At 43.8% G+C, this 143,691-nt stretch overlaps 4 protein-coding genes and 1 long non-coding RNA gene across 9 annotated transcripts in view; 3 read left to right on the top strand and 2 right to left on the bottom strand.

The window, feature by feature from the left end:
• The window catches only part of Nlrc4 (NLR family CARD domain containing 4), a 28,254-nt gene extending 2,311 nt beyond the window's left edge, over positions 1 to 25,943 (top strand). Inside the window, exons 2-9 of the mRNA XM_006990705.4 lie at positions 2,775 to 2,887; positions 5,735 to 5,995; positions 7,248 to 9,248; positions 10,074 to 10,166; positions 14,257 to 14,427; positions 17,255 to 17,347; positions 19,425 to 19,592; positions 24,015 to 25,943. Of these exons, the coding sequence (XP_006990767.1) occupies position 2,887; positions 5,735 to 5,995; positions 7,248 to 9,248; positions 10,074 to 10,166; positions 14,257 to 14,427; positions 17,255 to 17,347; positions 19,425 to 19,592; positions 24,015 to 24,307 (3,081 nt within the window). The 5' untranslated portion in view covers positions 2,775 to 2,886 and the 3' untranslated portion in view covers positions 24,308 to 25,943. The remainder of the gene's footprint in view (positions 1 to 2,774; positions 2,888 to 5,734; positions 5,996 to 7,247; positions 9,249 to 10,073; positions 10,167 to 14,256; positions 14,428 to 17,254; positions 17,348 to 19,424; positions 19,593 to 24,014) is intronic.
• Positions 25,944 to 27,444: 1,501 nt separating this feature from the next.
• Positions 27,445 to 57,817, bottom strand: Slc30a6 (solute carrier family 30 member 6). 3 transcript variants are annotated; one of them, XM_006990682.4, is made up of 14 exons: positions 57,726 to 57,817; positions 51,504 to 51,590; positions 49,150 to 49,234; positions 47,278 to 47,320; positions 43,240 to 43,305; positions 40,799 to 40,879; positions 40,357 to 40,392; positions 39,503 to 39,597; positions 37,337 to 37,385; positions 36,937 to 37,056; positions 34,489 to 34,591; positions 32,608 to 32,655; positions 31,463 to 31,531; positions 27,445 to 28,094 (listed from the first exon to the last, which is right to left on the bottom strand). In XM_006990682.4, the coding sequence occupies exons 1-14, from the start codon at positions 57,726 to 57,728 to the stop codon at positions 27,600 to 27,602; spliced, it is 1,380 nt and encodes a 459-aa protein (XP_006990744.1). In that variant the 5' UTR covers positions 57,729 to 57,817; the 3' UTR covers positions 27,445 to 27,599. The 3 variants fall into 3 exon arrangements, with proteins under 3 accessions (XP_006990744.1, XP_076415571.1, XP_076415572.1); XM_076559456.1 differs by having other exon boundaries at positions 49,150 to 49,311; positions 57,726 to 57,768; XM_076559457.1 differs by lacking the exon at positions 49,150 to 49,234 and having other exon boundaries at positions 57,726 to 57,792.
• A 6,394-nt stretch (positions 57,818 to 64,211) lies between these two features.
• Spast (spastin) lies at positions 64,212 to 108,156 on the bottom strand. 2 transcript variants are annotated; one of them, XM_006990706.3, is made up of 17 exons: positions 107,606 to 108,154; positions 98,237 to 98,320; positions 95,383 to 95,466; positions 91,275 to 91,370; positions 84,587 to 84,774; positions 82,837 to 82,970; positions 82,322 to 82,415; positions 80,520 to 80,594; positions 79,705 to 79,776; positions 78,052 to 78,127; positions 77,774 to 77,865; positions 77,304 to 77,383; positions 74,535 to 74,577; positions 72,752 to 72,831; positions 68,863 to 68,933; positions 66,442 to 66,482; positions 64,212 to 64,906 (listed from the first exon to the last, which is right to left on the bottom strand). In XM_006990706.3, exons 1-17 carry the CDS (start codon positions 108,045 to 108,047, stop codon positions 64,784 to 64,786), a joined length of 1,875 nt encoding a protein of 624 aa, XP_006990768.3. In that variant the 5' UTR covers positions 108,048 to 108,154; the 3' UTR covers positions 64,212 to 64,783. The 2 variants fall into 2 exon arrangements, with proteins under 2 accessions (XP_006990768.3, XP_015864452.2); XM_016008966.2 differs by lacking the exon at positions 91,275 to 91,370 and having other exon boundaries at positions 107,606 to 108,156.
• LOC143270206 (uncharacterized) lies at positions 94,264 to 97,174 on the top strand. The gene is made up of 2 exons (XR_013047232.1): positions 94,264 to 94,375; positions 97,033 to 97,174. It is a non-coding gene; the product is annotated as an uncharacterized LOC143270206 (long non-coding RNA).
• A 13,623-nt stretch (positions 108,157 to 121,779) lies between the features above and the next one.
• Positions 121,780 to 140,369, top strand: Dpy30 (dpy-30 histone methyltransferase complex regulatory subunit). 2 transcript variants are annotated; one of them, XM_042266923.2, is made up of 5 exons: positions 121,780 to 121,954; positions 125,404 to 125,476; positions 125,576 to 125,623; positions 132,715 to 132,857; positions 140,036 to 140,369. In XM_042266923.2, the coding sequence occupies exons 2-5, from the start codon at positions 125,441 to 125,443 to the stop codon at positions 140,106 to 140,108; spliced, it is 300 nt and encodes a 99-aa protein (XP_042122857.1). In that variant the 5' UTR covers positions 121,780 to 121,954; positions 125,404 to 125,440; the 3' UTR covers positions 140,109 to 140,369. The 2 variants fall into 2 exon arrangements, with proteins under 2 accessions (XP_042122857.1, XP_006990745.1); XM_006990683.4 differs by lacking the exon at positions 121,780 to 121,954 and adding an exon at positions 125,026 to 125,181.
• Positions 140,370 to 143,691: the final 3,322 nt, after the last annotated feature.

The following is a 143,691-nucleotide window of genomic DNA, read 5'->3' as shown; positions in this document are numbered from 1 at the left end:
AGGCCTCATGAACTTTTCCCCTTGTGCAATATGGCATGTTCACTGATGTTCGCCTTGTTCAGCTCATGTTTGGGAGGTCATGTTTGTAAGACTTCATGGGTATAGATACTCTTCCTTCCTTCCTTTCTTTTCTTTTTTTTTTTTTTTTGTTTGCTTGTTTGTTTTTCAAGACAGGGTTTCTCTGTGTAACAACCCTGGCTGTACTGGAACTCACTTTGTAGACTAGGCTGGCCTCAAACTCAAGACTGGCCTCAGACTCACAGAGATCTGACTGCCTCTACCTCCTGAGGGCTGGGATTAAAGGCATGTACCACCACCACCTGGCTTTTTTTGTTTTTTGAGACGGGTTTCTTTGAGTAGCCCTGGCTGTCCTGGAACTCACTCTGTAAACCAGGCTGGCCTCAAACTTGGAGATCCACCTGCCTCTGCCTCCTGAGTGCTGGGATTAAAGGTGTGTGCCACCACCACTGCCTGGTTCATGGGTTTAGCTTTTGATGTTACTAGGAAATACAGTTGCACAGCAAAGTCCCTGATCCTCTGGCTCTTACACTTTTTTCCACCCTCTACTCCAAGATTTATTTATTTATTTTTAAATTTATTTTTCTTTTTATTTCATGTGTATTTGTGTTCTGCCTGAATGTATGTCTGTGTGAAGGTGTTGGATCCCCTGAAACTGGAGTTACAGGCAATTATGAGCTGCCATGTGGGTGCTGGGAACTTAACCTGGTCCTCTGGAAGAGCAGTCAGTGCTCTTAACTGCTACATCATCTCCAGTTCCGATTTATTTATTTTTATTTCAAGTGGTATTTTTTTTAATTTATTTATTAATTATGTATACAGTGGTCTGCCTGCATGCCAGAAGAGGGCACCATATATCACCATAGATGGTTGTGAGCCACCATGTGGTTGCTGGGAATTGAACTCAGGACTTCTGGAAGAGCAGTCAATGCTCTTAACTTCTGAGCCATCTCTCCAGTCCCCTATTTCAAGTGTTTTGCATGCTTGTCTTTATGTACACCCTGTACATGCCTGATGCGTTCTGAGGTCAGAAGAAGATCCCCTATAACTGGAGTTACAGCTGTGGGTGCTGGGAACTGAACCCAGGCCCTCTGCAGGCACAACAAATGCTCTTCAAGGCTGAGCCATCTCCAGCCCCCACAGCCCAGGTCTTTACATTGGTGGGTAACTCAGAGCACATGAAATCCAGGGCTATGTGTTGATTTTTATTCTCAAAGGCAATTCATAATTAGTTAATCCACCCTGATTTGGTTCTCTGTTTGTCATTCTGTTGGTAAGAACAACATTTCCAGTATCCAAACTGAACACTAATTCTTAGCCTCTTCAAAATATTCTGAGCTCTTCTCCTGATGATCTGGGCAGTGGTTTTAGTTGATTGCTTTAGCAGACAGGTGAGTAGGTGACCCACTCTGGGGAGAGTTGATTCTGCTGACATAAAAATAGAGGAAATTTTATGGTTTCTTCCTGTGCTTTCTTCTTTCTTTTTTTTTTCCTTCCTATTCTCACTTTCATTTTTGACCCAGTCAATGGAGGACTCATTCTTTCCTCTTCTGGGAAAGGTAGATATGGCCTTAGCTACTGTTCTACTGCTGTGAAGAGGCACCATGACCACAGCAACTCTTACAAAAGAAAGCATTTCACTGGGGCTGGCTTACAGTTCCAGGGGTTTGGTCCATTATCGTCATGGCATCATGCAGGCAGATGTGGTGCTGAAGAAACAACTGAGAGTTCAACATCTGGATCGGCAGGCAGCAGGAAGAGAGACAATGGGCCTGGCTTGAGCTTTTGAAACCTCAGAGCCCACCCCCCAGTGACACACTTCCTCCAACCAGGCCACACCTACTCCAACAAGGTCACCCCTCCTAAGCCTTTCAAAGAGTTCCACTTCCTGAGGACTAAGCATTCAAATATATGAGCCTATGGGGGCCATCCTTATTAAACCTCCACAGACATGGAGGGACGACTTCACTGTAGGGAATCTTGCTGTGTACCAGACAGTGCCTTGTTATCACAGACTCAGCTTGTCAGTGGTAGATCTGGAATCCGAGTTCAATCCTAACCTGAGACCAGACCTTTGCTTGTCCTCCTTTGCTACCCCTATCTTATTTTCGGGCTCTTTCTCTCAAGGCTCCTTCCTTATGCCACTTTCTCTGTCTACTTATGGCTTTGTAACTTCCTGGTTTCAAGCCAGTAGGTCCGGCTCCATCTTTTGATACTTCAATCTCAATTATCCTCTTGGCTCTGATTGGCATCAGTGGGAAGTAATTGAGGTGCTAGTGAAATTCCACTGGACCATGGTCTATCTCAAGGCAAGTTGGGTTCTCATTAGGAGTTGGCCATAAATAGCCCACTTAGAGCAAGTGTGTGTGTGTGTGTGTGTGTGTGTGTGTGTGTGTGTGTGTGTACATGTAGACTCCAGAGGCCAATGCCAGGTGTCTTTCTCAATGCCATGGTGTCGCTACCTTTTTGTTCCCAACAATATGGTTTGCTAAACTTGGTACCACTAGTTAACTAGTGACACTGGCTGGCCAGTGAGCCTGTCTCTAGCTGCCTTCTGTACTAGGACCAGATTTCTACATGGTTCCTGGGGATAGAAATCTGGTCCTCACATTTCTACAGCAAGGACTTGAGTCATCGCTGAGCACGTTTTACATGGCTTGGGCCATCATCATTTTCTCATCTAGAAAAGAAGCGTGGGCTTGAGAAGAAGCAACTCCAGTCCTTTCGTTTGAGCATTTTTGTTTTTGTTTCGTTAGTTTCCTGGGATGAACACGGGCTTCATGGGAAGGAGAAGTCTTTGGCGTTCCCATTTGGAAAAACACATCGTCTACTGAGATCAAGGAAAGTGGAGAGCTTTGACTCGGAACAAGTAAGTACCCTACAAACAATATCTGTCTAGCTATGGATATTGTTGGCATTATCAATATATCAATTCATGCTTGCATTTGACTATCTGTGGGCTTCTCAGTTAAATACTCTTATGTTGTCTTGAGAATTTATTTTAAAACATGGCAAGCCTATGGGGAAAAGGCAGATGATAGATGGGGCAAGACTTCAAGAGTGCCCAGGTTGTACTTTAAAGTGTGTGTTCTGGCCATCACCTGTTCAGGGATAATTTTCCCTCTAGACTCCAAAACACTACATCCAGTCACTTCAGAGAAATGGTACAGAGCCACGTGCTCCTCAAATTAACTGTTTCCATTTTGATACCAGTGTGTTATCCAGTGTAATAGCCACTAACCACTTGGGGCGATTTAACTGAATTTCAATATTAAAACTTAATTTACTAATGTAAAACCCAGTTGCACATGAGGGCATAGTATCGCACACCTTTAACCCCAGCACTCAGGAGGCAGAGGCAGGCGGATCTCTGTGAGTTCAAAGCCAGCCTGGTCTACATAGTGAGTTCCAGGACAGCCAGGGCTCTCCCCAGATGAGATCCCAGAGGGAGAGCAGCAGGATTCCCTCACAGGACTTGTAGACAGCTGTTCTCCTCATGGCAGCAGTGGGGATCTGCAGTGGTGAGGTGGAGGAGCTGGAGTGAGACCCCAGGAGTTGGGCTGCCTGATGGTGCATTTTGGACCAGAGTGGACTTGGAGGCTTTGGGAGGGACATCTTCACTTTCCACTTAGTCATGAGAGATGGAAAAGCCAGGGATAACCTACTATACAAAGAAAACTTGCAGACTGAGAGTATAAGACCAGGAGGATGTGCCTTTGAGCTATCACTGAGACGGTGAACTACAGTACCTGGGCATGGTTTTGTCTGTATTTAAGAGTTAGACCCAGGATTGGGGCTGTAGTTTGGTGGTAGAGAATTTGCCTCCCATGCTTGAGGTTGTAGGTTCAACCAATCCCCAGTACTGCCAACCAAACCAAACCAAACGCAAAAATAATTTAAGATACTACAGAAACACACACACACACACACACACACACACACACACACACACACACACACACAAATGATATAGCTTCCCTAGAAACCAGGAGAAATGAGAGAGCTTAGACTGAATACTGTCTAATACTTTGTAGTGGTCTTTTTCAGAAAAGACTAAAACTTGTGAAAGATAAAACACCTCTTCCGCTGGGTGGTGGTGGCGGCGGCGGTGGCGGCGCACGCCTTTAATCCCAGCACTCAGGAGGCAGAGGCAGGCAGATCTCTGTGAGTTGAAGGCCAGCCTGGTCTACAGAGTAAGATCCAGGACAGGCTCCAAAGCTACACAGAGAAACCCTGTCTCAAAACAACAACAACAACAACAACAACAACAACAACAACAAAACACCTCTTCCTTTGAGTTGGGACAGGAAGATAAGGACTGAACATGTTGACATATTGCTTTGTATGGGATGAAGTACAAGAGTTCTCCTAACAGCTCCCCAGGTTACACAGAGTATGTGCTACAGTTGGTTCTCCGTGGTGAAATGTTGAATTTTCAGATTTTTGCTAGCGAGTCAACATATATGGTTATCTTGAAATTGGCCACGGTAGAAATAGCGAATCCCTTACTGGGCTCGGTAAATGCTACAACGGGGATGTCCTGTCCCCAGAGAGCCTGGCTGTTACAGTTGGCGGGATTTCAGATTCAAAGGAGAGTTGTCAGAGGTTGCAGATGCTAAAAAGTGGCCGAGCCTATGCTGTTGCATTAACTTTCCCTGGGGGAAATGTGAACATCTGGTCACCCCAGGCAGAGCCCAGGAACACACTCGAGTAACCAACCATTCCACCAGTTTGTTGGTTTGCTTGTCGGAGCCCAGGTGAGGGGTAACAAGTATGGAGGATGACTCCCCGTGTAGGTATAGAGTCCCTCCTCCAGGCAACCTTCCACACTCTATTCTAGCACCTCCCAAGTCAGTGTGACATGGAGGCAGGAAGGCTGGGAAGGGGGACACAGGAGAGAGTAGCTGCCATCTCAGTCAGGGCCTAATGATCCCCCCAACTTCTCCTCCTGCGGGAGACTATCGACAGGTGCCATATCGTGAGGGTCTCCTGTTCCAATTAAGATGGTAATGGCTCTTGTGCTTGGAGGATGGGGCCATGCATTACTTCAAAACCCATGTTTTTGCTACCGTGACTTTACTAGAGATTTTCTTGTTTCTGGTCCCCACTCCCCCACCCCCACTTTGGAGACAGGGTCTCACTATGTAGCCCTGGCTGTCCTGGAACTTAATCTGTAGACTAGGCTGATCTCAAACTCACAGAGATCTACCTGCTTCTGCCTCCTTAGTCTGGGATTAAAGGTGAATACCACTATACCTGGTGCTCACTATCGACTCTGCATAAGTGGACAAAATCACCCATCTAACGTAACCACCCAAGGGAAACCATCTGGCTCACTGACCAAAGTTAGGGCTGTGGCGTTCTGCAGAACACATCTTTGTTTTGTTTTGTTTCCTGAGACAGGGTTTCTCTGCGTAACTGTCCCGGCTGTCCTGGAACTTGTTTAGTTAGACCAGGCTGATTTCAAACTCACAGAGATCCACCTGCCTCTGCCTCCTGAGTGTTGGGGTTAAAGGTGTGCACCACCACCTCTCCCTGCTTGCAAAGTACTTCTTGAGGGCCTGAATGTCAAGCATCTGGCATCTGAATGTCAAGTTCAAGATGAGCCTGAGGGGGAGGGAGATGGAAAATATGCAGCCTTGGTGCGCTGGTGACAGGCATGTATATTTCATGTAGATTAAAATAAACGAACAAATATTTACCTCCATCTCTTCAGTGAACTTCATAAAGGAAAACAGTCAAGCCCTCATTCAGAGGATGGGCATCACAGTTATCAAGCAAATCTCAGACGAACTGTTCGCACTGAACGTTCTCAACTATGAAGAAGTCGCCGTCATTTGCTGTGAGAAGGTGGAGCAAGACGCTGCCCGCGGGATCGTTCATATGATTTTGAAGAAAGGCTCAGAGGCCTGCAACCTCTTTCTTAACAGTCTTGAAAAATGGGACCGTACTATGTATCAGGACTTAACTGGACAAGGTGAGTGTTGTTTTGCTCGCCTTTGTCCCACCAAAAGGAACAAACCATTAGGAACACCCACAGTCCCTTTCATAGCATTCAGCTTGTCCTCCACCTTTGTGTTGCTGGCCAGGGACTTTGAGTCATTCACAGTAGACACTTGACGGTGAAGCCATATCAATAACCCCAGAGCTGGGCAAGAAATGAATTAAGTACAGTCTCACCTCAAAGTCGAACTGGAATGCTGGGTGTGGTGGCGTTGGCTGCCATGGGAGATTTGGGGAGGCTGAGGCAGGTGGATGGGGAGATTGAAGCCAGGCTGGGCTATATATAAATACTCTGTTTAACTAGAACACAAATAGACGAAGCCAGCAATCCTTCAGTCAGTCATCTGTGGGCGAGTGGCCCGCTGACTGTCTATCTCATGTTGCAGGGCCATGGAAAAGTAACCATTCTACTTCCCATGCACTTCATCATCATCAGGCTATACCTCCAACTCCTCATGTTAATTATTTGAAACGAATACATTGTGTCATTGGCCACAGTTTACCCCATCCCACATTCTCAGCCACATCTTCCACTTTCCTTAGCTAAGAAGACAAAGGCTCCTCTCATTTCCAATCTGCTGCTGTAAGATTTGATGGCAAGAAGGGGGAAAGGAAAGATAGAGAAGATGGAATGAAGGGAAGGGTGCTGGGGGAAATCGACGGGTATTTGCAGCCTGTTGTGGTATCTTAGAACCAGGGCAGAAAGTCCAAGTCACCCCCAGCTGGTTCTTGGCACCTCCTGCCATTCATCCCCCTAAGCCCGGGGCTGCAAGGATGTCTTAGTTAAGGTATCTCTTGCTACGAAGAAACACCACAACCAAAAAGCAAGCTGTGGGGAGAAAGGGCTTAGTTGGCTTACATTTTAACATTGCCGTTCATCGCTGAAGGAAGTCAGGACAGGAAGTCAAGCAGGACAGGAACCTGGAGGCCGGAGCTGATGCAGAGGCCATGGAGGGAGTGCTGCTTTCTGGCTTGCTTCCATGGCTTGCTCAGCCTGCTTTTTTCTTATAAAATGCAGGACCACCGGCCCAGGGGTGGTACCACCCACAGTGGGCTGGGTCCTCCCTCGTTTATCACTAATTGAGAAAATGCCTTACAGCTGGATCTCATGGAGGCATTTCCTCAAGGGAGGCTCCTTCCTCTCTGATGAGTCCAGCTTGTGTCAAGTGGACACACAGAGGAGATGCAGAATCAAGCCCTCTCTAACACTGCCTTTTCTCTAACAGGTATTTTTCATCAGAACATAGAAGAAGACTTGGATGTTTTGGCTCAGAATTTAAAATACTTATACAACAGCCCTTCCTTTCTGAACTTCTATCCCCTGGGTAAAGATATAGACATCATTTTTAATCTGAAGTTCACCTTCACGGAACCTGTCCTGTGGAGGAAGGACCACCGTCATCACCGCGTGGAGCAGCTAACCTTGGGCAGTCTGTTGGAGGCTTTTCAGAGTCCCTGCCTCATTGAAGGAGAGTCTGGCAAAGGGAAATCCACCCTGCTGCAGAGAATTGCCATGCTCTGGGCCTCTGGGGAGTGCAGGGCTCTGAACAGGTTCAAACTGGTCTTCTTTGTCCGCCTGAGCAGTGCAGGGCATGGACTGTTTGAAACACTGTGTGATCAGCTCCTGCACGTCTCCGACTCCATTAGCAAGCCAAGGTTCATGTCTATGCTACTGAAACTGCACCAGGAAGTCCTCTTTCTCCTCGATGGTTACAATGAATTCCAGCCTCAGAACTGCCCAGAAATCGAAGCCCTGATAAAGGAAAACCATCGTTTCAAGAACATGGTCATTGTCACCACCACCACCGAGTGCCTGAGACACGTCAGACATGTCGGCGCCCTGACGGCAGAGGTGGGGGATATGACAGAAGACAGTGCCCAGCTCCTCATCCAAAAAGTGCTGGTCAAGGAGCTAGCGGACGGCTTGTTGTTCCAGATCCAGGAGTCCAGGTACTTGGGGAACCTGATGAAGACCCCTCTCTTCGTGGTGATAACCTGCGCGATCCAGATGGGCAGGAAGGAATTCCGAGCTTACACTCAAACCATGCTGTTCCGAACCTTCTACGACCTCCTGATACAGAAAAACCGGTACAGACACAGAGGCGGGACGGAGCGTGACTTCCTCAGGAGCCTAGACTGCTGCGGAGACCTGGCCCTGGAGGGTGTGTTCTCCCACAGGTTTGCTTTTGAACCCCAGGATCTGGCCAGCACGAACGAGGATGTCCTGGTGACAACCGGCCTCCTCTGTAAGTACACCGCGCAGAGGCTGACGCCCAAGTATAAATTCTTCCATAAATCGTTCCAGGAATACACGGCAGGGCGAAGACTTAGCAGTTTGTTGGCGTCCAGGGATCCAGAGGAGGTGAGCAAGGGGAATGACTATTTGAAGAAAATGGTTTCCATCTCTGACATCACATCCCTGTATGGCAATCTGCTCCTGTACACGTGTGGGTCATCCACAGAGGCCACCAGGGCTGTCATGCGGCACCTTTCAGTGGTATACCAGCATGGCAGCCTGCAAGGGCTTTCTGTCACAAAGAGACCTCTCTGGAGGCAGGAATCTCTACAAAGCCTGAGAAACGCCGCCACGGAGCAAGATTACCTGAAAGCCCTCAACGTAAATTCTTTCGTAGAGTGTGGCATCAATCTTTTCTCCGAGAGCATCTCTAGATCAGTCCTGAGCCAAGAATTTGAAGCTTTCTTTAGTGGGAAAAGTTTATACATCGACTCAGAGAACATCCCTGATTACTTATTTGACTTCTTTGAATGCTTGCCGAATTGTGTGAGTGCACTGGACTTCGTTAAGTTGAACGTCTATGGAAGAGCTACCGCGCCACAGCACAAGGCTGGGGAGAGCAGCCCTGGGGTCCTCCGCGTGGAAGGCCCCTCAGAAACCTACATCCCCAGCAGGGCTGTGTCTTTGTTCTTCAACTGGAAGCAGGAATTCAAGACTCTAGAGGTCACGCTCCGGAATATCAGCAAGTTGAATAAACAAGATATCAAACATCTGGGGAAGATATTCAGCTCTGCCACCAACCTCCGGCTGTACATCAAGAAATGCACAGCCGTGGCCGGGAGCCTCAGCTCAGTCCTCAGGACCTGTAAGAACATCCAGTCCCTCATGGTGGAAGCCAGCCCCCTCACCATCGATGACGAACAGCACATCACGTCCGTGACAAACCTCCAGAATTTGAGCATTCACCACCTGCAGACCCAACGGCTGCCAGGTATGGGCGCATCCGAAGGACATCGTTAAGGCTGGCTGGCACTGGGCAGGTGCTAGAGAACACTGAGACTTCTGGTAATGTCTCTAACGCTTGTTACCTCCTGGGCACATCCCCAAGCCTGGCTTACCTTCTCTGTTTTTCCTCAGTCCTTTATTTCACCTGCCTTGAGGCTCTCTGCAGTTCCCGCCTCCAACTGATGATTCTCTGGAACTTTTCAGCTGCCAACGATTTACTTATTTTATGTTTTCCTTCTCTCCTCTGCTCTCCCCTCTCTCCCCTTCCCTCCCTCATCTCTCCTCTTCCCTCCCCCCTCTCTCCCCTCCTCTCCATTTCCCTTCCCCCCTCTCTTCCCTTCTCCTCCCCCTCTCCCCTCCCCTCCTCTCCCCTCCTCTCCCTCCTGTCCTTCTGTCTTCTCTCCTTTCTTTTCTTCTCTGGTCTTCTTCCCACCTAACTTCTGTCCACTTCTCTCTCCTCTCCTTTCCCAGCTCCTTCTTCAATACAGGGTCTCATATGTAGCCCAGGCTAGCCTCACACCTGCTGCAATCCTCCTGCTTCAGCCTCCCAAGTGCTGGGATTATAGGCACGAGCACCCCATCTGGCTATCCTTTATCTTTCTGTTTAATTCTGCTCTATTTGAACAGCAGGCTTACAGCTAAGTACACTCCCCTCCATTTCTGACAAAACAACCATGTTTATGTGACTATCGTGAGCACTGGCTGCCCTATGTGATAACTAAAATCTTCCGATCGGTAATAGGGATGACAGTCACAGTAAACAATGACGGCACCAGCGAGAGACAAATGCTGGTCTGTTTTCTTTTGGCAGGCGGTCTGACTGACAGCTTGGGTAATCTGAAGAACCTCGTGAAGCTCATACTGGACAACATTAGGATGAACGAGGAAGATGCTAAAAACCTAGGTCAGAATTTGGTTTCTTTAATATTCTTATTACTGTAGGTATGATGATATGCATGGTTAGTTTAAGATTATTTGATACTGTCTGCATCTGTAGAAGGCAAGATCTTGTGTGTGTGTGTGTGTGTGTGTGTGTGTGTGTGTGTGTCATGATCCATGTGGTGGTTTGAATAAGAACAGCCCTCACAGCTGGGTGGTGGTGGCACATGCCCTTAATCCCAACACTTGGAAAGGCAGAGCCAGGTGGATCTCTGTGAGTTCAAGACCAGCCTGGTCTACAGCTCGAGATCCAGGATAGGCTCCAAAACTGTACAGAGAAACCCCGTCTCGAAAAAGAACAAAACAAACAAACAAAAAAGAATGGTTAGCTTAAGATTATTTGGCACTGCATCTGTAGAAGGCAAGATCTTTATGTGTGTGTGGCGGGGGCATGTGCATGGCATGATCCACATGTGGAGGTCTGGTGGTTTGAATAAGAACGGCCCCCACAGGCTCATCTATTTGAATGCCTAGTCACCAGGGAGTGGAACTCCTTGAAAAGGTTAGATGAATCAGGAAGTGTGGCTTTGTTGAAGGAGTATGTCACTGGGGGTGGACTTCGAGGGTTCAAAAGCCCTTGGCAGGTCCGGTCTCTCTCCCCTTTGCTGCCTATAGATCAGAATGTAGCACTCTCAGCTCCCTCTCCAGCACCATGTCTGCCTGTGTGCTGACATGCTCCCCGCCGTGATAAATGGACTACTGGCCAGGCGGTGGTGGCACACTCCTTTAATCCCAGCACTCGGGAGGCAGAACCAGGCGGATCTCTGTGAGTTCAAGGCCAGCCTGGTCTACAAAGCGAGGTCCAGGAAAGGCGCAAAGCTATACAGAGAAACCCTGTCTCGAAAAACAAAACAAGAAAAAACAACAAAAAAAAAATTTTTTAAAAATGGACTACTAAAGCTTCTGAAACTGTAAACCAGCCCCAATTAAATGCTTTCCTTTGTAAGGGTTGCTGTGGTCAGGGTGTCTCTTCACAGCAATTCGGACAGTGACTCAGAAGGAGGTCGGAGGATTACTATGAAGTCTGTCCTTGCTTTCCACCACATTTGAGGGTCTCTTTGTTGTCTGTTGCTGCACATGTGGCTTGATGGCCCACAGGCTCCTGGGGACTCCCTTGTCTCCACCTCCCACTCACTGTAGGGACACCCGGATTAAAGATGCACACCACATGATTAACTTTGAGTGCTGAGGATTTGAACTGAGGTCTTTGTGCGAGTGCTGTGTGTGTACTCACTGATCCATTTCCCTGGCCCCAGCAATCTATTTTACAAACTCCTGACCACCTCGGTTTCTTGGGACACTCTCCATCTCCCAGGACAAGGCTTCAGCAACATTCTATTCCAACTGTACCCCATTTATGTGTGGCTTTTTTTTTTTTAGAGAGAAAGTCATCAAGTCTTTCATGTCCCCTTTCCCTGGATGATTTAAAAGTTTAGAGTTGTTTCATTAGTAAAACTTTAAAAGAGGAACGAGATGCCAGAAAGCATGAGCTCAGGAACAGAAGCACAACTCGAGGCTTGCCATAGAGCCCAGGGCCTCCAGAACAGAGAGGGCTGAGCGGAGCAGAAACCACCTTTGTGCAATGTCCGGGTTTTCCTTTCTCTTTTTTCTTCTTCTTCTCGCCTTCACTCTTTTGTTCTGTCTCTTCCCTGCCGAGCCCTCCATAAAACGTTCTTCTCTTTGTTCTTCATTTCACTGCCTGCCCAAGTATAACTCTCTGCAATAATGAAAATGTGGCTGACCCCTTTTTCCTTATATAATACTCAAGTTAATTTAGAATTCAGTAAACACACAGTGTATAACTAGGAGTTGTGTCGACTATCGGAGCTGGAAGGGGCCCCAGCACATCCTGCTCAGTGCATTCACTTTACAGAAAGTCAACCGCTTCTAGAACGGCTTCCTGATTCGCCCAAGATCTCAGGTGTGCCCCCCAAGACAGTGTACTTGCATTAGGAAAGAATCCAAATGTGAGGGGTTGGGGATTTAGCTCAGTGGTAGAGCGCTTGCTTAGCAAGTGCAAGGTCCTGGGTTCGGTCCTCAGCTCCAGGGGGAAAAAAAAAGAGTCCAAATGTGAGCCGGGCAGAGGTGGCTCACACCAATAGTCCTGGCACTCGGGAGGCAGAGCCAGGCGGATCTCTGTGAGTCCGAGGCTAGCCTGGGCTATAGAGTGAGTTCCAGGACAATCAGGGCTTCACATAGAAACCTTGTCCCAACAATACAAAACAAAACAAAAAACAAAAAGAATCCAGTATAGTGATATTAGTAATAATTACTATGTACTAAAAAGTTGCCCCACACTAGGTCAGCAAGTACACTATATAGTTTTCACACTTAATCCCATCAAACATTCACAACAGCCCTATTATGTAGGACTAATGACCCCCAAAGCCCCAGCTGAAATGTTGACACAATTTGTAGCTAAAGTTTTCCTGCCTTGCCCACAGTCAGGACAAATCTCTGTCACCCGCCAGTCCCACAGCTGCTCAGACCCAATCAAGTAAACACACAGAGACTTATATTGCTTACAAACTGTATGGCTGTGGCAGGCTTCTTGCTAACTGTTCTTATAGCTTAAATCAATCCATTTCCATAAATCTATACCTTGCCACATGGCTCATGGCTTGCCTGCATCTTCACATGCTGCTTGTCATGGTGGTGGCTGGCAGTGACTCCCTCCGCCTTCCTGTTTTCTCTGTTCTCCTCTCTGTTAGTCCCGCCTATACTTCCTGCCTGGCCACTGGCCAATCAGTGTTTTATTTATTGACCAATCAGAGCAACAGATTTGACATACAGACCATCCCACAGCAATTATGGAATTGTGAATCTTGAAGTCTGAATGACCACAAACCTCACGTATACACCTCCCATTGCATCAGTTAACATTTATTGAGAGTTTACTATGTTATACCTACTGAATGCATCACATACATTATCTGCAATCTCCCCTGAGCTCCAAAACATGGGGATCGATACAACCTTAATCTGAGGGATGCATCTCAAAGGCAGAGCACTTGCCTAGCATGCACAGGGCCCGTGTAAAAGCTCCAATACCGAAGAAGTGGAGGAGGAGACAGATAAGCTCCAAAAAGTCACTGTGTATTTCTTTCATGCATACCATTGACTCAGGATATATATTGATGATTTAAGTTCCACCTAATCAATCCTGAGTGCCACATCAGCACCAGGGCTAAGCATGAGGGGCGCTCCAGGACGCCTTCAGCTGTCCTGTGGTTAGAAGAGGACACTGACTCTGGCTGAACATACTGTTCCGGATGTCGGTCTGGCCCTGTGTCCCGAAGTCCAGAGCAGGGGATCGTTGAGCTGTGCCATTGCACTAGCCGTCCACAGGGCTGCAGCACCTGCCGCCCCTCTGAACTCAGCCTCTCGAGGGAAGGAAAGACCAGGAAGAAGGAACAGGTCTGGAATCCAGCAGTAGGGCAGCCTCAGCAGGACGGACACTCCTGAGCTTAGGGCCAGCCTGGGCTGAATCTCCTTATGTAGAAAACAAAGAAATGTATATATATATATATATATATATATATATATATATATATATATATTATAATTTGTTTGTTTGTTTTTACATTTATTTATTTATTTATTATGTATACAGTGTTCTGTCTGCATGTATGCCTGCAGGCCAGAAGAGGGCACCAGATGTTATTCTAGATGGTTGTGAACCACCATGTGGTTGTTGGGAATTGAACTCAGGACCTCTGGAAGAGCAGCCAGTGCCCTTAACTGCTGAGCCATCTCTCCAGGCCCCCTGTTTGTTGTTGTTTTGAGACAGGGTTTCCCTGTGTAGCTTTGTGCCTTTCCTGGATCTCACTCTGTAGACCAGGCTGGCCTCGAACTCACAGAGATCCACCTGCCTCTGCCTCCCGAGTGCTGGGATTAAGAGCATGCGCCACTGCCGTCCGGCTGCATAAATATTTTTTAAAAGAAAGAAGAGCATGAAACAGTTTCTTCATAATTGTCATCCTCCCATTCCACAAATCCGGATTTAACCAGATGAATGCGGTCTGCTCACGTATTCCTTTCCTGTGTCCTTGTAGCCGAAGGCCTGGGGAAGCTGAAGAAGATGCGCTTATTTCATCTGACTCATCTGTCTGGCCTTGGGGAGGGGATGGATTCCATAGTGGAGTCTCTGTCGGGAGAAGCCTGTGACCTGCAAGAGCTGAAGTTGGTGGCCTGCTGTCTGACCGCAAATTCCGTGAAAACACTAGGTAACCCTCCCCTCCCCTCGCTGGATGCGCGACAGAACACTTGACGATTTCACATCGATGAGCTTTGTCCAACCCAGGATTAAAATTATTAATGGCAACAAGAGAGGCTTACGGAATAATTGAAGATATATGTGGGAGGCCAGCTCCCACCTTTTCAAGGGTTCTTTTGAGGACGAGAGAGGGATAAGAAAATAGATTGAAAGATAGTGAAGAGGAGACAGACAGATACACAGGATAACTTTGGGAGGATCTGAGTCAATACCCCATGGCCTTTTTCGATTATACAAAAGGACATTTTATAACAATGCCAAGGGGCGGGGCACATGGCCTCCCCCTTACTAGATCAAAGTACACCACACAGCCAAGTGTAGACCCTTCCAAACACCTGGTAAACATGCCTGTGGTCCAATCATTCCCTTATGCAGCCCTGCTGGGTAGAGCAAGCTCAGATTCTCAGACCCTAAGTAATTTGGGCCTCTACAATTATAACCTTAAGAGAAAGTGAAAAGTAAGCAGAATAAAAAAAAAAATTCCGCCGGGCGGTGGTGGCGCACGCCTTTAATCCCAGCACTCGGGAGGCAGAGGCAGGTGGATCTCTGTGAGTTCGAGGCCAGCCTGGTCTCCAAAGCGAGTTCCAGGAAAGGCGCAAAGCTACACAGAGAAACCCTGTCTCGAAAAACCAAAAAAAAAAAAAAAAAAAAAAAAAAAAAAAAAAAAAAAAAAAAAAAAAAAAAAATTCCTCCTGTCTTGAAATAGCACCCCCCCCCAATTTCTACCATTTTTGTTACAGTGTTATCATCTAATAATTCCTTGGGTAGATGGACAAAGGATAAAGAAAGAGAAGGATTGCCTCAGCATCACTAGGTTTATTACTCTTCCCTTTGCCCTGTTAAGATGGAGTTGGAAGATGTGATACAACCTTCAGTGTTTTGAGTTCCCAAACGTTATGCATACCGATTATAGAGAAAACTTTGCATATTTCTGGATACACTGTTCACTTCAGAGTTTGGGGGCTGGAGAGGTGGATCAGCAGTTAAGACCACAGTCTGTTCTTCCCAAAAGACTTGGGTGCCATTCCCAGCACCCACATGGCAGCTCACAACCATCTGTAACTCCAGTCCCAGGGGAATCCAGTGCCCTCTTCTGGTCTCTGTGGGCACCAGGCACACATGTGGTGCACAGACATACATATAGGCAAGACACCCATACATGAAATAATTTTTAAAAACTTAGATTTTGGAAAAATCAATGGTCTAACCTTTTAATTATATTTATTTGTTTTGTGAGACAGGGTCTCACCATGTATCTCCGGCTGGTCTGGAACTTGCTATGTAGATCAGTCTAAACTGGAACTCACGGAGATCCCCTCTGCCTCATGAATGCTGGATTAAAGGTGTGCACCATCACACCTCTCCTAACTCTCTGAAAATCAGCGTATAGGGGCTGGAGGGATGACTCGGAGGTCAGGAGAGCTTGCTGCCCTTGCATTGGACCCCAGTGCTTCCCAGCACCCACATCTGGCAACTCCCAAACTTCTGAAACTGCAGCTTCAAGGGTTTTGATGCCTCCTTCTGGCCTCCATGGGCAATTGCACTCACTTGCACATACCCTCACATAGAAACACATACACACACACACACACACACACACACACACACACACACACACACATAAAAACAATTAAAAAAATAAGACTATAAAAGTGCTGGGAATAGGCCGGGCGGTGGTGGTGCATGCCTTTAATCCCAGCACTCGGGAGACAGAGACAGGCGGATCTCGGCGAGTTTGAGGTCAGCCTGGACTACCAAGTGAGTTCCAGGAAAAGGTGCAAAGCTACACAAAGAAACCCTGTCTCGAAAAACAAAAAAAAAAAAAAAAAAAAAAAAAGTGCTGGGAATCTATAACGATTATCATGTTTGCATTGATATAAACTTATAGTTAAAGAAGCCCACAGTTAGGAAAGGCTAGACCAATACTGAGAACATACTTTCACTTCTCCACTTTCGCTTATAAATTCCCCATAAGGGAGAAGAGAAACTATAAATATTGATGAAAAGCTTTACCTGCTTTTTAAATAGATTTTGACCTTTATCTGTTTTACTAAAATCAATTCTACGTTGCTACAAAGAACCATTTTAGCCATGGTACCTATCTTATTTTTCAGATCCCTAGTGCCTACCCACCACCTGTCACAGCCCCCCAGGGCCTATGACCTAGGAGACCCCTTCCCCTGACGCTGTGTGAACAAACTTGATCAAGAACCATGGAGTTGGTCTCAGTAGTTTGAGACAGAGAACATCGCTGCAGGCTGAAACTTGTTTCCTTTTAAACAGCTGTGTAAGACAGTTTATCCCTTTTAAAATATGTCAGAAATAGCCAGTGTGGGGATGAACATCTTCAATCCAGGCTCACAGAGGCAGGGATTAACGGCAGAGGCAGGGGGATTTCTGTGAGTTTGAGAGTTCGAGGTCAGTCAAGCCTACATAGTGAGACCCTGTCTTCAACCAACCAACCAACCATGGTCAGTAAAGAATAAACTACAACGTAGTGTCTAGAATTACAATCACTATATTGTGTGGAGCTTCAGGTACCATGTGATGTGGATTTAATAATCAGAATCTGGGACTAGGAAACACCTGTCCATTCAGTCAAAGCCATGAAAACCGAGGGTTCAGCCCTTTTCTACTTCCTTTGAGAAATAATTAATCAAGTCCAATAATGGTGTGTATTGTCATCAGCAAAGGCCAAAAGGATGCAGAATTCTAAAGATATTGGAAAATGCATATATGGTTACTTGGAAATCTTTTCTTTTCTTTTTTTCTTCCAGCACAGAATCTTCACAATTTGGTCAAACTGAGCATTCTTGATATATCAGAAAATTATCTGGAAAAGGATGGACACGAAGCTGTAGAGGAACTGAGTAAGAACGACAGCTCTGCCCAAGCAATGTGCTTCTTAATATGTGCGCTGGATGGTTAGAAAACTACAGCCTGAATCTGGGGCCTCAGGACCCGTGTGCACCCCACTAACTCATATTTCTTAGGGAAAATGCTTAGCACTTTCTTAAACTGCCATTAAGGAACATGGGCCTGTGTCTTTTTTTTTTTTTTTTTTTTTTTTTTTAGGTTTATTTAATTTGGGGGCTGGATAGGTGGCTCAGTGGTTAAGAACACTTGATACTATTGTAGAGAACCCAAGTTTGGTTCCCAGCATCCACATGATGGCTCACAAACATTTATAACTCTGATTCCAGTGAATCTGATGCTGTCTTCTGACTTCTGTGGGTACCAGGCACAGATGGGTACACATACATAAATGCAGACGAAACACTCATACACAAAAAAAAAAAAATTAAAAAATTATCGTGTGTGTGTGTGTGCAGGATATATGCACACATGAATGTAGGTACCTGCAGAGGCCAGAAGAGAGTACTGGATCTTTTAGAGCTGGACACTATGAGCCACTGGGCATGGGTACTGGGAATGGAATTCAGGTCCTCTACAAGAGTAATGTATGTTCTTAACTGTTGAACCATTTCTCCAAGCCCAAGCTTGTGTCTTTGGAGCGATCAGTTTGTATATCTTCACTGTACCTGAGGCTCCTCTGGTTTGCCAATGACAAGGAAGCTAGTATTTGATGCTGATGATAAACTTGTTTACGAAGTTGGTGATAGGGCTGCTCTAACCCCAGACTTGTAAGACTGGCTATACACATATGGTATCAACTTAGTCCTCCAAGGACTGCAATATTATGCTGTTCGGTTTCAGCGAAGGACTCTGCATGAGCTCTCCGATGAGCGAAACATCTGGAGATTTTTTTTTTTTTTTGAGAGAGGGTTTCACTATGCAGCCTGGAACTCTCTACACAGATAGGGTGTCCTTGACATCACAGAGATCCATCTGCCTCTGCCTCTCTTGAATGCTGGTTTCAAAAGGATTTTTATTCTGATAAAGTTGTTACAGGAAAATGAGGCAGGGAAGCAGCCATGCTCCGACAGGCACCAGAAATGCAGTGAAGGATCAGGAAAAGCTAATTATGTATGGCAGGCTTGGTAGAGTGCTCTTCATGACTCTGGGCAACTAACTGGACAGAGTTCACAGTATATATATAGTCTTCTCAGCCTTGTTTCTAACTATTACGTCATTGGTGAGCTCAAGTTTCTATCAAGGCCACATGGCAAAGACAAAAAACAAGAAATTCAAGCTGGGAGTGGCATTGTATGCTTTTGACTCTAGTACTTAAATAAGCAGGCAGACCTCTATAAGTTTGAGGCCCACGGGTCTACACGGTGAGTTCCAAGCCAGCCAGGGATCTATCTCAAAGAAAGGAGAGGAGTTGTAGGGGGGTCAGAACATGTTTTTTTTATAAAACAGGGTCACTGTAAGCAACTGCTTCACCAGATAACTAGATAGCCATCTCTCCCCAGGTGATCCTTGCAGTTCCAATTCCTCTCTCTCTCTCTCTCTCTTTTTTTTTTTTTTGGTTTTTCGAGACAGGGTTTCCTGGAACTCACTTGGTAGCCCAGGCTGGCCTCGAACTCACAGGGATCCACCTGGCTCTGCCTCCAGAGTGCTGGGATTAAAGGCATGAGCGACCACCGCCCGGTACCTCTCTTTGTTTTTGTTCTGAGGTCATTTCCTCTTTAAATTTCCCTGGAAGGGAGAAGCTTTTTAAGGTGCTCAGGGGCACGTGGTTATGATAAAATGACTGATAAATGTCTGGAATCCACTTCAGAAAAATACATGTGTCTGGTCAGGATTAAGCAATCCAGTCTATGATTTGTGGTTTATTGAAGGTAGGATTATTAGTAATAGTTTTATTATTACTATAGTGTTTATATATTTGAATGTTTCCTGTAAAAATAACCAAAAAAATAAGTAGATTCTCATTAAAGATTAAGTAGCCTACAGGGCCACCAAATTTAACGACTGTTCCTTTATCTGCATCCTGCATGGATCTGGAGCTGACGTCATTCCTGCATTCTTTTCTGTTTTAAGTTGGCAGGCTCAGCCTTCTGGAACAGCTAACCACACTGATGCTGCCTTGGTGCACGGATGTGCTCATCAGCCTGCCCAACCTATTGAAGCAACTGGAGGGGGTCCCAGGGCTTGTCAAGCTTGGATTGAAAAACTGGAACCTCACGGATACAGAGATTAGAAGTTTAGGTAGGTACCTCCAAGCAGAACCGAAAGAACAGAGGTTGACTTTAAACAAAGCTCTTACCCACCCCTACCCCCACCAGAGACAGGGTTTCTCTGTGCGGCCCTGGCTGTCCCCGAACTCACTCTGTAGCCCAGGCTGGCCTTGAGATCACAGAGATCCGCCTACCTCTGCCTCCCCAGTGTTGGGATCAAAGGCGTGCGCCACCACCTCCCACCTCTTTTCTTATTTACTAGGATCTTATTTCTGTTGAATGTTAATTTCTGGAAAAAAAATTATTATTGAAAGTCCCCCCCCCTTGTTTCCTATATTGCCTTCTCCTATAGTTTGACACAGGAGGAGGCCTGCCACATGTTAGTTCCTCAGCCTTGACCCCAAGTCGATACATTTCTGTTTGTCCTAAGTTTACCAGCCTGTGGTATTTTGTTACAGTAGCGCAAGAACGCCCTTTTTCCTTGGTGGTCCCAGAGCCTTGAACTTCTGTCTTCGTTGGAGTTCTTTTTTTGCTCTCAGCTGGCTCTTCTCATACTTTAGAGTGAGGTGCAAGCTGGTAAGATACTCTTTGTGTCTTAGGAAGAGGAGGACTTTAAAAAATTATTTTACGTGTATGAGTGTTTGCTTGCATATATGTATGTGAACTACACATGTGCCTGGTGTCCATGGAGCCAGAAGGTGTTGGATCCTCTGGTATGGACTTATAGGTGGGGTGGGATATCCTGTGGGTGCTGGGAACCAAAGCCAGGTCTTCTGCAAGAGCATTCAGTGCTCTTTACTCCAATCCATCACTCCAGCCCTGGAGATGACTCTTGATTGGCTGTGGGAACCAGGCATGCAAAGCGGCTTTGCTTCTTGGAGGCAACTGAGTTTCTCCTGAGAACCTTCCAGTCTCCCTCCTAGAGCATACAGGACCTAGTGTCCTGGGAAGAAGGCGGAGTTGGAATACCTACTGCTTTTGTGGGCTTGCTCTCTGGTCCCCTCTCCCAGTACCCCATCTGTCATCTGATTATCAGGTGTCTTCACACTGTGCTGTAAGCCCAAAATGACAAGGACTATGCACACAGTCTGTGGTACACGGTAGATTACTCAAATGCTTGCCGAATCAATGCATGGTGCCACAGTCTATTACGCAGGGCCTATTTTAAGGCTCCAGGTTCCAGCCTGTCATAGTGGGGAAATCATGGGCAGGAGCTGGAGGAAGCTGGCCACCTTGTACCCATCGTCAGGAACAGAGAACAATGAAAGAATGCATGCAGGCTGTTCCGTTCTCTTCCTCCAGTCAGGGGATGGTGGCGCCGACAGTGGGCAGGTCTCACGGCCTCAATGAATGCAATCGAAATACCCTCAACCCCCCAGGCATGCCAAGAGGCCCATCTCCCAGGTGATTCTAACACAAGACGATCTCACACCGATTCAGGTGAACTGAAGGGCAGGGTTAGAGGCGCCTACGGAAAGCACGTGATATTTGGCCATTTGCATTCTCCACAGCCCACAGACGGCCAAGCTCCAAATGGCCAGATTCTCTTCCTGTGGCATCCGGTTTGATCCATATTCCCTCAGCAGAAAGCACGTCCTTAGACCTTGGAGACTGGGGCTTGTTCTCCGTTCCCGCGCCTGCGCACACTGAGGACCATCCCGGAAACTCAGCGAAGATCCTCAAACTGAAACAGAGAGCCACAGAAAGAGCTCATGTTCTCATCACAGAGCGGGGGGTGGGGGTGGGGTGTTTGACTTTTCTAAATTCCTTCTCCTCGGTAGTGGAAAGAAGTTGCTCTTTGGGAAGAAAGCCCACAAACTGGGGGGGGGGGGGGGGAGAAAAGAAAAGAAAAAGAAAAACATTTTGGGTTCCTGCCGTGCTGGGAATCACATAAGGGTGGCAAAATAGGAACATGAGCTGTGAAGGCTGGGAGAGAGCAGCACTCTTAGAAAGGGAGGTGATGCTGGGCGGTGGTGGCACATGCCTTTAATCCCAGCACTCGGGAGGCAGAGGCAGGTGGATCTCTGTGAGTTCGAGGCCAGCCTGGTCTACAGAGCGAGATCCAGGACAGGCACCAAGGATCCACGGCTGGCTGGAGCTGGAAGCTGACTTCCTTCCTATCCTGTAGTCCACAAATGTGCAGCAAGCAGACGGGGCAGCTGCGCCCTGCGTGGCCTTTCCCAGACAGCTGTTATTTTGACTCCTTCGTTCCTTGGTTTTATTTTTACCTTCCTTGTCATCGTTATTGTCATGGGGGCCTGTCAGGCCTCGTGGGAGGAGACAAAACAAAAAAGAAAGTGGATGGCTGATTCTTTTCATCGTGCCGTGAAAAGAATCACTTCTCCTTCTCTTTCCTTCGTAGAAGCTTAGATACACTTAGCAGGAAGGGAGTGTGGAATATGAGCGGCCATGATTCCAGATGAGCAGTTTGTCTTCTAAGAATGTTAAAGCATAGAAAACGGCCCCGAGGGTGGTCTCAGCAGAGGCAAGCACAGATCTGAGAAATGAAGAAGCCCGGGAGGCACCCTCTTCACCTGGATTTGCCGACTTCTCCACTCTTCTCTTGATGACGGCGAGGTCAAGATACCTTTACCGCAGGCATTTGCAATGAAGAGCCTAAGGAACTTTCTAGACTAAAATTGGCCAAGGTGATCAAAGTCCTGGCTGACTTTGACTGAAGATACTCTGAAGCGAGCACCAGGTGCTGTGTCTTAGCAAACTACACAGGCCACACAAGATATCTGCCCGTTAATTCTCAGACCTCCTCACCAGGGAGCGGGCCAACAGGCTTCCTGAAAGTGGCTAAGAGCATAATCGCTCAGTGTACACCTGGGTAATCCTCAGCCCACACAGGCTGGTTCCACAAGACCTCATTCTTAATTTGCAGGCCAAATCAAGGATGGCAACGGCTTTCCTTATTTGTTTGCTAACCTTTGCCACGGCCCTGACTTGGGCTTTTTGGAGGCAGGGGTTAGCACTATGTAGCCCAGGCTGACCCAAATTTGCAGTCCCCTGCCTCAGGCTCCCAGAGTTCTGGAATCACTGACTTGTGCCATTGCAGAGATCTGGTGTTGTGTCTGTGAGGACAGGCTTCTTTCAAAGACTATGGAGAGGGACCTTCACAGTGTCTTTTCCAGGGAGCATCTCTTCCTACTTAGGAGTCCAAACCTGCCGGGTGGCGGTGGCACACATCTTTAATCCCAGCACTTGGGAGGCAGAAACAGGCGGATCTCTTAGTTTGAGGCCAGCTTGGTCTTACAGCAGAGTGAGTTCCAGAACAGCCAGGGATGACAGAGATATTTTGTCTTGAAAAAGGAAAAAAAAAAAAAAAGGTCCAAACCAAACCTCGAACCCTCGTTCTGCAAGGTTGTTGTAACAAGCATCTCCCAAGCAACCCCAAGTTTAATTTCTAACAAACCCCTCCATGCCCACTGCAGGGCAAGGCTGAATGTGTTGACTCAAGCCCATGAATGTAGCATTGTGGGAGGCCGAGGCAGGTGGATTGCAGGGAGTTTGAGGATAGCCTGGGCCATGTAGCCAAACCTTGTCTCAAAACACCACCACCACCACCACCACCACCACCACCACCACCACCACCACCACCACCACCACCAAACAAACAAACAAAAGGAGCATCTTCTTCCTTTTTCATTTATGACATGGATTTCTCTAGGTAGCTTGGGCCAGCCTTGAATTCATGATTTTTCTGTCCCTGCCTCTCAGGTACTGGGATCAGAGGTGTGTGTGTGTGGGGGGGGGGGGTGGCGGGGTAAGGCGAAAGGTTTTTTTGCTTTTGTTTTTTCCCATACAGCAGGATTTACCTGACTCCAGTACAGGGTATAGGGGAATAAGGAATAAACAGCGAAGGCCTGTGGTGTTCTGAGAATCAGCAGGAGAGGACATCCCCCTCCTCTGTGTAGGAGGCCCTTTAGAGTACTCTATTTTTAGGGAGCTGAGGATTTCCCAGAAGAGGCTGGAAGGCATAAAAATCAAAGCCCTCTCTAGATGATTCTCATTTACTTAAGTTTACAGGTAGGGATATTCTGCACCCAAAGATAAAACTGTTAAGTAGCTTTACTTCTACAAACACGGAAGGGCCTGATATTGCCTGTTTGATTCCAATCTTAAAAACAACGCCTTAATATCTAATGGCATCTCAATGTTTAATCAACTTTCCACTTCCGGGAGGAATCGGGACTAAGGTAAAACACACACACACCACTTACATTTGCCTTCTGTATGCCTCTACCATTGATGATCTTAGACATTAGGAAACAGAATTCATAAATCTAATGGACACAGACACAGGCTGCCTGTAGGGATTCTTTCTTCCCGGGGCACAGCACTGGTCTACACACGGTCATCTTAAAAATGGAAAAATGATTCACGGTGTGTACTCATTTCATTTTGAATGTGGCTTCCTTCCAATTAACATGCTTATTTCTTCACCCAGGTGCATTTTTGGAGACGAATCCTCTGAGAAACCTGCAGCAGCTGGATTTAGCAGGGAATTGTGTGAGCAGTGATGGATGGCTTTCCTTCATGACTGTATTTGAGAATCTTAAACAATTGGTATTCTTTGACTTTAGTACTAAAGAGTTTTTACCAGATGCATCACTGGTGAGAAAACTTGGTCATGCGTTATCGAAGCTAACTTTTCTGCAAGAAGCAAGGCTCATTGGGTGGGAGTTTGACGACTATGATATTAGTGTTATTAAAGGCACCTTTAAGCTAGTAATTACTTAAAGGTACCCAACGCCACCAAATTCTTTAGAGACTCCTTTACATTCAGTGGATCATTACACATTTTGGAGAAGCCGGCTGGAGAGATGGCTCCGTGGTTATTACCACTGGCTGCTCTTCCAGAGGACTTGGGTTTGACTCCCAACACCCGCAAGGTGACTCACAACCATCTGTAACTCCAGTTCCAGGGGATTCAACACCGTCTTCTACCTCCATGGGTACCAGGCAGGCAAGTGGTGCACATAAACATGCCGGCAAAAATACTAATAGACATAAAATACAATTTAAAAATACTTATATAAAAAAATCCTGCGGAAGGAAGTCGAACATGACCAAGAAGGGGGAGGGGACTGAGAAACACGTTTGGCCTCATCTCTCCACTTAGGACATCTGGATGGTCTTCAACTGGTGTTTGTGTTCCTTGGCCCTAAGAACATTGGGTCACAAAATCTTGACATTCCGTGTTCCTCTGTACTTAGTACAGCACCTGGCCTATAGACTCCACAAGTACTGATGAATATGTGACAACTAAATTACAAATAAATAAGCTAAAATTGTCTAGAGAATAAACTTCACCTGTGCTATTTAATTCAACTGCTTGAGGGAAAACATTTTTGGAGTGAATAGAGCACTTTCTCACATGGAAAGTGTTATCAAACTTGAAGGATAGGTGTTCTTTAAAACGAACAAAGACTGATTTGTATATATGTAAGTGGTGTGTATGCCATGGTGTACAGGTGGGGTCAAAGGGCAGCTTGTGGGAGTTGGCATTCTCCTTCCTTCCAGAGGATGGAAGATCTAAGTTAGGTCCTTGGGCTCTGTGGTGCTAAGTGTCTGTATCTGTTGAGTCGTCTACCAGCTCCAAATGGGCATCTGGGGTCAAGCAAAAATTGGCAGTTCAATAACAGCTCAACCTACCGGGTGGTGGTGACACATACCTCTAATCCAGCACTCGGGAGGCAGAGGCAGGTGGATCTCTGTGAGTTCGAGGCCAGCCTGAGCGAGTTCCACGACAGCCAGGGCTATACACAGAGAAACCCTGTCTCGAAAAACAAAAACAAAACCAAACACACACACACACACGCACGCACGCACGCACGCACGCACGCACGCACGCACACGCACACACACAATTTTCTTCATAAAATGAAAAATTTTAAAGCTAGTTTATTAAAATGAGCCCAGAATTCCATTATTGTCAGTGTTTATGTAATGTACATTATGTCAGTAAATTGCCATGTGTTTAAGCTCACTAAGATGCTGCTGTGGAAGCGGGGTGGCCCCCATTCCCATTTCAGACCCAAACATGTTTGTCTCAAAGCGTCCTTCAAGGCCCCCTGTCTGGGGGGTGGACTGTTGTGTGAAATTTTGTTTGTGTTCTGGCAAATAAAGCTTGCCTGGAGATCAGAGGGCGGAGCTAGCCACTAGTCAATCATAGAGGCCAGGTGGTGGTGACTCACACCTTTAATCCCAGCACTAGGGAGGCTCATGCCTTTAATCCCAGCACAATCAGGAGGTGGAGAGAGGCATATATGGTGGAGACAGGATCTCAGGCCCATTTGGTCTGAGGATTCGTAGACGTACGAGGTCTCTAGTGGCTGCTTCTCTGCTTCTCTGATCTTCCAGGTTATTACCCCAATATCTGACTCCTGGCTTTAATTGATAAGGCTAATTAGGATCACGATTCAATGGACTGGCCCTCTGACACTGTGATGGGGAATGAGGAGAACAGCAAAACAGCCCAAGGCTTTGTCTGGAGGTGGTGGTGGCGCACGCTTTTAGCCCCAGCACTCGGGAGGCAGAGGCAGGCGGATCTCTGAGTTCGAGGCCAGCCAGGTCAACAGATCGAGTTCCAGGACAGGCACCAAAGCTACACAGTGAAACCCTGTCTCAGAAAAAGAAAACCAATTGAAAGAAAGAAAGAGAGAGAGAGAGAGAGAGAGAGAGAGAGAGAGAGAGAGAAAGAAAGAAAAAGAAAGAACAAACAAATAAACAAAAACCAGCTCAAGGCTAAACCACGTGTCCTTGAGAACAGCTAGGTGAGCCATTTCCAGGAGAGGTTACAATTGTTTGCCCCATGATACGGAAGTGCCCAAAGAGGGCGAAGCTGCACACCCAGGCACGGGAAGTTCCATTGGGAACTGTGATTGGCCGCCTTACCAGTCTGTGGGGTGCGGTTGCCTCTCATTAGGTGATTTCACCTCTGTTGCTGTCTGTCTCCACTTGGAATCCTCACTAGAAGGGACACTGCTCTGCCCAGACTCTACAAGAACTCCAGCCAGCCGCCTTTCAGGGGCTGCCCCAGTGGGATTCTGCTGATGTTTTGAGCGCCAAGTCGATGACGTCTTGCTATCTATCTTCGTGTATCTCTTGCTCTTTAGTCTTTTACCTTGACTTAATAAACTTACTCATTCACAACCAAAGTATGGCTATTGTAAGTCAATGGACAATTGACTAAATGTAACATGGAAAACTGGAATTTTTTTATAACTCATTCCATTTTACCTACGGTTTGGTATTTGTAACCAAAATAAAACACTGAGAATAGTGGACTATTTACAAATGTACTACATTTGTAAATGAAAAAAAAACTTTACTTAAAACCTGTTACTTAAAAATTTAGACTATACCTGTATGGTGGCTCAAAACCTACAATCCCAGCACTTGGGAGACTGAGGAAGGGGGATGATGGGTTTGAAGCCAGCCTGGTCTATACAGCAGGATCCTGCTTCAAAAGACTAGTAATAAGAATTAAATTGTGCTAGGTAGTAGAATATGTCTCACAATTTCCAATAAAAACTTTTACTTTTTATTTAACAAGAAATGGTTCAGGAGGACCTCAAAAAAACGTAGCAATTAAGCTTAGAAAAGCTACAAAAGAGACTTTGTCTTTTCAAATGGACACTTGGTTTCCGTTTCCTGAAATTGGCAGCACACATGAAGCTCTGGAGGAATGAAGTACTGTGGATAAAGCCAAGTGCGGATGCACACCCCACTTGGCTTTCCCATTAGGGGTGGGGTCATACCACACTGTGGGCGGCTACAAAACAGCTGATATTCAAGCTGAGAGAAACGGGCTTTTCGAAGGAAGCCTACTCAACACCCATGGCATTTTCAAAGACCCCACTGCCACAAGAACATTTTACAAAAATAGAGTTTATAGGTTTCATGAAATATGAACAAACCTGCAATAATCGGACACTTAAATGGTTGAACAGTCGATGCAAGTTGGATTACTAAATACACCAGAAGCCAAGGAGTCGACATTCCCCATATAAAGACAAGGGAGAGTCCTTCAAGGTCTTGGCTGCCCCGTCCTGCTGTTTCCATACCTACTGGGTATATGTGGGAACGTGGGCCTCAAGCCCTGGCCTGCTCCAATTCCAGGAACTGCCAGTCCTTGGCTGAGCACACTGCTGTATGGCGTGTATCCACGATTAAGACCCAGACCATACGGCCTTGTCTGTGTGTTCAGAATAACTGGGCTCATGTTTTTCCCCGGGGTATTAAATGCAAACTCCGGAGGTGGGCTGGTAGGTTTGGATGGTGTGGACGTGACGGGGGTCATGTCATCAGTATGCTTCAGAAGAGGCATTGGGATTATGTGATGGTCTGAGAAGTGCAGGACGTTGGGGGCAACAGGCCCAGAGAGTAAGGCAGGTCTAATCCAATCATCCTTGAAAATCTGAACAGTCAGAGTGGACACAAGTGTGTACAGCCTGCTGGTCACGTGAGCAAGAACCATCTGTTCATTGGCATCTCGTCGAATTCTTACATGTACTGACCCAGCCTGAAAGAGAAAAACCACAGACTGCTTAGAATTATAAGACTGAGAATTCTGCTTTAGTCACAACTTGATTGGTACTCGGTATTTTCATTAAAATAAGAAAAAAACATACCATCTTGCTATTCACTACTGGCACTTATCAATGTAAAAGGTGAAGGAAATGATTTGTGACTTTTTAAAAGACAGACTAGATGCAGTTCAGTTGACAGAAGGCATTCAAGGGCCCAGGTTTGATCCAGGTTTGTGCATAAACCAGGCACAGCGGTGCACATCTGAGACCCTGGCACTCGGTAAAGTACAGCGTGGAAATACAGAAAAGCTAGGATTCCGTTACAATGGCTGAAGACTTGAAAAGACTTGAAAAGAGCAGATAACTGAATGGAATTTCAAAGAGCAGGAAAAGAGATGGGGTGCAGTGGCTCATGGCTTTAGTCCCAGCACCTAGAGGCAGAGGCAGGAGGATCTCTGTGAGTTTGAGACCAGCCTGGGTTCAAATGAGAGACCCCGCTTCAATACGTAAGTTAGGAAATGATAAGAAAAATACCTGACATCAACCTCGGGCTTCTATATACCTGTCCACACACATACACATACACACGAAAATGCACTGTAGGGGAGTGTTGGTTGGTACAGCCATTATGCAAGGCAGTTTGATATTTTGTTTGTATTAAAAGTTGTAAAAATTTGATTATTCTATGATTCACAAAACTCACTTCTAGAAATTGTTTTCCTTTGTTTTGAGACAAGGTCTTGAACTCACAGAGGTCTCACTGCCTATGCCCCCTGAGTGCAGGAACTAAAGACATGTTTAAAGAATAATCATGGGGGGGGGGTGTGACTGGAGAGATGGCTCAGTGGTTAAGAGCACTGATTGCTCTTTGGGAAGACCTGGGTTCAATTCCCAGCACCCACATGGCAGCTTATAACTGTCTGTAACTCCCGTTTCAGGGGACCTGATACCCATGGCAAAACACCAATGCAATACAATTAAAAAGAAAAAAGAAAAAGAAAAATCATGTAGGTATGTATAAAAATTATTTCAAAAACTGCTCACCATAGCCTATTTAAATAGGAAAAATAGAAAACAATCCAAACGAGCATTAGGGGACTGACAAAAGAATTCAAGGATATTTACACAAAACTCTGCAGCCATTAAAATAGATACTAGGCAGTCCAAGGGCGTGTCTTCGTGGCAGAGTACTTGTCTACCATATACAAGGCCCTGAGCGTGAGCCCCAGTACCATCATACATATATACGCCCAAATATTTTCACAAAAACAGACTATGACAACAAAACTGAAAGCCCATGACCGTGTGTTGAAAACCTAAGTGCTATGGTATCTATGAAATCGAAAGCATAAGCTCTGCGTCCTGAAAGGTGCCAGAATTGTGACGGGGAAGGACAAAGAGGCTCCAGAGACACCGACTGACCTAAAAACCCCAAAGCAGGTAAAGGATAGCCACTGCCTGGGAATCTTAGACATGCCACCCGAGAAAGGCCCTAGACACTGCGTCCGCAATGACATCTGAAGCTCTGCAGTAGCTGGAGCCCTGTGACCTTACAAAACTAACCAGGCACAGCTCCTTTCTAGGACAAAGGTCCACATTAAGAGGAACTGGGGGGCTGGGGAGATGGCTCAGCGGTTAAGAGCACTGGCTGCTCTTCAAGAGGTCCTGAGTTTAATTCCCAGCACCCACATAGTGGCTTACAGCTATCTGTAATGGGATCTGATTCCCTCTTCTGGTGTGCATGAAGACAGGCCACTTATATACATAAAATACATGAATAAATAAATATTATTTTTAAAAAGGAGAAGGAGAAGAATGAAATAGTAGAGACCTCGGGTCGGGGAGGTTAAGCCAGCAGGAGCAGAGCCAGCAGACAGACAACACTTCCTCATTAGAGCCCCATGCGTTTTTAAGTGCTGCTCTATGTAAGCTACTCCTCATTTTAAAGTCCAGGAAGGCATAAGGACAAGCAACAGGGCTGGGTGGTGGTGGCCCACACCTTTGATCCCAGCACTTGGAAGGCAGAGGCAGGAGGATCTCTGTGAGTTCGAGGCCAGCCTGGTCTACAAAGCGAGTTACAGAACAGCCAGAGCTACACATAGAAAGCCTGTCTTGAAAAACAAAAACATCAACAACAAAAAAGAGATTTTATGGAGTGGAGAGATGGCTCAGTGGTTAAGAGCACTGGCTGCTTTTCTAAGAGGTCCTGAGTTCAATTCCTAGCAACCACATGGTGGCTCACAACCATCTATAGTGGGATCTGATACCCTATTCTGGTGTGCAGACATACATCATATAAGTCGATAGAGCATTCATATATATAAAACAAATAAACCTTAAAAAAAGAACAAAAAACAATAAGTGCTTTAATCCAGCACTCAAAAAGCAGAGGCAGGTGGATCTCTGTGAGTTTGAGGCCAACCTGGTCTACACAGTAAGTTCCAGGGTAGCCAGGGATACAAAGAAATCCTGTCTCAAAACTAACAAAAGGATATGTAAGTCAAATGTGACGGCGCATGCTTAGAAGACTGGGAAAAATCTTAGGAGCTCAAGGCTATCCTGGGCTACAAGAGTGTGTTCCAGAATAGCCTAGTCTGCAGAATGAGATGTCGTCTCAAAAGAAAAACAAACAAAAATACATAGTAGGAGAGTATTTAATAACAGGGAAAACAGTGAGGCATGAGGTCCCATATTCAATTCTCCACACCTATAACAACAACAACAAAAACCTCCAGTACTTTCAAGGTTAAATTAAAAAGAATTAAGTGATTGAGCCTGTCAATATTTCAGATGCCATTAAACAGGATAGAGAATCAAAGCTTCCATGAGAATGTTTTTTTTTTAATTTTTTTTTTTAAATTTTGTGTGTATGAATGTTTTGCCTGCATGCCTACATGCCATGTGTGTGTCTGGTGCCTGAGGAGGCCAGAAGAAAGTCAGATCCCCTAGAACGGGAGTTCCCAATGGTGAGCCACCATGTGGGTGCCGGAACGGAGCCCATGTCCTCTGAAGGGCAGCCAGTGCTCTTGACCACTGAACCATCTCTCTAGCCCCAATATAAAAAAAAAAAAATTTTTTTGTTTTTAGATTTATGATTATGTGCATGAGTGTTTTGCCTGCATGTATGTTTGTACACTATGTGCATGTCTGGTGCCTGCTGAGGTCTCCCAAGATTGGAGTTAACAGATGGCTGTGACCCACCATGTGGGTGTTGGGAATTAAACTCAGGTCTTCTGCAAGAGCAAGTGTTCTTAAACACTGAGCCAACTCTCCAGCCCCCCACCATGAAAATTTTAAAGAAATTCTACTTTAAGTTTTAAAAATGTTTAAATTACACTAAACTAGCATGTAGAAAACATACCAATGAGCCAAATCCGAGGGTCCAAAAGTGTTCATTTCGGACTTCTAAGACTCCATCCAAGGTAGATACCTGATCGAAAGCACAGAACAGTTTATCATTTACCTGCATTTGACACAGCAAGGTCGACCAATGACAGTACAGACTTGCTGTAAGCCTAGAAAGGACACAGCCACACCCTGACCAAGGACACACATCAGCTCTCAAGAGGTCTCGGTTATCTCCTGTCTGTTCAGTCCTCACCCAGGCCGCTCCACTCCTTGAATCAGGTGCAGGCTGCTGGGGCTTTAAAGTGCCATGGTTTTGTTTCTGATCAAGGTAGACATGTTTATGACCAACATTTGTGGTTCCAGGTTTCTTCTGTAGGGTGTGTGTGTGTGTACACGTGTGTATTAGCTGTTTCTTTGCCTGGCTCCTCTTTAACAAGTTTGAGTGTAGGTTATAAGTAAATTCCAGGGCTGATATACAGGCACGGGGATCGTGACAACAAAGACGTACTCAGGGCCAGGATCCCGGATGAGATATGCAGCTGTGTTGGAAGAGGTGGCCTTTGGGACACTGACAACCAAGAACAGAGAAAGTGTCCACATCCAAACCAATAAGATTTCTTCCTCATTAGCAGGTGGAACTTTCTTACAAAAGAAAATAACCCACCAACTAAGAAGTTAGGTGGATTAGCATGTAGAAGTGGATTTTCAGCCAGGCGGTGGTGGCGCACGCCTGTAATCCCAGCACTGGAGAGGCAGAGGTAGGCCGATCTCTGTGAGTTTGAATCCAGCCAGGTTTACAGAATGAGTTCCAGGACAGCCTGGGCTACCCAGAGAAACCCTGTCTCGAAAAACCAAAACCAAATTTAAAAAAAAAAAAAAAAGTGGACTTTTGCCTTTAGTCAAATCCTGAAGACAGTGAGAAAAATCCTTGACTCAGCTACCATGGTATCTTGAGATCATTACCTTCCATATTTACTGAGAGTCAATCTGGCTTCCACACTGAGCAGTTTTTCTACTTTTGTCCCTATGTTATAGCTTCTACTGTTAGCATGACACACAAACGCCCCTGGAATAAAACGCTGGAGGTGAATATATTATACATACCCACCCTTCTGTTTCCCTAACATCAGTGTTAAAAAATGACTTCTTCCATCTTACCTCTCTGATCAGCTTGTCCAACTGACCAATAACATGAGGTGGTGTTGTCTGGAAAAAGAAAACAAAACATGAATAGCTTAGGGAGAAAATAGTTTTGCAGTAATGATTCTGAGGCCCCCTACACACCCACAAACATATTTCAAACCAGCCTTTCGATTTTTGACATGTGTCCTGTTATGACTTAGGGAAGAGAGGTCTCACTGGCCCAGCAGGGCGACATCACTAATTGGTCCACATTCATTTCTTTTTCTTTTTTTCTAAAGCAAAATTAGATTAAGGAAAGAACTGCTGGTGGTGGTAGGAGATCCCAGAGAGCAGGACACCATCCTCTTTTTCTCATGAAGCAGATGCTCTCTCCAGAATCCCACCAGACTTAAGGAACCAAGCAGCCAGGGGCTGAGTGACGGTTCAGCAGTTGAGAGTGCCCTTCCCACTGCAGGGTGTGGTGGACATACCTTTAGGGGATCTCTGTGTGGAGGCTAGCCTGCTCTACTCGGTGAGTTCCAGGACAGCCAGGACAATGAAGGAAATCTTGCTCATAAAACCAAACACAACAACAAAAGAGTGCTTGTCGCTCTTGAATAGGCCCATAGTTTGGTTCCCAGCACCCAACTGGAGGCTCACAGTTCCTGCAACTCCAGTTCCAGGGTACCTGTGCTCTCTTCTGACATCTCAGGACATACACACACTCAGGTACACACACTTAACATAAAATAATAGCTAGCCAGGCATGGTTGGCCTACACCTTTAATCCCAGTACTCGGGACAGAGAGGCAGAAGGATCTCTGTGAGTTCCAGGTCAGCCGGGGCTACAGAGAGAAACCTTGTCTCAAAAAGAAAAAAACTGTAAATAATGAATAAAGACAGTATGCAAGCAAATAAAATAAAAAATAAATAAAATGAGGTGAAAAAAGACCCAGCCAACACACTAACAAAAAGTATATAGAAAATGGTGCCAAGAGTAACATTTCATATAGGACATAATACTACATAAGGACTACACTGTGTTCATTACTAAGGTATAGAAAAGAAAGGCCAAGATATATATGCATCTGGCTCTGGGAAACGATGTCTACATTATTTCAATCCCCAGCTTGTCACTGTGCTGATCCAATGACAGGAAATAAAAAATCAGTGGTGGCTAGGTGCTGGTGGTGCACACCGACTTAACCCCAGCACTTGGAGGCAGAGGAAGGAGGATCTCTGAGTTCGAGGCCAGCCTGTTCTACAGAGTGAGTTCCAGGATGGCCAGGGATAGATAGAGAAAGCCTATCTAAAAAAACAAAACAAAACAAAACAAAACCAAGGGTAATCAGACTATGTATAAAACCCAGAGCAGGCTGGAGAGATGGCTCAGCAGTTAAGAGCACTGACTGCTCTTCCAGAGGACCTGAGTTCACTTCCCATCACTTATACAGCAGCTCACAACTATCTGCAACTGCATTTCCAGGGGACCAGACACCATGGCAAAAAAATAAATAAATAAAACAAAACAAACACCAATGTACATTTAAAACAAAACAAAACAAAACAAAAAAAACTCAGAGCAGAGCATATTTATCCAAAAAAATTAAGTATCTAAAAAAATACCTAAACAACATTGTTTTCCCTTAAAATTCAATAAAGAGGTAAATAATTACCAATTCATGGTTGCATGTCACAGGATCACAAAAAAATGTGAGCCCAAACTATTCCAGGGCAATGAAATTCCAACCAGTTTCTGCAAATGAGTTTCTGAGATCACTGTCTGACTTTGTTGCTAACACGGCTCTTCAGTCGTTACTACTTTACCTGTCTGCTAGAACACACACCAAGTTCCTCCCCGGGGAGAGAATGTGCCTCACACTAAACACACGCACCTAATGAGAACGAGAGCCTCACCTGGAGAAGAACTTTCCCGCTGTACACACTCATGGGATACATGGTGCCGAACGTCATCAGGGCAATGGCAATCGCAGATGCAGTATCTACAGCAAAGTAATTACTGCAAGAAAAGCAACTGTCAATCTTAAATGTATAGTTCATCTTACAATTTTACAAAATACCAAACATTAATAACCAAAAACAAAATAAAAAATCACAAATAACTACCATTGTCAAGAGAGCACCTCAGGGAAAAAAAACAACAAGAAATCTCCAAAAAAGTCAGCTTTAGAATTCTTGCTGTCAGTTGCACGCCTTTAATCCCAGCACTTGGGAGGCAGAGGCAGGCGGATCTTTGTGAGTTCGAGGCCAGCCTGATCTCCAAAGGGAGATCCAGGAAAGGCGCAAAGCTACACAGAGAAACCCTGTCTCAAAAAACCAAAAAAAAAAAAAAAAAAAAAAAGAATTCTTGCTGTCAAAGTTTAGTGGAAAGGAATAATTGCATCAATGAGTGTGAAGAGGGATGGTGAGATAATAGATAATAATTGCATCAGTGAGTGTGAAGAGGGATGGTGAGATAATAATTGCATCAATGAGTTTCGAAGAGGGAAGAGTAAGAAAGACTAGTAAGCCTTCCGTTACTCTCCATTTCAATGAACCCCGACACCAGAAGGCTGATCCAGGGATAAATGACTCTCATAGTGATTCCACCCATTTTTCTCTCAGAAATTCTTGTATTCAAGACTTCAAAAGGTGGTGGCACACACTTTTAATCCCAGCACTCTGGAGGCAGAGGCAGGCAGATCTCTGTGAGTTTGAGGCCAGTCTGGTCTAAAGAGTGAGTTCCAGGACTACCAGGGATGTTATAGAGAAATCCAGTCTCGGAAAAAACAAACAAACAAACAAACAAAAAAAACCCCAAAGAAACAAAAGCCTTCAAAACTGAGTTGGGTGTGGTGTGTAGTGACCCACACTTTGAATTCCAGCAATCAGCAGCAAAGGCAGGCAGATCTCTGAGTTTGAGGGCAGCCTGGTCTACACAGTGAATCCTTGAATTAGAAAAAGTAAAATAAACAATTTCAAAGTTCCCCAGGAATCTGCTATAGTGACATTATAGCCGAAGGACTATGTCACATCAATGTCTCAAATTCTGAAGCTCTACTAACATGACAGAGCAAAATAGTAATGGCTACAAGCTGATTCTGAACACGGTTACTTCCCCGCCACACTGGGGATAGAAACAGGAATAAGGCACGGTTTCTGCCGTACAAGGAGCAGGAGTACACACAGGAAAACTACAGTGAAGCACTCTGTGTGTTAGAGAAGTCTCCAAGGGGTCATGGCACACACCAGCAATCCCAGCCTTTGGGAGGTAAAAGCGGGAGGATCCACAGTTAACAGCCAGGCTTGGCTATGTACTAAGGTCCAGGTCACCCATGGGCTAGCCTGGAGCCTGCAGCAGATGTGAGAGATCCTGCTTCAGCAAGCTGGAAGGCGAGCATGGGCTCCCCAGAGCTGTCCTCCGCCCGCCGCATAGATGCCGGCACACAAACAAATACTAAAAAGGAAGGAAGGAATGCTGCAGGCACTCACAGAGAAAATGTCAGGGGATTGGGGATTTAGCTTAGTGGTAGAGCGATTGCCTAGCAAGCCCAAGGCCCTGGGTCCGGTCCTCAGCTGAGGGGTGGGGGAATGTCAGAAAGAGCTGTCAGTGATGGGGAAGGATGCTCAGGTGAGGAAACGCGACCAGGAGGCAGGGAGCTAACACCCTGGAATTCAATGTAAGTATAAAAACATAACTTTAGGAAATATGTAAAAAAGGATCCTAACAATTAAGAATCCATGACAGTACACCTCACTGTTTAAAGGGTAAGTTGGTGGACAATTCAGCTGTAGAAGGGTGATCTCAAAGCAGCTGTAATGTCTGTTTTTAAAAAGGCGTTAGTTTTACTCTGAAGTGGCTTCTGGCCCACCTGCGCCTCTCCCTCTCAGCAGCAACAGCAGCGGTGACTTAGACCTCGCTCTTACTGCGGCCTGCCTCTCTCGTCAGGCCAGCAGGGGGAATCACATCCTTTTCTGGTCCTCATTATAAACTGTAGTGAGAAATACTGAGGCCTGATTCCCTGAAATTGTTTACAATTTATTTATTTACTTTTGGTTTTTCGAGACAGGGTTTCTCTGTGTAGTTTTGGAGCCTGTCCTGGATCTCGCTCTGTAGACCAGGCTGGCCTCGAACTCACAGAGATCCGCCTGGTTCTGCCTCCTGAGTGCTGGGATTAAAGACGTGTGCCACCGCCACCCAGCCCTGAATTTTTTAGATAGAAACACTTGAGGATAAGACCTGACCAAGTTATACAGGTCATTAGCAAAGACACTAGAGGCCTGGCCTCAAATCCATCTTGTCGACACCCTTAAAGTCAGGCTCCAGAAATCAAAGCACATCTGATAGCAATACAATATACTCACTTGATTTCGATCAGCATGTATGTTATACAGAGAGCAAATGCCCCAGCAAGGTCAATCAGGACAAATGGATTCATGCGGGGCAAGAAGATACTGCTGAGTCCTGGGATAATCCCACACAAACTACGGAAGACCAAACAGTAGTCATTAGAAGAATTCATGAAATATCAATAAGAACACTGGTACAGATAAGGTGCATTTTACTTCTTACAGAACAAAGAGGACTCTGCCACCTTAGAGAATTCTTCTGCGGCATCAATTAGAAAGCCGAGAGAGAATGAGAACCGAACCAAGAGCAGCTCATGCAGTGATTTCAGCTGCAAATCTAAGCATCTGTCATAGACATACTTCTTGGGGAATTCTTGTTAAATTAGGCCAGTCATAAAGTTCCACGGCATCTTACCTTCGACTAAGGTCTGCCACGTGCTCTTGAAGCCAGCTCGTACTAGCAGCTTTAAGGAGAAAATACTTAAATTATCTATATGAAGAGTAAGTCACTACTAGAAAAACTAGCTCTTTCACTTGGAAAACAAGTTCGGCAGCGTCCATGTACCGTGACAACGGCCATGCTTCCCCTCCACTCTACATCTCTCCCCTTTTCATGACACGACACTCGGTCTAAAGCAGCTCTACCTTCCATGCACAGTTGAGGGAGTTAGAGGACTTGACACATCGCCGGTGCTTTTAATATGAAGTCTTAGGGATGGCAAGACGGCTCAGCCTGATGACCTACGTGTGAGCCTCGAGTCCCACATGATGGAAGGAAAGAACAGACTCCCTTGGTCGTCCTCTGACCTTCATGCCATGCTCATGCAGCCCTCCCCCAAATAAGTAAATATATCTTTGTTTGTTTTTGTTTTTCGAGACAGGGTTTCTCTGTGTAGTTTTGGTGCCTGTCCTGGATCTCATTCTGTAGACCTGGCTGTCTTTGAACTCATGGAGATCCTCCTGGCTCTGCCTCCCGAATGCTGGGATTAAAGGCATGTGTGGGTGAAGATTTTTATACAATTAAAAAAAAAATTATCTATATAAAGAATGGGTTCCAGATCATGCCAATTATTAATTCCTTTGGCTCTCAAAAGCCAGGAGTACATCTAAAGATACCGAAAGACACTGACCAGGGACTGTCCCTTGAAAAATAGCCCCCAAACTTAAGTGGCATTCATCCCAGTGTGCTGCTGACCCACTCATTTTATAATGGAATTATGCTGTAAAGAGATTGGCAAGCTTTCTACAGAAGACTGGCCCAGCACTAAAGAGAAGGCAGGGATACCAGAGTGCCAGCTTTCTGGCTTAGCCTGTCATCCCAAGTGTGTTTTTTCGGCAAATGATTTAATCTCTGACTGCTTCAGTGTAAAATGAGGATGATAAAGTATTTGTGTCAATGGCTATGGAGAGAATTACTGAAGACTCATCATCCTTAACCTCTGACTGGTACAGTTTGTATTCCTAACACCTGTGAGGCTGCTGGGACACGAATGAGCACTTCAGAAAATGTTCATCGCTGTCTGTCGTGGTGTTCAAGTTGAAAGGCCCCCCAAAAGTCATCTATCTGTGTTCTCTGTTTCAAAATAGGTACTCTGGGCTGGAGAGATGGCTCAGAGGTTAGGAGCACTGGCTGTTCTTCCAGAGGTCCTGAGTTCAGTTCCCAGCAACTACATGGTGGCTCACAACCATCTGTAATGAGATCTGGTGCCCTCTTCTGGCCTGCAGGGACACATGCACACAGAACAGTGTATATATCATTTTAAAAAATCTTTAAAAACAACAACAACAAAAAAAAAAAATTTCAAAATAGGTGCTCTGTGTGCCCACTCACTTCTTCATCAGTTAATGGATAAATCCTTTCCTGGTTTGTGAGATTTCAATACACTGAAAGTTTAAAAAATGATCAGTAATACATCTACGAAATAGAAAAACTGTCTACTATCTAAACTTGTGAAGACTTTGGGAATCCTTTTATTTGTTTTGTTGGAGGCAGGTTCCCACTATGCAGCCCTGGCTGGCTTGGTATTCATTATGTGGCACAAAATGGCCTCAAATTGATTGCAATCCTCCTGCCTCATCCTCCCATTCTGAGATTATAGGTATGTTCCACCATGCCTAGATAAACCTGTAGTTTTATCGTCATATTATCACTTAGTTCAAAGCTAGTTCACTGGCTTTTATATATTATTTTTAGTTTGTGCTAGTGGGATGATATTCTATATAATTTTCCATGTAAAAACTTGAGAAGCTTTGGGCTAGCTCTTACTTCTCTGCTGAATATATTTCTCATAGATCTACTAGTTAATGTAAAAAGAAAACTGTGGGGTGAAGGTAGTGCACGCCTTTGATCCCAGCACTCAGGAGGCAGAGGCAGGCAGACCTCTGAGTTTGAGACCAGCCAGGTTTATAGAGTGAATTCCAGGACAGCCAGGGCTACACAGAAAAACCCTGTCTCGAAACCCCTGCGCCACCCCCCCCCCCAAAAAAAAAAGAATGAAAAGAAAAAAAAGAAACCCACTAGTTTTTCTAAGAAATTAATTTTTTTAAATTAACAGTAAACTAAAACAAACAAAAGGCATACCTTCAGAGACATAAGCAAAAGGTTTATTCCGGATAGAAAGCATCGTGAACAGGTTGAAAGAAAGAGCCACGAAAGTACCAACTAATAGTCTTCCCCTAGAAAGAACAAAACAGTCACCTTCAATTTTTTCTTGGTAATTCCAATCTTTAACTTCTGTATGTGGAAAGCAGGGAAAGGAAGGGAGAGGGGTCTGTTTTAACTGTCTGTCTGCCAACCAGAATCCACTTGTTCTCTAGCCACATAACGCATGGCTTGCCTGCTGCTGCTCCATTTTACACAGGACATGATGGGTCTCTGACCATCACAATGTTTTCTCGCGGATTATTACTGCTACAGATTTATACAAGTCCTAAGGGAATTTGTGCCAACATGCTAGATGAGTCAGGTGTTCCCCGATTAACTAGTAAGAGGCTCACAGGGTTGGTGAGCATGTGGGTGATAAATACAAAGGCTACAGGGGAAGATTTTGGGGTTAAATGTGAAATGACAGAACACTAGAGGGAGCTGGTTTAGTGTGCTGACCTAGCCCTGAAGTTACAAAATCCTTCCTGAGCCAAAAGCCCAGGGTCTGGGAATTGTTATTGGCAAAAGGGAGTTTTGGGACTTGGAGATTTTCTTCCTGAGATGCCAGTGATAAGACACATGGCCATACTCTGAACTCTGATGCTGGACAAAGTCATAATGGAGCAAGTAGTAACCGGGATCAAAATTAGCAGTAAATTACCCCCAAAATAAAAGTCTTTGGCTGGAGATGTGTGTCGGGGTAGAATCATTTCCCTAGCGTGCACGAATTCCTGCGATTGAGACTAATCCCCATAGTTGTGATAGATAAATAAATGAGTAACCCAGCTTACGTGTGTATCTCAGGCTGCTCCAAAAAGCGCTCTGCACTAAAAGAAAGAAAAATATATCAAATAAGTTCTATAAATTATAAGCATAAAAACCTGTATTAAATATATAGTTAACCCACCCTAAAGTTCACAAACATCTCTTAGTACTTTAGTGGAGATGATGCCAGGAGACGGACAGGTAGGCTATCAATACGCATGGCCACTATCCCTCTACCAAGCCCACGTCAACGCCGAGTCTCTTCCACTCAGAGTCACCTATGACTGAACTTAGAATTAACAAAAAACTACAAGTGGCAAAGAAGAAGGGTCTGAAATCAGGAGGCATTGAACCATCAGAGCTCCAACACTGTCCACTTTATCTGCATACCGTTCAAACCATCACGGGATTTGCTCATATTTCCATGTGTCATGGGTGAGACTGACTGTAATACAGACAAAAATGTACCTTTCTTTGAGTATAAAGAGGGCTCCCAACTGTGCCAAGACGGTAGAAGCAAACACAGCCAGGACTTCTAATCTCTCAAACCTGAAACCAGATAATGGGTTTGAATACCAAAATTCTTCAATTAATAAACCAGTCTTACCAGAACACATATATATTCAAATATTTACTGGCTCAATATATGTATGGGCAGTCTACCGTCAGTCAGCTATTAGACTGTAGAAGCTGTAGAAGAGTGTATCAGCACAGTGGGTAAGGGGAGAATCCTGTTGTGACATCTTTCTGACTGTCAGGGTTGACGGTCAGGTGTCTCCTTCCCTCACTGCTCATTCGTGACCTTCCCAGAGCTATGCAGTTTGAAAAAGATGAGCTTCTGTAGGCTTTTTTTTTTTTAACTCTTTGGGGGCCCACCATCCAGCTCCCAAATAAATACACAGAGACTTATTATTTATGAATGCTTGGCCTTAGCTTGGCTTGTTTCTAGCCAGCTTTTCTAACTTAAATTATCCCATTTCTCTTTAACTATGTTTTGCCTCTGTGCTTTTTACCTTTATTCTATATATCTTTCTTCCCTTTTTACTCCATGGCTGGCTGAGTGGCTGGGTGACTGGCCCCTGGAGTCCTCCTCTCCTTCTTTTCTCACTGCTCCTTTCTCTCTTTTCTCAAGCCTAGACTTCTTCTATTTATTCCCTCTGCCTGCCAGCCCTGCCTATCCCTCTCTTGCCTAGCTCTTTATTAGACCATCAGGTGTTTTAGACAGATGAAGTAACATAGCTTCACAGAGTTAAACAAATGCAACATAAAAGAATGTGACACATCTTTGCATTATTAAACATATTCCACGGTATAAATGAATGAAACACATCTTAAACTAATATTCCACGATGAACTTTCCCTATAGAAGATAGTTGGTCTTCAATCAGGGGCACAGACTATCTGTACCCCCCTACAGAACCTTCAAACAAGCTCCCAAAGGCAACACAGTGAAAACTGAAACAAAAGTATTTATTTTATACCTGTTTCTATAACCTTTATGGCCATTTTTTTTTTGTAGAAACAGCTATTAGCATAAGAGCTAACACTTAACATTTTGTATTGGACACTACTCAGTGCTTAACATATTATTTCAATAAACCTTAAGTACTGTCATGGTTCACCTTGATTGAATTAAGAAACCTATAAGACTAGTGAATCATACCTCTGGGGAGTCTTTGATGGTGTTTCCAGAAATAATTAGAAAAGAGAGCTCTAAGGTAATTAATACATTAATACCTTGACAGTCACAGTATGGGAGTCATAACTGGGAGGTGGCACAAGGTAAGAGATGGGAACCAGCTGGAGGTGACAGTGAGAGGCATGCCCTGGGTCATTCTGATCTGGTCACTTCCTCTATGCCTCTTCTCTCCACTTTCTGTCCTCCACAGTACGAACAGCTGACTTCTCCTATCCTCTCCCACTACGATGATGCTGTGCTCAACCACGTGTGGCCCAGAGACCATGAACTGAACTCTCTGAAACAAGGAGCCGGGCTGGAGAGATGGCTCAGTGGTTAAGAGTACCGACTGCTCTTCCAGAGGTCCTGAGTTCAATTCCCAGCAACCACATTGTGGCTCACAACCACTTGAAATGAGATCTGGTGCCCTCTTCTGGCCTGCAGGGACACATGCAGGCAGAATACTGTATACACAATAAATAAATCTTTAAAAAAAAAAAAAAAGAAACAAGGAGCCATGATAAGGCCTTTCTTTCCGACACTGTTTCCCAGGCATTTTGTCATAGCAACAGAAGAGTGACCAGCATAAGTCATTACGAGGGATACATCATGTTTTCTAACACATCATTAGGGCCTCCTCTATTATAAAAAGTGCATCTTTCAACTCTCAGCGATTTCTATAAGTACAGAAACAGAAGCTTCCAAGTTTTGTTAGCTCATTGCTAAATCCAAAGTCTTACTACAGAATTCTATCCCATCAATGCAAAATATTAAAATATATATCATAACACTTATAAAATCCACTTGTTGGGGGTGGGAAGAGGGAGGGGGGTCTGTGGGTAGCATGTGAAGTGAGTAGAAAATTTCTTAATAAAGAAAAATGAAAAAAATCCACTTGTTAGCATTTTTCATACTTTTCTATGACTAAAATATCATTTAAAAATACCTTAGTATTTTTAAGCTTTAGATCTTACTGAGATCAATTTGTTAGTATTTCTTTCATAAAATATAGAACAACTAAATATGAATATTTTAATATAATTACTATTTTTATTATCTATCATTTCTAGACTCTCAGGAAATATTTCTTATGTACATTCACTACTTATCACCATGTCACTAAGCAGGTGGCACTTACTTATTTTTATTTTCCAAAAATACTATAGCCAGCTCTCCGTCATTATCATTTAATAGCAATAATTCGGCAGAAAATAAAATAACCTGAACTTACCCAAATGAATAGGCAGGGCTAGGCTTCCTCATCATTACCCAGTAGCTTATTAAACATGTTATTAAACTAAAGAAAAACAAACTTTGCATTAGAATATTAAAAAGTAGAGACAGGAAGACATGCAGAGACAAATGAAATGGTTTTTTTTTTTTTTTTTTTTGTTGTTGTTGTTCTTTTTTGAGACAGGGTTCCTTTGTATAACTCTGGCTGTCCTGGAACTCACTACATAGACCAGGCTGGCCTATGAAGTGGATTTTTAAAATAATCCACCATTTATTTTATTTTACTCTGTATGTGTGAGTGAGTGTGTGTGTGTGTGTGTGTGTGTGTGTGTGTGTACGTACATGTACATGCAGGTGCCCAGTGGAGGCCAGAAGATGGTGTTGGATCTTCTGGATCTGAAGACACAGGTGGCTGTGAGCCGCCTGACATGCTGGCAGCTTACCTGGGCCCCACTGCAAGAGTAGCAACCACAAAACTCTCTCTCTTGTTCCCCCAAGATCGAGTTTAGAATCCTTTGGTTGTTGATAATTGTTTATATTTGTATACACTGGGTTCATTGCTGTAGAATATTAAAGATGTGTTACATTTGTTTATGCCATGGAATGTTTGTTTAATGATGCAAAGATGTGTTGCATTCCTTTATGCTGCATTTGTTTAACTCTGTGAAGCTGTGTTACTGTGCCTGTCTAAAAAACCTGATTGGTTTAATAAAGAGCTGAACAGCCAATAGCAAGGCAGGAGAAAGGATAGACAGGGCTGGTGGGCAGAGAGAATAAATAGGAGGAGAAATCTGGGAGAAAAGACTGGGGAGCAAGAGAAGAAGGAGAAGGAAAGAAGACTCCAGGGGCCAGCCACCAGCTACACAGCAAGCCACAGAGTAAGAATGAAAGGAAGGTATATAGAATAGAGAAAGAGGAAGAATAGAGGAAGGTAGAATAGAGAAACGTAAAAGCCCAGAGGGAAAAGGTAGACAGGATAATTTAAGTTAATAAATGCTGGCTAGAAACAAGCCAAGCTAAGGCCGGGCATTCATAAGAAAGAATAAGCCTCCATATGATTTATTTGGGAGCCGAATGGTGGGCCCCTCAAAGAGCCAAAGAGTATAAAGAGTAAAAACAATCAACTACATCCAATAATAAATTATAGGGCTGGAGAGATGGCTCAGAGGTTAAGAGCACTGACTGCTCTTCCAAAGGTCATGAGTACAGTTCCCAGCAACCACATGGTGGCTCACAACCACCTGTAATGAGATCTAGCGCCCTCTTCTGGCCTGCAGGGACACATGCAGGCAGAACACTGTATACATAATAAATAAATCTTTTTTTTTTTTTAAAATATTTATTTATTAAATGTATGTCTGCATGAGTGTGTCAGATCCTCTGGAAGTAGAATTACAGACAGTTGTTAACTGCCATGTGGGTGCTGGGAATTGAACCTGGGTCCTCTGGAAGAGCAGTCAGTGCTCATAACCTCTGTGCCATCTCTACAGCCCCCAAAATCTGCTTTCTTTTTTTTGTTTTTGTTTTTTTTTTTTTTTTTTTTTTGTTTTTCGAGACAGGGTTTCTCTGTGTAGCTTTGTGCCTTTGCTGGAACTCACTTTGGAGACCAGGCTGGCCTCGAACTCACAGAGATCCACCTGCCTCTGCCTCCCGAGTGCTGGGATTAAAGGCGTGCGCCACCACCGCCCGTATAAATCTTAAAAAAATAAATAAATTATAATAATTCCTAATTAACCTCAACGATCCTAACACATGGTATCACTGGACAACAACAGTTTTAATGTGAAGAAACTGAGTGAAATTGTTATTCATTGTAAATTAGCTAAGCAGAACCTGAATCCACACTTCATCTACGTGACAGGCTTCTTACTGACTCTGGGCCATCTGCCCCTCTACTCAAAATGTACTATCCTCTTCCTCCTTTTTCTTATGGTGCATGCTGCTACGGGGTCCATGATGAGATGATGTGAGGTAAAGGGCAGAGGCACCATGCTTGGTTAGGGCTTCTTCTGCTGACATAGCACCATGATCATAAACATTCTGGGTCTCATTATCTCAGCTGATAGCTTATAGCTCTCAGGTCACAGCCCATCATTGAGGGAAGTCAGGACAGGAACTCAAGCAGGGCAGGAACCTGGAGGCAGGAACTGATGCAGAGGTCATGGAGGGGTGCTGCTTACTGGCTGCTGCTCATGGCTTGTTTAGCCTTGCTTTCTTATAGAACCCAGGACCACCAGCCCAGAGATGGCACCACCTACACCGAACCGTCCCCCATCAATCACTAGTTAAGAAATGACCTACAGACTTGCCTACAGGCAAATCCTATGGAGGCATTTTCTTTTCTTTCTTTCTTTCTTTTCTTTTTTTTTTTTTTTTGGTTTTTCGAGACAGGGTTTCTCTGTGTAGTTTTGGTGCCTGTCCTGGATCTCAATCTGTAGACCAGGCTGGTCTTGTACTCACAGAGATTCTCCTGGTTCTGCCTCCCGAATGCAGGGATAAAAGGTGTGTGCCACTGCCACCTGGCTTCTTTTTTGTTTTTTTGAGACAGGGTTTCTCTGTGTAGCCCTGGCTGTCCTGAAACTCAATCTGTAGACCAGGCTGGCTTCGAACTCACAGAGATCCAGCTGCTTCTGCCTCTCGAGTACTGGGATTAAATGCCACCACCACCCGGCTGAGGCATTTTCTTAATTGAGAGTCCCTCTTCCCAAACGACTCTAGCTTGTTTCAGCTGACATAAAACTAGCCAGGATGAACTGATGTAGCATTGTGACCTTGTGTCAGGCTACTTGAGCACAAGGCACTATGGAACTAGAACAGATGACTGTCCATCTGATAACAGAAGACAGGTCTGCAGTGTGTGTAAACTGGAAACAGGGATGCTTTATGCCCTGGGCTGGGTGAATCAGGGCGGTGCCAGAGTTCATTACCGTGCTTGGAATGGCATGCAATTTAAAACTTACAAAGAAATTGTTTATTTCTGGAATTCCCCACTTAGACTTTCAGACTGCAGTTGGTAAAACCATGGATAAGGGAGACTACTGTAAACATTAAAATAAGCTTGTCGAGGAGGAGGATTGGCTTTGTGTGATTTTAACTTTTTCTTATTAGTGTGTATATGTGTATGCACTTGAGCACAGGTGACAGAAGACGAGTCAGAGCCTGCTGAAGCTGGCGTGGCAGGAGACTGTAAATCACCTGATGCAGTGCTGGGAACCCAACCTGGGCCCCCTGGAAGAGGAGTACAGGCTCTTAACTACTAAGCCAGCCAGCCAGCTCTTTTTGTGTGATTTTAAGTATATGATTTATTATTTTTGTTTGTTTGTTTTGGGTTTTTTGTTGTTGTTTTCAGGACAGGTTTCTCTGTGTGTAGCCCTGGCTGTCCTGGTACTGGCTCTGTAGATCAGGCTGGTCTCGAACTCGCAGAGATCTGCCTGCTGTAAGTGAAATCCAGGAGAGCTCAAGCTGGGACAAACGAAAGGGCTGGTGGGATTCCCACAGGTCTGAGAGTAGCAACTTGGGCCAAACATGGGTGGTATTAGGGTACAGCCTTCTAACGACAGACTAGGAAGCTCCCAGAATCTGCCAGATCAAGGCTTCTGTCCACCCCCTGGATAGACTCGGGCACATGGGAGACAGATGCCCAGGAAGGTTAGCAGCTTGAAGGGGTCAGGGTGCAAGGAACCAGCAGTATCGAGGGAGCATGGACAGTGGGCACCAGACTTCCTTCTCCTCCAGCCTGCCTCTGCCTCCCGAGTGTGGGGATCAGAGACGTGCACCACCACCGCCCGGCTCCACTTTTCTTCAGCGAGTGTACACCCTAAGTTTATGCCTACTATTCACCTTTCTTTTGTTAAACAGGTGCGATGGGTTCTTATTACAGCGGTAGGTGCTGTCATCTGGACTGTCTATTTCTGTGATAAATTTACTTATTTAGCTAGTTACTTTCCTTTAAGCAAAGAAGCTTAGTAAATTCAGTGTAATAAATCCTTGCTTGTTGTCTTTAAAATGTAAAAGATATTAAAAAAAAAAAACTTACCTAAAAAGATCAAAAATGGTGAGGTAAGTATAAGCAGTTAAAGCTGTAAAACAACAGAAAGACTCATTAAAATATTGCTTAATCCATCTTTATCATTGTTATTTTAAATGTGTATGTGTGACCTGAGTGAGTTATAAGCAATATGTACATTCAGGAGCCTGAGAAGACCAGGGGGTGTTGGATCCCTGGATGCAGAGTTACAGATGACTGATATGGATGCTGACAACTGAACTCTGGTCCTCTGCAAGGCTGGTAAACATGCTTAACCACCGAGCCATCTTGTCAGTCCCTATTTTGGGGGGCGATATTGGAGACAATTTAAAAAACACATTTTTCATCTTTATTTTATGCCTCAAGTATGGGTGTGCACCATACCTGTGCAGTGCCCGAAGAGGTCAGACAAGGGCATCGAATCCCCTGGAACTAGAGTCTTGGGTGCTTGCTAGCCACCATGTGGGTGCTGGGAATCAAACACAGGTCCTCTGTAAGAGCAGCCAGTGCTCTCAAACAGTAAGCCATCTCTCCAGCCGCCTCTGAATCCTTTTTTTTTTTTTTTTGGAGACAGGGTTTCTCTGTGTAGCCCTGGCTGTCCTGGAACTCGCTTTGTAGATCAGGCTGGCCTTGAACTCACAGCGATCCACCTGCCTCTGCCTCCCGAGTGCTGGGACTAAAGCGTGCACCACCACTGCCTGGCTCTGAATCCATTTTTAATACAGCAAAAAAGCAAAAGAATTGGGAATTCCTGACCAACTTTATGCATGTGCAATTTTATACTAAATATGTTGAACCCAAGCAGCCAAAGCAGGTTCAACTCAAGTCAGACTTCTACAGTGCAGCTGCAAATGGCTGATACCCAAGAGCACACTCTTGCCTGCTTCTGTCATCGGAGTGAGTTTTTGCTTTTATCTTATTTCAAATTTGTGTATTAAACTCATAAATGTTCCATCCAGCAACCCTCTTCCCTCCCCTTCTCCTTTTCCTCTCCCTCCACATCCCCCCTTCTCCAACTCTACTCCCCACCTCTCTCCAGAGTTGCAGACTGAACCCAGGGCCTAGACACGGAGCATGCTAGGCAGGTACCCAGATCCTCTCAGTACTATTTAGGAAGAAAATCGTGATCCACGAATTATCAGATGTCAAGATCAAGAAGAAAACGACAGACTTTTCTGTCTTATGCAGTAACTAGTCAACTTCAAAAATCTTGCTTAAGAACTGTACAAGTTAAAGTTTCAACAGAACACACTAAAGAGCTGTGTTTCACAATGGGCTTGAAAGGCTCTTCTTTTGGTTCATATTTTTGTTTCTAAATAACAGATTTTTTTTTTTTTTTTTTTTTTTTTTCCAGACAGGGTTTCTCTGTGTAGCTTTGCGCCTTTCCGGGAACTCACTTTGTAGACCAGGCTGGCCTCGAACTCACAGAGATCCTCCTGCCTCTGCCTCCCGAGTGCTGGGATTAAAGGCGTGCGCCACCACTGCCCGGCCAGATCATTTTTTAAAACGTCATGTTAAAACAAGGCTAGAGATGTAGCTTAGTAGATCTTGTATCAAGTACTTCCCTAGCATGTACAAAGCCCTGGATTCAGCCCCAGCACTGCATAAAAGCAGGCCTGACAGCAAATGCCTATAACCCCAACACTGGAGAAGCAGAGGGAGGGCTAGCCGTTCAAGGCGCCATCCACAATGGGCTTGGTCACTAATTAAGATAACGTTCTACTGGCCTGCCTACAGCTCAATCTTATGGAGGCATTTTCTTAACTGAGGTCCCTTCCTTCCTCTCAGATGACTATAGCTCGTGTCAAAATCCATACATCTTTATTTAACATCAGAAGCAAAAGTGAACCTGAGCTGATGAAAACCAAAAGGACGACGTACCTATGCTGTTAGTAGAGCTGCACCACATGAGCAGGAAGCCAGTGCAGAGCACGTTGACTGCACCAAAGAGAAGTATCTTCCAGGACTGTGGGAAGGAAAATCACTCCCATTCATACCGTGTTGACAGAGTTCAGCAGATCTGTTCAAGCTGCCTAATTCACACTGATAAAAAGCATATAATAAACACAACTTCTTCTAAAAAGTGGGTCACATTTTCTACATCTACCAAAATCACCATTGATCAAGTTACCACAGTCAAACAGGAGGATCATTTAGAGTAGCCTAGGCAACAGAGCAAAACCCTGTCAGAACAACCCAACAAGAATGTAAATTTAGGGCTGGAGAGATGGCTCAGAGGTTAAGAGCACTGGCTGCTCTTCCAGAGGTCCTGAGTTCAATTCCCAGCAAGCACATGGCTGTTCACAACCACCTGTAATGAGATCTGGTGCCCTCTTCTGGCCTGCAGGGACACATGCAGGCAGAACACTGTATACATAATAAATAAATAAATAAATAAATAAATAAATAAATAAATAAATAAATAAATAAATAAATAAATAAATCTTTAAGGAAGAATGTAAATTTAAAGATAACTCTCTGAACCAAGCTACTTACTCAACAAGTTTCTGTGCCAGGCATTATTTTAGGCATGAGAGAACACAACACAGCCCTACAATGTAGGCAGAGTAACAATAAATGAGTATTTAGGTTAACGGTAATAAGCACTAGGCAGTAAATAAAAAGTAGGCTAAGGATGCTTGCACTTGGGAGGCAGAGGCAGTCGGATCGGTAAGTTCAAGCCTAGCTTGCTCTACCGAGTGAAGTTCTGGACATCCGAGACTACACAGACAAACCCTGTGTTTTGTTTTGTTTTGTTTTGTTTTTTAAAGTGGGCTAGGGAAATAGTAATGGGAGGAAGGCATGGAGAGGGTTCTTTTCCAGACAAGCTCATCAGAAAAGACTCCTAGTAAAGTGACAGAAAACAGAATCTGAGAGACCACAAGAGAGGGGGTCTGAGGGGACGCCACGTGATGTCTTGAACGCCAGGAAACACTGGCTGCGCTTGTCTCACATTCCCTACAGCGCATTCTCCTGGGCATGTTGGGGTACGCTTGTGATTCCAACACTCAGGGCGCAGAGGTAAGAGGAGGGCAGCTGCAGGCCAGCATGGGCTACATAGCAAGTCTGAGGCTAGCCTAAGCTACATGGTGAGATTTTCAACCCCTCCCTGCCTAAAGAAAGCAACAGATTATTCTGGTTACTCCATGGCTTGACAGTGGTAAGAGAGTCAGATTCTAAGTGTGCTAAGGGTCAGATTCTGCACACTACATTACAGACAGAGCTGGCACGTTTTCTGAAAACATCCATGTGAGGAATTTGAGGCAAAACAAGAATGAAAATGATTTAAACTTTTCTGGCTTTACCATCTAACCTGGAAGACTATCCAGTTAACATGCAAGTGACTGAAGATTAAGGTCCAGTTTTGACCACGCTATGACTGAAACGCCCATGAGCCATCCAGTGGGACACTGAAGAGTCCAAATTCCATAAAGGAAGCAGAGGTGGGAGAGAGGTTAGGGCCTGAGATTGAAATACGGAGTCATCCGTACACAGGCAACAACAAAAACCACAAAAGCAGACAGCATTTCTAGGAGCGCAAAATCATAGAGGTTGGAGCTCACACTCCAAAGTGCAGAAGTAAGAAAAGTGGTAAGAGGAACTGAAAGAGCATGCACAAGTCAGTAGGATGAAAGCCGCAGACTGTTTCAGAATCTATCTGACGCCACATTTTAAGGAGAGGTGACCAATGCTTGTCAATCACGGTAAAACGGTCAAGAAAGATGAGAAATGAGGATGAGTAGTGGTTTTGATAACGCAGATTAACAGACAATACTGGCTTAGAAACCGTCAGTTACTGGGGAAACTGAATGGAGTATAGATCCTCCAGCAGAGCTGCATCCATGGCTTGACTGACCATCAGTTCACAGTGAGACATGTCTGCGGGGTTTGAGTTTCTTGGTTGGACTCAGGAGCTTAGGGACAAGTGCAGAGTAGGGTGAATGAGAACTGACAGAAGGTTAAGCACTGTCCAGAGGGACGGGGTACAACAGACTTAGAGACAGAAGATGGTGATTTATTTTTGACTTTGCCTGCACCTGGTGTACCCGGTGCTCAGGGAGACCAGAAAAGGTATCAGATGCGCTAGTACTGAGTTATGGACAGTTGTGGGTGCTGGGAACTGAATGTGGTTTGTGGGTCCTCCAAGTCACATTTCCAACCCCTCAAAACCCATCCTCAATCCAGCGCTATAATGTGGCTTTGCAATAACTCAAACCAGTCGAAGAAGGACTTACCCTGCGGTCGGCTGCTACAAGTCTAAATTCCTGTAGTAACTTTCCAAAAAAGGATCTCTGCGGCTTTCGAAAGAGATGAATTGTCCCCTTCAAGACAAATATAAAAAAATACAAATCAGCCTTAAATATCAAGGATCCTGTGGTTTGATAGGGTACTAACACTTACTGAGTGTTTCACATGCCACATACTTACTTTGCACAACCTACATGCATTTATTGATTTAATACTCAAATAACCACATGTGAAGCAAATCATTTTTGATAAGTTCTCCAAAGTCTCAAAGCTAGCCAACAGCTAATTAAGAATGCAGATGTAGGCATTTTAGCTCTGGATAACCCCGCCCCCAATACTGCATCTACTTCTAATAAAGCTAAGCAACCCTTCTGCTCTCTTTTAGGCATTCAGTCACGGAACTGAAGGCGCCCTCCATGGCCCCTGTAAGTACAACAGCACAGGACTAGTGCGGTCACTAACTGTTCTGTTAGCACTCATGGAGACCCCACTCTCCTTGTGTGGGAAATTTGCTGTGCTCCTATGAAGGTTTTTTCTGGTACAGGTTTCCAAAATACAATACTATCGCTATGTTTCAAGAGAAAATTTTGTTATTCCAAAAGTAATTATTTGGGGGGAGGGAGAGAGCTCTTTCCTGATCATCAAAGAGCCAGGTGTCATAATTTGATTGCTGAGATGCACACTTAATTAAATATTTGGGTTTTTTTGTTTGTTTGGTTGGTTGGTTTGGTTTTTGGAGACAGGGTTTCTCTGTGTAGCTCTGGCTGTCCTGAAACTCACTCTGTAGACCAGGCTGGCCTCAGACTCAGAGATCCGCCTGCCTCTGCCTTCCCAGTGCTGGGATTGAAGGCGTGTGGCACTACATCAGGCTTGATTTCAATTTTAAAAGAACAATAGATGGGGCTAGAAGATGGCTCAGCAGTTATGGGCACTGGCTGGCTGCTCTTGTAGAGGACCAGGGTTCAATTCCCAGCTTGCATATGTTGGCTTACAACCAACTGCATCTCCAGTTCCATCAGGGCCTCTTCTGGCCACCATGGGCAATGCACACATTTGGAGCATAGACATTATGTAGGAAAAATACCCACACACATAAAATAAATAAATAAATCTTTAAAAAAGAAGACTATTCTCATCTGAAGTGAAGCACATGTTCTTAACGAACTGTGTGCCAGCTCGGGAGGTCAGCACACACCAGTAATCCCAGCACACTGAATATGAGGACAGCCTAGAGCAGTGGTTCTCAACCTTCCTAAGGCTACAACCCTTTAATATAGTTCCTCATGTGGTGACCCCCAACCATAAAATTAATTCTCTGCTACTTCACAACTGTAATTTTGCTGCTGTTATGAATCATAATGTAAATATCTGATATGCAGGATGGTCTTAGGCAACCCCAGTGAAGGGGTCATTTAACTCCCAAAGGGGTCACAACCCATAGGTTGAGAACTACTGGCCTCGAGTACGTGGCAAAAACACTACCACAATAAAGCAACAGAAAGTAAGAAAGAAGATGTGCCAGGTGGTGGTGCACACCTCTTGTTCCAACACTTAGGGGGCAGAGGCAGGAAGATCTCTGAGTTTAAGGCCAGCCTACTCTACAGAATGAGTTCCAGGATAACCAAAGCTGTACAGAGAAACCCTGTCTCAAAAAATAAAAACAACAAAAAAATGTGTGGAATATTTTCATCCCAAAACCAATGTTTCTTCATCAGACTGTCTAGGGGAGCAGAGGGAACTAGGAATGGGGGGAGGTGAAGGGAGAGAGGGGTCACGGAAAACTGCTCAAACTACAAATACGTTTTTTGTGAAAATGTCCTTTCGTAACACAGTCCAATGGATACACACAATGAAACTTTTAAAAAATGCTGTTCAACAGGGTGATCCTTAAGCCAGGTGTGGTGGTGCACACCTTTATTCCCAGAACTGAGGGAGCCATGGCAGGCGGATCTTCCTGTGTTTGAGGCCAGCCTGGTCTACATACTGAGTTCCAGAATAGCCAGCTATGTAGGGAGACCCTGTCTCAAAAACCAACAAAAACAGCGTGATTCTTGTATATCTATCTAGCCTCAGCTCATTAAGGAAAATTCTTTTAAAAATGTATGTGTACGTATGTGTGTCTGTTTAAGTTGTGTACCATCTGTGTGTGTGTGGATGCTTGTGGTGTGTGGATGCCTGTGGAGGCCAGGAAGCAGCAGGTTCTTGGAACTGGAGTTCCAGGTTGTAGACAGACAATGTTCTTAAGTGCTGGGCCACTCATCTCTCCAGCTCCCAGTTCATTTCATGAACTCTAATTACTTTGTTGGGTTAGGGTCAACCGTTTTTTAAAAGGCAGAGGGTCACTTCTGGTGCCACCCTGACTCATGTTGTAGAGATCTGACAGTGCTGGCCCAGTTGATAAAGTGCTTGCCAAAAAAGCACAGGGTGTGAGTGTGGCTCCTAACGTCCACATAAGCGCCACGTGTGACGACGTCACTACAACTCCAGTGTTGGGAAGGTAGGGCAGAGAGGGAGGATCCTTGGAGCTCTTATATTTTATTTATTTGTTTGTTTGGCAAGGTTTCTCATGTAGCTCTGGCTGCTTGGAACTCACTATGTATAGTTCATTTATTTATTTATTTATTTGTTTATTTATTTGCTTGTTTGTTTTGCAAGGTTTCTTATGTAGCTGTGGCTGTCTGGAACTCACTATGTAGACCGGACTGGTTCACACGGATTCTACCTGCCTCTGCCTCCCAAGTTCTGGAATCAAAGGCGGCACCACTATGCCCAGCTGGAGCCTTTTTTTTTTTTTTTTTTTTTTTTCCCAGCTGGAGCCTTTTAAAAAACTGAACATTTTATTGCTTTTCATGTGTATGGGTGTTTTGCCTACACACATATCTGTCTGCTACATATATGTCTGTTTCCCCGTGGAGGCCAGAAGAGGGAGTTGGCTTCCCTGGAACTAGAGTTACAGGTGGATGGGAGCCACCATGTTAGTGCTCAGAATTGAACCTGGGTCCTCTGGAAGAGCAACTGGCATTCTTAACCATGGAACCATCTCTCCAACCCTACTTGGTAAGTAAGCCTAGATGGATCAATGAACTCATGTCCCCCAAAATGTGAAGACATGAGACACAGTAGTACATGCCTTCAATCCCAGTCCTAGCAAGACAGAGGCAGGAGGATTTCTGAGTTTGAGACAAACATGGTCTGACTACACAGTGAGTCCATGTTTCAAAATAAATAAATAATAAATAAATAAGTGAAGGGTGTGGTGATATATTGTGTACCCTAATAAACTTGCCTGAGGATCAGAGGGCAGAACCAGCCACTAGATTAGACATAGAGGTCAGGCAGTGGTGGCACACACTTTTAATCCCAGCACTTGAGATCTCATGCCTTTGCTTGGGAAGCACACACACCTTTAATCCCAGGAAGTAATATGGCAGGGCAGAGAAAGGTACATAAGGCATGAGGAAACAAGAACTCACTATCTTTAGGCTAAAGATTTTGTAGAGGTCAGAATTAGTGGCTGGCTGCTCTGCTTCTCTAATCTTTCAGCTTTCACCCTGATATCTGGCTCTGAGTTATTTATTAAAAGACCATTTAAGATTCGAACAACAGAAGGATGATTGAGGAAGACACCAATGTCCAGCTCTGGCTCACACACATGTGAACAGGTATACATATCACGTACACATGATAAGGTGGAGAGTCAGTGAAGATGGCCAGCACTGACCTCTGTCCTCCACATGTATCCACACGCACACAACATATGCACACACAGAGTACATGAGATAGGGAGAAAATGTCTGAGGAAATTACAAAGGACTGTTTCGTGCTTCATCTTTGACACGTGGTCTTCTTAGATTATTCCAAGCTACAGTGCTTTTATGCTGTTCCTTTTGCAGTTAACTATAGGGACAATCCTCATCTTGTCACTTTGTATCGTTAAGTTAATCTTTGTAACTTTACTAATGCTAAGTTATAATTACTTCGCATTTTCTAAGAAAGCACTATATTCTTAGAACATGCAAGTCTTAAAATCATTTCCTGGTTGGGCGGTGGTGGCAAATGTCTTTAGTCCTGGCACTAATGAGGCAGAGGCAGGCGGAGCTCTGTGAGTTTGAGGCCAGCCTGGTCTACAGAGTGAGTTCCAGGATAGCCAGGGCTAGACAGAGAAACCCTATCTTGAAAAGCAAACAAACAAATACTAATACTAAACATAACATAAAAGATAAAATTGTCGATTACCTCTCCCCAATCCACAGGGAGGACAAAGAATTAAAAAACAACCTACATGCCAGGATGCCGAGACGTGTGATTATTTGGGCTCGTGGCTCAGCTGGCAAAGTGCGTGCCCCACAAGCATGAGGACCTGAGTTCAGAGCAGCACCACCCTGGTAAAGAGCCTGTAACCCCAGGACCAGGACGGCAGAAATACTAAGGTCCCTGGGGCTACAGCTGTAGCTTAGTGGTAGAGTACATGCCTTAAATGCTTGAGGTTGTAGGTTCAACCCCCAGGACAGCAAAAAAGTAAGACATTGACCTCTGACCTTCAGGCATACCTGCGCGCGCGCGCGCGCGCGCGCGCACACACACACACACACACACACACACACACACTCATACGCAAAGGGTGAAGAACAGGTAAGGGTTATACTGATAAGGATGAGAGCAGGAATTGGAGAATCCAGGCAGATGGAAAAGCACATGCAAATTAGGTACAAAGGTCCAGTGCATAGAACATAGTTTGCAAGTCGCTCTCTCACTGTTGCCAGAATATGCACTTTGTGTATGTTTAATAAAAGAAAAAAAGCCAGAAAGACCAAAGGCTGTCTGGTCACTGTCACTCCACACAGAGGGCAAAGTTTTACCCATTTTCTGTATGCAAAGGATTATTGAGATTTTATGAAAGCATTGTGTAAGATTTTTTTTTTTTTTAATTAACCAGGGACTAGAACTATGACTCAGAAGTTAAGAGCACTCACTCCTCTTACAAAGGACAGGGGTTCGGTTGTTCCCTATGCCAAGGCATTCACAATCATCTGCAATTTCAGTTCCAGGAGATCCAACACTCTCTTCTTAGCTCCCTGGGTACCAACATACCCATACACAAACTTTAAGAAAATAAAATCTTTGGAAAAATGGCTCAGTACTTAAGAACACTTACTGTTCTTCCAGAGGACCCAGGTTTGATCCCTAGCACCCACATCGGATCACAACTGCCTCTAACACCATCTCCAGGGGATCCAAAGTCTCTCGCTTCCTCTGACATCTGCACTAATGTGCACACATCTGCATTAATGTGCACATGCCCACACAATTTAAAATAATACAATAATTTCTTTAAAAGACTTTCATTAAAAATTTTAAACTATAATTTTGAAAGAAATACTTTAATATAAATTTAATATCCAAGGAAGAAAAAAAATTATGGTGGTAACAGTTGAGAGAAAAATGTGCCATTGTCCTATGTATGCTACCAATAGGGACTCAATGAGTTTCTGTGACTGTTTCAAAGGGCGGCTAGCACCCTGACATCTGAAAACACAACCGTCTGCTCACCTTTACATAAAACTGAGAGTGCCCTCTGGGTTCTTTTGTATGTTTTTAAATTTATTTTTTTTCAGGTAGGTAGGGTCTCTATGTCACCGAGGATGGCCTTCACATCGCAAACCCCCTGCCTCAGCTTCCTGAGTTGTAGGCCACAGGCGTGTGCCATTCCACTCAGTTTAATAGAAGAACTAACTAACTTGAGATCATTTTTAGGGAAAACACAGCATGGCAACAAAACCATAGCGTACACCAGAGCCGCTCACTCGCTGCTCCACCAACCCTCTACTTTCTCCAGCCGCCGGTGCTGATGGAGGATGTGGCAGTGTCAAGCTATTTAAACACTCAGGGGCAGTAAACGCGTGAACACTCGCCCTAAGACCCTGCTCTGGCATCGCTACTCTAGCCGTAGATGACGCTTGACTTGCTTCTGCAGACAGATGTTTATTTGAACATCAGGAAAAAAAGCTCCGATCCCCAGCTGTAGCGGCACCGGGCAGGAACCCTTAAGGACGGGAGCTCTGGGGACCCGCGCGGGAGCAGCCGCCCCTCCGTGCCCAGCGCAGCCCCGACGACGCGGTTCCGAGCCGCTGGGGCACAGCGGGGCGCTCCGGCGAGGAAGCAGGAGGAATCACCCCGCACCACACCCGCACACCCCACGGCCAACTCACCATGGTAAGGAGCCGTACAGCTCCCGCCGGAAGACGCTCTGGGAGTTCGCTTTTCCCGAGCGGAAGGGGCGGGCCGCCAGAGTCCCGATTGGTTACGGGGCACGGAGGGCGGAACTGCGCATGGGGCTAGGCCCCGCCTCTTCCGGCTGCCTCAGCCTGTTCAAGAAGTGGGCGGGTCGCAGTGGCTCTGAGCCGGACAGCGCGCCCGGGCAATGAATGCTTTTGTCACCTTGCGGGGGAACTTTGAGGACGGCTCATGCTTCTACCTGTGTGTGACTTTATCACGCTAGTATTCCTGTTTTACAAACGAAGAAGATTAAGAAACGTCACAGTAAAGCCGGGCAGATGTCAGTGAGTTCGAGGCTAGCCTAGACTCCACAGATTCAGCCTATATTAAAATGCACCGGTCAAATTCCCAACACGGAGCCCGGCGGTGGTGGTGCACGCCTTTAAACCCAGCACTGGGACGGCAGAGGTAGGAGGATCTCTGTAAATTCGAGGGCAGCCAGCTCCACAGAGCTAGTTAGGTCAGCCAGGGCTGCACAGAGAACCCCTTTCTCGAAAAAACAAAAGCAAAATTCACGACACGGTTTCATTAAAAATAATGTCACGGTAAATGCTTGTCTTAAAAACACAGGGAATCGAGTTAAATCCCCAGAAGCCACACAGTAGTGGCGGCCAAGGCTGTTGGAGTCCGGCACTCAGGAAAGCAGAGACAGGTATATCCTGTCCCAGGACTCAGTGACCCGATTTCAAACACCAAGGTGGACGTCAGCCTTAGGTACAAGGTTGTCCTCTGGCCTCCACGTGCACTTCACTGGTCAGGGTACAACATCGCCTTCATATAATTCTAATGCTGGAAGCTGAGACACAGCAACACCCTGTCTCAAAAACCAACCAACCAACCAACCAGCCAACAAGCCAACCAGCCAACCAGTCAACCAGCCAACAAGACAAACAGCCAACCAGCCAACCAGCCAACCAGCCAACCAACCAACCAGCCAACCAGCCAACCAGCCAACCAACCAACCAGCCAACCAACCAACCAACCAGCCAGCCAGCCAGCCAGCCAGCCAGCCAGCCAGCCAGCCAGCCAACCAACCAACCAACCAACCAACCAACCAACCAACCAGCCAGCCAGCCAGCCAGCCAGCCAACCAACCAACCAAACAAACAAACAAACAAAAGACTCCAAAAAGCCAACATCATCACAAAGGGGCAGAAGAGATGGCTCAGCGCTTAAGAGCACAGACTGCTCTTCCTGAGGATCCAGGTTTGATTCTTAGCATCCACATGGCTGCTCACAACCATTTGTAACTCCACTTTATGAGGATCGGACACCACCACTGGGTGGTAGGGCCCTTCTGTCACACCAGCGACATGCATGGATGTAACTGCCCGAGTGTAGACCTGTCACTCTACAGAATTGGAGGCTGAGGTAGGAATACTGAGTCCTAGCATGCTTGGGCTTTAGAGGAGGTTCACTGTAGGTCTCCCCAATTTAGTGAGGTCATCTCAAATTCAAGGAGAAAGTAAGGGGCTGTACCTGGGTTCCATCCCAGCAACACAACACAACAAAAATGTTACACACTCAATGTGGTGCCATCCTTGGGAGGCTGTGGCAGGAGACTGAATTCAAGTCACACTTCACTACCAAAAATAACAAAAGACATGAAAGTAGAGAGGCATTGTTAAGAACAGTGTCGGTGGGAGGAGGGGAGGACACAAGGTAAAGGGTAAAAAGGATTAAAATTCACTATATACTAGGAACATGTGCAAGAATAAATATTTTAAAAATTCGAAACATTTCCAGGACAGGCTCCAAAGCTACACAGAGAAACCCTGTCTTGAACCACCCCCCTCAAAAAAAAAAATCTGAAGCATGGCTCAAGTCATAGCTATTTCACACGCTGGCGTGGAACTCAGAAAGCCTGGTTTTGAGCTTAATATACTCTGGCTCCTTCCCTAACACAGTTTTAAATTTCTAGTTTCTTTACAGTAATGGTATAGAAAAGACAGTAGTATATAAAGACTGTATTTGGAGACCTTATCTGTTAGGCATTGGTCTTAGGGAAATTGTAGAGGGCAATTTAAGAGACAGATGCAGAAAGAAAAAAAAATTAAAGCTATTCAGTGAGTAGTATATCAAAAGTAGGGTAATGTGCTAAGTGCTCATGCCTTTAGCCCTAACAGTTGGAGGCAGAGGCAAGCAGAGTTCTGTTAGAGCTTCACAGTGATACCCTATCTTTTTTTTTTTTTTTTTTTTCCTGGACCTAAGGAGCGAACCCAGGGCTTTGCGAAGCGCTCTACCACTGAGCTAAATCCTCAACCCCGATACCCTATCTTTAAATAAAAGGGGGGGGGTTGTTATTAAATAGACTGGATGGTTAACTCATAGTGGTCAGAAAAGCATTTTAAAGTATTTTGTGTGTTCAGGTGTCTGCAAAGGCCAGAAGAAGGCATTAGAAGCCTTGGAGCTGAAGTTAAAAGGCTTTTGTGAATCGCCAAATGTGGGCGTGGTTTCCAACTCAGTCCTCATGATTGGGCAGGAAGTACCTTTAACCACTGAGCCATCTCTCCAGCCCCTCAAAAAAGCTTCTTCAGGGAGGTGAGATTAACATTTGAATGATAAGTATTCTTGGAAAAACATTTTTTCCAGGCAGAATAAATTAAAGCAAATATGTCATTGAAAAGATGTATTTTGAGATCTGGAATGTGATAGCAAATACTATGTTAAAATCTGGATCATGACTTCACCAGAATGTGAATTCACACAACTGTAAAGTCAAAGAACTGTGGGAAACTATTGAGTTAGGACCCATTTTTAATGAAAACATGTCTTAGCCCAGGCTGGTCTGAAGTCACTATAGAGTTGATGATGGCCTTGATCCTTCCACCTCTTACTCCTAAATGTTTGGGATTACAGGAAAAATACCAACAGAACCCATTGAAAATGTTCAAGTGTTTGTGCCACAGCAAACAGATGGAAGAAAAATGCAATGAAACTCCAACCCAAGCAAGTCCTAGGACCTGCTAAGTCCCCTTAGGTTTCTGAAATCCAATTATTGAAAAAATAAACTCCCTCCCACAGTTGTATTTCAGTTTTGAGCACTCCTATCCACTCCATTAGGAAGGGACTAACTTCCCAATTCTTGACTGATTGTCCATACTAAACGGCCCATTTTAGGTGACCTCAAGCCACTTGGTGTGACATCCAACTCTGGGTTACCACAGAAACAATGATTTGAATTCCAGCTTGAGATAAACCATTAGGCCCCAGACTGTTATCCTAAAAAGGTCTTGCTTTCAAAATAGTTCTTGGTTGGCATCTGTAATTGTAGTTATTATTATTATTATTATGAGACAGGGTTTCTCTCTGTAGCTTTTGGAGCCTGTCCTAGAATTTGCTTTGTGGCCTCAGACTCTCTGTCTCCAGAGTGCTGGGACTAAAGGCGTGCACCACCACCGCCATGCTTCAGTTTTCAGTTTCAAAACTCTTACCCCATCCCACCCCACCAGCAGTGTTCTTGTGTCCTCTTTGCTGTCTTTGGGTTGTTAGTTGTGGTTGTCGAGACAGGTCTCCTGGGTGGCCCTCCCTGGATGGCCTGAACTCTTTGTAGAACAGGCTGGCCTCAGAACTCGAGTCTGCCCACTTCGGCCTTGGGTACAAGGATAAGACAACTTCACAGCAGGCTTAGTGTCTGTTTTTTGAGACAGGGTCTAGGAAACTCAGGCTGGACTGAAATGACTATGTAGCCAAGTTGGCCTAGGATTGGCAGTCATCCTCCCTCTCTTTCAGCCCCCAAGGGCTGGGATGATGGGAACAGGCTCAATTTGATTCTTTGGACTTTGCTACCCGCTGGGTTCCTCTGAATATCCTGCTAGACAAGTAAAACTGTGGGAAGTACCAAGGAATCAGAATCTGCAGATGATGTGGGGGCTAATTTATCCCATGCCTTTCCAAGATTTCCTTTCTCATTGCCAAGCTGCTTCAGAAGCCTGAAGTCCCTCTTCATCTGAACAAGTCAGTTGCATTCTGCCTGAATTTTATTTTCAAATGAACTGCACAAGCTGGAGACTGACACATAAGAGAGCTCTTCAGACAGGGATTTTTGTCACTTCTGACTAATTTGCGCTGCTCTCCAGAGCCTTCTATTCATTGCTTTGTATCTTTTGTTCAGAGTTTATTAGCACAAGAGTTACAAAATACTCCATCAAAATTGCAATCTCTGAAATATCAAAGATTCAAACTATAAAAAATTAAGGCAAAACAAAATTTATCATTTATTTACAATAAAATTAATTAGGATAAAAACCCACTATATGCAGCTGTATGTACCCTTTAAGTCATTTCTTTTGTAGAAGTAAAAAGTTAAGACTAAAATTCAGACAGACATTTAAAGGGAAACCTTCTGCCTTAAGAATCTGAAAAGCAAACTGTAAGTAGTTCATTCTACAAAAAAGTTACTTTTGTAGGACATAAACAACTTTACATTATAAACAAAGAAAGCCACATGTTTAACTTAAAATTCTGTTTGTCCTGTTACAACCTTAAGCACAATAAGACAAAAACAAATTCAGTTGGCTTCTAGTCTCAGAAAGCTTTGTAGCCCTAACAGATGTGGAAAGATGGTATTGAGTCTTTCCTTTGGCTCAGTTAGGCGATGAGGAAGATCACCGAGCTTTTAAGGACTCTGTCACACTAACATGAAGAACATACCAATCCTTACTTTTTAAACATCATCTTGAACAGTAAACAGAGCTCAATACAAAATCTAAAATTAATATTAATTAAAATCTAGTATTAGTTTGGAAACCCCCAGCAGTGTCTGTCCTTACTGAAAAAGAACAAACCTCCCAGTGTGGGGTACACACCAGCACCCCAGCACTTGGGAGGTGGAGGCAGAAAGATCGGTTTAAGGTATTCCTATGTATTTCTACTCGTTGAGTTCTAGGCCAGCCTAGGTTCCATGAGACCGTTTTAAAACACAACAAAACAGCCTAAACTAAACCTGGGTCATAAGACATCACAGAAAATGTTCTCCTACACTAGCTGAGCCTCCTACCTGCTGAAGAAACGAGTGTCTACACACTGATGGAGAGTCACACAGTAGTAACTCTGACTCAGTTAGGTTAACTTGACTTTTGTATCGTTTAGACATATGAAAATTTTGTTACCTCTTAAAACCCTTGCCAAAGGAATCATAATCTAACTATAACTATAAAGGCTCTTCTGCTTTTAAAGCTGAGCAGAAGGCTGTCTCAATACATAAATAGTGGTGATGTTATTAATCCCTTCCTAAATGGAAACAAATGAAGTTTAAGAGCTTTATTGTAGACGTTTTGGGTTAGGACTGCTGCACTTATCATCATAATCACAGGCTTGCATCATCAGCATTCGTAACTAATGCTCTAACATCTGAGACCTTAAACAGACACTAGCCAGAACCAAAAAGATGCACAGCTTTGGTTTAAATTTGTTTTCCTGTTTATCTAAATTTTTCAATTTTATCATCCAAGGATGTCTAAAATCATGATTAAGAGAGATGACTTAAATTACAGATATAAATGGCATATGCTTCTAGGAAATAATCCATCTTTTATGTTTAGATAAATCTTTAACAAGACCAAGAGTAAAACTGAGGATGTATGACTTTATCATAACATTTTTAACTGGGGGGAAGGCAAGTGTTTTAATGTGTTTTCTCAAATACCTTTCTTACATGAAAAGTTGGTGTTACTACCACAAAATTATTCTTTCTACCCATGGTATTTTACATAGCATCGTTTAAGCACCAAAGAAAAATTCTGTAAACAAACTTGTAACCAGTAAACTAAAGGCAAATATCCCTTTGCCTTTATACAGTTCTTAAAGGCCACACATGAGCCTCTACTTCCTATGATGCATTTTTATAATAAAAGTCCAGCCATATTTATACAAACAACACAGATTTACTATACATTTACGGAAACAAAAGGCAGGTCAACAGACTTAGAGCTTTTTTAGTTAAAAAGTGAGCACAGGAAACCTACAAAATATATGCCATGTAGAAAAATTCGGTATTTTAAGTTTCACGGAAGGGACAGTAATCAGTAAAAAGATGGTAGTGCCACTGGCTGTTAATTATCCTGTTAAGAAAGTACTACGTGATGAACTAGAAATGTCTTCCCTCCTAGTGTGTCCCTTCTCTCACACTGGTGCCTCAGTTTACAGTGAAAATCTGCTCTCTAAAGTAACTCCAACACAAAAATGAATTCCAGCTGGAATAAGTTAAGTCTAGAATGGATTTCTGACATATTAGAAAAAAGAATACTGCAGGGCACACAAGGACTGATCTACATGTTACACGACAGAGTGACTCAAACCTTCCAACCTTTGTCGTGCCAGATTTTCTCTGTTGTTATTCTATTCTATTGTTGTTATTCTATTGCTTTCTAAACATTTTGGCGGCAAGGCGATGAAATAGAAAAAACAAAACATGAAAAGAAGGTATTAACGGTTTAATGTTTGTATATCTAGGTTGAAAAAAGCTCTTTCTTACTGCAGATGGGAAAGGGTTCCATTTGGCACACTGGAGTTGGTAAGAAAAGCAGGAAAGAACTCCAAGTGCTTGGTATTCCAGTCACAGGGAGCTAAGGTAACAGCAGGAAAGGAAAGCAGAAAATAGAGTTGTAAGAAAACGTCAGGAGACAGAACAGCAGGCTTTGTGACCGCCAGTCACTGTCTCTGGAATACTTTCATCTGAACACAATATACAAATTATTATTTACAGAATGATTACTATCAATAAAGAACAGAACCTAGTTTTGCTGTGCTCTAACTAACAGTGCCGACTGAGAAAACCATGACCATCAGGCAAGAGGCCTTCAACAAAAATTTCATTCACATTGCATATTTTATTTAGGTCTGTCTTCTTGTTCCTCTTCAAGTTTGGTGCACAAAAAGGAAAACTCTAAAAAGTCCTGTAAACGAAATCTGAGTTCCTGTAGCTGATAACTTCTCTGAAGCTCCTGTTTCTTGTGAAGTAAAACGTTCTGCAGGCTTACAAGGCATTCCTTTAAACAGTGGTGTCTCCAAAGTCCTTGTTCCAGCGGATGTATGCTTCTAGGGTTTGAGGACTCACACTGCGCTTTATCTTTTTTAAGGATTCTGTGAAGTCAGATAACCGAATATTTCTCATCTAGATTAAAAAAAAAGTGACATAAAATTATGAATGTGTATACATTAAACACTGGATTAAAATGGAACTTTGTTGATTTTATAAGACACAGACATACTCTTAGAAAATCATGCTAACCATTTAAATGTATTTTGTATTACATATTAGGCAAGTTTGCTATACAAGAACCTTATAAGCAGTATGCCAATGTACTATTATTACTTGTGTATTAACATTTCAAAGCATGTTTTCCTCACTAAAAGAAAACTCCACACATCCATTAGAGAAAAATCTGACAAAGAATAGAAAAAATACTGAAATTCTCCCACTGGGATATATAACTGTAGTGGTTTGAGTGAGAATGCCTCGACCTGCCAAGGCTCACATATCTGACTGTTGATCTGAAGTTGGTGGAACTGTTCCTTATTGGAGGAAGTGTATCACTGGGGGTGCTCTTTGAGGTTTCAAAAGCCCATGCCAGGTCCAGCGTACCTCTTTTGGCCTCCTCCTTGCTGATAGAGACGTAAGCTCTCAGCTTCTGCTTCAGTACCCTGCCTGCCTGCCTGCTGCCATGCTGGTCACAGTTGCTACTTTTTAAGTTACCTTGGTCATGGTGTTTTGTTTGTTACAATAGGAAAGTAACTAAGACAACAACCCAAACTGATGTTACTGTGGTGGTATTCTAATTGTACTGAAATGTGGTTTTGATTGTATGTTAATAAATAAAGTTGCTCGGGGGTCAGAGCTATTAGAGCCATAGACAGAGTGTGGCGGTGGTGGCACACGCCTTTAATCCCATAGATCTCTGTGTGTTCAGGGATACAGCCAGCATTGGAGACATATGCCTTTAAGACCTGGGGGGCTGTACATACAGACAGTGACGAGGCAGTCACGTGTTTGGGTTTACAACCAATGAGAAGGCAGAATGACTATGAAATGACTTACACACAGGAAGTAGTGTTCTTTCGGGAAGCTGGGACACGGCAGGAGGAAGGGTGAGATTTTAGCTCTAAGCTCTGACCTCTTGGCTTTCTCTTTTACATTGGTTCTGTGTTTCTTATTTAATAAGACGGTTGGTTACATCTACATGTTATCTCTGGTTTTTCTCTCTCCACAGTTCCATAAGATCGCACACTGGTCCCCTTCTATTTACCACAAGTGTATCTGCTAAGTTTGTGCCGGTTCATGGGGCTGGTTACAATAAACACGACACGGGAATGCTGATTTTTGGCAGCATGTCAGATGCTTGCATATGAAGCTTGCTACTATGAATATTGCTGAGGACCGAACAAGGCCTTAGTCATAGTAGGCACGCACTCTGTCACTGAGCTACATCTCTAGGGATCCTCCTAACATACTAAATCCAGGTTCATGGAAATTTTCATCCAGTGCTTACATAGCCTGATTAGAGAAAATGACTGCGTTTTTTAACCATTTGTAAAATACAGCATAGTAACTGATTTTTTTTATATATTGAAATGAAACAAAGTTAAAGTTGTCTTGTTTCTAATTAAGTGGATTCAAATGAAGAAAAGTCATCATAGAATAGTATATACCTCACTGGCAGACATGTTCTTCACCTGCTCTGGTTTCAGCTCTGTAAGACATAAGTCAGATACTTAATGTAAATACAGTGACCTGTGTAACACAAATCACTGAAGTCAAGGGACATGTACACAGAGAGCACACAGAACTACAAAGGCGTGAATATACTATATTTAATACTATATTTAATACCCCATGTATCCATAATAAGAGATGTAAATATATACCTATGAGTGCTACATATACTATGTTTCTCAGCTTTGTCAAAATTAATACAACAGTTGGGCATGGTGGTACATATCTTTAATCCTAGCACTTTGGAGACAGGTAGATCTCTATATAAGTTTTGAGACCAGCCTGCTCCACATAGTGAGTTCCTGGATAGCCAAGACTACACAGAAAGACTCTGTCTCAAACAAACAAACAAACAAACAAACAAACAAAGGAAAATTAAACTCAACATATGCAATGTAAGTACTAAGTTTTTTCTTTTATACACTATGTACTAGATGTGGATGCCTCTATATAAAATAAAAAATGTAATTTTTGTGATTGCTGCTGTATGTATTAAGTACAATTCAGTTGGGAAAAGCCTGACCATTTGGACAGCCTTTCCTGAAAGCCTAGTTTGCACCCATTTGTTTGACTTAGTACTGTTTCGTTTGTATACACCTGAGGTACACTTACATACCAGGTAGTAAGACTATGTGCAGTCCCTATCTCTGTTCTCAAAACGGACAGACAGGACATTCAATCTATAGATTACTGTGTAAATCCCCAGCAGGGATCAGATCCACACTTAGGGTTTAGATGAGTGGTAAAAGGTTTTAGAAAACAAGGGGGATGAAATGCTCGTGGGCTATTTTCACATGTTCTGCAGATTGCTTTACATTTATTATTACTATTATTATAATGAACCATTATGTGTGTGGAGGGGGAGCTGTACAAGTAGAGAAGAGGTGCCCAAAGAAGCTAGAGGCACTGTACCCTCCGGAGCTGGAGTTACAGGCAGTTGTGAGTCATCTGCCATTGGTGCTGGGAACCGAACTCAGGTTCTCTTAACAGCTGAGTCAGTTAGTCAACCTAGTTTTATATTTTAAAGGTTGTTAATGAAGAAAAGATAAGGAACATGCAACAGAGAACACGTTTTCCAGAAAGCCTAAACCATTTACTTTGATTTTTCACAAAGAATGCATATTGACTTCTACTTTAGATACTGTTTTGTGTCAAGCTGTGTACTGATACAACTTTACTTCTTTTATAATGATGTGCTGTGGGATGTCTTTCTGTATGCTGTGAATATGTGTTGCTCTGAATGGTTGATAAATAAAGCTGCACTGGCCTATGGCAGGGCAGGATAAGGTTAGGCAGTACATTGAAACTGAAGAGGAGAGGAAGAGAAGGGTGGAGTTGAGGAGACGCCAGCCCACCTTGCTGCTTTGATCATGGCAGCTGGTGGCCAGCTCCATCTTGCAGGCGGCTATTGGGAGACATGTCTCTGTGCTGCTGCTGGCATGAGACCCCAAGAACAGGAAGCCCAGTTTGGCTCTGTTTCTGTGTGTTAAGAATCCTTTTTAAGCTTTATCAGGTCTGTGTAGATCAGTGCCCCACACTGGGCACCAAATGTAGCTGGAAGTTTCTCCGGTCCTGCCTCCCTGTGTCCTGCTCATCAGGGAAGGAGAGCGTTCATAGTTGGTATTGTCGAAGAAGGGTGAGGTGTGGGAAGACGCAAGCCTGCGGCTCACGGAGCAACAAGATGCCAGTAACAGTAACGCCACAGCCACGTGGTAACATACAGATGAATAGAAATGGGCTGAGTTAAGTTATAAGAGCTAGCTAACGAGAAGCCTGACCTATAGGCCATACAGCCTATAAATAATATAAGCTTCTATGTGTTTACTTGGGACCAAGTGGCTGTGGGATGTGGGTGGGAAAGTTTGGCACTGATGTGCTGGGCAGGACCAGAGAAACTTCCAGTTACACTGGTGACTCGGTGGTTAAGAGCACTTCCTGCTCTTACAAGAGGATCTATGTTTGTTTCCTAGCACCCACATGGCAGCTCCCGATTGGCTGTAACTCCAGTTCTAGGATATCTGATACCCTCTTTTGACCTATGTGGGCACTGCATGCATATGGAGCAAATACATAGAAGAAGGCAAAACTCTAGCCGAGCACAGTGGTGCATATCTTTGATCCCATCCAGCACCTGGGAGGCAGAGGCTAGCCTGCGCCTGGTCTACAAAGCAAGTTCCAGGACAGCCAGGACTATTACACAGAGAAACAGCCCCCTACACCACCATCAAAAAAACAGTCAAAACTCTCAAACACGTCAGATAAATAAAATAAAATGTAAAACTATGCATCTCTCAAGAGGCTATACTTATACCATGTACCATTCAGAGTTCTAGTGTTTCGAAGGCTTTCATACTCACCTCGGATAGGGCCCAGTGCTGCGTCTTTTGCCAAAGCTGTTAGATCACTTCCAGAGTATCCATCAGTCATTCTGAACAGTGGAAGCAGGAGATAACAAATTTGTTCATTGCAGATTAAAACTTCCCTGTAATCTTACATCTCATGAGGTACAGGAAGAAGGATCACAAACTTGAGACTAACTTCAACTATACAGTAAAACAAAAAGCCCCACCAGAAAGAGCACACAAAAATCTCTACATGAAAGGCAAGCTAACAATTATGTAGTTTGATTTTTTCATTCTTCTAAAATGTATTTGTTTTATGTGTATGTGTGCCTGATTGTATGTCTGCACAGAACTGTGTGTGTGCATGTGCTCACGGAGGCCAGAGGAAGGCACTGATCCCCTGGGACTGGAGTTATAGGTAGTTGTGAGCCACCCAGTGTAGGTGTGGGGAACTTCACGTAGGTCTTCTCCAAGAGCAGCCAGTGTTCTTAACTGCTGAGCCATCTCTCCAGGGCCATGATTTTAATTTTTTTTTTTTTTTTTTTTTGGTTTTTCGAGACAGGGTTTCTCCGTGTAGCTTTGCGCCTTTCCTGGAGCTCACTTGGTAGCCCAGGCTGGCCTCGAACTCACAGAGATCCGCCTGGCTCTGCCTCCCGAGTGCTGGGATTAAAGGCGTGCGCCACCAACGCCCGGCTTGATTTTAATTTTTTAAGGTCATAGAAAGGCCCATTTAAAAGAACAACACAATCTAGCTGGGTGGTGGCGGCGTATGCCTTTAATCTCAGCACTCAGGAGGCAGAGCCAGGAGGATCTCTGTGAGTTTGAGGCCAGCCTGGACTACAGAGTGAGAAAAGATACACAGAGAAACCCTGTCTTGAAAAACCACTACCACCACCACCAACAACAACAAAAACAAAAAAAACCCCAGAACAACACAATCTAATGTTCACTCCTTATAACACCTCAGATTTTCATCATTAGAGAACCATTCCTTTCTATCTGTCTAATGGGAAGCCTACACGCATCTGAAGATAGCTATGAATGAGGCCCACACACTTATAGATGACTATGTCATATGTAATGTCAAAATACAGGACACCTCTGCTTTAGGATAAGGTATACCCTGAGGCAGGTCACATTAAGTTATAAACACATCACCTGGAAAGGTCAAATTTATAAGCCATTAGTAGCCAATTAGCACATAACTACAATTACTTTTTTCTTTTTCTAAGAAGGGGGCTTATTATGTAGTGCACTACTTCCTAAGTGCTGGGATAAAGGAATGCACTACCACATCCAGCTACAATTACTTGTTTGGTAAGTTAAGTAGTCTCTTCACTGGCAAAGAGCACCCCCTTAGTGAGGTGAGACCTAAAAAGGTGTAGTTCATTAAATGGGGGCAGAAAAGATAAAAGCAATGTTTGTATAGAAGATAGTTGTAAAAAGGAAGTACACCTGAATAGGATACCTCAGCAGACAGGTTGGCCTACAGATGCTCCTATTTTATGGGCATTTAGGAGTTTGGTATTCTTATAAATTACTACTCAACTAAGTAACTTTTTTGTTGTTTTTTGTTTTATGGTATGGGTGTTTTGCCTGCATGTATTTGTGTACCACATGTAACCCAGGTACCACAGGAGGCCGGAAGAGAGCATCAGATCTCCTGAGACTGTATTTAGATGGTTGTGAGTCCCATCTGGGTTCTGGGAATCAAACTCAGGATCTCTGGAAAGGCAGCCAATGCTCTTAACCTCTGAGCTATCTCTTGGGCACCACTTCCTAAGTTTTTAAATTAGAGCTGGGTACAGTGAGACACACCGTTAGCCCCAGCAGAGACAGGCAAGACCCATGTGAGTTCACGGCTGCTCTGGTCTACATATTGACTTCCAGTCTAGTCAGGGATATATAGTGAGATCCTATCTCAAACAAACAAAGTAAAAACAATCTTTTCCTTTCCTGCCTTTTTTTTTCCCTTTCAGTAGTAGTAGTGTTAGGAAAGGACCTTGGGGTCTTATACATGCCAGGCAAGCACTCTACTGCTGGGCTAAATGCTATATATTAGTGAGACACTATCATTTAAATGGGGTTCCAGGAAAGGCCCAAGAAAACAACTCATTTTATTTACTTTATACTTATATCCAGACTGGCCAAAAACTTGCTATGTAGCAAGGATGACCTTGACCTGATCCTCTGGTTCCTTAAACTATTTTATGCCATTTTCAGGGATGTAATCTGTGGATGTCCTGCCTGCAGCCAGGGTCTACTCAAGTACAGTGATAAAGTGTTTAATATATGGTCTGCCATTCATCAGGCTCAACTCCCCTCCCTTTACTCTCTCAGGCTTATTGCAGAATTCGGTTCACACAAACCAATAGTGTTCTGAGTGGGTTTACTGAAAGTCCTAAATCTTTGGTACCTGACCTGCTTAAGATATAATAATGCTGCCTGCCTTCTATAAAAATTCAGTCAGTCTACAAGAATCCCCTTGACCCACAATGTTTCCTGTCAGTCATTTTCCATTTAGTGAATGTGATAATGAGGAGACAGTAAGCAGTAGCACTGTTTGGGAAAGGAGGCTGCCACAGTTCCCTCTCAGGAATCAGCTTCATTAGGAGAATTGGTCTCAAGACCCTGATAGGGCATCGAGGAGGGATGGAAATGCTGTCATTATGTGAGCAAGCCAGCATGATGGAAGCCTTAGAGGGAAGGAGGAGCTTCCTTAAGGTGGAAGGAGAAAGAAAAAGCCTGCCTGGGGGACGGTCTTCAGAGAGCGGCCTGAGGAGTCTGCTGCAGAGCGGGACAGGACTCTCAACCACCGAGTCACTCCCCCAGCCATGCACACAAAGGTTCTGACGGAGTCCGAAGAAGGGCCAGTCTCTGGCCTTCCCTGCACGACACTGCAGTGACAGTTGCTGTTCCAGTGTCGTGACTCTTCTTGGTTTTGAGATGGGGTCTCTACATGTAACCCAAACTGGCCTTAAATTCATGATTCTACTGCCTCTACCTCTGAGTGCTTGGGAAAAGGTGTGCACCACCTCACTCAGCTTCCTTATTATGCTTAAAAGTATGTTTTCAGAGCATGAAATTTGCAGGCAAATGGATGGAACTAGAAAAAATCATTCTGAGTGAGGTAACCCAAACCCAGAAAGACAGTCATGGTATGTACTCACTCATAAGTGGATTCTAGATATAAAATAAAGAATCATCAGACTACAACCCACAGAACCATGGAGGCTATATATATAGCAAGGGGGACCCTAAGACGACTGTGGCTTATAATAAATTTTGGTTTTACTCAAAAAAAAAAAGTATGTTTTCAGATGAACAAATAAATGTCATTCACCTAATACAAAAAAGCAAATATATATGAAAATATCTGTGTTGGTCTCAAATATGAGGGGATTTTACCTTTCAAATTATTTTAATATGATTTATAAGCTTTATTATTTTTTTTGATTTTTTTTTTTTTTTTGATTTTTCGAGACAGGGTTTCTCTGTGTAGCTTTGCGCCTTTCCTGGGACTCACTTGGTAGCCCAGGCTGGCCTCGAACTCACAGAGATCCGCCTGCCTCTGCCTCCCGAGTGCTGGGATTAAAGGCGTGCGCCACCACCGCCCGGCGATTTATAAGCTTTATTGATAGAAAGACTATAATATTGTTATTAGATATTTAGTTCAGGTCTAGTATAAGACAGAAATTGAAATTCCATTTTATCATGAAGAGGAGGTAAGAAAATAAAGGAAGTAAAAGATAAGGCAAGAAGTTTAGTAAATGAACTGTTCAAATAAGCTTGTTTTACTTAAGCAAGTTTTCCATTAGCTCATTTTAAACAGCATAGAAGGAGACATCTTTACAAATGGAACAAACACCGTAACACAGACAGTCGGATGAATGAAACCACTCACCTAGCAAGTTGTGCAAGTTCTTTTTGGGTCAGTGGGCTTCCCTGTTTACATAACAGGTTTTTAAGTAGAAGCAGTCTCGTCTGAAAATAAGTATTAAAGAATTATCAATCAGGCTCAACCTCATAACAGAATTAAAACCTGATCAGTGTTATTTAATAAACTAAGAACTAGCTTAATGGACTCTTCCAGGCTCAGGTCTCATTTCTGCCTGTTAAATATAACAAAATCTCTTTGTGATAACTAGTGCGGGAACTTCCAAACACACAGTGGGCATACAGCATGAGGAAGTGGCTGCTGTTACTACCAAGGATGCCTAGGGCCTAAACTAGAAAACTACAGTTTTTTACCAAGATTGGTTGATTCTGATTTTGTATGTGTGAGTATTTGCCCAAATGTATATATGGGTGTCCTGTTCCCACAGAAGCCAAAGGGTGCTGATCCTCTGAAAACTGGAATTATGGATGGGTGTGAGCTGCCATGTGGGTTCTGGGAACCAAGCCCACACAGTAAGAGCAGCAAGTGCTCTCAACTGCTGAGCCATCTCTCCAGCTCCAAGAAATACAATGTTTTCAAAAAGGTTTATTGACATATGATTTTATACAGCAAGGACTTCATACATTATAGGTATATAATTCAAATGACTTAATTATACTGATTTATAAAACCATTACATAATAAAACTTTAGAACATCTGCCACCCCTGGAAGTTCATTCATGCCTGTTTAGAATTAATCCCCACCCTACCTCCTTTCCTATCTAACCACTGGTCTGACTGCATTTCTAGAAATTTGTCTTTTCTAAATATTTCATTTGAAAGAAATAAAATCGGGGCTGGAGAGGTGGCTCAGTGGTTAAGAGCACTGGCTGCTCTTTCAAAGGACCTGGTTTGATTTCCAGCACCCACATGAAGGCTCCTAACTCTCTGTAACTCCAGTTTCATGGGTTCTAATCTCCTCTGCTGGCCTGACTGGGACCCAAGTACACACAGACAGACAGCAGGAAAAACAATTATACACAAAGTTTTGAAGAAAAATGAGTAAATAAAACAATAAAATGAAATCATATGTATATGGCTCCTCTCCCTGATGACACTGTTTTTTAATTTTGTTCATTAAGTGTAATATGAGCTGATGAATTTTTTTTCAATTCAGTGGATCAAACCCAGGGCCCTATACATGCTGGACAAATGCTCTATTTCTAAGCTACACCCCAAACCCTAGATAATGAAATAATAAATTTTTGAACTAAATAGCACTCATCAACTGGATATAGGACATTTGTTTATTCATTAAGTAATTAATTTTTTGGCAGGTTGAGGCTAGTATTAAGACAGCTGCTCTAATATTGTTGAGCATGCCTTCCTATGTCTTTCTCTTGGATAAATGTTCAGGAATTGCTGGGTCATATTTAAGTTTATGGTTATTCTTTTAAGAAACTGACAAGCTTTCTCTTTTTATGATTTATTTTTATCTTATATGTGTGGATATTTTGCACCTGCATGTATGTATAGGGACCACATGTATGTATTGATTGTGTCAGCCAGAAGACAGTGTCAGACCTCCTGGAACTGGAGCTACCTACAGTTGTGAACCCCTAGCAGGGGCTGGAAATTGAACCCTGTTCTCTAGAAGGGCAGCCAGTCAGTGCTCTTAACTGATGAGCCATCTCTCCAACCCCAACAAACTGTTTTCAAAATGGCTATACCACAGAGTTGCAAATACAATATTGAGAGAATGGTCCTTGCTTTTACTTTAATAAAAAATTGAAATATAAATATACATACCTCCTCATTTGGTAAAGACACATATACCCGTTTAATGAATCGCCTGAAAAGTCAAATTAGAAATATAAATTTGAAGTTATAGGTAACTCAGTTCAAGTAACAACTGACAGGAAAAAGCTGTAACTGTAATATCTAAGGGAACTAAAAGCGCCTTCGGATCACTAATGTAGAAAGGTCTTTTTACGTTTTTAGTGTGGGCGGCTCACCTGCAAGTGAGCCTGTGGCCTCACCCGTGCTACACAACCCTTTGTTGGCCCTTATTTCACGTTTTATCTTAAGACATATTCTCATTAAGTTGCCCAGGCTGGCCCTGACCTCACTCTGTAGAAAAGGCAGGCCTTGAACTCATGATCCTCCTGCCTAGCCTTCTAAGTAGTTTGGATCATAGGGGTTTGCCTTCAGGCTTGGTTGATATTTTTTTTCAAACTCTCTAGTTAATGCTTAAAAATCTTGGGGGAGAACAAGGGAATCGTGGCTGATATGTAAAATTAAATTTAATAAATAAATTTAAAAAATTAAAAAAAAATCTTTAATACATGGTTAAAGTAAGTCTGTATTTTATGTGTACTTTAATAGCAATGATATTTTGAAACAAACAATATCTGGCATAATAAACAGACAGGACAAAGATTACAGAAAGAGAAATGTTCATCTCATCATTATTGACTAGGTTTTATTTACACAGGTTTACTGTGTGGACCAGTTAAGCAGAGCTCACACAGTATCTAATCTGGTTCTCGGCAAGGCTATGATTTTATGAACTGGGACAGGCTTTTGGACTTATTTTTACACTCTTTTACAACTGTACTTTTATTTTTAATACTAAAAAGAGTTTAATTATTATTGTCAAGTAAAGCTGAATTACATCTTAACCCACAGTACTTCATGATGTTTAAATAAAGGCAACTTAAGTATAACCTGAGGCAGCCACAGCCTCGTCTCAGCTGCCCAGAGTTGCTCCAGTGGGGTGGCAGTTTCCAGGGTGGACAGTGACCACAGCCACCAAACACCCGAGTGGCCTGCATGGTGATGCTAGGGCCAAGAAATTAAACAATGGGGAAAGTATGAAAGTGTGTGTGGAGGTGTGTACTTGTGGTCCCAGCATTTAGGGAATGGAGTCAGGAGAATTTAGCTTGGACTAAATCAGTGAACTGAGTATAACCTGGGGTACTTGTGATCCTATTCCAAAAAGCCAAAGATTAAAAATAACAACAACAATAATAATAAACATCATGCCACGCAGCACGTAGGAAGCAGAGGCAGGTAGATCTCTGAATTCAAGGCCAGCCTGGTCTACAGAGCGAGTTCCAGGACAGCCAGGGCTACACAGAGATGCCCTGTTTAAAAACAAAAATAAAGCCGGGCGGTGGTGTCGCACGCCTTTAATCCCAGCACTCGGGAGGCAGAGGCAGGCGGATCTCTGTGAGTTCGAGGCCAGCCTGGTCTCCAAAGCGAGTTCCAGGAAAGGTGCAAAGCTACACAGAGAAACCCTGTCTCAAAAAAAAACAAAAAACAAAAAAACAAAAAAAAAAAACAGGCCTGATGGTCAATGAATAAAAGTGCTTGGCACCAAGCCTGTGACCTTAATTTGATCTTCTACATCAAGTGGTAGAGTCAGAAGACTCTAGGAAGATGTCCTCAATTTCCATGCACACACTTATATGCACATGCATTTCCCCTATCCAAATAAACACAATTAAAAAAAGAATGACAGAGCAGCTGCACTCGTGATACTTCAATATGATTGCCTAAAATGAGACCTGAAAAATGATAGCACCTTTTGACATGAAACATGGATGGGAAAATCTCACAAGGCCTCATGCCTAGATGAAGAGCTACTGAAGGTAATTAATGCCTGCTGGAAGAGGGAGAAAGTCGTCTTCAGGGACGGTGCTTCTAAGGTTATCCAATCCCATGCAGTCAGCCCTAAGCACACACATGTGAGCAACACTAAGTGAACTCAGCAGATGCTGTGTAACAATAATGAAAGAATAAGGGGCCATGAAAAAGAAAACAACATGGATTCAAGACTTCTACCTTGTCAACAGCCAGTCACAAAAACATAGTTATGCTATAAAAATGCCTTGAGATAAGGAAAACTAGGAATCTAATACTGAGTCAAAGATTCTTCTTCCAGCATGAAGAGTTACTTTGTTCAAACACACAAGAGTGGAGAGCAGTTCTCATGAATTCTGCTGCCAGGTGGTGATGGGACATGCCTTTAATCCCAGCACTTGGGAGGCAGAGGCAGGTGGATCTCTGAGAGTTTGAGGCCAGTCTGGTCTAGAGAATGAGTTCCAGGACAGCCAGGACTACACAGAGAAACACTGTCTTGAAGGAAAGAGTAATGATGGTAGGGAGTGGTCTTAGACTTTAAAGTTAATGTAATGCTAAGTAAAAAAAATGATCTATCTAAATGTATCTGTAGAGAACCGTTTTAATAACATCCTAGGCCTAACCTCATTTGCTAGAGTTGGCAACACCAGGACAGCAGTGGACAACACATGGAGGCAAGTCATTTAGTCTTAAAGCTGAGAGTACAGGATATCAGAGGTGGGTGAGATAAACCCAGGTGTGGTGGCACACACTCCTTTCATGCTAGCACGAGGAAGGCAGAAGCAGGCAGATCTCTATGAGTTCCAGGCCAGCCAAGGTGACATAGTACGACCTTGACACCCTCCCCTCCAAAAAAAAAAAAAGAGAGAGAGAGAGAGAGAGATAGAGGAGATGAACACAAGAAATGTAACCATCATAAACGTCTCTCACTACCTGAGAACAGCTTCATCAAGCTCTTGGGGCCTATTAGTTGCACCCATTACAAGTACTCTGTCATCTCCAGCAGATTGTACCTGCAAGCCAAAAAGTTTTGTCAGCATTTTAGATAAAATAAAAAGGGAAACTATACATGCATGTATTTATAGCTTGGTTCATTTAGTAGGAAAGTATACATATTAAAATACTGCCATAGAAAAACTTTAGTAAGTGGTTAGAAAGACGGCTCAGAGGTTAAGAGCACTTATTGCTCTGCAAGACTTAGGTTTCAGTTCCTAGCACCTACATGGCAGCTCAGAACCACATGTAAGTCTAGTTTTGGGAGATCTTATGCACTCTTCTGGCCTCTATTAATAGGCTCCTGAACACACATGGTACACAAAAGCTCACGCAGGCAAATGCACAAACACATATGATAAAAAAATCTTAAAAAGAACATATACACATATACGATCATCAATACTTACACCATCAAATTCTATTAAAAATTCAGTTTTCAGTCGTCTACTAGCATCATGCTCCCCTTCTCTTCTTTCACACAAAAGACTATCAACTTCATCTAGAGGAAATGTGAAGAGGAGGTTTAGGCCCAAACTAAGCAAATCATCGAATATTCATACTTATTAATAGTCCTGCTGAATTCATTCTTTAAATGCTGTCCTTCTGAATAGCTTTTTAAGCAAAGTTCTCATACTAGGGAAGTGGTATTTCATAAATGCTCAACCTAGTTGGGAAAAATACTTACCTATAAAAATTATAGACGGTTGAAGTTCTCGAGCCACGGCAAAGAGAGCTCTCACCAGTTTCTCTCCTTCCCCCACCTACAAGGTGTGATGCACAGATAACACACATGAAAGCAACAGCAGTCCAGTTTTCATCATGATTTAAAATTTAACTTCATGATCTCATGATATATTAAATGGTGTCACAGAATGTATAATTTTAGAAAACACACTATTTACTTTCTCAAACTAAGTTTCAATGGGAAATATTTCAGTCTTACAGTGTACCAGTTCCATTCAGGCTAGTTATAAACATCCAGGACAGGTCTGGTGTGTGTGTGTGTGTGTGTGTGTGTGTGTGTGTCTGTGTGTCTGTGTGTGTGTGTGTGTGTGTGTGTGTTTGTGTGTGTGTGTGTGTGTGTGTGTGTGTGTGTGTGTGTGTGTGTGTGTGTCATGCATGGTACCACCATCTTGGTGCTCTCTTTTTTTGAGAACAGGTCTCTCACTGGCCTAGTGAGATTTTAGTGTGGATTCCAGAGCTCAAACTCAGATCCTCAGGCTTGTCTAGCAAGAACGAAGAACATTTTGACTGAGACAGGCCCCACCTCTCCTCAACCCTGCAGGTATAGCTGTACTACTCTCAAATTTTTGAGACTAAGTTCTTCTTAGAATATCACTGAAGCCAGAAGAAAGAAAATTAGAAATCTAAACTATGATATAAAGCAATAAAACAAGAACAGGAGAGCCAGGCATAGTGGCACACGCCTTTGATCCCAGTGCTCGGGAGGTAGAGGCAGGCGCATCTCTGTGAGTTCAAGACCAGCCTGGTCTACATAGCGAGTTTCAGAACAGCCAGGGCTATATCGAAAGAGACCCTGTCTTGAAAATGAAAATGAAAACAAAACAAAACAAAAAAACAGAGGAAGTCTTATGTCATATTTTAATTTAGAGTCAAACAGCAGGGAATATTCAATTTACCCTAATTCTCACACATGGTAGCTCTCTAGACAGTCACATTAGGGAGCTAAGTAGAAGGGATGGTATTTATTACAGCCCAGATTACATTGCCCCAAACACACTGAAGCCCCAGCTCTAGTGTCTAGAAATGAGACAATTTGGAAATAGCATCCCTACAGATGGTCAAATCAAGCCGAGGTAGTAGGGTGAACCCTACTCTAAAGAAACTGTATTCTTATAACACATGGTAACGTGAACTCAGGAATTACAGAGAGACTGTCATGTGATAATACAGGAAACCGCATCTGCAAGGCAAGAACTGCCAGGGACTGTCAGCACACCAGAAACCAGGAGAAGCCTGTGACACACTCACTGCTGTGGCTCCCAGAAGGTAGTGCCACTGCTAACACTTAGATCTTACACCTCCAGCCTCCTCAGTATGTATTTCCACATCCTATCTGTTTGTGCAATAAATTTCTGGTATTTGATCCAGGCAACTTTGGCACTGTTAAGCTAGGGCCTACCAAACAAACCATGACAGTATTCAACAACATAATTCTCATTTTAAAATAACTAAAAAGGACGCGTAACTCTGTACCTCGAAGAGGGATACTCATTACACACAAGCAGAAAGTACTTTTCAACAATGCTGCTGTCATTTTATTAACACAGCACGTAAGACGGTCATTTACATGGCAGTATGGGGAAGGAGCACTTACGTATTTTGAAGTTAAACTCGCAGCACTTATGTTGAAAAAGGTGGCATTGGATTCTGCAGCTACTGCTTTGGCCTTGAAGTCAGAAGAGGAAACATGTTAGTCCAATATCCTGATTTTGTAAAAGACAGCTACACCTGCTCATCGAAGTACCAGAAGAGAGGGTGTGATGTGACTCCCAGCACCGGCTATGTCAAGAGTCTACGTGGTACGCTTCTTCCCAGGGAAAGCCAGGGAGGAAGTCTCTTCTCTTTGGCAGGAAGATACTGGCCAGAGAAAGTTAAACAGGCACAAGGAAATTTATTCTTTTCCTGTGGGGTTTTGTTGTTTGAGACCACATCTCACTATGTAGCCATGGCTGGCCTTGAACTCAGAGAGATCCCCCTGCCTCTGCCTCCTCAGTGCTGGAATTAAGGTGTGTGCCACCATGCTTTTAATGTCTATTTGTTTTTACAGCTAAGAAGGACTCAGATATAGATATTCAGATTATGGTTTGTTTGTTTGTTTTAAAGGCTCTGGCCAAAGGACACTGCATAAAAAAACAAACAAACAAACAAAAAAAAAAACCATAAACTAACTGGTCAGATTCATTAAGACAGGAATATTCTAAGCGTCATTAGACAGAACCTCAGGAAAGTAAGGTAAGTGCTTCTGCAAAACAAAGCCAAAACATGCTACTGCAAATAACACAATGCTTTCCATTTATTTTTGCATGAAAACTATTTTAGAAACTGAAGCAGTATATTACAACAAATAAGTCAAAATTCATATGATCCTAATTATTTCAGTGGAATCCTCCATCTTGATAGCACTCTTACCAGCATGGTTTTTCCGTTTCCAGGCGGACCGAAGAGTAACAGCCCTCTGGCAGGAGCTCTAAGCCCTGTGAACAACTTTACAAAACACATTTGGTTATGGCCATGATTCTAGAGAGCTCATCCAGACATGTCAAGTATTTACCATTGGTCATCTAAAAATATCTTTCTTTGGAGGGGGAGGATATGACAGGGTCTCACTATGTAGCCCTGGCTGGTCTGAAACTCATTATGTAGACTGGGCTAGCCTCAAACTAAGGGATCTGCCTGCCTTTGCCTCCAAGGCTTGGGATTAGGTGTGTGTCACACAACAGGCCGTAAAGTTCTCTTCAGACCTGCCATTATATGATTCCTCCTGTAACAAGCTTTCCTTGGATTTAGGTTCAGTCTACTGAGTTACTACTCAGTCTATAAACTATCCTATCTATGGCCTGCCCTGTACCTCACTCTACAAGCTTCAGTATGCTCCCTAAGGGGCCCTAGCTGGGCACATGACATTCCTTTGGTTCATAAAAGAGAAATGTTTTCTGTCTTAACCCTAATTTTATGGGTATTAACAAAAATGTATTTACCCATCAAACTGGTGATTTCACGACTTAGAATGACAAGTACTAACTAAAAAAATTTTAGATAGACAAAAATGGGCATGGTGGTGAGTGCTGACATCCTGGACTAAGAGGCTGATTTCAGGACCTGCCTGGACAACATCCTGAAACCTCATCCAGAAAAGAAAAACAAGAAAGTAGAAAGGAAAAGATACAAACTGGAAAAACAACATCCAGCAGTAACTTCTAGATTAGTAGGTGCCCAAAAGTGACAAACACCACAGAGGATATGAATGACTGAGCCACACAGCCTTCGCACCTCCCCTGAACAGGGCACCTCACACTGTGCCACACAACTGTTTCTATAGCTGTTGAGGAACTGTCAGGAAGACCCGGATGTGGTCCAGAAATGGGTCCTCAAACTGGAGTCTTCCCATCACTGACACACAATGAATATGCTAGCTGACAGAAGACCAAACAATGCCAACTTTAATTAGTAACTTAAAGATTATCCATTTCCTTTAATGACTGAAAATAGGAGGTAGGCCAGATCCCTATGCATCGTTCACTGGCTATCTGTTAATATTCCAGCAAATTAACACAGTGAAAATAATTTCTTAAAGGTGTTTGCTCTTTAAACTCATAGAATTATTTTATCTTAATTTCCCACTCTGTTCAGTTATTTTAAGTACAAAAGTCTTAATTTTAAATCTTGGGACCGAGGATATAGCTAAAGCCTTAGGTTTAACTCTAGCACTGGGGAAAAAAAGCAATTTTTTGGGGGGGTGGGAGTGAGGATGGTCAAGACAGGGTTTCTCTGTGTATCTCTGGCAGTCCTGGAACTCACTCTGTAGACCAGGCTGGTCTCGAACTCAGAGATCTGACTGCCTCTGCCTCCCAAGTGCTGGGATTAAATCCCTTAACTCTTAAGTAAAAACTATACCATACAATTACCTACTTTTCTTATGAAAGTTAAAAATGGACTCAGAATTTCTTAAATTCACTCTCATCTCCTATTAATAAGCCAATGTGAATGCCTTTTGTGAGGGAGGAGTAAAACAGATCATGCTATAGTATAGCCCAGGCTGGTCCAGAACTCACTGTGGAACCCACACTGGCCTCAAGCTCAAGACCCCTCCCGCCTCAGCCTCCTCAGCTGGATGCTTGGTATATCCCCAGACTTTAATGTTTGCATTTTTAAGGCACTGAACTTGGAATTACTTAATATGAATTAATCATGTGGTAACATAAAATCCTTACCTCAGGCCGCAGAGAAGGAAGAATAACAATTTCTTGCAATGCTTGTTTTGCCAAATCCTGACCAGCTATATCATCAAATTTTACAGCTGTCCCACTAAAAAACAGAACATCAGTTAATTTCACAGCAGAAATATAGTTTACTCATTTTTTTATGTTAACTGTGAAACTTGCTTATTAGCAAAAATATTCAAAACTACCATAAAAATTAAGTATAAAAGTAAAAATATTATGTATCATACATATATTTTTTAAAGGCTTTTTTTAAAGATTAATTAAGATTTTAAGATCTATTATATATACAGTATTCTGCCTGCATGTGTCCCTGCAGGCCAGAAGAGGGCACCAGATCTCATTACAGGTGATTGTGAGCCACCATGTGGTTGCTGGGAATTGAACTCAGGACCTTTGGAAGAGCAGTTGGTGCTTTTAACCACTGAGCCATCTCTCCAGCCCATACATATGTATTTTATAAACAAAAATAAGAAATAGAAACTGAAATGCTTGGCAGAACTTACTTGTCAACAATTTCATTCATTATGAGGTTTGCCAGGTTACTGTCCACATTCCTAAAATTTTTCAAGTCTTTCTTTTTCCGAACAGCCGTTGTGGGTGTAGAAGGTTTGTTGGTTCTATTTGGTTTTGGAATACCCTTGAAGGACACAAAAATTTAATGTGAAACAACCTAGACTTTTCACTCATAAATGACCCTAAAGGTTGAGAGAATTTAATAAAAATGGGGGAGACACAAAGCTGGGGAGATGCTCAGTTAGTGAAATGCCTGCTACACACCAAGAAGAACCTGAGTTCAGGTCCTGAGCACTCATGTCATCTGTAACCCAGCTCCCTGGGGCTCACAGGCCAGCTGTTCTAGCAGAGTGTGAGATCCAGGGTTGATGTGCAAAGTGACTAAGGAAGTTATCTGAGGTCTACCTCTGGTCTCCACACAAGGCAAACACAAAGAAAAAACTCTAAGACTGCAAAGGTTGAGCATTTAACCCAAACCTACATTCACTATAGAACGACATTTGACATGAAGAGGGCTAATAGATTTTATCCAGAGTCAGTTATTATAAAAGACAAAGGCGGGACAGAAAACTGGCTCAGCAGTTAAGAGCTTTTACTGAAAAATCATGACGAACGGAGTTTGGATGTCAGCATTCACATAACACGCCAGTCATCCTGTACATGCCTGTACCCCAGCCCTGAGGGCAACGGAGACCAGATGATCACTAGGGCCTGCAGGCGTCCAGTCAAGAGTAAACCAGCTCTAGGTTCAAGGGTGGACTCTTCCTCAAAGGAACAGGCATACACCCAGCACTCTCTTTGGGTTGGAGCGCGCGCCCATCTTTTTTTTTAAAAGACTTATTTATTTATTATGTATACAGTGTTCTGTCTGCATGTGTCCCTGCAGGCCAGAAGAGGGCACCAGATCTCATTACAGGTGGTTGTGAGGCACCATGTGGTTGCTGGGAATTGAACTCAGGACCTTTGGAAGAACAAGCAGTGCTCTTAACCTCTGAGCCATCTCTCCATTTGTTTGTTTGTTTTTTCGAGACAGGGTTTCTCTTTGTAGCTTTGGAGCCTGTCCTGGAACTCACTTTGTAGACCAGGCTAGCCTTGAACTCACAGAGATCCTCTGCCTCCCGAGTGCCGGGATTAAAAGCGTGCGCCATAACCGCCCAGCTCGCCACCTCTCTTTTTTTTTAAACCCAGAGACCCTATAAGAAAAGTCATCCATCTTTGACTCTTGTTAGAATTACAACAAAACTCTAGGTATGTTTAACATTCTAAAATTTACATAATCTAGCTGGTCAGTGGGGTGCATGCTTTTAATCCCAGCACCCAGGAGGCAGGTGTAGGTGGATCTGTGTGTTCGAGGCCAGCCTGTGCAATAGAGTGAGTTCTAGGACAGTCAAAGCTACTCAGAGAAACCCTGCCTTGGAAAACCATAATGAATAAATAAATAGGCAGATAGATAGATGGATAGATAAATAAATTACATAGTCTGAAATAATTCTAAGACTAGAATTAAAATGACATATACATTATACTGAAAAGACTTGGTAAGTAAACAATATGAAATTCCTAATTATTCGAAAGGACCTAAGATTTTAACAGCAAATTGTTTTCGCAAATTAAAATTATATTTAACTTTGTGGAAACCGATCAATTCTATAAAGCATTATAGAGAACTAATACAAAAAAATCAAGCATGACGAAGTTTTGTACTTGCAAAGCAAAATTACACTCCCTGTTCTAGAGTACCTTATGAGTGGCAGCCACGGGACCAGGTCCCTGTCTCGCTCCAGAAACCATGGATAAACCACTGCAACTAGGTGCCCTGTGGTGACCTGAAAGCCCTGTGGATCCACTTTTCATGACTGTTTTTGATCGAGGCAGTGAATTACTAGCATGTGTTAGGGGGTCTTTCCTCTTCGGAACTGCTCCACTTTCTATGGAGGAAAAAAAATACAGCCATCGTGATTAGAAACTTTGACTATGCGTATAAAAAGCAATACTAACAATTTACAATAGCTACAACAATAAAAAGTAATATTAACAAATCTGTAAAACAAGCTACCATCAGTTTACAATCTGTATTTCTTACTACTGTGTGTATGTGAATTTGATGTGTGTATGATTGCGGGTGCACATGTCATGGCAGACGTGCAGAAGTCAGAGGACAACGTTCTGACTTTGGTTCTCCCCTCCCACCACACGAGTCCCAGGGGTGGAACTCAGGCCATCAAGCTTGTGTAGTAAGAGCCTTTCTTAGCTAAACCATTTCACTGGCCCTTAACAACTGTTTTTAAATCCACAAGTATTTCAAAATAAGATCTAAGTCAGAAAATAAAACGTGTATGTCATGGGAATGGTTAGCAGGAAAAGAGATCTGGTTATTAGATTTGCCCTTCGATGTTGTAGATTCTAATTTTCTTATGAAGAAATCTATTTGTAAAAACAACTTCACTTGTGAGGGAACATAAGACATAAAAAAGATACCAAGCAAATAAAGCCCCCAGATAACTAAGGAACATCATGAGGTGAAGGCACTAGGAATACACCAAAGGAGAAAACTCCAACACTCTACTGACTGCCCACTTCTGGTGTGCTGTATACGTACTGTGGGCATGTGCATGCAGAGGCCAATTTGATATCGGGTATCTCCCTCAACCACTCTCAACCACACACCTGAAACCTCAACAGCCTCACTGAGCCTGGAGCTCATCAACTGGGCTGGGCTGGCTGACAAGTGAGCTCCTGGCACCTCACCCCACTGCTGGGGTCAGTCCCATACTGCCATACCCGGCTTTAAGTGGGCGCTAGGATCTAAAATACTCATGTTTGTGTGACGGGCACTTCACTGAGTTATCTCCCTAGCCCATGACTGCAAACTTTCATGGCTATGAAATATGCAAGACTACAACACATATCCACTTAAAGTTTTGTTTTGATTAACTGATTTTAATTGAAAGAGTAAGTTGTAGCGTTTGGTATGCCAACTATTTTATGTGATATATATATATATATATATCATACTCAAAGTAAATAAACAAATAAATAAATGAGAAAGTTATAGGCTTTTGAATGCTCAAAGGTCACAACTTCTAGGATACAACTATATTCCTATAAAACAAAAGTCAGTGCTTATTAATAACGATGGTACTGCAGAGATAAATGTTAAGCCAGGCAAGTAGGGTGGTTATAACCTCAGCACTCTTGAGGCTGAGCCAGGGAAGACTTCTGTGAGTTCAATAATAACCTGGGCTACATGAGTTCTAGGCCAGCCTGGGCTTCAAAGTGTGAAACTATGTTTAAGAAAGAAAAAGCGATCGAGGCATAGTAGTGCATGGCTTTAATCCCAGCATTTGGAAGAATTTCTGTAATTTCCAGGACAGCCTGGTCTGCAGAGTGAGTTCCAAGACAGCCAGAGCCACGTAATAGAGGGACCCTGTCTCAGAAAACAGACAGAAGCCAGATGGTGGTGATGCACATCCTGTCTCAAAACAATCAATCAAACAAACAAACAAACAAACAAACAAACAAAACAATAAACCACCAACAGACAGACAGACAAAAAATGCTGATCAGTGTCACATATAATCCCATAATCTTAACACTCAGAAAGCAGAGGCAGGAGGATCACTGCAAATTCCAGGACAACCTGGTCTACCCACCAAGTTCTAAACCAGCCAAAACTCACATAGCAAGACCCCCTCTTGCACCTGATGTGGTGGCGCACGCCTTTAATCCCAGCACTTGGGAGGCAGAGGCAGGTGGATGGTGGATCTCTGTGAGTTCAAGGCCATCCTGGTCTACAGAGTGAGTTCCAGGATAGCCAAGGCTACACAGAGATACCCTGTTCTCAAAAGAAAAGAAAAGAAGAGAAGAGAAGATAAAAGAAACAACAAACAAAAGACGCTCTCAAAAAGATTGGGAAGAGAAGGAGAAAAATGTTAAACAGGGAAGTAAATTCGACTGTTCAAGAGGCCTTCGTTTTGCTTTTGAATATCTTTAAAGGAAATTAAGAACTCAAACAGGTAAAGGGAATCAGTTTGTTTATTTGGAGAATTACAGTGTTAAATTGCCACTGGAGGATTAATAAGAGAACCCCTAAGACAAGGAGAATAGATAGCCTAAATACTAGACCAGCCCAGTCATTCGATTATATTGTGATAATCAAATTTTTGACAACCAGGGAGGTTACTGCAGACTCAGTCTGGATTGCCTTGGATCATTATACTACAACATAAAGGACTATAAATGCTAGAATTATTTTAGTCATAACAGAGGCTGGAACCATTGCTATCTCTCCAAAGGTTTTAAGATATAAGAGTTACTGCACTGAACTACCAAACACAGGGCTCGAGAGATGGCTCAGCAGTTTAGAGCACCGACTACTCTTGCAGAGGACCCAGGTTTAGCTCCAGTACTCACACTGAGTGGCTCACAACCACCTGTGACTCCAGCTCCATGGAATGATTCCAAGGGCATCTGCTGGCACCTCCAAACACCTGTGCATACCCACACTTGTACATACTTAATATTAATAAAAACAGGAGGCTGAGAGAGAGTTCAGTGGTTAAGAACACTTGTTGGTCTTTCAGAGGACCTGGGTCAGTTCCCAGCACCCACATGGGAGGTCATAACCATGTGTAACCCCAGTTCTGGAGGATCTGACACCTTCTGGCTTATGTGGGCACTACATGTACAAGGAACACAGACACATACACAGGCAAAACACTTATAAACATAAAAAATATTTTTCCTTAAATAAAAATGGGGAAGGGGCTAGAGAGAGAGTGCAGTGGTGAAGACCATTTGTTACTACTGTAGAAACCTAAGTTGGGTTTCCAGCACTTTGTAGCTCACGCCATCCATAACTCTAATTCCTGGGGGGTCTAACATCCTCTTCTGACCTCCACAAGCACCATACATGAACATGGTACACATACATACATAAAGAAAAACAATCACACACAAAGTAAACAAATCTTTAAAAATTAAAAAGTACCAAATGCATCAAGTAGACAATATGAACAATGTATTAAATGCATAAACAACAAAAAGGAAATGTGGTTTCTGTAAGACGGAGCACAGACTGACACAGCCACAGGGGCTGCTGAACGTATACAGAAGAGGGGATTCAAGGCAAGGGCACTTCCAAGGACAGTACATTTGATCAAGGTTGCTCCAGAACACGAAGGTAAATTCTGAACCTAGGCTCAGGGAATTGGGAGATACAAACCAGGAAAGTACCCCAGAAAGATGTGATGACAAGATCTTCCTGGAAGAAGGCTAAACGGCACTCACTGAAGAGGAACAAATGCACTGGGGAAGAATTTCTTCAGACGGAAAATCCATAGACCTGAGACTAGAAATCTGAGTGTGGTGGCGCATGCCCCTAATGCCAGCACCCAATAAGCAGAAGCAGAAGCAGGCTAATCTCTGTGTGTTCAAGGCCAGCCTGGCTGTCTACACAGTGAGTTCCAAGACAGCCAGGGCTACGGAAAGAGATGCTGTCTCATAGCGGTAGGAGCAAGTTTTGCAGAATCCAAAGTCTGAAGTGTGTAATTTAGCAATAAATACTGTTAGCTTTTCCTTTATGGGACAGGTTCTTTGTTCATTTTCAAGGAAATGTCTGCTATAAATACCCAAGATGAAGTAACCATCATCTGTCAGTTGTTCTCTCAAGAAAAATGGTGTTGTTTGTAATGGTTAGTTCCTGGCAGCTCAGTCATGCCTTCTTTGACATAGCCCTCTCCTGTTTTAGTGTGTGGACTATGAAAAGCTGTGCACCAAGGACTGAGATTGTGTAATGTGGTGGTATTCTAATTGTACTGAAATGTGATTTTGATTGTATGTTAATAAATAAAGTTACCCGGGGGTCAGAGCTATTAGAGCCATAGACAGAGTGTGGCGGTGGTGGCTGGCACACGCCTTTAATCCCATAGATCTCTGTGTTCAGGGATACAGCCAGCATTGGAGACATATGCCTTTAAGACCTAGGGGGCTGTACATTCAGACAGTGACGAGGCAGTCACGTGTTTGGGTTTACAACCAATGAGAAGGCAGAATGACTGGAAAATCGATTTATAGACAGGAAGTAGCTCTCTTTCGGGAAGCTGGGACACCGCAGGCGGAAGGGTGAGATTTTAGCTCTGAGCTCTGACCTCTCGGCTTTCTCCTTTACATTGTTTCTGTGTTTCTTATTTAATAAGACGGTTAGTTACATCAACAGTATAATACTTCCAGCTCTATCAAGGACATTTCCTGTGTGAACCGTTAGGTGAAGTTACGGTTGTGAAGGATGCAGTGAGTGTTACTACAGTTTTTTGCATCTGCTCATAGGACATCTGAAGTTCAGATGTCCTCCAAGGTTGTCAAGGAAACGTCAGGGCAAATACCAGTCCAGGGAAGGCAACACACAATGCTTCAGTATTATGAAAAATTTGACCTGTAGTATAATTACGAAAGTTGTGCTTCCTAAAAGGGTCTTGGGGATCCCTAAGAGATGTGCTTTGAGAACCTTAGAGCATTAAAAATGCTTACTTATCAAGGCTGGAGATAGGTTGGAGGTCAGGAGCACTGGCTGTTCTTCCAGAGGCCCTGAGTTCAATTCCCAGCACCATATGGTGGCTCACAACCATCTGTAATGAGATCTGGTGCCCTCTTCTGGTATGCAGGCATACATTGTATATATAATAAATAAATCAATCTTTTAAAAAAATGCTTACTTCTGAGCCAGGAGGTGGTGGTGCACAACTGTAATCCCAGCACTTGGGAGGCAGAGACTCTGTGAATTTAAAGACAGCCTGGTCTACAAAGCAAGTTCCAGGACAGACAGAGCTGTTACACAGAGAAACCTTGTCTTGAACCATCCCCTCCCCCAAAAAAGAAAGAAATTTCTAGAAAAGAACTACCACAAGAAAGACAGAAGACTTTCATTAAAAAAAAAAAAAAAATCAGAGTGGCTAAGGATGTATGTAGCAGTGGTACATACATAAGAAGTGGCATTATTAGGAGGTGTGGCTTTGTTGGAGCGGGTATGGCCTTGTTGGAGGAAGTGTGTCACTGTGGGGTGGGCTCTGAGGTTTCCTATGCTCAGGATACCACCCAGTGTCTCAATCTACTTCCTGTGGCCTACATATCAAGATGTAGCCAGCACCATATCGGCCTGCACGCTGCATGATCCTTACTATGATGATAATGGACTGAACCTCTGAAACTGTAGGTGAGCCACTCCAATTAAATGTTTTCTTTGTAAGAGTTTCCGTGGTTATGGTGTCTCTTCACAGCAACAGAAACCCTAACTAAAACACCTAGCATGCAAGAAGCTGGGGAGAGGGGGGAGCCTAAGACCAATAAAACTGGGTTTGTGGTATTAGTGATCTTTAACCACATACAAGTTCAAGGCCAGCTGGGATATATGAGACCCCACACCCAAAACGAGTCCTAGTGCCAGGGAGGTAGAGGCAGGTACGGATACACAGTAAAAATCGATGTTTGACCAAGTATTAAAGTTTCCATGTTAAAAACACACACACACAAAACACCCCACAAACACTTAAATACAACAAAAATGAAAACATTTTAATTATTTGAAGGAACTTATACAGGCTGAGTGTGGGGGTGCACAACTTTAATCCCAGTACTTGATGCAGAGGCAGGCAGATCTTGGGAGTTGAAACCAGCCTAGTCTAGAGAGTTCCAGGCAGCCAGGACTACACAGTGAGAGCCTGACTCAAAAAATTAATAAAAACTAATAAAATTATGTACAGACATGGTGCAGTGTGTTTGTAATTCCAATACTGGGGAAGCAGAGGCATGAACACTGACAGAGTTTTCAAGTTAAAAGACACCTGGTCCGTGTAGTACATTCCGCACCATGCAGGGCTACACAGTAAGACCCTGTCCCGAGTGACAAAAGTCAACAACAATAAGATCAAATCGGGGTCTGAGATGTCTCAGTGGAGCAGGGCACTGGCTGCCAGGTTGACAGCCTGAGGTTAATCCCAAGGACACACATGGTAGTCGAAGAGAACCCCTTCTTCCAGTTGTCCTCCTCTGACCTCCAAATGTGTTCACAAACACAGACACACACACACAAACGCACATACACATACACATGTACATATACTTTCTTTTTCTAAAAGAACAGGTTTATTGAGTACAATTTCAGGGCCAGTGGGCTAGACAGTAATGAGAGTACCACCTCCCATATGTTATAAGTGGGAAGCTGGAAAACATGTGAACAGGTATGTTCAGAATGGCTCTACTACATCTGTCATATGTTAGGACACTATGAATGATGAGGATACTGTGTGCTCTCCTAATCCTGTGAAAACAAAACAGTTACACCTTCCACTATATAGCTAAATCAACATTACAGGGTAAACAAAAGTCCATTTCCCATGCAAGCTTCAGTTTACATTAGTTAGTCAAAACATACCTGACTGGAGATGTCCATTGCGGCACATCAGGTTAGTACTGTCATTATAGACATCCGTTTGTGACTTGGAAAATTGCAAAACTGGTTGCAGCTTCTCTATGCAACAGAGGAGGTTAAAAAAGGACAAAATAAACAGAAAGAAAAATAAACAAATAAAAGGCATGTGGAGAATGGAAAATTATTGTGTTACAAAGCTGTCAGTCAGTGAGGTTTTTGCACATATATGCAATGTTCTCTAAAATATGTAACTAGTAAGAACTCACATGAAAAGTAGAGAAATTAACATGTGGAAGGCTATGTTGAAAACACATCTTACTCGGGCTGGTAACCTAAGACAGTTACTTATCACTATTATCAACAGCACGTGATGGCTGCTTATCATATGCTCAAATCCCTAACATAGTGATATTTGGATAAAAAGTGACTGGCTCTTACTATCTACAAACACTAAATATTATTGGCAACTTAGAGCATAACTGTATTAGTACTTATTATTACTGTTATTATTAGAGATGGGGTCTGTTTATGTAGCCTTGGCTGTCATAAAACTTACTATGTAGAGACCAGGTTGGCCCTGTACTCAGAGATCCGCTGAGCTCTGTTGGCGTTAAAGACCTGTACTCAGCCAAGCAGTAGTGGTGCACGCCCGTGATCCCAGCACTTGAGAGACAGAGGCAGGCAGATCTCTGGGAGTTTGAGGCCAGCCTAGTCTACAGAGTGAGTTCCAGGGTAGCCAAGGCTACACAGAGAAACCCTGTCAATAGATAGATAGATAGATAGATAGATAGACCTGTATTATCACAACCAGTTCAACATAACTATCTAAAAGATTGTACACTACAAAAAGCCTATTGAAAAGGCTTTATAGGGCTGGAGAGATGGCTCAGTAGTTAAGAGCACTGGCTGTTCTTCCAGAGGACCTGGGTTCAATACTGAGCACCCACATGGAAGCTCACAACTCTGTAACTCCAATTTTAGGGAATCCAACACCCTCACACAGATATACATGCAGGTCAAACATCAATGTACATAGATAATAAATAAATCATTAGAAAGAAAGAAAAAGCTCTACAGAGGAAGTACAGTATGGTCTCACTAAGATCAAAAGCAAATTTTAAGAAGAAATCATACTTTAAAATGGCACAGAAAGAAACAATAGGGAGAATCCAAGAAAGGTCATAATTGGCTCTATTACCTTAATTAAGCCAAGCAAAAAAAAAATGCCACAAGGCAAGGGGACCAGCATGATGAACAGGGTGTGCAGTATACTACACACACACACACACACACACACACACACACACACACACACACACACACACAGCTGGTAACTTCTTAATGGACCCAGTACAGCTGCCTCCTGAAAGGGGAATGGGCCACTTGGACACAGTGGGAGGGATGGTAGTCAAACTTTAAAATTCTGTGACATGTAAGATGTAACTAATCAATGAAAAGATTTGTTCCAAACCTACCCCGCCTCGAATAACAACCTCCATAGATGGAGTCTTAGCCTGCTGCATGGGGCAGAAGGGTTGCTTTTTCCCCTTCTGCAGCAAGGCTGCAGCCCTCCTTCTCCCCTTGGTAATCATCTATACGCAGGCTACCAGACACTGCTCCTAAGTGATGTACCTATCTGTCTCATCCAAATAAGGGATAACCTTTTCCCAAAAATGTTTTACTGAAGTAAGTTCGTTTTCTTCTGCATTAGAAAGCCAATGAATCTATGTGTCAGTACAGCACTGGGGTGAGGTATATGTAGTCAGTGTGGAATATGCAGTTAACATTTGCAAGGTCCTGGTTTAATTATCAGCACTCAATTGAATACAAAACAATGAAAGCCAAACATACATACTAACTCTTAGACTTATATTCCTAAAGTCAGACAAGCAGGCACCGTGCTTGGTTTACAGTGCAGTATCACATGCCTCTGGGACCAGTTAAACAGCAGCTACCCTTTGTATACAAAGCACAAAGCAGTGCGCAGCTTTTGTGTCCTAGAAGTGGCTGATACAATATACCTTGGATCCTTTCTATTTACTTTGGTTAACTGGAGGTAGGTCATCTGATTTTTCTCAATGATAATGCTCTTTAAATCAAAATACTGAGACACAACTTACTTGTGTTGGTGAAAGCGTAAATTAGGAAAATTCTGGTTATTATGTGTTTTCTTTATTAACACAAAAAGTTACCAGAAACATTTATTATCTAATAAAGACAAGCAGAAATTGGGGTTGGGGATTTAGCTCAGTGGTAGAGCGCTTGCCTAGCAAGTGCAAGGCCCTGGGTTCAGTCCTCAGCTCCGGGGGTGGGGTGGGGGGGACAAGCAGAAATCAAAATCTTAACTTTTTTGATGACTGGGAATAAAAAGTTACAGATAAGTACGTAGAGAGTTTACAATTCTACCTGCATCTGCATACACATACACACACACACACACACACACACACACACACACACACACACACACACACACACACACTGTGACCATGCTTCAGTTAATCCCTAGTAACAAAAAAGCAACTGAGGATGAAGTTAGGCAGTAGAGAACTCCAGTGCTATGTGCAAGGCCCTGGGTTCTAACAACTGAAAGAGACAACCCTGCTCTTTAAAATGACTAAGGTAGTACAGACTAACACAGCTATGTAAACTAAAACAGTCATGCTTCCCTCAGCTCCTCACATCTAATTCCCTGGGAATCACTCTACAGAAAAACCTTACCATAAGGCTCTACTCAAAACCCTTTAGCTGGGCATGGTGTCGTCACCTTTGATCTAGCATTTGGGAGGCAGAGGCAGGCAGATTTCTATGAGGTCTCTACATAGTGGCGTGGACCGCATGGAGACCATTGCTACCTGACAAAGTCCCAGCATTTCGATTTTGCAGACCACAATTCTCCAGCACCCCTTTACTTTCATTTTTTAATGATTCTCATTATGTGTTATGGGAGTTCCCTTATGCCTTTTCCTTTTGGAAATTTTATGCAGGTTTTGAAGGATGAAAATGTGTAAAATCACAGCCTCTTTAAACAAAATAATTCTCTGGAAAAATCGTTGCCTACATGGAACCATACAGCGTGACAACTCTGCTTACTCCCACACAAGGTAACACCAAGCTGCTAGAAAATTCAGATAAGTAACATATGCTTGATAAATAAGGTGTATTTGAAAAATAAGATTTGTTTGATGAATGAGGTATATTTGATAATCAAAATTAGTAAATTCCTAAGGTCTACTCAGGGTCACAGTAATAGCTGTCTACCTTCGTCTTTGCTCACTTTAAGCTTTAGCTATTGGATAAACTAAGCCATATAAAAACTGCAATATTCTATAATGGGAGTGTTTGGTTCCCCAAGAAAGTCTTTTACCCAAGGTCAGGCATTTAGACAAAAGTCTCCATTCTCTCAAGGGCTTGAGGAGCTCTTGCTTACTAAACAGGAAGACATTCTAATCTCTGGCAAGAGGAATTTGTGCCCTTCCACTAACATATGACTGGTGTTAGTCAGGCGGTGGCGGCGCACGCCTTTAATCCCAGCACTCAGGAGGCAGAGGCACAAAGATCTCTGTGAGTCTGAGGACAGCCTGGTCTACAGATCCAGCGCCAGAACATTCAGGACTGTTGTACAGAGAAACCCTGTCTCAAAACAAAACAAAACAAACAAACAAAAAATAAACCTGGGAAGGAAGGAAGGAAGGAAGGAAGGAAGGAAGGAAGGAAGGAAGGAAGGAAGGAAGGAAGGAAGGAAGGAAGGAAGGACACAGTAATGGTTAAGAGCACTGGAGCTCTTGCAGAGAGGTTCAGTTCCCACCACCCACATTAAGTGGCTCACAACCACCTGGAACTCTAGTTCCAGAGAATCTGATGCCCTCTTCTAGCCTCCATGGGCACCCTGGTGCATGCTGTGCACATATAAATACCCAGGCAATTTAAAACTGAAATTACTGATCCACTCTCCCTGCTGGTAAAGACTGACTTCTCACTGGAGACTGGGCACAGGGTCTGATACATGCTATGCAAATGCTCTACCATTGAATTACGTGCCCAGCCCTTACCATTAATGATTCATTTAAACATTTCAAGTATATTCATAACTAATTAGAGAAGTTGATACCTAGAAGTTGTAAACGATCCTTGGCCATAACCAAATTAGTTATCATTTTGGCTTGAAGGCGTCTAGCTCTTTCATACTGTTCACCTAAATGGAAAAAAAGAAGAATTAGGTAAAATATCTACATTTTCCTACTAACAGTGTTTTAAGTGTTGCTCCAATTACCTTTATGGAGAATCACAATCTTTCTTCATAAAGAAATTAAAGGTGAGCAAAGTGTGTGTCTCACACTTATAATCCCAGGACTTGGATACCGAGTCAGTCCCAGGACTTGGATACCGAGTCATGTTCAATATCAGTCAGGATATATAATGAGTTTCAGGCCAGCCTGGACTACAGAGTGAGACCTTGTCTCAAAAAGGGAAGGAGGGAAGAGAGGAAGGAGGCGGAATGCTTTTGCTAGGCATTATGAAGACCCCTGAAATCTAGGTGAACTCAGGAGGCTGAGGTGGAATAGTGAATTCAATTCAGTCTGGAATACACAGTGGGAACCTGTCTTAAATATGTATGTATATTATACATAGACATATTACTTCAAAAATATCTGCCATGGCTCCTCATGATGGCTTCCAATCTACTGCAGCATCATGGATTTCACACATATTCATGGAGCCCAGGACATTTTTTCCCTCATACTTCAGTCTTTGAACTAATTCTAAGACGGCTCGGCCAGTTGAACAGCTTGCTCTGCAGGCTCGAAACCTGAGTTCAAGTCCCAGAACCCAAAGTGGAATTCAGAACTGACTCCAAAACTTGTCCTCTGACCTCCACTCACACCCACACATTATACACATACACAATAAATAAATAAATAACAAAAGTCTTTGAGCTAGGATACAATCTGTCACGTGAGGAAACCACCTAATGATCCATAAGAATGTATCCCGCTGCTAAGCACAACTGTACCTGACTTGTCATGAAAGCTCACACAGTACACAACAGTCATAACACTTCTAAAATTCAGCCTGCAGGGGCTGGAGAGATGGCTCAGAGGTTAAGAGCACTGGCTGTTCTTTCAGAGGTCTTGAGTTCAATTCCTAGCAACCACATGGAGGCTCACACCCGTCTGTAATTCCAGTTCCAGGAGATCTAATTCCCTCTCTGACCTCTGTAGGTGCCAGGCACACACACAGTAAACAATATACATGCTAGCAAAACACTCATACACATAAAATCAAAATAAATAAAAACTTTAAAAATAAAAAAGAGCCAGGAGTGGTGGCCCACACCTTGATCCCAACACTCAGAAGGTGGAGGCAGGCAGAGCTCTTGAATTTGAGGCCAGCCTGGTCTACAGAGCGAGTTCCAGGACAGCCAGAGATACACAGAGAAACCCTGTCTTGAAAAAACAAAACAAAACAAAACAAAAAGGATAAGGAAGAGGAGGAAAAGAGCTAACATCTGATAGCTTGGGTTCAGAACTGACTTTCTCACTTGTTAGCTATGAAGCCTTAGTTGAGTTACATCTCTGTACTTCATGTTTCTCACTTGACAAATAAGGATAATAACAGTAGCTGCAAAGCATGGAGTTATGGTAAGAATTAGATGCTCTCTCTGAGTGACTGTTGGGAGAGTTGGTATACAATAAATGTTTTAACTACAGCTACATAGATCATAGACACTCATTTTATTTCTGTTCTGTTTCTGATACAGGTCTGATTGTACAGTCAACGCTAGACTGAACTGGAGATCTTCCTGCCTCATCCCTCCTAAGTGCTGGGATTACAGAAATAGACCTGGCTTGAATCATAATTTAATTTTGAGGTGGCAGAAAATAAACATCAGAAGTAACTGCTTTGGTTTAAAAGAGTCAAACATAAATCAAAGTAAGAAATTCCCAATTTATTTTATTTTACTTTTTTTTTTCTTTGAGACACAGTTGCACTGCATAGCCACTGACTTTGAACTTACAGAGATCATCTGCCTCTGCCTCCCAAGTGCTGGGATTAAAGGCGTGCGCCTGGTTTATATTCTAACATGTACTGAAAGAAAACATTATCAGGCTAGGAATGTAGCTCAGAGATAGGGAACTTGCCTAGTGTGTAAGACTAACACCTAACAACAACAAAAGATTACTTACACACAGCAAACTAGCTTTCAAAACCAGGGATAACACATGTGACTCATTACCAACTATATAGTAATTCATCACCAACTGATCACGTATTGACCCTTGGATGGCTTCAAGGCCATAGACTGGATTGGTTATTGCCTGCCTGCTACAGGAAATCATGTTGGAGACTTGACTTTCACTTTTAGAATAGACAATACCATACATGCACAAATATTAACAATGCCATCAAGAAGGGCTGGGGAGATGGCTCAGTGGTTCAGAGCACTGGGTCCTCTTCCAAAGACCCTGGCATCAATTCCCAGCACCCAGATGGCAGCTCACAGCTGTATGTAACTCCAGTCCCAGGGGATCCGACACCCTCATAGGGACACACATGCACTGTATGGTATTAACAACATTTCACTTTTTTGTTTTGTTTTTCGAGACAGGGTTTCTCTGTGTAGCTTTGCACCTTTCCTGGAACTCATTATGTAGCCCAGGTTGGCTTCGAACTCACAGAGATCCGCCTGCCTCTGCCTCCCGAGTGCTGGGATTAAAGGCGTGTGCCACCACCGCCCAACTCAACATTTCACCTTTACCTGATCTATCCCACCCACATTATGAATCTTCCCTTTTATGTGGCTCCCCAGAGTCACTTAGCAGCTATCCTGGTTGTTAGTATAGTATGTAGGGTTTTAGTCCACGAGGAGCCCTGAGGGGTTCTCCGTGGATAAGGCATTTGGAGAGATAATTCTAACTACTGTAGAATTTGAGGGGGCAATAGAAACTATACGTATAACCCACCTTGGCCTGTTACTATAATAGCAATTCCTTTTTCTAGTTCTTCAATACCTTTCTTGTACCATTCCACAGCTTGTTCCTTCTGTCCTGTTTTAAAAATAGAAATCATTATTTGTATAGATCATAAGTATGAAAAATGTAGCATCCACTGCCCCATGTATTATATTGATAAATGACACATGAAAAGGTTGTGATCAAGTAAGTCTAAGAAACATTATACATGATCAAATAAAAATTTCCATATCATTCTTTATTTCAATTTTCAGAACAAAAAAAAAAATCACAACTGAGCCAGGTGGCAGTGGTGCACACCTTTAATCCCAGCACTCAGGAAGCAGAGCCAAGCGAATCTCTGTGAGTTTGAGGCCAGCCTGGTCTACAGATCAAGATCCAGGACAGGCACCAAAACTACACAGAGAAACCTTGTCTTGGAAAACCAAAAAAAAACACAAACAAACAAACAAAAAATCCCAACTGCCGTGATCACAAAGTAGAGTGAACTCTTTATAGACACGATATAACAACTAAGAAATGTGCACTCCCTATTCCCCAGAGCCTCCGCCTTATAAGACAGTTTTTATATAGCTCTGGGGCCTGGAACTCACTATGTGGACCAGCCTGGTCCTAAACTCAGAGATCTACAGCTTCTGCCTCTTGGAACTGGGATTAAAGCAAGTCCAGCCTCCCTTCCCTTTTTATCTCAGTCCTTGTATTTGGCAGTTTCTTACTTCTCACAATATCATAGTTTTTGCTGTGTCCAGTAAAGATTAAGTATTGAAAAAAGTACCTGATAACGGCACATGAAGAAATCACTAAGAGTTTGTTATAAATTAAACTGGAATACTCTGGTTTCTCTTCAGATCGTATAAATCTTTCGCCTTAAACTGGACACAGTGGCAAGAAGATCAAAGTTCAAGGTCTTCCTCAGCTACAGAGCAAGTTTGAGGCTAGCCTAGGCTACAAGATCCTTCCTCAGTTTACTGTAAACCAACAGAAACTTTGAATGTTCACCTTCCTGCTTTCTTCTTGTTTTGAAATGGAGTCTCATGTAGTCCAGGCACAGTATCTACATAGCTGAGGATGACCTTGAAATACTGCCCCTGAGTGTCAGCATCCCTAGGTAGCATTACACAGGGGCACCACCATGCCCGGCTTCCCAGTCCCATCTTCAGTAAGGAAATGCCTGTTCAGATGCATTGCTGGGTATTTTGAAAAGGAAACCAAACAGTATAATGACATTCACATTCTGAGTGATGAGAATGTCGCTAGCAATGTCTTACTTGTGTACAGTTCTTACTGTACCAAAGCGAGTACATCCCAGCATCGTGAGAGACTTCCTTTACAGTGCCTCTTCTCGTCCTTGTGACCTCCCCTGAAGTCACTATCATGACCTCAATACACATCCTTCTAGTACAGGCTTTTCTACTACATTCACCCATACTTGCAGTATTTCTTCTTTGTTTGTTTTGCGATAGGGTCCAGGAATTTACTATGTAGATCAGGTTAGCCTTGAACCCAGAGATATGGCTGCCTCTGCCTCCAGAGTGCTGGGATTAAAGGTGTGCACACCACTCCCACTTGTCACTTACTTGTATGTGTGCATGTATGTGCAGGTACTCAAGCCCTTGCATGTGACATGGAAGACAGAGGCTGGTGTCCAGTACCTAATTTATCATCACACAGGGTGGGGCATGGGTGCGTGGGCGCAGGACAATTGGTGTAGTCAGTTCCCGAACTCCGACCTTCACTCGGGTTCTGGGAATCACACAGGCTGCAGGCTTGTGCAACGGGAGTTTTCACCTGCTGTGCCATCTCGAAGCCCTCTCCTCATTCCGTGAGCCGGCAGCTTTCATTTAACCTGGAGCTCACTGTTACGGCTAGAAGTGGCTTCAGTGGCTTCAGTGCTTTCCGCCTGCTGATCCACCTCACTGGTGCACCAATCTACACTCAAATGGCAGTATTTCAGAGTTCTCCCTGGCAACGTTCTGTTTTAATTTTTAAGATTCCATATTGGGGCTGGAGGGATGGCTCAGTGGTCAGGACCACGTGTGTTTGCAGAGGACCCCTTTTCAATTTCCAGAACCCACACGGTAGCTCACAGTCACCCATAACTCCAGTTCCAGGGGATCTGATGTCCTCTTTTTGACCTGCTTAGGCAGCAGGCACAAACATAGTGTGCACACACATGTTCAGGCACAACGTTCCTACACATACAATGAAAGAAATCAAAAAGTTGACATGACACATATTTAATTTTGTCTCTGTGTGTGTGTGGGCATGTGCTAGCCTAAGTCAGAGGACAACTTCAGGGGACTGCTGTCTCCTTCCTACTGGTCCTGAGGACTGAACAGGCTTGGCAGCAAGAGCCTAGCCTGCTGAGCCATGCACTGGCCCACTGGCCACATTCTAGTCAGCATATGCCTGTCGCTTATATACTACCTAATTTCTCTTAAAATAATACAATGCATTACACGCATATGAATATACACGGGGTAGAGTGGAGCACAGCACACGTGTGGAGCGAGTCCCTCCCTCCACCTTTATGTCGGTTCCAGGACAAACTCAGGCCATCGGGCTTTGAAGCAAGGGCCCTTTTCCACGAGTCGCTTTGCCAGCCCTTCTCCAGCCTGCAAAACTTAGAGTATTTAAAGAAAACTCTTTGAGAATGTGAATTAGATTTTTAAGAGAACACAAAAATCAAAAGCCATAGAACCATGGACGAATTAAACTTCACCAAATTTAAACTCTTAGTCTTCAATGCCAGTGTTCTAACAATGAAAAGACACCAAACAGGCTCTAAAACATTCAAAAAAAAAAAAACAAAAACAAAAACAAAAACAACATGCTTCACAAATGACTTGCAGCCAGAATGTACAAAGGACTCTCATCCAGCAGTGGTAAAAATGACCGAACACCTGAGGATGCAGTTTGGTGGTGAAATGTTCTTGCCATGTGCAAAGCCTTAGGGATCTCAAATCCCCAAGTGGAGAAAACGAAACAACCTATGCACAGTCCCAGAGACACACATACATCCATGTTAGTAAACAAGCACACGGAGAACACAAGTGAAAACCATATCGCCAGCCCAGCAGCACAGGCTGTGATCCCAGCTGCTGAGAGGCGGAGGGGAAGAGGATTCAGAGTTCAAGGTTTCACTGCAGGGTGACTTCAAGGACAATGCAGGAAACTGAGACCTTGCTTCAAAAAACTAAAGTGAGGGCCAGCGTGGAAAGGCACTTCCTGCCAAGGCTGGCCACCTGGGGTTTGATCCTGGGACCCACAGGATGGAAAGAAAGAACTGAGCCTGCCAGCTGACCTCCACAGGCACACACTGTAGCATGCACCCCCATTCCACTCCACTCCCCACCTCAAACATACACAAGAAAGAAATAATCCTTTTAAAGTAAAATGAGGTCTAGAAGGCAGGTGGTGGTGGTGGTGGTGGTGGTGGTGGTGGTGGTGGTGGTGGTGGTGGTGGTGGTGGTGGTGGCGCACACCTTTAATCCCAGCACTGGGGAGACAAAGCCAGGCGGATCTCTATGAGTTTGAGGCCAGCCTGGGCTACAGAGTTCTAGGAAAGGTGCAAAGCTACACCAAGAGACCATGTCTCAAGAGAGAAAAAAAAGACATCTAGAGCTGTAGCTCAGTGGTGGAAGGCTTGCCAAGCCAGCACAAGGCCCTAGTGTTCAATCTGTATCACCCAAACTAAGAATTCAGTAAGATGCCACTACATTAAAAACAGAAAAGCCAAGCCGACTGTGGTAGTATGAATAAGAATGGCCCCCACACTGTGTTTGAATGCTTATCCACCAGGGACTGGAACTGTTGGAGAGGATTAGAAGGATCAGGAGGTGTGGCATTGCTGGAGCAGGTGTGACCTTGTTGGAGGAAGTGTGTCACTGGGGGTGGGCTTCAAAGCCCATGCCAGGCTCGCGCTCTTCCTCTCCTTCTCTCCCTCCCTCTGTGTGTGTGGGGGGGTCAGGATGTAACTCCAGCACCACAAGTGCCACCATGCTGCCAACATGCCCCAGCCATGACTAACCCTTTAAAACTGTAATTAAATGCTTTAATTTGTAAGAGTTGCCTTGGTCATGGTGTCTCTTCAAAGAAATAGAACAGTGACCAAGAAACCAACTTAAAAGAAAACAACAACAACAAAAAACTCACCCAAACAATCTAATACAAAAAGCAATGGAGTAAAATGCCATGTTTACTGGTCCTATACAGACTGGTCCCATTAACTGGGTAAAGACAGTGGTTCGTTCCTATGCTATTATTAATCTATTTGCTACAGGACCCAGCAATTCCTTCATCTAGATATTTAACCAGAACAACAGAACTATCCAAGATCCACCTTAACCACATAAACTGTGATTTAAAAAACAAAACAAGGGGCCGGAGAGATGGTCCGGCAATTAAGAGCGCCCGCTGATCTTCCAGAGAATCCTGGTTCAATTCCCAGCACCCATGTGGTGGCTCACAACCTCCTGTAACTCCAGTTCCAAGGGACTCAAGATGCCCCATTCTGATCTCTGTGGGTACCAGGCACACACTGGTACACGTATACACGCACACGCACGCAAAACATCCATACATATAAAATAATTGAAAATAACAGAAACCAAACAAGGCATAAAGCCTCCAACAGTGGCTGTCTTTAGATCTGTTTGCGCAAACCACACTAACTATTGAGCAGTCAGGAAGAAGAAAGACAATGCTTTTGCAAAAGGCCTATGTCCTTGCACTATTCTTTCTTTATTCGAATCGGGAGACCACTGGGTTCTTTGCAACAGGGTCCCACCAGGCTGCCCTGTGTGGCCTAACTCCATACACAGACCACAGCGCCTTCATTTTGAGGCGCTTACGTGTTCTGCCTCCTGAGTACTGGGAACAGGTGTAAACCACCATCGCCCTTAGGCAGAGTCACCCAGCAAAAGGAAATTAAGTCTGAAATTAATTCTTCCTAAGTGGTAGAGGTACACTTTTCAGGAATGAAAATAATCACTTTTGATTTCTACTCTCTCTACCCTCATCTTATGAAAATAGATGTGAACAGGCTTTTGTGTTTTAAATTAACGTACAACACTGGTTTACACAAAACTAGAAAAATCACTGCCAGAAGTGGAGGCGCACTCCTTTAATCCCAGCACTCAAGAGAAAGAGGCAGGTGAATCTGAGTTTGAGGCCAGCCAGTGCTATGTAGAGAGACCATGTCTCAAAAACAAACAAACAAACAAACAAACAAACAAAATTATGTGGTGAGGCAGTCTGAATGGGAATGCTCCCTGTACACTGATGTGTTAGAACTTCTGGTCCTGTCTGGTGCTGTTTGTGAGGTTTAAGAGGTGTGGCCTTGTGGAGGAAGGGTGCCCCTGGGGGCGGGCTTTCGGGGTGTAAAGATTCTGGCCATTTCCTCTCATTTCATTTCCCCTGCTTCTTGCTTATGGTTCAAGATGTGAGCTCTCAGCTTGCTGCTCCAGCCACATGCCTGCCAAGCCACCCTGCCATTATGGTGATGGACTTGGCGCTCTGGAACCGTGAGCCCAAATACATACATGACTAAGAGGGCTGGGCCTGCTAATCTGACAATCTGAGTTTGATTTTGGGGTCCCACATGATAGGACAGAACCATCCAGCACAGGTCATTCTCTGACCTCCACATGCACATTATGGCACATGTGTGTTCATGTACACACACAGAAACACACACACACAAGGAAAATTAATAAAGAAAACTGTGAAAAAAATTTAACTGGTGAGGACTATTTTATTTAGACACTTTCTGTTCTTAATGCCAGATTCTTCAGCCCTACAACATCCTGAAAAACTGGTTCCCTTTCTTTCACAGAGCACACTGAAGCCCTCACTGTTATGCACTACCAACCTGAGAAATCAAACCACACCTTCTGAACCTCCACCCACTTATCTATCTGTAGACACAAAACATGCAAGGTCATGTTCTAGTTAATCCAAAGAACCACTATTACAACCTCTTTTCCTCAAGTATTCTGACTGACTCTTTACCAGCATTAAAAAAAAGAGAGACAGCTGGGGGGGTGTTGTTTAATCCCAACACTCGGGAGGCAGAGGCAGGTAGATCTCTGTGAGTTCTAGGTTAGCCTGGTCTACAGAGCAAGATTCTGGACAGGCACCAAAACTACACAGAGAAACCCTCTTTTGAAAAACAAACAGAGAGAGAGAGAGAGAGAGAGAGAGAGAGAGAGAGAGAGAGAGAGAGAGAGAGAGAGAGAGACAGAGAGAGAAAGAGAGAGAAAGAGAGAGAAAGAGAGAGAAAGAGAGAGAAAGAGAGAGAAACAGGGGCTTGAGAGATGGCTCAGTGGTTAAGAGCACTGGCTGCTCTTCCAGAGGACCCAGGTTCAATTCCCAGCACCCACATGGCAGCTCACAACTGTCTGTAACTCCAGTTCCAGGGGATCTGACACCCTCACACAGACATATACACAAGCAAAACACCAATGCACTTAAAATAAAAATAAATAAATTTTAAAAAGAGAGAGAGAGAAACAGCCAGGTGGTGGTGGTGTACACCTTTAATCCCAGCACTCAGGAGGCAGAGGCAGGTGGATCTCTGTCTGAGTTTGAGGCCAGCCTGGGCTACAGAGTTCTAGAACAGCCAGGGCTAAACAGAGAAACCCTGTCTCAAGAAGCCAAGAAAAAGAGAGAAAGAGAGAGAGAGAAGAAAAGAAAAAAAGAGAACCACTGTTCAGTATAAAATCATGTAACAATGAATGAAAAAAGAGGCCGTAAGTTTGACAGAGAGCAAGAAGGGATCTATGGGGGAGTTTGGAGGGAGGAAAGGGAAGAGAGAAATGCTGTAATTACAGTATAATCTCAAAAAAAATATAAAATCAAATAATGACTTTATATTGAGCCCGGTTACCTAACTCTGTTCCTACTTCTGCTCCTCTGAGCCCACTCTTTAGTTGGTTTCTTCGTACATAAATGGATGTCACAGATTATCACTCAACTGTTAAAATACCTACAAAACTTCAGAGCTGGAGAGATGAACGGCCCGGTGGTTCGGAGTACTGGCTGCTCTTTGGGGGACCCGGCTGGGCTCAGCACGCACTCACATGGTGGCTCCCACCTGTCTGTAACTGCAGTCTCAGAGCCTTCCTCAGTGGGCACGGCACACGTGGTGTGTTACACGTTTCTAACGGGTGCCGCCCCCTTGACAGTGTACAAGAGTCCCAGAGCCTCTCAAGACTGCATACTCAGTTCAGGCTATCTGTTCACATAGTCTGTGCAGTGGGAAGAGAATTAACTTCTCTTGCAAGTAAGTTCCCAGTTGTCAAGTACAGCTAAAAGGCTGACAGACTTCAAATGTCAATTCTTTTTCAATTATGGAATTAAAGTTAGGCTACAAAACTGTCTAATATACCAAAAGGGGAAAACTGGGATAGAAGAGAAAATACATTAAATGCAGATTCAGTTTATTTACTATTTTTTACTTATTTATTTATTGGTTTTCCGAGGCAGGGTTTCACGGTGGGACAGCTTTGCCAGTCCTGGAATTAGCTCTGTAGGCCAGGCTCAGATCCAGTTTATTTTTTCGAAACAAGGTCTTGCTACGTAGCCTAGCTGGCTTTGAACTCAACGGCAGTCTTCAGTTTCCCAAGTGCAGAGAGATTGCCCAGCTTTATTTCTTTTTAAAGGAGAATGAATGTAACTAGCTTGTTTTAATTTCTGTTTGTTGGCTTTGTTTCTGAAGCAGGGAGAAGCAAATGCACGCTCTGAAGCATACTGGGCACAAGCCTTGTTCAAACTGAACCACAGCCGGGCGGTGGTGGCGCACGCCTTTAATCCCAGCACTTGGGAGGCAGAACCAGGTGGATCTCTGTGAGTTCGAGGCCAGCCTGGGCTACAGAGCTAGTCCCAGGAAAGGCGCAAAGCTACGCAGAGAAACCCTGTCTCGAAAAACAAACAAAAAAAAAAAACCTGAACTACATCCTCAAGCCCCTAAATAATCCACTCTCACATCGTCCCACTAGTCTAAAAACCAGGGAACACTAAAATACTGCAATACAACATCACCCCCAGGAGGAAGAGGGCCATCCTTCAACATCCCCAAGAGTTAGGGGGATCTTCCCCAAGAGTTAGTAAGAACAGAACAACCCACCAAAAAGACTCGCTCTCACAAACACTAAATATTCTTAACTGTGTCTACTACTGTCTTGAGCTGAATCTCCACTGTCTTTGGACTCCCAATCATGGGTATCTGCCTCTTTCACTGTATCCCCCTTTTCAATCTTAGGCCCCGCAAAGGAAACTCTTCACCAAGACTGACACCCTAGAACTGTCTCTGGTGTTGAGTGTGGAAACCACCCTGCAAAACAACTACAGATTGTTCCTTTCCCACAGTGGACAACGTTGATGAGCGGACCTAACCGAGCCAAGGTGGGAATCGGGGCTGAACACTGCAGGTGACGATAAAAAAGGGGGAGACACAAGACTTTCTAACCCCACTTAACATTTTCCAAAGAAGTTTAGAGTTAGTTACTGGCCTAGATTTGCTGCCTCCTGCTTCCTTCATCTTGTAACTAGTCATTTCATTGGTAAAACACCTGATAGTAACTCTCACATGGGAGTTACCGTGAGGACCAAGGGACACATGCACAGCACAATGCCTCGCACACAGAAAAGACTAAAAAAGATGTTGCTTGAAGGAAAACTAAAGTATGCAGTATCCCTGCCTTCATCGAGAAGCAGGAGGTCTTTGTTTTAGGTCTCACAGTACAATGATAATGCCTGCCCACCCAACTCATTCATTTAACATTTCAATTTAGAAACTTAAGAGACTGCCTTAGGCCGGGCGGTGGTTTAATCCCAGCACTCTGAGAGGCAGAGACAGGTGGATCTCTCTGTGAGTTCGAGGACAGCCTGGTCTACAGAGCTAGTTCCAGAACAGCTAAGGTTATGACACAGAGAAACCCTGTCTCGAAAAACCAACCAACCAACCAAAAACAAACAAAACAAAACAAAAAAACTGAAAAAAACAGAACAGCTTTTGGAAGCCCAGCTCAGAGAAATGCCACACTGTTTACAGTGTCAGAAAGAACCCCGTGTGGTCACTCTAGGCCAACTGTCACTGTCCCCAGCAAGTCTGCGTGTCTCACGGGGGACTTGGATAAATTAATGCACAAGTGTGGGGGGTGCTGAAACAAAGTGGAGAGAGAGCTAGGGCGCCCCGAATGGGGAGAGGTTCCACTCACTAGGCGTCGCAGGGCAGGGTCTGGCCTGTGGGGACTGGGACTCCTGGGGGCTCCAGATCAAGTCCGGGGGGTGCAGGAAAGGGACGCAGGTGGCGCCCGCCCTCCCAGGGCCGCCTCCCTCCAGTACCTCCCCGGGTACCTTTCTCTTCCTCGTCGATGCGCAGGGCAATGGAGATGTACTCGAAGGCCTGTTTGTGGAAGACGCAGACGCTCTCGGCCTCGCCCCCGGGCCCGGGCGCTGGGGGTGCGGGCGAGGCGGGCGCCGGCGCGGTCCCGGAGCTCCTCTTGGCGGCCATGAGGGCGCGGGAGAAGCGCTGGCAGAGCCACCCGAAGAGGAGCCCCAGGTGACAGGCCAGCAGGCGCAGCAGGGCGAAGCCGACGACCAGCGGGGACGTCAAGAAGGAATAGAAGAGGCTCGGCTTACGGGGCGAGCCGGGCGCCGCAGGGGCCGGGCCGGCGGAAGGGGCGGGGACCGCGGCGGCGGCGGCGGCAGCGGCGGCGGGGGGCAGAGGCCTGGCGGGTGCCGGGCTCGCGCCGCCGCCGGAGCCTTTCTTCTTCCGTCGTCCGGCCGGAGAACTCATTCACAGCTCCCACTGCCGCCGCCGCCATAACCCGCCTCCCGCAGACCGACGGCGACCGAGCGGCAGCGGCGACGGCGGCGGCCCCTGCAGCGGCGGCGGAGTGGGGGGGGGGGGAGGGTTGGAGGGGGTGGGAGGACCACGGAGCCGCTCGCGCGCCCGCGGAGCCCCGGGGAGCCCGGCACCTGCACGCGCCGCTCGCCGGCCCCGCCCCCTTCCTCCTCGGCTTGCCCAGGAGCACAACCCCTTCGCCACCTCCTCCTCCTCCGGCGGCCCGCGGCTCCTACCCCCCTCCTTTTTGCCTCTCTGTCCTCTGGCCCCCGCCGGCACCCTCTCCTGCGGCGGCCGCGCACGCGCACGTCCCCGGGGTCTGGCTCCGGGGAGGGAGGGGGGGGGACGCGCGCGCGCGCACGCCGCCGTCTTTGTTGACCCGGGAGCTTGTGCGCATGTGTGGCATCCCCCCCCCCACCACCACCACACACACACACACACACACACATACCCGGCCCTTTCTCCGGGAACTCCGGTTCCGTAGGTTGCGGTTCGACTCGCGCGGGTCCCCCCCGGGGGTGGGGTGGGGTAGGGGGTGGGTTCGTCGCTCAGCAGATTTCCACCCCCTACCCCCCACCCCCGGTTTCTGAGGTCAGTTTACGAACCGGGGTTGCGACGTGAGTGGCTTGACTCTAGTCCTCGGGTCTCCTCTCTCGCGGTGCCGTTGTTTGCCTTTGTTTTGAGACGAGGGTCCATCTAGTCCCTCCTGGCCTCCGACTCGTTCTGTGGCTGAGCAAGGCCTCCCTAGCAGGCGAGCATCATGACTTCCAGCTATTTTCTTATATATCTTTATTTTCTGCTACTTGAGTTGAAGTCTTTTGCTAAAGGATGGCTGGTCTGAGTTTCATATCAGAGGCAGTATGCGGGACAAATTTCAGGACATCCTAAATGAAAAACGTTACTACCACGAAGGCCACGAATCCTATGTTTAACTAATCTATTACATGTCTAGATGTGTAATCTCGGGATTAATTATGTGGATGAGGTCATTCTTGGGTTTTGCACAGTTACCATCCTATAATTTACTAAGGAATACATACTACCTGCGCGTGCACGTGTGTGAGTGTGTATGTCTCCATTATCCCTTTATTCCTTTGGTAGACTGCCTACCTACCATCTGAGCTATATTTCCCGTATTATAAGCAGAGATCCCAGATCACACAAGAGGAAACAAACAGACCAATCAGACTCCTGGGAACTGGCATCTGAAATAGAAGGTAGTTGAAATCGAAAGCTCTAAAAGCTGGTCGATCCCATTGAGATCCCCAGATCTTTCCGGGTCCTACACTGGTCACTAGACTATATAGCTATCAATAAACTTCAGTCTTTTCTCTCTCCCTCCTCCCATTCCCCCGTCTCCCATTCTCTCTCTGTCTTTAAAAACAAACAAATAAAAACAGACCTCCCCCCTTTATTTCAGTTATCCACAATTGTTTCTTTTTGCCTAACCCAGTGGATACTAATACAAAGTCCCTATTGTTTACGGTGAGCCGCCTACAGATCCCCTGTGAGAGCATCCAAGAATCCCCACATTCTGCTGAGAGTTTATTCCGACCAATATAAATATCATAGGTTGCTGCAAAAATGACCCCCACTGTTGCCCACCTGCTGCCTTCCCTTGAGCCTCTGTCCTGATTCTATTTTCTCATTCTGAAATGCCTTCTCTTTCAAATTTGTTCTTTTTGATCTCCTTTCCCCAATAAACCCCACTTCTCTTTTGAACCACATAGTAGTGGTTGTGTGAAGTCATATATATGTATATATACATATATATTTTTGTATATATACACACATGTCGATTAAATAAAAATAAGATGTATATAACCTATATGTACAATTTGTACATAGTAAATTGCTTTTTCTCTAACTGTAGAGGAAGCTACTATCCCTAATGGTGTATTAATCTCTCTTGTACTTGTCCTGTCTTTAAGTAAAATGGTTTGTTTGTTTGTTTGCTTGGCGTTTTTATGGCAGAGTCTCTCTATGTAGCCCTGGCTGGCCTCCAACTCACAGAAATCTTCCTGCCTCTGTCTCCAAACTGCTGGGATTAAAAGCACATACCCCCATGCCTGGCAAACTTAAGCATTTCTAAACAATAACGTGTAGTTTTGCCTGATCTGCCTTGTCTTTATATAAATGTTGTTATATTCTTTTTTTTTTTTTTTTTTTTTGGTTTTTCCAGACAGGGTTTCTCTGTGTAGCTTTGCGCCTTTTCCTGGAACTCACTTGGTAGTCCAGGCTGGCCTCGAACTCACAGAGATCCGCCTGCCTCTGCCTCCCGAGTGCTGGGATTAAAGGCGTGTGCCACCACCTCCCGGCTCAAATGTTGTTATATTCCTAATCTGGCTTTCCTCTACGCTTTTTTTTAAATGTGCATTGGCGTTTTTTGCAATGGTTGTTGGCTCCCCTGGAACTGGAGTTACGGACAGTTGTGAGCTGCCATGTGGGTGCTGGGGATCAAACCCGGGTCCTCTGGAAGAACAGCCACTGCTCTTAACTGCTGAGCCATCTCTCCAGCCCTTCGTCTGCAGGCTTTAAGTGGTTGGATTTTCTCCTGCTGACTTCTCTAGCTGTTTCTGGTGGTAACAGTTGTACATTTGCTCTCATTGCTATGTAGTGTTGCATTATACTAATTTACCACAGGGTTTTTGTTTGTTGTTTGTTTGCTTTACCATGCAACTGATGTCCCAATAATAAGAAAGTCTTCTACCATTGAGCAATATTCCCAGCCCCAATATGGCTCAATAGTGGTTCAAAGTCATCTTTGTCTGTACAGCAAATTCCATGCCACTTTGAACTACAGGAGGGGGCACTGACAGGGCACAGGGGTAAAAATGTTTGCCCCACAAGTTTGATAACCCAAGTTTGATCCCCAGAACTCAAAAGAGGAGAAAACTGACTCCCCAAATCTGTCCTCTGACCTCCACATGCGCTCCCCAGCCCCTAGCATACATACATATACACAGGAAACAACAAAAACTGACATGCTCCATCACTTTGAGGGATCTTTACCTGGTGACTCAGCTTCCAGGTCTGTTACATACTAATTAGTGGAGTAGACAGTGCCTGACATAAAGTTGGTGTTTGCTGAATGAAGTATGGTCCTCCCACTTCTCCTGGATGCTTAGACTCCCGGATGCTTAACTAAAATTTGAGGTATCTCAAGTTCTTTGTCTTTCTCCTTGGATGTTATTCTAGGTAATTTTCTTTTACTTGGAATGGCCTCTCCTTCTACCTCACTACCAAAGTCTTTCAAGGTTTGCTGACATTACCTTGTTGACAAATCTTTACCAATGGGTGGTGGTGGCACATATCTTCAATCCCAGCACTTGGGATGCAGAGGTAGGTGGATTTCTGTGAGTTAAGGCCAGCCTGATCCAGTGAGTGAGTTCCAGGACAGCCAGGGCTACACAGAGAAACGCTGTCTCAAAAAACAAAAACAAAAAACAAAAAAAAAGCCCAAAAAACAAAAAGCCCTTTGCTGTGGGATGGTCTATATGTCAAATTGCTCTGATTGGTCAATAAATAAAACACTGGTTGGCCAGTGGCCAGGCAGGAAGTAGGTGGGACAAGGAGAGAGGAGAATTCTGGGAAGCAGAAGGCGGAGGCAGAGAGACACTGCAGCCGCCACCATGACCAGCAGCATATGAAGACGCCGGTAAGCCACCAGCCATGTGGCAAGGTATAGATTTATGGAAATGGTTAATTTAAGATAAAAGAAGAGTTAGCAAGAAGCCTACCAGGGCCATACAGTTTGTAAGCAATATAAGTCTCTGTGTTTACTTGGTTGGGCCTGAGCGGCTGTGGGACTGGCGGGTGACAAAGATTTGTCCTGACTGTGGGTAAGGCAGGAAAACTCTAGCTACAGCCCTTCCTTATCACTTCAAGCTAAAATGTTTCTGTGTTTAAATTCTTAGACAATGTAGTAAGTTATACACTATGGTTGTTATTCTATGTTGTCCTGTGATAGCTACTTATACAGTTGATTACCTCCTGATATACATTGTTAACTTACTGAAGACTGGCCATACTTTATACATCGTATATCACTTGCATATGCTACTTATTTAATAAATCTGAATAATTGGAAAAACAACCATTCATGATGGCTGCATTAGATTTGCTGGGGTAGGAGAAGGGCTGTAGGGGAAAATGGCCCACTCAAAAATGTACTGAATTCAAATGGTAGTCATTTATTTACTCACCATTCTGTGAGTCAGCAGTTTGGGATGTGTTGAGTTACGTGGTTCTTCTAATGATCTTACTTTGGGTAGATTATGTACACGCAGTTTGACTAAACGGTTTGGATGGCCTAGCCAACCTCAGTCAAATGTCCAGAGGTGCCGGGCAGTGGTGGCACACGCCTTTAATCCCAGCACTCAGGAGGCAGAGCCAGGCGAATCTCTGTGAGTTCGAGGCCAGCTTGGTCTACAGAGTGAGACCCAGGAAAGGCACCAAGACTACACAGAGAAACCCTGTCTTGAAAAACAAAAAACAAAAAAAAAGTCCAGCGTGTGGCTCTAACTACTGGATGTAACATGTCTCTAGCAAGGTAATTTTGATTCATGGGCCAGCAAAATGGCTCAGTGAGTGTGGGTGCTTGCCACAAAGCCTGATGACCCCAGCTTAATCACTGGGACCCATACAGTAGAAGGAGAGAACTGATATCTGCAAGTATCTTGTGACCTTTATATGCCCACGTGGCACACATACCTACAACACACACACACACACACACACACACACACACACACACACACAAATAAATAAATGGGGGGGGGGGAAGGATCATTTAAATACCTTTCCATGATATCTGGCTTCCAAGAGAGTATGAATACTAAACTCCAAGTTTGCACATTGTCATTTCTGCTATATTCTATTGTCAAAGCAAGTCGATGGGAAACTCACATTGTGAAAGGAAACTATATAGGGCAGGATTACTGTGGCAACTTTTGGAAGAAATTCAGCATAAAGATTCTGGGCAGAATTTCCTTTGAACTTTGATTCAAATAAGAACTCAAAAGTATGTTGTTACCAAAGAAACATTTCCTAGGTATTTTTCTGAATCATAATAGCCTGTATCTGGGGGCTTGGTCTGATGGTGCAAGCCTTTAATCCCCACACTAGGAAGGCAGAGGCAGGCGGATCTCTCTGAATTTGGGGCCAGCCTTATCTCTATAGGAGTTCTACAACAGACAAGGCTTCCTAGTGAGACCCTGTCTCACAAACAAGGGTGTTGGAGGTGGGGAGGCTGGAGAGATGGCTCAGAGGTTAAGAGCAGTGGCTGCTGCTCTTGCCAAAGGCCTATATTTGGTTCCTAGCACCCATATTTCCCAGCTCACAACTGCCCTTAACTGTAGTTCCAGAGGATCTCATGCTTTCTTTTGGCCTCTGTGGGCACCTACATGCTTGTGGTGCACATCACACACACACACACACACACACACACACACACACACACACACACGCACACACACGCGCACACACACACACAAAATAAATAAATAAAAATACATTGTTTTTAGGACTTTGAGTTTCTTAGGGCCTGCTGCTTGCCCAACACCACACATTAATTTGATATCATATATTAATTATACATCTGCTTCAATGATTTAAGGTAAAAATCTCAGTTCCTGGGTTGGTGTGATAGGTCTGTGGTTAAGAGCACTGGCTGCTCTTGCCGAGGACCTGGGTCCAGTTCCCAGCACCCACATGGTGGCTCACAATCATCTGTAACTCCAGTGGGAGAGGTTATGACCCCCACCCCCATTCTGACCTACATAGGCATCTGTCACACATGTGCTACACAGACATACATTCAGGCAAACACCTATAAACATAAAAACAATAAATCTAAAAAAAAAAATTGAAGTTTCTATATTAACAATTTTCTTCAATTTATATTTTACATTTTTTAATTGTTAGATATATATTATTATTATTATTATTATTATTCCTGGCTGTTCTGGAACTCGCTATGTAGACCAGGCCGGCCTTGAACTCACAGAGATCCACCTGCCTTTGTTTCCTAAGTGTTGGGATTTGCCCAGCGTGAGCTTTCATTTTTGTCCTGCTTGTTAAGTCCCTGCTACTCTGTCTTGTGTGTTTGTATTTTGTTTTTGGTGTGTGTATGTTTGTGCACCATGTGTGTGCAAGGCCCTCGTAGGCCAGAAGAGGGCATCAGATCCCCTGGAACTGGAGTGAGTGACAGACCATTGGGAGTCACCAAGTATGTGCTAGGAACTGAATTCAGATCCACTGCAGGGACAGCCAGTGCTTTTAACCACTGAGCCATTTTCCACTTCCTGTATTTAGTTTTGTTTTTGTTTATTGAGAGTTTTTGTTTGTTGTTTCAGCAAGGCTTCACTGCACATCGTGTAGTCCATCCTAACCTCCAGCTCATGGCAGTCCTCCTGACTCGCCCTTCTGAGTGATGGTATTATTGATGTAAGCCACTGTCTTAGTTAGGGTTCTATTGCTGTGTAGAGACAACATAACCATGGCAACTCTTTTTTTTTTTTCAAGACAGGGTTTCTCTTTGGTGGCTGTCCTGGATCTCGCTCTGTAGACCAGGCTGGCCTCCAACTTACAGAGATCCACCTGGCTCTGCATCCCGAGTGCTGGGATTAAAGGTGTGCGCCACCACTGCCAGGCACCATGGCAACTCTTATAAAGGAAAACATTAAATCAAGGCAGCTTACAGTTTCAGAAGTTCAGCCCATCATCATGGTGGGACATGGCAGCCTGTAGGCAGATGGGGTGCTGGAGAAGGAGCTGAGAGTTCTGCACCTTGATCCGCAGGCAACAGGAGGTAAATTGTGTCACTAGGTGTATCTTTAGCATAGGAGACCTCAAAGTCCACCCCCACAGTGACACACTTCCTCCACAAGGCCACAAGTACTCTAAACAAAGCCATACCTCCTAATAGTGCCCCTTCCTATAGGGGACAATTTCTTTCAAACTACCACAGCCGCCATTCCTCATGTGCCTTGATTATTATTTATGTGGCAAAAATATGGTTTTGGAGACTGGACATGATGCTCAGTTGGTAGAATGCTTGCTTAGCATGCATGAAACCTTGCTAACAGCCCCCAGCATTATATAAAACAGGTGCGGTGCCATATGCCTAAATTTCAGAAACAGGGAGATGGAGACAGAAGGATCAGAAGTTCAAGGTCATTCTTGGTTATATCGAAAGAGCGATGCCAACCTGGACTATGTGAGACCCTGTCTCAAAGATTAAAAAAAAAAAAAAGTAAAAATGGGCTAGATAATCAACAAGACTGGGATTGCTCTTAAATTCTACCATTTATTAATTGTATGCAATAAGATATGGAGTGAGCTCTTAATCAGTTAAAGCCTCTGTAAAATGATTATTATAATAACTAAAGAAGCAAAGAATTGGCTGGGCGATGGTGGCGCACGCCTTTAATCCCAGCACTCGGGAGGCAGAGCCAGATCTCTGTGAGTTCGAGGCCAGCCTGGGCTACCAAGTGAGTTCCAGGAAAGGTGCAAAGCTACACAGAGAAACCCTGTCTTGAAGGAAAAAAGAAAAAGAAAAAAAGAAAGAAGCAAAGAATCCATTTAAAAGCTCCAGCATGTTTTTTGTGATATAAGAAGGCTGAATACATTTCCCCCCTTATCTACAGTGACTGCCCAGATTTTTAGCTCTGTAGGAATCTTACTTTCTAATAATCTTAATTTGCAGCTTCTGCCCTTGGAATTATACTCACTTTGTGAATTAATATATTCCTAAATTTTTTCTTTCGAAAAACAGTGCTACAATATTCCTCTTCTCATCTTGTTAATACTCTGACTTTTTGAAGTCTGAGCTCATTTCTGGATATCTGGAGTTTAGGGAATTAGAGTTTCCTTTGCCCTCACACTTTTAATCTGCCTGGACTGACAGCCTTAAGCCTTCTTCGCTAGTTTGACAGCCTCCCAGTTTTTAGGTTATAAGAGCTTTCAGGACACTTAATCTCAAATTGAATCTGGAACAGTTTCCTCAGGACAAAAAAAGGAGAAGCTGAGAACTGAGGTAACTAAGCCTGGACACCCAGTTATCACTTTAACCCATTACTCTGTTCACCAAAGTGCCTACCAGCAAATGGTTTTTTGTTTGTGTATTGGGTTTGGGGTTGTGGTTTGCTTTCTCCTGGCTGTATGTACCTACTGAGGTAGTCCTCAGGCCTTTTAGCTTTAGGTTACTTGAAGTAGAGACTGGATGGTAGCTGTTAAGGATATCTTTTTCTTTTTTTTTTTTTTTTTTTTTTTTTTTTGGTTTTTCGAGACAGGGTTTCTCTGTGTAGCTTTGCGCCTTTCCTGGAGCTCACTTGGTAGTCCAGGCTGGCCTCGAACTCACAGAGATCCACCTGGCTCTGCCTCCCGAGTGATGGGATTAAAGGCGTGCGCCACCACCGCCCGGCAAGGATATCTTTTTCAACTAAAATATAAATATAAATATAATAACTCTAGTAACTTAGAGTTATAGGGCGAGAAAATTGGTTTTTGGAAAAGGAAGCTGAGAGCTGGGAGGTGGTGGCAAGTGCCTTTGATCCCAGCACTCAGGAGGCTGAGGCAGGAAGATCTCTGAGCTCAAGACTAGCCTGGTCTACAGAACAAATTCCAGAACAGCCAGGGATACACAGAGAAACCCTGTCTCGAAAAACAACAACATAAAAGAAAAAAAAAAAGAATAAGAAGAGGAGGTGGAGGAGGAGGCTGGTTCTGCAGTTAAGATCACTAGCTGCTCTTGCAGAGGACCTAGATTCGATTCCTAGCACCCACATGATGGCTCACATCTGTCTATAATTCCAGCTCCAGGGGATTCAACACTTTATGACCTCTACAGGTACTAGACATGCACAGGGTGCACATACATACATGCAAGCAAACACTCATACAGATAAAAATAAGTATTTTTTAAAAAAGAAAGAAAAAGGCAGAGAAAAACCAGGCTTGGACACAGATGAAGGAAGAAAGGAAAGATGCCACACAATTTAGGAATCATGGCCCTATCAATCTGTTGTTGAACAAACATGTAATCATTCCCCTAAATGGTATCTATAATGTGGTACAAATTCACAAATCTGCTTAACAGACAGATGTTAAGCATCGGCAATGTATTAGGTAATGAGGAAGGTACTGAGATTATAGCAGGGAATGGGTTAAAAATGTATAATCTTTCATATTCTGAAAAAAAAATGTATAATCTAATACAGTGGCTGAAATCACAAATAACTGGAGGGGCACCAAGTGCCTTTACCTACTACGCCATCCTGCTGGTCAATAATTGCAAGATTTTATGTGGAGCCTATTTCCTGTGAGATACTGGTTAAAAAAAATAGAAATGTGTCAATCCTACTAGGTTTTGGAGTACAGGCCTCTGATCCCAACTACTTGGGTAGCTTAAACAGGAGGATTGGTTGGAAGTTTAAGATTGCCTGGTTTACAGAGTAACATCAAGGTAAACTTAGACAATATATGGAGAGTCTAACTCAAAATGAAGAAAAAAAAAAGTAAAGAGAGAACCGGGGAGAGGGTAGTTGGACAAATGGCTGAGTCATGAAGAGCTTTGTCTGCTCTTTCAGAGGACCCAGGTTCAACTCCCAGCAGCCACATGGTGGTTCAAAACCATCTGTAACTCTGGTCCAGGATATCTGACACTCTCTTCTGACCTCCGTGGGCACCAGGCATGCATGTGGGACGCAGACATACAAGTAGGCAAAGAGTCATAAACAAAGAGAGAAAGACAGACAGACAGAGACAGAAAGACACACACAGAGCGAGACATGAGCTCATGAATTGGAAATATAAATCAGTGATAAAGTGCCCTAGGTTCAATTTCCAGCAACACACACACACAAACAACCAGAAACCAATCAGTCATTAACCAAAAATAAAACTGTGAGTCACCCATGTTTCTCTACACCTGATCTGTCATTTCAGTGAGAGTAAGTGAGCTCATGGTTTTGAATAGTATGCATCAGTATAAACTGTAACCTGACCTGCTCGACTAGATTTTTGAATTTAGCATGCCATGAGAACACAGCAGCCAGCTAGTACAGAATTTTAAGCTATATTACAGAAGGGCCTGGTCAATCGGATAAGTCTAGTGGTGTTGTGTACTTGCCTAGCATACTCAAGTTCACTCCCCAGCACTGCAAAACACACAGAAGAAAACCCTGGGTACCCAAGCTTATTCTTACATCTCTATTTTTATGGCACAACGAGCTTATGTACTCCACATGCAAAGTAAGGATTGGGGAAAGCGGTCAGTGGGTTCCAAGTTACAGTTAGGAGTTAGGTCCTGGTGCTATTTAATAATGCATATTTCAAAAAAGCTGGAATAAAGGATTTTGAATACTCTCACTACAAAGTAGCTGTAAGTGCTTGAAGAAGAACTATTCTGCCTGATGGTGGTGGTGCAGGCCTTTAATCCCAGAACTTGGGAGGCACAGGGTCGCAAATCTGTATGAGTTCAAAGCCAACCTTATCTACATAGTCAGTTCTAGACCAGTCAGAGCCACACAGAGAGATACCCAGTCTCAAAATAAACAATACATAAGTAAATAAGGAAACAAAGTAAAACACACCACATGGTACCTGTATTTGCTACTTTCCATATTGGGGGGAGAAACTTCTTGACAAAAGCAAGTCAAGGAAGGAAGTCCCATGGTACAGTCTGTTATGATGAGGAAGCCATGGTAGAGAAGCTGAGGATGGTCGCTGGGCATATACCGTGGTGCTCAGCGCTGTCTCCTTCTAATTCAGGGCAGGTCTTCCTACCTTAATTAACCTAATCCTGAAACTTTCTCATGGATATGCCCAGAGGCTTGTTTCCATGTAGACTGCAAATTTGAACAAGTTGACAATAGAGATTTAAGCATCATAGTACCCATAAATATGTGTAATTTTCAGTGCCACTTTATATATATATTATACATATTAAATATATATAAAATCCCTATACATAAAAACCCCAGTGAGAATAGTAAAAAGAAGTATAAGATTCTGTAATAGAAACTATAAAATAGAGCTCAGAGGAATTGAAGTCAAATAAATTTAAAATATTTTCAAAGAAATGTAATAAAAATATATTTAGAGCAGATAGTCATATGAAAAGAATTTGGTCTATACTTTATACTATGTCAGAATTAATTGCAGAAGGGTCATAGCCACAACGATGAAAGAATAATAAAGCTTTAATATAAGTTTAAAAAAATACTCCCTTAAAATTAGGTGATGTAATTCAATTTATATTTTATTGCTGACATACTGATGACAACCATCTGTACCTCCAATTTCAGGGGATCTGTCATCTGTCGCCCTCTTCTGCCCATTGAGGGCACTGCACACACATGGTGCTCATATACATAAAATAGTTAAGTCTTACAAAAGGGAAAAATAGTTTCTACATAACAGAATAGCTCTAGTCATCTTTAAACTTTAATAAATTACATTTATTCATTTGTGTGGGTGCCCATGTGGAGATCAGAAGACAACTTGTGGGAGTTGGTTCTCTCCTTTCACTGTGTAGATCTTGGGGATCCAACTCAGGTCGTCAGGCTTGATAACGAAACAGTCTTACCTCCTGCCCCATCTTGCAGGCCTTAGCCATCTTAAAACTGATATTTCAAAGTTATTTTTTGTACCTTTTACTAACCCATGACCTACTTACAAACATTTGTTTTCCAGAAAGAAACTGTAAAGCATGAAAAAAACATATTTAAAATGAAAAATGTTTTGAGGCCAGCCTGGTCTATGGAGTTCCAAGATAGCCAGTCTCAAATATAATAAATAAATAAAGAGAAATGATAAAGTTTTTTTTTTTGCATTGATTCCGTCTTTATTATAACTACCACAAAAAAACCCAAAACTATATTACCCCCCACACACACACACACAAACTTGGGACAGGGTCTTGTGCAGTTCAGGCTGTCCTTGAACTTGAACTGTAGCTGAAGATCACCTTCAGTTTCACCCTCTAGCCTCTGTCTCTCTCTGTTTGCCGAGTTCTAAGATCACAGGTCTGAGCCATCGCCCAGGGGTTTTTCACTTGTGTCCTCGAGAAGGCCCTTTGCCAGGTAGCTGTGTCCTTGAGTTGAAACTTCCCTTTCCACCAAGCTTATGGAATTTAGTAGGCTCTGGAAAGTGAGAAAGTTACAAGATTCACAGTTTCCCCCAAGGTTTATATAAGCAATAGACACTTTTTGGGGAAAGGAGACCCCCAAGTTGTGCAGCATTCTGACCACTTTTCTTCCAGAAAATTGCTTAAAAGTAGCAGTAGCCCCCTAACCCTCTCCCAAGAGTAGAACATTATTGTACAAATGAAGTTCTTAGGCAAAGATAATACAAGACTAATTTCACTTACGTCTGTATAATCTCATTTCAAAGCAGTTTATGTTATCTCATTTGATCATTCTTAGGAACTCAGAATTGTCATGTGTGTGTCAGAGAGGCTGAGGGAAGAGCACCAAGAACTTGATGTCATCCTTGGCTACTTAGTGACTAGGTGACTCATGTCTTTAATCCCAGCACTTGGGAGGCAGAGGCATGCCAATCTCTGAGTTTGAGGCCAGCCTGGTCTACAGAGCAAGTTCCAGGACAGCCAAGGCTACAGAGAAACTCTGTCTTGAAAATAACAAAATAAATAATGAAATAAATATAAACAAAACCACAACTCTTCGCCGGGCGGTGGTGGCGCACGCCTTTAATCCCAGCACTCGGGAGGCAGAGCCAGGTGGATCTCTGTGAGTTCGAGGCCAGCCTGGGCTACCAAGTGAGCTCCAGGAAAGGCGCAAAGCTACACAGAGAAACCCTGTCTCGAAAAACCAAAAAAAAAAAAAAAAAAACCACAACTCTTCAAGCCAAGAATTCTACATGGCCAATAAATGAAGGAACCAGGCTTAATACCTGCCTAATTCCAGATCAATGTTTCATATTTACTTAATTCCACTACACATACTGTATCACCCCTAAATACAGATTGCCAGTACAACAGGTTATTAACATTCTAATCTCTTAAAAAGATTTTATTTTTAATTGTGCGTATGCTGTCTGTCTCTATGTGGGAAGATGCACGTGAGTGTAGGTGCCAGAAGAGGGCGTCAGATCCCCTGGAACTGGAGTTACAGGTGGTTGTGAGTCATGCAGTGTGGGTGCTGGGAACTGAACTCAGGTCCGCTGCGAGGGAAGTATGATTTCTTAACCAATCAGCCAGCCCTCTGGCGCCGGTCACTCTGATCTTCCTCAAGTCTGTAAAGAAAGTTAAACATATGTCTTAGGGATTCTTATTACTATGAAGAGACACCATGACCACAGCAACTCTTATAAATAAAAACATTTACTTAATTGAGGGTGGCTCTCTCACAGTTTCAGAGGTTCAGTCCATTATCATCAGCAGGATGGGGAGCATGGCAGCATGCAGGCAGATGTGGTGCTGGAGCTTAGAGTCCTACAGCTTGACTTAGAGGCAACAGGAAGTCAACTGCCTGTCCCTGAGTGAAGGGGGGGAAAAAGACTTCAAAGCCCGCTTCCACAGTGACACTCTTCCTCTAACAAGACCACATTTTCTAATAGTGTCACTCCCTTTGGGGGGCATTTTCTTTCATACCACCACAACATAGTCGGCTTTCTTTATTATTCGAATTCCATGATTCTGGTTCTAGAACCTCCAACCGTAGAGAGAATTACTTTTGTGGAAGTGTATGTTTTCTCTAGGAATTCATTCCCTTTCTAACAATATCCTACTAAATATAAGAATCAAACAAACACAGAGATAATGATAGGGGCTTTACCTTTGAAGAACTCAAAATTTAACTGTGTTTAACCATCAAGAAAATAGAAGACAAAATGGAGTAAGTGCTGCTATAGGATTTGTTCTGGGGAGATGAGGGGGTACTTCTGAACAAAACATGGAGCCTCCAATCCAAATAAGAATTAATGGTCTGGGCTGCGTAAACGGCTCAGAGGGTAAAGTGTGTGCTACACAATTATGCCCACGTAACCTCAGGTTTCCAGGAGCTATGTAGAAAGCTTACTGTGGTGGTATGATGCAAGGTGGAGATGGGGGGATCCTAGGGGACTGGTTGGCTAGTCTAGCCAATCGGTAAATTCCAGACTCAGTAAAAGATCTTGTGTCAAAAAATAAGGTGGTGGAGGGGCTGGAGATGGCTCAGTGATTAATAGCACTTGCGGTATGCTCACAGAGAAGCAGAGGTTAGGCATCTCCCTAACAAGCCGAGCATCCAGAAATGCCTGTTAAGTCCAGCTCTGAAGGAGCTAATGTCCTCTTCTGGCCTCCAAATGATTGAAGGTATACACACACACACACACACACACACACACACACACACACACACACACAAGCACTTCATATTCTTCTTTGTTTGCTCATCTTTCACTCTAGCCTATCTAGCCTAGATTGACCTTGAAATCATGGCAGTTTTCCTCCCAAGTGCTGAGATTACAAGATTACAGGCATCATCATCCCAGGAGTTATTTAAACTCACAGAGGTCCACCTATCTCTGCCTCCTGAGTGCTGGGATTAAAGGCCTTGCATGTACCACCATGCCTGGCTATTTATTCTTTAATGTTTATGTTGTGTATTTATTTTCATCACTAGTACTGATGTATAAATATCAAATTCCACTACGGGGCAAGTCAACCAGCACATATTATGCACCGATGATGTATCAGGTTCTACACAAAAAAGTATACAAAGGTATAAAAGGATTCAGGAACATAACTCATTTGGAAAGAGCTTTCTGTGTAAGAATGAATCCCTGAATATGTTCCCTGCACCCATGTAACAAGAGCTGGGCATGGTGCTGAACGTTTGTAATCACAGTGCTGGGGAGGAAGAGAACCAGGGGATCCATGGAGCTCAGCAGTTAGGCCACCTAGCCTACTTGGTGAGTCCCAACCAAACCCAGCAAGAGACTTCATTTCAAAAAATAAGGTGGAGTCTGTGTGGCGATGGCTGTCCTGGAACTCACTCTGTATACCAGGCTAGCCTTGAACTCAGAGATCTGTCTGCCTATGCCTGCCTCTCAGAGTGCTGGGATTAAAGGCATGTGCCACCACCACAACTAGCAACTAGGCTTTAATCCCGGTACTCAGGAGGTTAAAGCAAGCTGTTTGTTGTTGGTTCAAGGCCAGCCTGGGAAATATAATGAGTTCCGAGATTGCCTAGGTTATAGAAGGAGACCCTGTCTCAAACAAACAAACAAACAAATCTCAAAACAGAAAATTTTAATCAGTAGCACTCAGGTTCTAGAATTTTATTTGAATGCAGGATAGTATGATAATGCACATAATAGTTTCCTTACTAATTGATAATATTTTTATTTTTCCCTCCTGCAAAACATTTAATCTCTGCATCAATCTGACATGCAAAATCTTCCAAGTGCTGTATGGTAGGTAGCTTTCACTAATCACAATATTATCAAGTATATAGTATAAAATTTTTAAAAAACTGTACCCATAATTCTAGTGCTTAAATGAATTTTATTTACTTGAGATCTACATCCAGGTAGCTTTTAGAGTCATAAGGCGATGTGGTATGATTTCAAATTTTATTTATTTATATGTGAATGACAGGGTCTCATATGGACCAGTCTGGCTTAGAACTTCTAGGTACCTAAGCATGACCTTGAACTTCTGATCTTACTGCCTCAGTCTGGTCTCTAGCACCGACTAGTCCTGTTTATGTGGTGGTGGTGATTAAAACAGGGATTTTCGAGTGCTAGGCAGGCACACTATCAACAGAACTACCACCCCACCTAATTTTTTTTTTTTTTTTTTTTTTTTTTTGGTTTTTCGAGACAGGGTTTCTCTGTGTAGCTTTGCGCCTTTTCCTGGAGCTCACTTGGTAGCCCAGGCTGGCCTCGAACTCACAGAGATCCGCCTGGCTCTGCCTCCCGAGTGCTGGGATTAAAGGCGTGCGCCACCAACACCCGGCTTGTTTTGTTTTTTGTTTTTTGTTTTTTGAGACAGAGTTTCTCAGTGTAGCTTTGGAGCCTGTCCGAGATCTCACTCTGTAGCCCAGGCTGGCCTCATACTCTGAGATCCGCCTGGCTCTGCCTCCCGAGTGCTGGGATTAAAGGTGTGTGCCACCACCGCCCGGCTACCCCACCTGATTTTAATGATTTACTTTCCATAATATGGATGTGCCATGATTAATCTCCAGATATTGAATAGGAAGTTTCTAATTAAAATATAGAGTCTAGCAAGACAGCTCAGCAGATCAACTTGCTTGCTGCCAAAACTAAGGACGTTAATTCAATCCCTGGATCCAACATGGCAGAAGATACATCCTCGAAGTTATTCTTCCACAAGCACAGACACACACACACACACACACACACACACACACACACATTGTGCACACTCACTTAAAAAATAATGAAAAAAGGAACAACAAAAGAAATTAGTTCTTTAAAAATGGGATATATGTGTATATATATACATATATATATATACACACACAAACATATATGTATATATATATATATATATATATATATATATATATATATATATATATATAGTATTTTATATGTCTGCGTGTTTTGAGCATGCTATGTGGAGCACATGAGTGCCTCGTGCCAGCGTAGGTCACAAGAGCGTCAGATCCCTGGAACTGGAGTTAGGGATGTTGGTGAGCCGCCACGTGGGTGCTGGGAACCAAACCTAACTCCTCTGCAAAACTGCAGCAAGTCATTAAGCGCCGGGCGACGGGGTCTCTCCAGCCCCTCTTTGGCTTTGATGAAACGCCTGGGCCTATGGTTTCCTACTAAGAATCACTGAGCAAGTGGATGGTCTCGGTTCCTCGGGGACAGACACTTCCAGGCGGCGCCGAGGACCGCTTACAGCACTGTTTGCAGCAGGGAGGGGCCGGCAGGTGCCCAGGCAGAGGCGCAGGCCCTCCCTCTTAGGCGGGCTCGGGCACCCCTGCCAGCGGTTCCGCCTCTGCGCAGGCGCGGCAGCAGCGCGACGTCCCTCACTTTACGGCCGAAGCGGTTCGCGCTGGGAGTCGGTGGCGCCGTGCAGGGCACTTAGGAACCGACAGCCTTGGCGCGGGTAATCAGCTCCCCGTCCTCCTCCTCCCACGGCTCGATCCCTGGGACGACCTCCGAGCTTCGCGATGCGACGCGGACGGCCAGTCCGTGGACCGTCCCAGCCCGCGCGTCTGCTGCCCGCGGGGGTGAGGGGCGGGGTCCCGGGCTGGGCTGCACCGCATCCTGGCGTCTTCCACTTGAAATCTCCCGGGTAACTAACTCGCGGCTCTTCTTGTTTTGCAAGACTGGTATCCGGTTGACTGCGGTTTGCAGGGTCCGCCATGGAGTCGGAGCAGATGCTGGAGGGGCAGACGCAGGTACCGGGAGGCCCTTGGATTTCGAGCGGCGGTGTGCAGGGAGGCGGTGCGCGGAACGGGCGGATGTCTCTCTCTGTGACTGTATTTTTTGTTTTCTAGGTTGCAGAAAACCCTCACTCCGAGTACGGTCTCACAGACAACGTTGAGGTAACTCGCCCGGTTCCTCTGCCGCATCTATGGCTGTCTTGAGAGCTGGAGAAAACTTAGGATCCGTTTACTAGGCTACTCTGCACGAGGGAACACTTTGCTGCCGTGATCTCCCGTAGTATCAGATTATAGGCGGTTTCTTTTACTCGCATGCTAATACTTGTCTAAAAATAAAAGTACTTTGTAAATGAATGACTAAATCCCGGAACCAGATCTGGGTAGGTTTGGTTAGGAAAATAGAGGCTTCCTGGAGGAAATTTGTGTGTGAATAGGAGACTCGAAGGATTAAGTTTGGATTAAAAAGAGGGGCAGGAGCGTTTCCAAGTAGTTGTTGTAGAAACAGGTGTTATTTATTCAACGCTTTGCTGTTTGTGTGATACACACTCGACCAGTTTGAATATATCTTCAGCCCCAGAATGCTTAAAGTTCAGTAACCTGTTCAAGGTCACTAGCAAGTAAGCTTAGAGCTGTTTTCTTTTTGATTTAATGTATTTTTGTGCGTGTGCTTGCGTGCGTGTGTATGTGTGTGTGTGTATGTATGTGCGTGCACATGTGTGAAAGTCAGCGGGCAGCCTTACAGAGTCTTTTTCCTTCCATCCTTAGGTGGGTTCTGGAGATGGAACTCAGGTTATTATGCTTGGGTGTAGCAGGCACCCTTACCCACCCCATCCATCTTATCTGACCTAGAGTTTGTATTTCACTGTTGGCAGGTTGACTTTTTTTCCTGCAAAAGGATTGCATTGTATTTGTGTGAGCTCTCTCTTTCTTTCAGTGTATATGTATATATGTTTCTTTTCTTTCTTTGTTTATTTTTCTTTTTCCTTTTTTTTTTTTTTTTTTAAATTTTTTTTTTTTTTTTGGTTTTTTCGAGACAGGGTTTCTCTGTGTAGCTTTGCGCCTTTCCTGGAGCTCACTTGGTAGCCCAGGCTGGCCTCGAACTCACAAAGATCCGCCTGGCTCTGCCTCCCGAGTGCTGGGATTAAAGGCGTGCGCCACCACGCCCGGCTTTTTTTTTAAATTTTTGAGGTAGGTTTTTCACTGTGTAGCTCTGACCGTCCTGGAACGCACTATGTATGTAGATCAGGCTGGTCTTGGATTCACAGAGATCCACCTACATCTGTATACTGAGTGGTGGGGTTAAAGGCATGTGTCACCATTCCCAGCTTATGTATTTCTTTTTATTTTTTTTTTTTTTTGAGACAGGGTTTCTCTGTGTAGTTTTGTGCCTTTCCTGGATCTCGCTCTGTAGACCAGGCTGGCCTCGAACTCACAGAGATCCACCTGGCTCTGCCTCCCGAGTGCTGGGATTAAAGGCGTGCGCCACCACCGCCCGGCGTATTTCATTTTTAATACTTTATTTTATATATATGGGTGTTTTGCCTGAGTATATGTTTGTTCATAAGAAGATGGTGGCAGATCTCCTAGAACTTGAGTTACAGACAGTTGTGAGCTACAATATGTGTGTTGGGAATTGAACCAGGGTCTTCTGTAAGAGTGACTGGTCCTGTCTGTCTGTCTGTCTGTCTGCCTGTCTCTGTTTTTCTGAGACAGTTTTTCTGTATTGCCCTGGCTGTCCTGGAACTCGTTTTGGAGACCAGGCTGATCTCAAAACTCACAGAGATCCACCTGCCTCTGCCTCTCTTTCTGCTTCATGTTCCACAGTGTTCCCTCAGCCTTAGTAGGGAGTTAGATAGGAATTTTTTTTTTTTTTTTTTTTTTTTTTAGGGCTGACTACTAACACTTGGACCAGTTCTGAGTCTTCATTTCTTGCTGCCCACTGCAGAAAGGGGCTTCTCTGGCCAAGACTGAGAGCTGCACTAATCTATGGGTAGAAACAGACGAGATATTTACAGTTTAACAATATGACTTTTTAGAGAAACAACAGTAGTAGGTGACTCCCAAGGCCTGTGGCCTCCAGAGCTATAGGCTTTTGACCAGGTTTATGTACCTGGCAGGCATGTGGAGCAGGCCACACATCCAGTCAGCAAGCAGTAGGTTACCCCTGTATACCATCATGCCACTAAAACATTACTGGCTACATCTTGCCTGGCAGGTTGGTATTGTGGTGTTTAGGGCTCACTGATGGGATAATACTGATTTATTTTTACTGGCTTTGCCTGGTCTATTTTTTTAATGTGTGTGTGTGTGTGTATATACATATATCTATATATCTATATCTGTATATCTATATATCTTGTTTGTTTTGGGGATTTTTGAGACAGGGTCTGTATGTTGCCTTGTATCTCCTATAACTCATTGTGTAGACCAGGCTGGCCTTGAACTGAGGTGAGGTTTACTTGCCTCTGTCTCCTGAGTCCTAGGATTAAAGGTGTATGCCACCATGCCTGACAATACATAATTGTGTCTTGATCTGTTTTTGTGGGTTGATTTTGTTATTGATGTTTTGTTTCTTTTTCTACCTAGTAATTTCTTTCTTAAAACATTACTATTTTCTAAAGATTTATTTTTATTTATTTATGTGTGTGTATGTGAATGCCATATGTGTGCTGGTATCCCTGAGGCCAGAAGACTGTCAAATCACTGGAGTTGCAGGTAGTTATGGACTTTCTGTTGGGAGTGTTGGGAAAGGAGCTTAGGTCCTCTTCAAGAGCAGGAAGTACACTTTGTTTTTCCCCCAAGATTTTTCATGCTGAGTGTGGTGGCACACACCTTTAGAAATCCCAGCTCTGAGCTGGAAATGGGAGCCACATGCCTTTAATCTCAGCACTCTGGAGGCAGAGGCAGGAGGATTTCTCAGCCTGATCTACACAGTGTGTTCCAGGACAAGCAGGGCTGTTACACAGAGAAATTCCAGTTCTAGGGAGGTAGAAGTCTCTCTGTCTCTGTCTCTCTCTCTCTGTCTCTCTGTCTCACACACACTCTCTCTCACACACACACACACACACACACACACACACAGCATGACCAAAAGTAACTTGGAGAGGGAAGAGTTTATTTCACCTTACAACTTCTGGTCAGCTCATCATCTAGGGAATTCAGGGTAGGAACTGATGCAGAGGCCATGGGGGTGGGGGTGGAGGTGTGCTGCTTATACTGGCTTGCTCAGTCCACTTATAGCACCTAGGACCAGCAACCCAGGGGTGGCATCATCCCTGATGGGCTGGGTCCTCTTATATCAATCACTAATTAAAAAAAAAAAAATGCCTTAAAGTCTTGCCCATGAGCCAGTCTGGTGGGGGAATTTTCTCAAATGATATTCTCCTAGCCTGTGTCAAGTTGACATGAAAGCTAGCCAGCACAGTGTATGAGTGTTTTGCTTGCATGTGTGTATGTGTATTACAGTCATGTTTGATGCCTTTTGAGAAGAAGCAGATCCTCTGAAACTGGTTGTGAGCCATGGTGTAGGGATTGGTAACCAAACCTTGGTCCTCTGTAAGAGCAGTTAGTGTTTTTTTTTTTGTTTTGTTTTGTTTTTTTTCTCGAGACAGGGTTTCTCTGTGTAGCTTTGCGCCTTTCCTGGATCTCGTTCTGTAGACCAGGCTGGCCTCGAACTCACAGAGATCTTCCTGCCTCTGCCTCCCAAGTGCTGGGATTAAAGGCGTGTGCCACCACCACCCAGCTGCAGTCAGTGTTCTTAACCAACCACTGAGCCATAGCTCTCAAGCCCCCATTATTATTATTGTTGGTATGTGTTTGAGTTGATTCTTTCTACCTAGTCATTTTTCTTTTCCTTTTCTTTTTCTTTTCTTTTCTTTTTTTTTTTTGGAGAGAGAGGGTCTCACTATATATGTAGCCTGGCTTGACTGCCCTTCAATTTGCTGTGCAGACCAGACTGACCTGGAGTTCACTGAGATCCTCTGCCTCTGCTTCCTGAGTGCTGGGAGAAAAGGCGTGTGCCACCATGTCTATCCTCACAGCCTAGTGATGTCTTTTTTTCAAGACAGGGTTTCTCTGTGTAGCCCTGGTTGTCCTGGAACTTACTCTGTAGACCAGGCTGGCCTTGAACTCAGAGTTCCACCTGCCTCTGCCTCCCCAGTGCTGGAATCCTAGGCGTGTGCCACTACTATGGAATAAAAACAAAGTTTTTAACCGTAAACCTTCCCTGAGTTCTCTCTCTCCCCCTTTTGCTGTTACTGTAGTACACGGTGATCTTTCCGGTTTTTTTTTTTTTTTTTATGTGTGTGTGTGTTTGGAGATATGTGTGTACGTCTTTAGGTTAATCCGTGATAATTGGTTGTTATTTTTCCTGTTGTGATAAATATCCTGACAAATGCAACTTAAGGACAAGAGGGTTTATGTCGGTTCATAATCATGGGGTACAGTCCATCAAGTAGGGGATTCAGAGTGGGGGAGCTTGAAGCAGCTGGTCATCTGTGCCCACAGTCAGCACAAGGAATGCTCCCCGCCCCCCCCCAGCTGGGTTCCATCTTTTTATGTGGTCCAGGACAGAAGCTTTGTGAAGGTTGCTGCCCTGCCTTCCATTATGGTGGGGTTGCCTTCCCTCAATTAGCCTAAGAAAGGATAATCTCCCAGAGGCAGGCCTAGAGGCTAACCTAATCTAGATAATCCTTCACAGGTGTGCTTGGAGCCTTATTTCCTACTTGCTTCTAGATTGTGTCAAGTTGATAACCAGCATTAACTGGTACATTGACTTAACTAAAATTAAGCATAGCGATTGGCACATGGTAAGTGTCCAGCAAGTGCTCGAGTGAAATTAGTTAAGGAGGGTATTATAGGAACTGTTTCTTTTGGTAATGATTTAGTTAAAAAAAAATTTTAATTGTATGTATGTGTATGTGCCTGTAGAGGCTTCAGGCCCTCCAGGGGCTGGAATTCTAGGCATTTGTGAGCCACCTGGTGTGGGGTGCTGGGGTTCAATTCTAGACCTCTAGAAGAGGAGTACTCACCTTTTGTATGTCTAGACAGGCCTCCTCTGTATAACAGTCCTGCCTGTCCTGGAACTCACTCTGTAGACCAGGCTGGCCTCAAACTCACAGAGATCCGCCTGCCTCTGGAAATGCTGGGATTAAAGGTGGACACCACTGCTGCCCAGCAGGAGTACTCACTCTTAATCACCAAGTCCTTTCTCCAGCCCTCTTAAATTGTATTTTAAAATTTTAATTTGGGGTTGGGGATTCGGCTCAGTGGTACAGCACTTGCCTAGCAAGCGCAAGGCCCTGGGTTTGGTCCTCAGCTCTGAAAAAAATTTTTTTTTTTTTAATATTTTTGAGATAGTCTCTATGTATCCCTGGCTACCCTGGAATTCATAGAGATCTTCTTGCCTCTGTCTCCTGAGTGCTGAGATTAAAGGCATGGGCTACCACCACCCAGCAACAAATTCTTACTATTATTTTTTAACAATTTATTTTTATTTCATGTGCACTCATGTTTTGCCTGCATGTGTATATGTATAAAAGTGTCAGATCACCTGAAACTGACTGCCTATGGGTGCTGGGAATTGAACCTGGTTCCTCTGGAAGAGCCACCCAGTGCTCTTAATTGCTGAGCCATCTCTCCAGTCCAACAAATTCTTTTTTTTTTTTTTTTTTTTTTTGGTTTTTTCGAGACAGGGTTTCTCTGTGTAGCTTTGCACCTTTCCTGGAACTCACTTGGTAGCCCAGGCTGGCCTCGAACTCACAGAGATCCGCCTGGCTCTGCCTCCCGAGTGCTGGGATTAAAGGCGTGCGCCACCACCGCCGGCCCAACAAATTCTTTTTAATCTTAGTAAAGAATACAGTCCTAACTTATCAAAGTATTTGTATAATAAAAAAAGACAGCTCATTTACATGCTATTAAAATGCCTCCAGTAAGAAACAGCAATTATACATAATACATATGTATGTAGATATATATATATTATGTATATTATATACAATATACAATAATATATATATATATATATATATATATATATATATATATATATATATATATATATACCCAGTGGGCCCTTAGCTAGGATGCATGAAGCCCTGGTTTCAGTGCCAGCATTAACTACGTATGGCAATGCGTATCTGTGGTCCCAGCACTTGGAAGAGAGAAGCAGAAGGATCAGAAAATTCAAGATTATTCTCTGCTACATAGTGAGTTCAAACCCAGCCTGAGTTACAAGTAACTATCTCACTCTGAGTTCGAGGCCAGCATGGTCTACAGAGCAAGTTCCAGGACAACTGGGACTACACAGAGAAACCTGTCCCGGAAAACCACAAAGTTAGGGGTTGGGGCTGGAGAGTTGCCAAGTGTTAAGAGCCCTTGTTTTTGCAGAGGACTGGGGTTCTTGGATATCCCGCACCTTCATAGCAGCTCACAACTGTATGTAATTCCAGTTCCAGGGGATCTGATTCCCCCTTCTGGCCTCCTGGGGCATATGATTTATATAAATCCATGTAGGCAAAATACTCATGCCCATGAAATAATAAAATAAATGTAAAAAAAAAAAAAAGGAATTTAGGATGTAGACGAATTTCTAAATGGTTTTCTTAATAGAAAACACGGAGTCAGATATAGGGGTGAAAACCTGAGAGAGAGATCAGAGGAATAGCAACAGCCACATGCTAACCTCACCTCACCAACTCCACAGCTTCCAAAAACGAGATACTTCCTATCCACCCACCCCCTATATGCCTTGCTGTTCTGCCCTCTGATTTGCTCTTTCTATCCAGCTACATCACTTCCTCTTCCTGCCCAGCTCTGTGACTTCCTGACTGTCTGTACAGACTTCCAGACCTTCATGGTTAACTTGTGTTGGAATTTAAGGCATGTGCCTCCACACTCAGCTCTGTTCCCAGTATGGTCTTGAATTCATATAGATCTAGATAGATCCTGCCTCCCAAGTGATAGAATTAAAGGCGTGTGCTACCATTGCATGACTTTTGTGTTTACGTATAATGGCTGGCATTCTCCTCTGATCTCCAGGCAAGCTTTATTTATTGGAGCACGAATAAAATGTCACCACATTAGGGATTGGCTTGCATTTCTTTCGGGGGAGAGGTTTGCTGTCTGGTATCATTCTAGTCACGATTTGCTTTCCTCTTAGTGTTCTTTTCCCATTAGTTTTTGTTTTGCTCTCAAAATAATCTTGTGCTTTGAGAAATTCATGCTTGTTTTTTTTTTTCTTTTCACATCACTAGAGGATAGTCGAAAATGAGAAGATTAATGCAGAGAAGTCATCAAAACAGAAGGTGGATCTACAGTCTTTGCCAACCCGTGCCTACCTGGATCAGACAGTTGTGCCTATCTTATTACAGGGTCTTGCTGTGCTTGCAAAGGAAAGGTGAGATAATACTGTCTGTGACTGGAGATACTAGGTGGGACTTCCACACCCAAAATACTATTAGTTGAGTATGGTTCTTTGCTGGGTTTGTGGTCAGTGATGTCACGATTGTTATTTTATTGTAGAATTGCATTTGTGTGTGTGTGTGTGTGTGTGTGTGTGTGTGTGTGTGTGTGTGTGTGTGTGTGTGTTTTGTGGTAGACATAAGGAGGTAAACTTTTAGGAGTCCAGTTCTGTCCCTCCACCATGTGGATCTTGGGGATTGAACTCAGGTCATCAGGCGTAGTGTCAAGCACTTTTACTGGCTGGAATCATCTTACTGGCCCCATTGCTGTTAAACTTTCATTTTATTTACTTATTTCTTTGAGATACAGTTTCTCTGTATAGCCCTGACTGTCCTGGAACTCCCTCTGTAAACCAGGCTGGCCTCAAACTCACAGAGATCCACCTGCCTCTGCTTCCCCAAAACTTACTATTTTTTTAAAATTAGTTATTCATTCATTTTATTTGTGTGGGCGTTTTATCTGGGTGTATGTGTGAGCATCATGTGGGCTAGAAGAGGATATTGTATCGAGATTAGAGTTACACAGCTGATTGTGAGCCACCGTGTGGGTGGAACCTGGGATTTCAACTCCTGTATAGTCTGCAGGTAATTTTGTAAAGTTTTTACTTCAGGATAACATGGTTCTAGGTAGTCTACACTGATATATATATCAATCAGAGATCTACCTGCCTCTGCCTCCAGAATATTGTGATTAAAGGCATGTGCCACCACCGCCCAGCTAATTGAAATTATATATTATATATTATAATTGAAATTACAATAATACCGCAGTAAACCTAGGCATTTTACCATTGCTCCTTTTCAGACATGTAGCCTTGGCTGGCTTTGAACTCACTGTGTAGCCCAGGATGATGCAGTGCTTGGATTATGGGATGTATGATACCTATCTGGTTTATGTGGTTCTTGATGAGTCTAGGGCCCCTGAGTATGCCAAACAGTTGCTGCCTGCTGAACTATAACCTTGTTTTTTTTTTTTTTTTTGAGACAGTCTCAAATAACCCAGGCTGACCTTGAACTCTGATCCTTTGGCTTCTAACTCCTAATTGCTAGGATTATGTTAGGTTTCACTCAAATCCATTTTCCATATTGTTGAACACTTAGCTCCATTTTCCTTTGTTACTATAATTTATTTCATACCTTTCTGCTGTGCTTGCTTATTTTTTTAATGACCAGTCATCAAGAATTGATTTTCTAGTTTAATGAAGTTTGACTTTATTTTTACAGTACTTGACATATTGTATTTGCTGTAATTTGTATTTCTGTCCAATATTTTTCCCTTAAATTTTTCTAGTGTCATTTTGTCTCAAGTACAGGATTATTATAAACTTCTGGGCTTCAAACTGAGAACCCTGCTCATGATAGGCAAACATTCTGCTATTAAGTTACGTTCCCAGCTAGCTATAAAGGGCTTTTTTTTTTTTTTGCCAGTACATTTGTTTATTAGCAGTTATTTCTTTCTTCAGGAGCAGTTCTCTTATTTCTACACGTATCTCAATAATCCTTACATAAACTCTTCTTTTGTGTTTTGTTTCATTTATTTTTATTTTTCAATGTGTGTGCATTTTTACCTGCAAGTGTGTCTGTGCACCACGTGGATGCCTGGTGCTCACAGAAGCCGGAAGGTGGCATGGGATCCCTTGCAGCTGGAGTTTCACTGGCTGTTAGGTAACAGTGGATGCTGGTAATTGAACCTGGATCCTCTGAAAGAGCAGCCAGTGTCCTTTACTGCTGAGCCTTCACTCTAGCCCTATCCCACCCCCCCTCCCTGGAGGCTATGGACTCCTCATTTGCATACTGTGTCCTGAGTACTGGTATTACAGATGTGAACTATCATATCCAGCTTCTAATTTCTTTTTTTGTAAACAAATAAGCAAATTTGTTTTGTAAACTAGTCAGTTTCTACTAGGTGTGTGCTATGTTTTAAATCTAGGACAGTAATCTCTGTAGTAAATGGACATAAATTAGTAACATAGATTAGATTTTGTTATATTTAGTTGTATGTGTTTACAAAAGTATGTATGTATGCATATGCATATGCATGTGTGTATGCCAGGGTGTGAGTGTAGAGGTCAGAGGACAACTTTTAGGAGTTGTTTTTCTCTTTTTACATGTGGGTTATGAGGACTGAATTTAAGTTATCAGGCTTGGTGGCAGGGGGTCTTCCCTGATATGCCATCATGCTGGCAGAGATTGATATGTTAGTTTATATAAAAGTTGTATGTCCTGATTGTGGTGGCACACACCTTCAATCTCATCACACAGGCAGAGGCAGGCAGATCTCATCTCGTTGAGTTTCAGGCCAGCCAGGGTTATGTGGTGAGACTTTGTCTTTAAGAAACAAAGATGGGGTTGGGGATTTAGCTCAGTGGTAGAGCACTTGTCTAGCAAGCACAAGGCCCTGGGCTCAGTCCTCAGGAAAAAAAAAAAAGAAACAAAGATGGGCTGGAGATGACTTAGGACTTGCTGCTCTTGTAGAGGACCTGTGTTTGTTAACATCTACATGGAGGCTCACAGCCATCTGGCACTCTGGCTCCAGGGCATCTGATGCACGCACTCTTCTGGCCTCTGTGGACATAAGGATACATATAGGCAAAATAGACATACATGCTTAAAAGGAAATACACACACACACACACACACACACACACACACACACACACACTGGACATTGAAGCATGTGCTTGGAATATACATGGCTGTTACTGACTAAATGAATGTAATAAATACTTGTTTTTTGTTTTGCTTGGTTATTTATGTTTATAAAATAAGATTTATGTATGACTGAAAATACCATGTCTCTGCTGTTGATGACTGAAATGTGGTTGGGCTGGAGTAAGGGCTTAGTGGTAGGGTGCTGCCCTAGTGTGCCTGAGGTCCCAGGTTCAATCCCCAGCACTACCCCAAAAGGGACTCTTATATTTTCATGTTCCCGAAAGAAGGCTGGTATGTTAGAAATTCTATTTAATTTAAAATTTAAATCACTATTATTGTTTTATTGGGACAGGGTCTCCTGTAGCCTAAATTGGTTTCAAACTTCCTTTGTAGCTAGCTAGGATGACCTTGAGCTTCTGAATTGTTAAGTGCTAGAAGAAAAAACTAGGACAATCTGAACTAATAATATGTTTGTAAATAGAATTAATAAGCAAAGAGTATTTTTTTAAAGCCTAATGCCATTTATTGAAGGAGGGAGGAGGTCTTAAATATAGGCTTACAGCACAATGGGAGAACCCCGGAGGGCAGAAGTTTGCTACTGAGATGTTTTACAATCTTGCATCTAAGCTGTTAATGCCCATTATGCAGGATACACAGACAAGGAACTTCCCTTAAGCATTCAGGAGGGTGGAACCCAGCAGGAAATTAGCATAGGGAGGATATCAAGGTCAAGGTCAGCAAGCAGGGCAACAGTTACCCAAAACAGGGGGCCAGGGCCCTATAGGTCCCCCTTTTACTAAAAAATGAGCTTCTGACTGAGGTTGCGTGAGACATCAGCAGGTCACCTTAACCCTCATGGAGATGCCTGCCCAGGCCACACAGGTGCTCTGTCTTAGGTTGATGAGCGCCCCCAGGCATTACCTGTCTCTGAATACTCATTATCATACAGGCTCAATCGTGTGTGAGCTGCAGAGTTAACTGCTGCCAAAGATCTCAGTGTCGCTGGGCTTGCAATCTGTGTGTTTGACACAGAAAAGACCAACAGAAGTCCTAACCCAGCCATAGCCAGTAGGCTAAAGGCAACTGAGCCATTCCCTTCCTTAATGAGCCTTACTGCAAATTGGAGTTCTTGTAAGATGGTATCCCAAAAGCAAATGGAACTTGAGTTTATAAATTTATAATTTATTTTTTAAAAAATATTTTAATTTTATAATTAATTTAATTTTACATATCAGCCACACATTCCTCTGTTCTCCCTTCTCCCGCCCATGCAAAGAGTTTTTGTAAAATCAGTCCTTAGGCCGGGCGGTGGTGGTGCCGCCTTTAATCCAAGCACTGGGGAGGCAGAGCCAAGTGAATCTCTGTGAGTTTGAGGCCAGCCTGGGCTACCAAGTGAGTTCCAGGAAAGGCGCAAAGCTACATAGAGAAACCCTGCCTCCAAAAAAAAAAAAATCAGTCCTTAGGTTAACCTAGTTAACCTAATTATTTGGTGAAAGTGATGTTTATAGGCAGCTCAGAAGATTATACTGGTACGGTGTGTTGATGTGAGCAGTTGAGAGGTTGAGGCAAGAGGACTGTGAGTTCCTGGTGGACTGGTTTGTGTAACTGTTATCTTTCTTAAGAAAAGAAAAAGGGTTAGGGCTGAGGTTGTAGCTCAGTGGTAGAGTGCTTGCCCTGGATGCTGTTCAAAGTGCAAAGGGAAATGTTTTAAATTTTTTTTTTTTATTGTTTGAGACAGGGTCTCTCTACAGAGCCCTGGCTGTCCTGGAACTTACAGAGCTTCGCATGTCTCTTCCTTTCTAGTGCAGGCAATAATGGCATGCGGGGTGGTGGTGCACTGGGGAGGCTGAGGCAGGTGGATCTCCTAGTTGGAGGCCAGTCTGGTCTACAGAGTGAGTTCCAGGACAGCCAGGGGCTACCTTGTCTCAAAAAACAAACAAACAAACAAACAGGCAGAACCTGGAGAGATGGCTCAGCAGTTAGCCCTTTCAGAGGTTCTGAGTTCCATTTCCAGCACCCGCCTGGCTTCTCACAACCATCTGTAATGGGATCTGATGCTCTCTTCTGGCGTGCAGGCATATATGCAGTCAGACTATTCATATATATAATATATTACATATATATTATTACACACACACACACACATATATTACATAAATAATTTTTTTTTTTTTTGATAGGCTTTTTCTGTGTAGCTGTCCTAGAACTCACTCTGTAGCTCAGGCTGGCCTCAGACTCGGAAATCCTCCTGCCTCTGCCTTCCCAGTGCTGGGATTAAAGGTGTGTGTCACCACCTGGCTGATATTCTCTGCCCCCCTCTCCTACCCCCCAGGAAAAAAAACAAAGAAAGGCGTGTGCCACCATGCCTACCATGGGGGATTATTTTTTTTAAACATGGTGACTCAGTTGCCTGCCTGCCTTTCTTCTCCTCCCACACCTTGCCTTTTGGGGTAGGGTCTCTCAAGCATGTATCTTTGGCTGGCCTGGAATTGGCTAGGTAGATCAGGCTGGTATGGAACTGGAGAGATCTACCTGCCTCTGGCTCCCAAGTACTGAGATGAGAGGAATATGGCACCGTGTATGGCCTCTCTTCCATCTGTCCGTTTCTCCTGACTTCCCTTCCTCCTGTCCTCTCTACCTTCCCTCGTTCCTTTCCTCTCCTCCCTACCCCCCAACCCCACTGGCCTCTGCTTCTCACACAAGATGGCATTACAAGTGCCGCCTTGTCCGGTTGATGCAGCGCCAGGGTTTGACCCTCGTACCTTGTTCACGCCAGGCCAGTACTCTGCTGCCTCTCCATCCCTTTACTTGGAGTTTTTTGAGAGAGTGTGTCTCTGTGTAGCCCAGGCTGGCCTCAGATTTTCCACATAAAAGGAACTTGAGCTCCAGGCCCCTGTCCTGCAGTGCTGGGTGTTGGGGTCACACACGTGAGCGGCAGCACCCATCTCTGTGGAGACTGGCTCTGCCCATGCTGTCACCCTTGTGTTTCTGTCTCCCAAATCCTGGGATTACTGGTCACAGGGAACCACTCCCCACTCACTGCTGTTCGTGGGAGGGTTTGGGGGGAAGAACTTTGCTGTTTTGTAACCGGTTGGTTTTGAACTTGATAACATAAACCTGGCTGGTTTGGAGCTAGGATTACAGACATGCCAGTATGTTTAGTTTTTCATATGCCTTTTGAAGCAGTAGTATTGAGATATTTATCCAACTTTGAATATTGAGACAGATTTTTCAGCAAGAATAACTTGCATCAGAGTGATAAATAGGGAGTTATACCTTGTAAATTTATCTGGTTTTCTCAGGTGAGAATTGGTTGTTGAAACATCATAAATATTAATTCAAAAACTTTGACAGGCAAGATAGCTTAGTGAGTAAAGAGGCTTGCCACCAAGCCTGACGACCTGAGTTTGATTCCCCAGGACACTGCCACACAAGTGCCACGCCTCTCACAAAATAAATGTAATAAAAGATTTGAAGAAAAATTAAAGCAGGCTGTCTAAATGAATGCTAATGCCTTTTACCAGTCATCTGTGAGTTCATGTGTGCTGATGTTGCTAATGACATGTCCATTTTTTATTTGTTGTTTTTTTTTTTTTCCGAGACAGGGTTTCTCTGTGGAGCTGTGGTACCTGTCCTGGATCTCGTTCTGTAGACCAGGCTGGCCTCGAACTCACAGAGATCCGCCTGGCTCTGCCTCCCGAGTGCTGGGATTAAAGGCGTGTGCCACCTCCGCCCCGGCTGTTTGTTCTTTTGCTGAAGGATAATACTTAAGAAATTATACATTCTGTAGGCATACAGCTTGAATTTGTTTTTGTTTTTAATTTGTTCTCAGTGTGTTGCTCTGATTACCCTGGAACTGGCTATGTAGACTAGGCTAGCCTCTGCCTCCAGCGTGCTGGGAATTAAAGGTGTATGCCGTCACGATGGGCCGGCTTGAAACTAAACACCTTTGCCATACACACTAAGATCATGAAGCTGACCACTGCTCGTTTCCTAGAAGTCTCCCCGAGGCAAGCAGCACTCCATTTCCTCAGCTTGTGCTTTTGGGTTCAGTAGGTAAAGGCATTTGCTGAGCAGAGCAGACCTGGTCACCTGAGTTCAGTGTCCAGAAGCCACGTGAATGCCGCGCTAGGAGAGAACCGGCTCCAGAGTTGTCTTTTGACCTCCGAGTGCGTGAGGCATCTGCTCCTGCCATGCATACATGCAATAATAATAAATAAAGACTGAACAGGACCCCTTGTGTTTTAGAATTGAGTTCATAACTGGTTTTAAGCAATAAAACAGTTTTAAGTGCTTTTAAACTTTAATTTTGGCTCCTTAGCTTGCCTGCCTCATTTACCATATTTATTACAGATAGCCTTTCACTGTGAGATGAAAACGAAACAGATGCATTTTTAAAGGTGTGTTGAAATCAACGTACATACAGAACCTTTCTAACCTTGGTATTTCTTTTGCCTTACAGACCGCCAAATCCCATTGAGTTTCTAGCATCTTATCTTTTAAAAAATAAGGCACAGTTTGAAGATCGAAATTGATTACTTGGGAAGAAAAGAAACATTTGGTTGCTACTGTAGATTTACATGATTACGAGGCAGCTTTAATTGCCATGATTCCCCTCCCCCCTCTGGAACCTTCAGGACCACAGAACTCTCTTCTGGAGTTGCAGAAGAGAACATATCCCCTTGTCTGATTTAATCACCATACTTATTTAATGAGTATCATCTGTGCAATTTTTTCTCAAATTGTCTTTTACTTTGTTTTTGAAAAGACCTTCAAAATAAACTGTTAAAACACCATTACTGTATAGTATTTATGTTTGTTTCCATGAACTAACTAACTGCTTGTAGTTTTGAATGTGATAGCTTTGTAGTAATCAGGAAACGGCTACCACATTTGCAGGATTTGACTTAATGATCTCTGAAATTGACTTCTGCAGAGGAGCTCTTGTTTTCCATTTTGCAGACAAGAAGACAGACTGGAGAGGTTAAAAGCCTGCTTCAGACAAGTGTTGGGAAGTGCTCAGGTGTGCATTCACCCCAGTTCCACCAGTGTTCTCGTAACCAAACAAGTACTCTGTTCCTTCATCTCTGCAAGATAGGGGGCTGAAGAGGTGACATCTTAGAGCATTTGTTGCTCTTTCAGGGGACCCAGATTTGATCCCCAGCACCCATATAATGGCTCACAACTGTAACTCCAGTTCAGGGGATATGACCCTCTCTTCTGACTAGGCACACATAAGTAAGGTGCATATATATATATGTGTGTGTGTGTGTGTGTGTGTGTGTGTGTGTGTGTGTGTGTGTGTGTATTCAGGAAAAACATTTATACAACATTAAAAAGAAATATGTAGTATTTTTGTTTTGCGTGTATTCTATTGTCCCCTATGAAGAAACTGAGATAGCTCACTGGCTCTGAGAAAGTTGTGTGATGAAAGCTAGGGAACAGGATTCACTAGAACAGTTGTTTTCCAATAGTTGTTAAGTCTGCCCCTTCGGTAATGTATAGACAATGAGTGAGGTGGGATTCTGCTGTCATCAGGATGGAGCCAGCGATATTAAGTATCTAAGAAGGTACAGGACAGTCCATGTGCCCATCATTCCCTCTTCGTCACCTAGTTCAAGCCAATAGTATTAAAGTTGAGAAACCCTGTACTGGAAGCATATTAATCTCGTCTTTAGGTTAAAAGCCTATGCGAAGGTAATGTTTTTTTGTTTTGTTTGTTTTTTCGAGACAGGGTTTCTCTGTGTAGCTTTGGAGCCTGTCCTGGACCTCATTTTGTAGACTAGGCTGGACTCGAACTCACAAAGATTGGCTTGGCTCTGCCTACCAAAGAGTGCTGGGATTAAAGGCGTGCACCACCACCGCCCAGCTGGAAGGTAATGTTAATATGATACCTTTTGTAATTCTCCTTAATGGCCATGCACTGTGGTGCATTCTTTTAATCCCAGCACCGGGAGGCAGAGGCAGAGGCAGGTGGATCTTTATGAATTCAAGGCCTACCAGAGCTACATCACCAATTCATTCATTTCTTTTTTTCCTTTTTGAGATAAGGTCTCTACCTAGCTTTGGCTGTCCTGGAACTCACTATGTAGACCTGATTGACCTCAAACTCGGAGAGATCCTTCTGCCTCTGCCCTGAGTCCTGCCATTAAAGAATTTCATTATGACTAATGTAGAAATAATAGTATAGTTTCCATTTATATCTGCAGATCCAGGGTCTGGAGAGTTGACTCAGCAGTTAAGAGCACTCAGAGGATCTGGGTTTGATTCCCAGCAACCACGTAGGATCTGAAGCTTCTGGACTTTGCAGGCACCCAATCCACATGTGCTACAAAGATTAAAAATAAACTTCCTGGGTTGGGGAGATGGCTCAGTCTGTAAATTGCTTGCGGTGGAAGCATGAAGGTCTGAGTTGAGATACTCCACATCATGTAAAATGACAGTGTCTCCTATAATCCTAACGCCGAGGCCGCAGAGGAGGCTCCTAGGAGCTTGCCTGGACTGTCTAGTCTAAGCAAGTAAACTCTAGTTGGAGTGAGAGACCTTGTCTTAAAGGGGAGCCAGCTGGGTGGAGTGACAAATGCCTTTAATCCCAGCATTGGAAGGTAGAGCAGGCAGATCTCAGAAAGAGATGCAGAACATCCTGGTGCAGAAACAGCCAGGGCTAGAAAGACCCTGTCTCAAAACAAAACAAATACAAGCCTCTTTTTTTTTTTTTTTTTTGGACAGGGTTTCTCTGTGTAGCTTTGCGCCTTTCCTGGGACTCACTTGGTAGCCCAGGCTGGCCTCGAACTCACAGAGATCCACCTGCCTCTGCCTCCTGAGTGCTGGGATTAAAGGCATGCGCCACCACCGCCCGGCTCAGTCTTCTAATGATGTACTGTTGCTGTTTCTAGGTTACTACAGCGAAGATCAGAAATACTCTTTTGGAAGCTATCTGCACTAGTGTTGGGTTCTGGGACAGTGTTTCTATTCTGTGCTTCCTATGGACTATTAACTTTCTCATTGCCCTCTACTATAACATTTATAGAATGTCATACCCTAAATCACTAGTGTATATAACTGAAATTGTCGATAACTATGTACTAAAATATAAAAATGAAAATTTTATTTGTAATAAACTTCTGGAGTATGAACTTAGTATTTAAGGGAGGTGGAAGTGAATAGGTTCAACTGACTTTTTTCAAGAGGCTATAAGCTGAGTGTGCTTGTACTTGCAGTACTAGGGAAGTAGAGGCATGTGGGTTCCCAGCAAGTTCAAGGCCAGCCTGGTTCTATGCCTCAGTTCTATGCCAGGCGGGTATATAGGGAGATCTGTATCAAAACAGCAGCTGTGGTGGCACCTGACTTGCCCTTTGTCCCTCCAGAAGCAGAGGCAGGTGGATCTCTGAGGACAACCAGGTTTACACTGGGTGTTCCATCCATGCCAGTCAGGGTTACATAGTGAAACTTGGTCTTAGAAGAGAAAAAGTCTGTTGTAGAATATTATTTTAAGATGTGTTACATTTGTTTGTGCTGTGGAACATTTGTTTAATGATGCAAAGATATGTTGCATTCTTTTAAGTTGCATTTGTTTAACTCTGTGAAGCTGTGTTACTGTGCCTGTCTAAAACACCTGATGTGATGGTCTAATAAAGAGCTGAACGGCCAGTAGTGAGGCAAGAGAGAGGATAGGCGGGGCTGACAGGCAGAGAGAAAGAATAGAAGGAGAAATCTGGGAAGAAGGAAGAAGAAAGAGCAAGAGAGCAAAGAGAAGGGGATGCTAGGGGGCAGCCATCCAGCCAGCCACGGAGTAAGAGTAAAAGTAAGATTACAGAAGAAAAGGAAAAAGCCCAGAGGCAAAAGGTAGATGGGATAATTATAAGAAAAGCTGGTAAGAAACAAGCCAAGCTAAGGTCAGGCATTTATAGTTAAGAATAAGCCTCCGTGTGTGATTTATTTGGGAGCTGGGTGGCAGGCCCCTCAAAAGAGCAAAAACGACCATCAACAAAATTTATACTTGAAAGCATTCTAGAGATCTTTAAAAACATTTAATTACATATTGGTGTGGGGTATGTGCACATAATCATAGGTGTCTGTGGAGGACAGAAGAGGGCATCAGATTACCCTGGAGCAGTC

This window comes from Peromyscus maniculatus, chromosome 22, assembly GCF_049852395.1.
Source record: "Peromyscus maniculatus bairdii isolate BWxNUB_F1_BW_parent chromosome 22, HU_Pman_BW_mat_3.1, whole genome shotgun sequence".
In the NCBI taxonomy this organism is placed as follows: domain Eukaryota; kingdom Metazoa; phylum Chordata; class Mammalia; order Rodentia; family Cricetidae; genus Peromyscus; species Peromyscus maniculatus.
The sequence above is the reverse complement of the archived record's forward strand: the minus strand, read 5'-3'. Positions and strand labels throughout refer to the sequence as shown.

Coding starts and splice junctions, on each gene's coding strand:
- Spast (XM_006990706.3), bottom strand. CDS start 108,047: ATGAGTTCTCCGGCCGGACGACGGAAGAAGAAAGGCTCCGGCGGCGGC. Junction 77,866..78,051: donor ACCGTCTATAATTTTTATAG/GTAAGTATTTTT, acceptor CATTTCCTCTAG/ATGAAGTTGATAGTCTTTTG. Junction 64,907..66,441: donor AGAACATGTCTGCCAGTGAG/GTATATACTATT, acceptor TTTTTAATCTAG/ATGAGAAATATTCGGTTATC.
- Dpy30 (XM_042266923.2), top strand. CDS start 125,441: ATGGAGTCGGAGCAGATGCTGGAGGGGCAGACGCAG. Junction 125,477..125,575: donor TGCTGGAGGGGCAGACGCAG/GTACCGGGAGGC, acceptor TTTGTTTTCTAG/GTTGCAGAAAACCCTCACTC. Junction 125,624..132,714: donor GTCTCACAGACAACGTTGAG/GTAACTCGCCCG, acceptor TCACATCACTAG/AGGATAGTCGAAAATGAGAA.
- Slc30a6 (XM_006990682.4), bottom strand. Junction 43,306..47,277: donor ACCATTTTTGATCTTTTTAG/GTAAGTTTTTTT, acceptor GTTTTTCTTTAG/TTTAATAACATGTTTAATAA. Junction 31,532..32,607: donor TGGACAAGCTGATCAGAGAG/GTAAGATGGAAG, acceptor GCTTTCGATCAG/GTATCTACCTTGGATGGAGT.